The sequence below is a fragment of the Vanellus vanellus genome, assembly GCF_965231255.1.
Source record: "Vanellus vanellus genome assembly, chromosome: 1".
Classification (NCBI taxonomy): Eukaryota; Metazoa; Chordata; class Aves; order Charadriiformes; family Charadriidae; genus Vanellus; species Vanellus vanellus.
This window is the reverse complement of record NC_138905.1, coordinates 37,878,389-38,022,164: the sequence shown is the minus strand read 5'-3', so window position 1 is coordinate 38,022,164 and position 143,776 is coordinate 37,878,389. Positions and strand designations below refer to the sequence as shown.

The 143,776-nt window shown below is 41.1% G+C and overlaps 4 protein-coding genes across 4 annotated transcripts; 2 read left to right on the top strand and 2 right to left on the bottom strand.

Moving 5' to 3' along the window:
• Positions 1–55,022: 55,022 nt before the first annotated feature.
• Positions 55,023–80,220, bottom strand: TBK1 (TANK binding kinase 1). Its single transcript, XM_082495487.1, has 20 exons — positions 80,014–80,220; positions 78,075–78,215; positions 77,156–77,285; positions 76,125–76,306; positions 75,128–75,288; positions 73,088–73,198; positions 71,082–71,261; positions 70,072–70,268; positions 68,741–68,799; positions 67,477–67,568; positions 66,924–67,025; positions 64,112–64,190; positions 63,136–63,257; positions 62,925–63,001; positions 62,528–62,567; positions 60,072–60,173; positions 59,886–59,982; positions 58,732–58,838; positions 58,328–58,399; positions 55,023–57,539 (listed from the first exon to the last, which is right to left on the bottom strand). Exons 1-20 carry the CDS (start codon positions 80,098–80,100, stop codon positions 57,488–57,490), a joined length of 2,190 nt encoding a protein of 729 aa, XP_082351613.1. The 5' UTR covers positions 80,101–80,220; the 3' UTR covers positions 55,023–57,487.
• Positions 80,221–94,078: 13,858 nt separating this feature from the next.
• On the bottom strand, positions 94,079–123,601 carry XPOT (exportin for tRNA). The gene is made up of 25 exons (XM_082485727.1): positions 123,581–123,601; positions 119,500–119,633; positions 117,581–117,663; positions 116,513–116,569; positions 114,246–114,315; positions 113,117–113,335; positions 112,604–112,788; positions 112,067–112,235; positions 110,515–110,751; positions 110,147–110,185; positions 107,100–107,162; positions 105,975–106,099; positions 104,979–105,123; positions 104,703–104,822; positions 104,429–104,523; positions 103,554–103,623; positions 102,889–103,127; positions 102,110–102,395; positions 100,026–100,215; positions 98,615–98,731; positions 98,414–98,529; positions 97,818–97,865; positions 96,274–96,345; positions 95,076–95,132; positions 94,079–94,595 (listed from the first exon to the last, which is right to left on the bottom strand). Exons 2-25 carry the CDS (start codon positions 119,557–119,559, stop codon positions 94,569–94,571), a joined length of 2,889 nt encoding a protein of 962 aa, XP_082341853.1. The 5' UTR covers positions 119,560–119,633; positions 123,581–123,601; the 3' UTR covers positions 94,079–94,568.
• A 1,255-nt stretch (positions 123,602–124,856) lies between these two features.
• RPL18A (ribosomal protein L18a) lies at positions 124,857–128,352 on the top strand. The gene is made up of 5 exons (XM_082492753.1): positions 124,857–124,936; positions 125,396–125,575; positions 126,126–126,255; positions 127,732–127,841; positions 128,210–128,352. Exons 1-5 carry the CDS (start codon positions 124,919–124,921, stop codon positions 128,300–128,302), a joined length of 531 nt encoding a protein of 176 aa, XP_082348879.1. The 5' UTR covers positions 124,857–124,918; the 3' UTR covers positions 128,303–128,352.
• A 2,358-nt stretch (positions 128,353–130,710) lies between these two features.
• KICS2 (KICSTOR subunit 2) lies at positions 130,711–139,912 on the top strand (the record flags this gene model as incomplete). Its single annotated transcript, XM_082490930.1, has 3 exons — positions 130,711–130,945; positions 133,062–133,350; positions 138,019–139,912. 3 exons carry the CDS (start codon positions 130,711–130,713, stop codon positions 138,833–138,835), a joined length of 1,341 nt encoding a protein of 446 aa, XP_082347056.1. The 3' UTR covers positions 138,836–139,912.
• Positions 139,913–143,776: the final 3,864 nt, after the last annotated feature.

The window sequence follows — 143,776 nt, the reverse complement described above, 5'->3', positions numbered from 1 at the left end:
ATACAAGAAAATATAATCTTAAGGAAATATTCTATAATAAAGTGTACAGAAAACAGACCGTTCTCCTACTTTTAATTCTCTTCCTAATTGCTAACAGTATGTCAAAATACGCAGGGCAGTAAAATTAACTAGGACCTTCTGTTTTAAGTATAGAAACCACAACTGTGGAAGCTCAGCATGCTTTGTGGATACCACGAAAATGTGAGCCCTAATGTGCTGTAGCTGCAATCTGATTCCCAGCATCTGTCCTCAAACTAGTGAACCGGTGGGGGAAGGGGCCTTCTGGCCAGGGAATCACATCCACATTATCATTTTTTAGACAAAGAACAAGAAATTGCCCTGTCACACTGTGTACGAGATGACATTTTGCTCTGTTTAACAAGTCTGACTGTGATAGATAGTAGAAACTCCCTAGAAACTGTCCCTGCAAGTTTAGGACTTTCTAGTAAATCATCTTGACAACAGTCCATGAAGACAAGCATCCCAGAAAGACAGTGCTGTTTGACAGGACAACATATCTGACAACTCGATGCTGACATACCAATCCATCCAGTCCACCCTTAGCTAGAGAAATCTGAAAAAATTAGCCTCGAAGTGCAGTGCCCTACGCCTGCCGAGCCAGCCCTGCCAGCTGAAATGCTGGGGGTTGCAGGAGGGCAGCCCTGCTCACCTGCTCCTGCCTGCCCACTTGCCCCCCAGCTCGCAAGCCCAGCAGGCAACGGAGGAGCTGCCAGCTGCTAATGCAAGGTAATTAACCCCCCCCACCCCCCGTACTTCTGCAGTGCTGCACAAAATTAACATTTTTCACATTTTCAGTTGGATGTGGCCACCTTTGAAAATTTTGCCCTGAATCAGCCTTTCCTTTAGCTAATTCTCACTAACTCCTTTCACGTTTGGCCCATGTCCCATTCATCAGCCTAAGGCGTCCCAATTCCCTCATTTGCTGTCATGCCCTTCCTCCCCACTGTGAGAGCACCGGTGCAGAGGAAAAAAAAAAATAGAACAGTTTAAAGAAGAGACAGGAGCGTAGGGACTGGAAAAAAAAAACAACAAAACCCACAAGTGAGAAATAGTCAAAACAGCCAAAGTTAAAACTAAGCAAAAAAGGTAATATTTTGAAATAAGAATCAGATTTTTCTATCCAGAATTCCTGAAAATCCCAGAACAAATGATCAGACAGATTTCTGCATGGAAAAAGAGCACATGTGTAGGAAAGCTGAGAGGTATGTTCCTACTTTTGAAGGAAGACTTAGAAAAAAAACATACCAAAAAATTAAAAAGGATAATTATGGGAAAAGTATATTACATGAAAGGGCAGCTAAAGAAAATTCATCAGGACTGAGCAGATACTGGAAAAGTAGAAAAAAGGGAAAGAATAATATATGGTGCTTCTTTTTTTCTTTCAAAACTGTGGCATGATGTGCACAGCATCTTGAATCCTCAGTTTAGCAGATTTAAAGCCAGCCTCCCAGCTTCACATACGGAGGGAAAAGGAAGGGAAGGGGTGGACACTTTCCATCAAGAAGTCCAGCAGAGCTGCAGACCACATGGGGCCGTAGCCTTGTCAGAGGTTTCCTGCTTCGGTGCAGCTCTTGCTCTCCTCTACCTACATTTTATCACTCAGATGTAGCACTCTGGGGGAAAAAAGAGACGACCAGAGGCAAAATTAGCAACATTTGCATTTAGATGCAGCAGAATAACCATCCCACCCTGAGGGCAAGAAGGTATTTGTGCCTCCTCTGGTCCTGCCATGGGTGAAGAGGTCAGAGCCTGAGCCCCGGGCTGATGCAAGGCAAGTTGACGTGACTTATTCTTATCTCTTTCATTAACAAAAAACCACCAATGTTATAAAAAATAAAACACAAACAGTATATTTTTGGGTCTCAAACTCCAGTACTTGTAAGCTGGGAAATGCCTCCTTCATGACTGCCTGCCTTGAGTTTAACACTTTCCTCCTCGTTCTGCAACGCAGGGCATGACCAAGACCTTCCTTCTTTAGCCTCCAGCATAGGTCAGACACAGGCCAGTATTCAGGTCACAAAGGAAACTGTAAATCTGGCATTTGATATACTTTTTGCCTATTTGTTAGAGACAGTCTTTAATACATAACATGCATAATATGACCTACAATTTCTAGGACTCGGACCTGCACTGCCAAATCATTCAGCTTCCCAGCTCAGTCCCAGTGTCTGCTGCTGTGATAGTCTTATTTTACACGTGAGTCCATTTGTGGGCGTTCTTTTACAGCAAATCAGCACATTTCCTTCAAAACAAACCCCAGAGGTGCTTCCAGGGGTACTCAACACCAGAAATCATGCCGTCTCAGCAGCATGGACCCCTCAACCTTCCTCTGCTCTTCACCATCCTCTTAGGCTATCCCAGCCAGCATCACCTTCTCAGCCTCCCCTCACATTTTCCAGGCAATTGGAACCAATAAAACATGCACACCGCATCTTGCGTGCAAGAGTACAGGGATGCAGGACTCAGCCTGCTCTAGGAGGGGACAGCTCTGGGAAGTGGGGACGAAGCCATTCCGCACTACCTGGCCTGAGGCCAGGGGTCACTCCCTGGGATGGAGACCTTCGGCTGCAGAGAGAAATAGCCATGGCTGGCTCAGCAGCTGTGCTGCATCTACTCGTTATTTTTCCATTTTAACTTAAAAAGCAAAATATTTAATTCATTTATTTGTACAGTCATTGCTTATGTTTCCATCGTTTATAATGTTAAGCTTGTCTCCTAAATTAAGAAAATCAACCTATTCTTAGAAAATAAAGTTATTTTCTTATTTTACTAAGCTTGAGCGATTACTCTTCACTGTGATTTGAAAAGGGATGATTCGAAATTTTAATGCTGTTATCATTTGGATGGAGAGAAATGGTGGAAGAACATGTAAAAAGCAGTTTTACACCGCAGAGCTTTTAATATGAAATTTTGGCAATTGTGGCAATTGTGTGTAGCAAATTGTGGAGAGATCCTACAGAAGCAACGTCTCTGGTATTTTCCCACCGCAGCAATGTCCAAACGCTGATGCCGTGGCCGTAGATTGATTTTTTAAGGCTTTAAGGAGGTATAAACTCTGAGCTTCTGGAAACCAAACTAGTTGTAAAGCAAGCAAGATTTTCACAAAAATCTCTTGTAGTTGTTTTCCAATGCTTTTTTCTTCAGACACGGTCACAGACTCACTGCACAGAAGCACTGCTTACATCCCGCTGTCGGAGAAGGCAGGCGGGTTAAAGTCAGGCACGAGCACAGGGGCGTTATACAAGAACGGTCTGTATTTGAGCACTGCCTCTCCAGCATGACCTGCGCTTCACATACACTTGGTTAAAAATCACCGAAAATGGTACATCGGAAGGAGAAGGTGGGGGAAGGGAAGCAGAGGAGGCAAAGCAGATGTGTCTAACTCAGGCTGTTTTACAAGCTATGACTCCAGCATTTGGTACCATGCGCATGCTGTATTTTCTACTTGAAAGCCGACTGCCACTTCAAATGAAAATGATTTTATATGCGCTGCACCATAAAATTACACAGACGCAGAGGTCCATGCTAACTAGCTGTTTACCTCTATGTCCTACCACAGCACATAAGTCATAATCGGAGGAAGGAAACTCCTAGGAGATCTGAAGGCTTTAATTGTTTCAGCGTGCAGATGGTTTGCATTACAGCAAATCGACACAGCTCAAGGTCAATCCATAGTTCAGCCATAGCTGCTTGGGCAAGTGAATTTTAGTTTGTTTACGCCTCTTCTGGGGAAGCTTTAACGGCTTTGTTACTTATTTTATAGATGTTTCTAGGCTTAAGAAACACCGCAACAGGTGAAAATGGAGGAGCATAGGTTGCCACAGCCATTTCCTTCATGGCTGGTACTAAGCAATTTTTAGAGCAGCTAAATATAGCTGTTTTCCGACAACATTTGAACATTATGTTTCAACATGTTCTCTTTTCTGTCACTGATACAAACCCACTCTGTTACAGACTCACGAAGACATCTCCCGCAACTCTGATTTTCTTTGCTCTGCTGAGATTTGCCACACAACCCCTGCACCTGGAGACCGACGTCTGACACAAGCAGTTACTCTCGCCCTTAGCTATCAATCTGCGCTGCCCCTCTCCCAGAGGTTTCTGGACCCTCCGTACAAGGGGCTCAGCTGTTCCTGAAGCAGCTGCTGAACTGCCTCAATTTAGGGCTTAGATGGTTAGGATAAACTGGAACCAATTTTGATTTTTTTATTTATTTTTTTAATAGCACCAGGCTGAAATCTGCCACAGTACAGCAGCTGCTTCATCAGCTGAGCCATCCCTCCAGGCGAAATGGAGCTCCCCAAGAGGAGAACAGGCTGGACACCAGGGCAGGGGGGCACTACTATAGCGATACCAAAGTAAGATGTCACTGGTCAGAGGCTGGAAAGCTCCATGCAGGAGAGCAACACAAAGCAGCGGCCTGTGTGAGCCACAAGCACTTTCTTTTGTGCCGTATAGCAGCTGGATCCCAGATCTGCCCAGGTAGCTGCCATTACAAGGGCAATCCCACCAACACCAACTGTTAAAAAACTGCATCTGGCAAAAGCAGTGCCTGATTTTTGTTTTAAAATGTCTTTGTTCCTCACACCTTGTCTTTGAGTTCTGCTGACCAGTGCTTATTCCTGTCAAGTCGTACACTGTATAGGTATAGGTTAGGGGTGGACCTGCTGGGAAGTAACTCTGAGGAGAAGGATCTGGGGGTCCTAGTAGACAGTAAATTATCCATGAGCAAGCAATGTGCCCTTGTCACCAAAAAGGCCAATGGAATCCTGGGCTGCATAGGGAAGAGTGTGGCCAGTAGATCGAAGGAGGTCATTCTCCCCCTCTACTCTGCACTGGTGAGGCCACAACTGGAATACTGTGTCCAGTTTTGGGCTCCCCAGTTCAAGAGAGACAGGGAGAGAGTCCAGCGTAGGGCAACTAAGATGATTGAGGGATTGGAGCACCTCCCTTATGAGGAAAGGCTGAGAGAGCTGGGACTCTTTAGCCTGGAGAAGAGGAGGCTGAGGGGAGACCTTATTAATGCTTACAAGTATCTAAAGGGTGGGTTGAAGGAGGATGGAGCCAGGCTCTTTTCATTGGTTCCAAGTGACAGGACGAGGGGCAATGGGCACAAGTTAGAACATAGGAAGTTCTGTTCAAATACACAGGAAAACTTCTTTATGGTGAGGGTGACAGAGCACTGGCACAGGCTGCCCAGGGGGGTTGTGGAGTCCCCTTCTCTGGAGATTTTCAAGACCCGCCTGGATGCAGTCCTGAGTAATGTGCTCTGGGCAATCCTGCTTTAGCAGGGGAGTTGGACTAGATGATCTCTAGAGGTCCCTTCCAACTCTGAAAATTCCGTGATTCCGTGATTCTGTGTCTCCATCATTTACCCTCTACTTCTCATCCTGCAGGGCAGTACCAGACCCCCACATAATCGTGGAGCAGCACCGTGTCTTCCCACCTGCACTCAATGTCTGGAATTCCAGACCTGGAAAGAAACCACAGCAATGCATCGCCAAAGAGAGGTTATGTTCGTGTGACTCAACAGATGTACAGATGTGTCCGTATGTCCATATGTGCAGGTAATTTAACACAGCGGGTGCTCCTCCCCTCCCCTGACATGCGAGCAAATTAGCAGAGTCACATGATAATTGAAAGATGGGCTGTACCTCAAGGTCAGAAAGTAATCAGTGAACTTGCAGTCTACTTGCAGTCCTCAAAACATGTCAGAAACGTCACCGAATGTAACATCACAGCAGAACAATGCTAAAAAGCTCAAGCTCTTTGCTGTATGCATTAGGGCATCTACCTTCATTTAATTTGGGTCTGAAAGCCTTTTAAAAAACCATCTGTTTCAAAGACCTCTTTTTAAATTAACTTAGGAAAACTCTTCAAAACTTTTTAAAAGAGGCTTGTGGCAGGGCTGTGAGGATTTGAAACAAAGAGGCACAGGAAGGTACACTGTGAGCCATACCTAAGCATTTCAGATCAGCATCCTGGAAGCAATCTCCTACCACAACCCCCCCAGGCTGCCCTCAGCAGTCCTCAATGTGGCCTTAACATCTGCTTTGGCATCTGCTCTTTCGGGAGGATCTGCCTCTACGTGCTTTGCTGCTTCCAAAGGCCTGCCTGCTATTGCTCAGGCCGGCTGGCAGCCTTCACCACCGCTCCGCAGTCGGGCAGATACCCTTACAAGGAAACGCAATGATTCGCCCCCCCTCCTCGCTGGGAGTCCGGTAGGCGCATCCATCCCTGTAAATCCATAATCCAGCTTTATTGGATCCATTCAAAATAACTTCGGGAGGCAAAAGGCAGCCTGAGCTTTAGGTCTCATTCTTTGCATAGATGATAAGCTGAGGTGCATTTACAGGACAGCGTGTAAAGTTTGTCTAGCTCCTAACTTGGACAAGAGGCTGCAGGCATCTGGGCCAGGAGACGGGAGGCTGCCAAAACGAAGCAGGCGGCTGGAAGCGGAGCAAACTGCCTCCAGAGCAAACTGCTCTAGCGGAGCAGCCCTGCCAACAGATTCTGCAGGTCAGCTATTGAAATGATTTGCGCATCAGCATATTTCAAATTTCGAGTGCAGCCCTTTCCAAAAGACCACAGCAAAAGCGTTCGTAAAGGAGGAAAGCAATTTTCTAAAGAATTCATTTCCTTACTCAAACACCAGAAAGGTGGAAGGTTTTCCTAAAACTGGCATTGAGGGCATATCTGTGACATGGAGATAATTACTGGAAATAACGCGTGAAACTGCCAAATCGGGCTACAGCTGAACTGCCAGAATTTTTTTCCTTCTTAATTGCAGCCAAAAACCACAGGTGACTTAAAAGAAACGAAAGCATGGGGAAGAGTGTGGAATGACCAGGAAAGACTGCTCTTACGCACAGTGTTTTAGCACAGTCTAGAGGACTTGCCTATGAAATGCTGCCAACCGTTGGACCATGGCCAACTCATCTTAAAATCTGGGTAGCCTGGGGGTGGGTGGGAGGGAGGCACACACACTTCCCTCGCATCAGAGGCCCCTGATGTGCCTGCTAACCTCTGATCTGGCTCAGGATGTGGGGCAGTTCCTGTCCCCCAGCTCTGGGACATGCTGTGCTGACTCCCCCAGCAGGCAACCTCAGTCCAAACAAGGCTCAAAACTGCAAGTGGAAGACGGTTAATAGATGCTTACAAACTGTTAGGGAAACTGGATGTGTTGCGGCAAAACTCTGCTCTCACTGACTGGGCTGAACCCTACATCTCCTTTTTCGCTATCTAACCTAATGCAATGATTCTCAAGCCCAAGACTGGGGCTGCCCTGGGAGGTCCAGACAGTGTGATGGGAGACAGAAGCAGACAAGAAAAAAATAATCCAGATGGCTCATGTCAATCCCTCTTGTCCTTTTTCTGTTTCTCTCTTTCTCTGCCAGTGAAGGTTTCTCCTCCCTCCAGCCCCACCATGGGGGATGTCCACGTAGGAGGAGATACTCCTGCATAGGGTGGAAAGACCTAGCAGCAAGGGGGTGAAGTCCAGCAGCTCGTGTGGGTGTGGTGGAAGCTGTTGGAGCTGTGCAGTCCGGCACAGCTCGGGAGGTTCCTTCTGGGAGATGTAGCGCAGGATCTCAGAAAGATGGTTCAGCCGAAGGAGAGGACACCTGACCTACCTCCAAAGAGTAACCTTAAGGACACTTCTGAGATAGACAGCAGCTTCCTAATTAAAACTGGAAATATGGATCCTAGGTATTTCCAAAACATTTATTTCTTGTACTCATTCATTGCAATAAATCATTCCCGTCTCTAACTAGATCTGTTAATTGCAGGGAATAGTTCGTAAATACAGCTGTCAGATTTTACTCCTTCCACTCTCTCATACTGAGTTACCACTGAATTTACCCTATCTGTAATCTTAAACTTGAAGAATTCACCCTTGCTTTCCTTCCCCAGATTACAGATTCTTTAACAAGTTCAGGAATATTCATAGAATTTAAGGGTAAAGCATAAAGAGGAAACAACCAAGTTCTCATGACGTAACTCTGTGCTACGCAGTGCATTTATTCACCCGTAATACTTTGCAAGAAAGAGCTCATCCCCAGTGAGACTATGAGCAGAAGATAAGTGAGGAACGTTATTCAAAATGTCATAATTTCCAAAAGCTTCTACTTCTGACTCCCCAGACTGGGACATATTTGAAGTAAAATGAAATAGCAGGTTTGCATACCGTGGGCACCTCCTTCCCCCTAGAAGAGGGAAGAAAAGAAAGCTGGAGGCAAAAGACTAAAAATTAAATCAGCACATCTGAAAACCAAGGCCAAATTGACTTGCTGAAGGCCATATCTAATCAGTCATTAGTAGAGCAAGGACTGCAAATCTGGCTTCCTCAGTCCTAGTTTCATGCTCTAATTCCTACCTCCAACAAATTGCTTTATAATAACCATAAGACCTTACTGATTAGTCATATATGCAGATAAGGAAATCTCTCTTCAAGGTTACTGTAAAGGAAAATATTAGTCGGGATGGCAAAAGGAAGGTCGAGGGAAGAGGACAGTGCAAATGGAAATCTCAGAGTGGAGCGTGGACTAAGCAATGCTTCCCTAAACATAAGTTTAGGTGTATTAGGAAATGTAAAAGCAGTTTTCAGCCTCGCTATACACTGGTCTTCCTTCCCCAGAGAATAATGTTGTAGAATTGTCTGATAAGGTCGTTGTGACAGAAAAACTTAGTTAAATCAAGACAACGTAATTTTATCCTGAAGTCAGCTCGGTGAGGTCAGGCCCAGGCAGGATGCAGGGTGCCAACCTCATCCTGCTGCCCCATGGTAACTATCACCCCTGCTTTCTTCTCACTTAGGGCTGTAAAGAAAATAATCAATGATGGTATTTATTTTGCTGTAAACAAACACTCCATCAGAGAAGACAAAGCCTTAAAAGAGGATCTACCATGGCTACATGCACACGTGCAAGCACTGGCAGAGAAAGAGATGAAGCAGTGTAGGATATGATTTAAGCAAAGCAAATAATTGTACGCAGTTAGCCAGCTGACTGCAGCACATCAGTAGGCAAAATACCTGAAATGGGCATCTGCAGCTCTCCATTGGTTCACAAGACTAGTTGTAACGTATATGTTTGAAGATCTCTTGGGGTCGCATGATGAAAGTTTTCTTCTCAAATGTAAAGGGGAGATGATTTTTTCCATTTTCCTCTAGGGATTATCCACACAGGGCAGGCATGCAGAGACCAGCTGCATTTATCTTCTCAGGGCACTGTCCATTTTCCAAGCACCATGGCTCCAGGATCATCTGGGCCAGGAGCTGATCCAAAACTCATCCTTAGGAGAGGCCTCTTGATTAAGAAACAGGTCACAAGTCCTAAGAAATCCAACGGTCGCAGGTGAAAGGTGATCAAGATGCAAAACTACCTCGGGGTCAAAAATCTCATCTGGAATATCACAACCATAACGTAAGGTGTATATCCTAAATTAAGTGATGAAGGGACTTCATTTCATTTTTGAAAGGGCTGTTACATCCTTTGTGAAATATTCGTGGAAATAAAAAGAAAAACCCCCACCAAAACAAAAAACCAACTGATCACCAGCATGTTCTTTGTAGTACAAACCAGACCTAAAAAGCTTGTAGGAGTCTACACTTTGTAGCTCTGTCTCTGCATTCAGAAGAAACAACACAACAGCCTTTTTTATCTGGACAGCTTCTTTTGCTTGGCAGTAAAGGATCAGAAGGTCACAGGAACCAGAGGTGCAGGATCCCCACTGGGATCTATGCTGCAGGAATGGAGGCTTACAATAGCTTAATTAAAAAGGGAGAAGGAAACACGACAAAGTGACTATTGCTCGAGATCTCCCACAAGCGCTACGAGTACTCAGCATGCTTTGATGCTGGGAAAGCCAGCTACTTTTTTACACTTTGGGTAAGAACAAGAGGACTACTCCCCAGAAGTTTAACTAGTATGACTTCATTGCCATTGCTTTCAAATGACCTAGTAACTGGTGACAGTTTCCTCCTTCTCAGTAAATATATCGAAGCGTTAACACTTACTACATCACTGAACTCATGCACACTATTTGCGCAGTAAATGGGGAATATGTAAGTTCTTATCCACACTTCCCATGGAGCAGACAGACACGAGACAACACATACAAGAATGGAGCTTCACTGTAGAACAAGATCCCTGGCAGAAGGGGAACCACCACGCAGCATGCGCGCAGAGCCAGGGAGAAACCGGGTTCGGGCAAACAGGCGGGCTCCTCTGCACCGAGGGACAGTCCAGGGGGCAGCTTTTAGGCAGCGTCCCCAGTTAGAGGAAGCCATGAATCAGTAAACAAAAATGCTACCTCCTGTCGTTTGATTCCTACTCTCTGGGAAACGAGGCTTTACATTCCTGTAAGATAAACAGGACTGCAGGAAAACAACACAGGACTCTGCTCTCTACCTGTTTTCCTAACAGCTGTCTGTGGGGCTGCTGGTTGGCAAGCTACATGGATCAAAGACTGGGAACAAATATTTTCCTATCTTCACCCAGCAATGTTATCATTTAAAATAATCAAAAACCACTCCCCACCTTCCTTCCCCACCAGGGAAGGTTTTGCATCATGCCCTTCCTGCACTGAGTCAAAAGGCAGCAGCAATCTCTTCTCTGTACATTTCCAACAGCTGCTAACACCATAAGTCAACAAAAGAACCCTGATACTGTAGGCAAAAAAAAAAAAAAAAGAGATAGTGTGAAGCTCCAAGAATATTTTAGGCAATCTGGATGAGAAAATGGGATGCGAGTTTCACAACAGTTCTGACTTTCCCTTCTAATCAGGTCTCGCTGCCATCTTGTTACTCACTTAGGGCAGGTCTACATGGGGTGAATTAAGTAATCTGTAGTCATGTCACCAGCCCAGCTACTTTCCCAAACATTCAAATGCAAAATAAAATCAGCCTCATGACTAAGCGCACTAGAAAGTGCGTGATATTAAATATTTCTTTGGACCCTCGTCCTGCTTGGAAACCAGCCTCCCCTGTGGTTTAATAGATTAGGACAGACCTGATGCGGCTGCTGGTAATTCCATTTTGGTCGAGTGATTTATGGATATAAATTAAATAATCGGGCATCCTGTGAAGGGGGGAATGAAAACCACTGTCATCCTGTTTACTAGCCCATCTCTAACAGAAAGGTGAAGTTTAGTTGTCCATCTGTCATCTACGGCATACAGACTTTTGAAAAAAGTCAGTGTTAGGATTGCACCAGGACAGACTCACAGGGGCCAGCGTTCACCCCCCACTGACCAGTTTCACAGCCACTGCTCATTTTCTTTGCATGTTTTGAGGGTTGAGTAAGGCCCTCATGATACTATCATAGTTAGTGATTTATCACCAGCAACTGGGCAACTTCCATGTACAACCGTAATCTACAACATACAACAGCAAAATAGGCCTCTTCAAGCATGCACGTTTTTAAGCCAACATCCATTTGCCTACACACGCCCCACCAAACCCAATCATCCCACTGATCGTTGTCCTGATATCTGCATGTTGAAAACCTACCCTAAAGATAAAAAACAAACCGTGCTCTGATCTCTTCGCTGCAAACTATCACAAGCCCAACCCTCAGGAGCCGGGCTCGTTGCCTGCCCCCCCGCCCCGGCCCCCGGCTTGCTCGGGCAGAGCCTGGCCACCCCTCACATCAGTGTGCAGCTATATCATGCTATATAAAACCTACGCTACGCATAAAACGTAACGTTTTAGAGGATCAGTTCTCCTTGGAACTTTTTCTCCAACACGACTAGGCAACGCTATTCGAATATCGGAGAACCACCCGGAACGCACGGGACGTGCAGGCCTATATTACTTGCATTAAATTTGTAACGTGATCATCTGTGCTCTGCTGAGCCTGCTGAGATACCGGGAAGATATTAATAACTTTGAATGAGGACGAAAACTGTCCCAATAAAAAAATGAGGTTGGTATTTTACATCCTACACCCGGCACAACACTGACAGCAGGAACTGGAAAGGATTGTGGAAAAATGCGTGTGGTAAGAATAGTCTGTTTTAGAAATAAATGGTGGAAGAAGAACATTGATCTTATAATGACAGCTGATGAAATGGCAGGTTGAAGCTGGCCACATTATTAGGGAAACACATATCATTTTCGAGGGAGACTATACAAACCTCTTGAATATGAAAACACGTAACCGTGCAAAAATCAAAACTGCATTTTAAATGTTCCCCTCGTCTAACAGCAGTATTTTCCTGTAATTTGAAGCCTTGTCTGCTTCTTCTATGTAACTAGAAAATCAGAGCTGTTTGACTGGAGTTGATCTGGTTGCTAAACAACCGATAATTGATCTCTGGGTTTCAGCAGTGTGTTCTTTAAGCAGTGCGCTTGCTACCTTTCTGTTTGAAAGGTCAGGCCTATATATTATCCGAGCACTTTAAATGGGAAAAACCCCAACAACCCCAACTTAAGGAAAAAAGTTTAAAGACAGATTTACTGTTCAAAATGTGTGACTTTTAAATAACATTGAAAAAACATAGTGGTGTGGGCTGAAAATTCCCACCAAGTGCCAACAAGCTGAAGTCCACTCTGTTAAAAATATCAGTCCGAGCACTACATTATTTGGTGGTATGATGATACAGGTCCCCTCACCACATGCCTCATGCAGTCTTTACTTATTGAGCTTTAAGATCCACTTTTCATTTTAAAAAGCCCTCCTTGTTTAAATGCGTCTTGTGGATTCATCCTACTTGCAATATTCAGCTACTGCCTCAGTCACCATCAACCCAAGCATTTATTCAGTCAGTTCTAGCATGATGCCTATGCCAGAGAGTGCTAAAGAAGTCCAAATATCTGATATAGTAAATTAGACTTCTTAAAAAAAATGCTATTAATGTATAATTTAAAGATCTTAAGTCAGTATTGTGCAAAGCGCATTTTAATAATACCCCTGTGAAGGAAGGCTGCAGATGGTATTGCCCCAAGAACTGCTGCGGATACTCTCAAATTATTTTTTGAAAGCTTCAGACTAATTTCTAGTTTATATAATCTATCAAGGCTTTTATTTTTTGCCAAATGGATTTCCCTAAATGTAACCTGAGCAATATACACAATTAGAACTAAAATCAGCTTCAGGTTTGGTTTAAAAGTTTTCCCAGGCACTGGCAAAAATGAAATCGTGCTCCGCCTGCCAAAACAAACATAATTCAGTTTTCCTCTTTTCCTTTCAACTACTACCAAGCATAACCAGGTTTAACGGAGATTTGAAATACACAAGCCATAAAACCCATACCCATTGCACAGCGTACACGCCACTACCAAGAGTTAGTAGAGGAGTGCCATCAATAGCTCAACAGTTTCTTTCATTTTTAATCAAGAGCTGTACACATGTCCATTGTGATATTTCGCTCTGTATTGTCATTTTTTTTCCCGAAGGGATTATTTTTGAAAAGAGATGTCAAACTACCTCACCTCTGAGTGGGAAGAAGTGAAACTACTTTCAGGTTCAGTTACATTTAGATGATAACCTCAGTGCCTATCCAGGTCCAGAAGTTTGCACTCTGAGATCCTCACAGTCTTCTCCACAGCAGATTCATCCATTCTGAAGCAACCTCAGGGGTGTTATTATCCAAGCCATTTGGGACAGCCTATATCCCTTTCTGTACTTTAAAAAGCACCTCAGGTCTTGTACAAACCTCATCCCCAACCACTCTCTGTCTTTGGGAAAATTTGTGTGGCAACGAGACCTCTTTATGCAGCCATGCCATCTTGAAGTAGAAAAGAAGTTGTAGCTGTGGCTCATACGTAAGAAATGTTAACATTTTAATCCATCTGGGGTGAAAAAAAAAAAACAGGAAAAAATGGAAATCCACATAATGGCTATGTGGATAGCCATTTTAGAGTTTGAGAAACGCCTGGCAGTGTCAGTCAGGTGTTGCTCCTGTAATGGGCAATGTGGGAGCACAGGAGAGGACTGCAAGGAAGGGGCTCTATTCAGCCCCTCTGCTTTTTCCTGGAGGAAACTGGCAGCTCTTTCTGAGTGCTCTGTTCCAAGACCACAAAGAACCTATATCCACCATTTCGTCTTTAATCTCTATAGGAAGCCTTTACAGGATGGAAACATTTAAGGCCACACAATTAGCAAAATACCATCCCCTTTTCACCTGAACCATATATTTCTGCCATCAGGTACTTGCAGTACGTTTGAAATTGTTTCATTTACAAGTGTTTAACCCAGCAGGCTTAGTGAGCTCTCAAAATAGCTACAGAATGGAATTTCCTAGATCTTTTTATAATGAAATATATATATGTGTGTATACACACACACACATACACACACACAGAGGAAGGAGCTCAAAGTTCAGACCTTTTGAGTTCCAATGATTTGTTAACGAAGTAAAGCAGTGTGTCCATATTCCAGATTCTGACCACCAAAGTGCTCCAGTCACTGGCAGAATTGCACAGGATGGAAATCCCTCAGAAATCTGTTGACTCCTTTTGCAAAATTAGCAGTTAAGAGCCTGTAAGAAATCCCTCTTCCCCACAGGGGAAATCCTAAGCCCAGATGCTCAAACTGTGGTTCAACAAGACGTTTGTTCGCGGTTATTTGGAGTTTAAGGTGTTTCAACCACACCACGACACCCAGCCCCTGGTGCGCTGACACCACTGTTCACAAGCCGTGTTGCGAACTAAAGAGCTGATGGGACTTTGCAAGAGCAAACATTAGAAGCCGCAACGTTTCCCTGACCCATATTAAAACAACATTGTCCAAAAGCAGCAGTAATGGCACCGCTGGGAGTGGAAGGGCAGAGGGGAACATGCGACAGGGTAAGGTTATGAATGAGCATCCAGGACCGGGAACTACAGCCGAGCCACAAGCTCTGCTGCACTCAGGGCACCAACTAGGTCTCTGCAGCAGGACGAAGTGTAGTTTGTGTCACCCGGATCAAGTAGGAGATGTATTCATGTTGCCTGACTGGTCTAAAATGGTCTTAGGCTGTACAGAGCAACCACCTCCCTGTGTGGAGGAAGTTACGCAGTTATAAAGGTGCCATGTTTCTTTACAAGAAAAGATCTAAGCTGTACTGGCATAAGAACACCAATATAACAACTTCAAACCAGTGTTTTGCCCACATAAAATTATTTTGTTTAAAAAAAAATTACACTGCAAAACAAAATGGTTATCTCAGTTGGAAGAAAATTCACAAAGCCCAGGACTAAGGCTTGTTAGCAAGGTGTTCCTCTCCGTAAACACTATAAAGTTTGGGTAGTTCTGCAAAATCCCTTCACATTGTACGTCAACGCTCACTTTATGGGTGCGACATCCCCGAATACATGCGTGACCTTTGCAGCTATGCATTTTACTAGCATAGCTCATGCAAAATTAACCGGTTTTGCATACCATGTGATTTTCAAAGTCACGATGTAGATAAAGCAAAAGCAGGCATCACCGGAACACTTATCGGTTTGCTTCTCGCTGGGGACTGTTTTGTGCCAAGTATCTGACGCCTACGTTAGCAAATACTGCGGTGCAGCACAAGCAGCTCTGTAAAGCAAAGCAAGTGGTGCTGGGAACCCAAAGTCCTCAATATAAACACTTCACAGGTTTTACTTAAGACAATCTCTGTTTTGATCCTGTAGACTGAATGCCCATTAGTGGTCGGAGTGGGTTAGGTAGGCTCTCGGAGTGCCTCCTCTCAGAGGTTTCAGGAAACAGCTTAATTTTCGTCTGAAAGGGAATTAAGTTTATGTGCTATAAGACTGCTCGCTGATATCAACCAAAACGAGGGAAGCGAGGACAATCAGAAGACTTGCTTCAAAAGCACATTCCTGCGTCTAACTAACCCTGCAGACTAGACGCCATCCACAGAATAAGAATGTAAGAATAATTTTGTAAAGGGAATAGATCCAGCCTTTTTCCCATCCCCCGACTCCTTCGCTATCTTACACTAAACACCTACTCAGTTCTGTAGGTGAGACGGAGGTTCAAACTTGAAACAGAAAGGAAAAGTCACCTTAAGGCTGAGCCTAAGTCCGGAAAATTTTAGCATGGAAGGGAAAAGTAATTTTGAAAAGGCAGCTGAGCTGGGAGTTGTATTTCCTTAAATAGTAACTTGTAAAGACCAGCTCTTGGGACAATGTTTCCATTCAGCGATCTTAAAGCGATTTTTAAAAATTCTGATTCCTCTTTTACCTACAAGAAAAGCAGGGAAGTCCTAGAAAGAGAAAGCGGTACGAGCAGGTACGTAGCAGCGGGAGGAGCGGACCCAAACCTTGCAGCCTCCATCAGCAGCTGTGTCAGCGCTGCGTGCGTGGGACAGCCCTGCACAAAGAAAATCATGGCACCCAGCAGGAAACATTCCAGGTTTTGTGCACGTAAATGATTGCTGCTTCAAAATCAATGGATGACGGATGCTGAAAATAGCATTTCAATCCTCATCTTACACATATCAGTTGTCGGGCACGCACTGACCCAGACAGCTAGTGAGGAAAACAGAGATTTGCAGCAACCAGCCAAACCGTGATTTCTTCCAAGAGGAAGAAATCAGCAGGAAAAAAACAGTACATCTTTGATGCAATTTGGTTGCACACAAACAAATGCACACAAAATTGGGCTTCACTGACTACTGTAAGGCTCAAACACAGCAAGAAACACTTTCCTTACTCAGTATTCGCAGCCACTTTACCCAAGACAGCACTCTTAGATCTCTCACGGCCAAGCTGTACATGCCTTTTTGCATACAAATGGCTTTTATTGGCCTTCTCTTTCTGCTCCTGTGGTATTTTCTTGCTGATAGTCACCCACACTTCCAAAACCTGTGTTGCCATGTCCCTCCTCCACCCCCATCCCTGCTACTCTTCCTCTCAGCATCTGAGTTATTCCCCTTCGCTCTTCCCAACAGCAAGTCATGAGGAGCTCACAAGAGACATTGTGTCCTCGGTCGCAGTTTGGGTGGCTGGAGCAAGCATCTCCCCTACCAAATAAATGTTGCACTTGCAGAGAAAATTCCGTGCTGACCCGGCGCACACGCAGCAAGCTCAGCAAGGGCACTGAGAAATTTTGGTGCTCTCTCAGAAGTTTCTACAGGTTAGGTGCAAATGTTCAAGGGCTTAACATCCCTTTAAGTTTGGGTGGACTTTTGTGGACAACAGAAGGTAAATGTATTTGAAAATGCGAAGAGGCACGAGCTAATTAGCACAATACAACCTTTATTACAGCACTAAAAGCTGACGGGGCTCATTATCACCATATGAACCTCCTTCTCAGAGGACCCCCCCCTCTGTCTGCAAAAATGTGCTGCTTTGATGTGTTCCCTGAACAAAGAGAAAGGCCCTGATGTCGAGGGCGAAACGCAAGAAGTGACGCTCTGTGGCGGTTTAAGGAAGGAAATGAGGAGGCACGCTGTGACCCATTGAAGCTGCTGGGGAATCCAGGCGAGGAAATCTGAAATTACCCTAAGAGGGATTCGGTGAGAACTGGGGGATTAACCCCAAACCCAGTAGGATCTTCAGTGGTCACAAATAGCCAAGCCTTTAGTTTTATTTGCCTCCCTGCGGCACTACACCCGGCAGCACAAGGCACCTGGGTCACCAAGCTCACTTTGTGAGCTGCTTCATGGCATGGCCGTGAAGAGGAGCTCTGTCCTCACGTTCTCATCCCCTGCTGTACGTGCCTGCTCTGACCCCACAGTGACACAAACCAACAGGGAAAATATACCTTTTTGTGGGACTACTTTTCAGCCGGTTTAGCCAAAAACTAACTGCGGCGGGAGTGACCCAGCTGGTAGCAGCCAGCTGCAGCTCGACTCCGCCGTACTGTAAAAATCACAGCACTGGGTGGGAAATCTAGCTTTGCTGGCCATGCCGAAGTAAGACACTCTTCCCGAGCAGCTGGTTGAGGCAGGCAGACCAACACTTCATTACAGAGCTGACAAGAGAAAGCAGTAATTACACGAAGACGAGATCTATTACCTGACCGTTGTTGTAAGATGGATCTAAGGTGTCATGCGGAGCGAGGCAGTCCATTAATTTTCCATTCCGCCGGCAGCCCAGGTGCACCAGATCTCGGCAGTGAGCATGGCAGGTGTACCTGCAATCTGAAACAGGCACAGAGACAGACAGAAAAAAAAAAAAAAAGAAATAGAATAAGTGTTTAGAGATAAAGTTGCCGCAGGCAGAACCTAGGAGCGAGGCACATCCTCATTTGCTACGTGACCTCAGATAAACTGCCAGCTCTCGACTGAATCTCCCCATCCGCACGTAAAGATAATAATAGTTACATATTATTTGAGATGTAAATTCACTGGAGCGAAGGTGACAGTGCAGCACACCTCAGTGTCACACTGATGCAGCTGCAGTGATGCAGTCCGCTAGTTCGGTCGGGGCTGCCACGGTGAGATGTTTTTGCAAAAAATCCATGCCACATACTAGGTATTAGATGCTGTAATATAAGCTCGAAAGGGGCTGTTCTCAGAAAACACTCAACATTTATGATTTTCAGATAAAAACTTCGATGCAAGTACAATCACTATTACATGGTTTTACGTGTTTTAAGCTTAGGTTCTCTTAAGAATATGCACATGAATATTGGAAACGGAATGAGAAGCTTATCAGAAGCTGTAATTGACCTGCTAAATCACAAAGTTGCCTTCAGCAACAAGTCAGAAATTTCACTTGCTGGCTAGCAAAATCAACTAAGATGGCTATTAGAAACATAAATTCATGATAATGGAGGCAGGTGGCCCCATCTCTAGTAAGAAATCAGATGACTCATACGGCCTCTAAACTCAGTGGGAGAATCACTTTAACAGTATTTACAAAAACAACCTGTATTTGCTCTGAAGCCTCCTTGCGTTTGCTGTTTTTCTGTTAGTTGGGCAGAGTTCATGATACCACCTTTGTCTAGTACTGACCGTCAGTTTCTACTTTTAGGTTTTAAATTGTTTATAATTTTGCCAAAGAGCAACCACTTGTACTTCAAGTTTCCATGCTGGGGAACATCATGCTGTTTGTTTTAGAACATTTCAGCTAAAACAATTCAGCCATTTCCAAGAATGACTTTTGGAGGAAATGTTTTCATTTTCCCTAACTAAACCACTCTTAAAAATATTTTTTTTATTGTTACAAAGCTTTACACTTTCCTGATTTATAGCAAAAGCGGATTTCTGGATGGGCTTTTTTTGTTCCCTTATCGGCCTCTCAAAAATCTCAGTTTCCCTTACGTTTGATTAGATTCTCATTACAGTTCCTGAAGGATAAATTCAAGGTTCACATTTCCAATCAATACTCGCACTAAGGCAAGATTAAATACATTTTATTTGCCACAAAGTCTGCCAATACAAAATCAACCAGCCAAAACTTTTCCAATACCAGTGACCCAGCAGAGTGAGTCCATCCTGGATCAGATAATTGGGATGTTTCTGATCTTAAACCAGACTGACTATATCACAATAATATATCTCAAGTCACACTATTCTTGGCCCACCAGCAAATAGCCTCCAGCTAATTACGGGGCAAGAAGGACCCTGTTGCAGTATAAATCAAAACACTGAAAAAATACTAACTCTCTAAAACCATCGTTGTATTTAATGCAGAATTTGGAAAACATGAAGCAAAATAGGCAGAAGACCACAGAGGGAAAAAAGGATGGTTAAGGCAGCTGTATGGTGCCCAGGAGAAACGATAGCTGTCCCTGCACCCTTGTGCGATGCTGGCAAGTCATGCCAGACCTTCCGCAGTTGCTGCTGAATTTCTATTTCTCCTGGGTGCTATGTTTGAGCTACTTCATCTGTTTTGCAGGGAATGTGGAGCATTCACAGCCACAACCGAAGTCAGGCAGAACCGTGCTTTTAGCCCAAACGAGGTTTATCCAGGGCTCTGTTTTATGATTACGCAGCTGGGAATATTTTACAGACAACTCATGCACCTCACAAAGGACTTCTGGAAGCAAAAGGGCACCCACGTCTGTGGAGCCCTTGAGGGAGAGTAATTTTGTATTTAGGAAGAGACCCCATAAGACACAGTTGAAAAGCCTCACCCATACCCGACAGGATTAAGTAAAATTCAGAGTCAATGTTCATTGGGTGAGGGAGTGGGGCAGCTCCAAAGGAAAACTGGGATGGGAGCACTTCATTAAAAATGACATTGTAATGCATAAGCAACAGAAAGTTAAAAGAAAGTAATACCTGAATTTCTAATTTTTCTTAATTTCTGAGTTCTTAACTCTGCAAGTTGAGTTATCTTAAGAAAAAATGCTTGTGTGATTGCACAGTTTGTCTACCTTTCTATCCTTCCCCTGTAATTCCAAGAGAGCCAACCAATTTCAAGCACAGTGTAAAAGCTAATTAAGTTCATGTGACTTTTATGAAAATTGTCTCCTGGGTAAAGGAAGGAGACCCAAACTAATACCCATGCTCTGGGCAAGGCAGGGAAAACACATTTTTTACGCCATTGTCTGGCAATGCCTGGCCAACCAGTAACTAAACACATCCCCTCCATGATGAGGAGGTTATGGGGAATGGGGCGCAAATCTGTAGGAAACCAGGCTTCACTAATTCCCCAACTTTCTATTATTACACAAACATGTATACCGAGCATGCACCAATTCTAAAGACGCATTTTCACAAATAATATCGGGAAAAAATCTGTTAGCTAAACAGTGTTCTGAAACAGGACTACTAATTAAGTTAGGAAACATTATCTCTCTATGCTGTTTTGTTCGTCATTTATATTCATTTTAATATGCGAGTCTGTAATGTCATTTGTAAGACAAGCCCATAATTTCTCCCTGGCTATAATACGCATAATTGCAAAAAATATAAAAGCTTCATCTCTGAAACTCTTTCAAACATAAACTAGATTTTAACATACTGATTATAAGTTTGATGAGCAAGACAAGAAAAATGGATGACTTTTTCCTAGAACAGTAATACTTAAAGCTTTTTCCCTATGTGTTTTAGCTTTAAACACATTATTTTATTCCATTCATGGCATACAATGATTCACAAAGGTCCAGGTAGCATCAAATTTAAAAATAGCATCTTTTTCTGGTAAACCTTTAGTGGCCCAATCCCCAAATTGCCATGAGTTCAAAAAGTAGCCATTATTCTGGAAAGACTGTTTTGGACATCAGATTGTGGATTGCCATATTATTTCTGCTCAGAAAGCAATCAGAACCAGCTGTTCTTTCTTGTGGTCTGAAAGGAACGCTGTCCTTTGAATTCAAAGATGTGGGGGTTTTAACTGGGCAGAGTTGATTAAAGCGTTCACTGACATTTAGAAAAGCTACAGGTTTATTTCACTAATGCTGAGACTGTCGTGTACACTGAGGTTATTTATGCAAGCGATGCATCAATGCACACTGAATAATAATTGTCCCGCATCGTTAGGAAATGCAAAGTATGTATTTTTTAAACATACAAATACTATCCTTTAAAAGTTGCATTGTCAGCTATTGAGACGTAACGAAACACCTTATTATTTATGATTCTATTGCAACAATGGCTTGAGTAGAGTAATAGAAAAAAATAACTTAGCAAATTTTACAATTACATGAAATCAAGGCTACTCCTGTCCTGCCTTCAGACTTTAACGCATTCATTTTACATGAATAGTCCCTTCCTGGTGCTTGGGTTTTCTTCACCCGAAACTTGATTTTGCCTGATAGCTCGTAAATAGCTGTTCCCATAACCGATTTGCTGCAGGGCAGCACAGCAGAAAGCCAGCGAGTGACCAGGCAGGCAACCCAACAGATGCTCCAACAGCAGACCCTAGTAATTGAGCGTTACTGAATCAGGCAGCGGGAGGCAGAGGCTCAACAGCAAAGTCCCTCTACCCTGCTGTGGTCTGCCGGGCCTAGGAAATGTGCGTGTTCGTTTCTGTGGTGGCCCCGACAAATTTAACTTCCAAACGCGTATGCAAAATACACGTTGAGCCTGAGCAACAGAAGCACACAGCAAGTTCCGAGCCAAATTTGTATTTATGTTTGCATCATTTATCAACCGCAGTAAGGTTGAAGAAGTCTTTATTAGAAAGCACGAGGAGGGTGCTGCTACTGTGTGTGTTCGGAAGTTAGCAAGTAAAATCATCTCTACTCGAGGGCTTCTGGCCTGGTTCCCAGCAATCAGAAGAGGGATTATTGCTGTGCTTGCTCTACGGAAAGTATGCCTGTAAAGCTTCTTGGAAAAATATTCAAACTACGTAAGGTGCTTAATACTTTAATTCTTAATCTATTTTCAGCCAGCAGGTCACAAAAGGAAGGAGAATGAAGTTCAGCAATATTTCACCTGCAAGGCTGAATTGCATCGTATTTCCACAATACATTGATATAAAAATCTTTTATTATTTTAAATTTTGGGTTGTACTTAATATATGTTGCATTGTTCTCCTTTTTGCTGACGTTCAAATGTTTGCATTCTATTTTGATGCTAAAGTTGCAACCCAGATCTTTTTTAGCTGTTTCACTAGAAGCTGTAATGGAACGAGAAACCTACTTGGATAAACAGCCTTCAGAAAGTGTTAAACACAGCTTCTTGGGGCTGGAGCTCTGCTGGAACGTCGGTTTTATCTCTATGCAATTCCCTTTATTTCTGATCATTTGTTTATTTATTAGTCTCACTTAACATCAGTCTGAGATTAAAATAAAGTTCACTGCAACCATATGTCCCAATTAGTGAGTCATGGGTGATTTGTAAGGGATCACAATCATTACAGATGAGACAGACTTTCCGAGCTCCTTATGGCCATCCTTTTCCCTGAGGGGTGTCTGTGCACATTTTGTGCTCTTTCCCCGCTGTGGAGCTGGGCAAGGCTCGGGTCAGGTTGTAGTCCAGCAAAGCCCACATCTTCCAAAACCCCTGTAAAGCTGTGGCTATCCACAAGTACCACTTTGGCACTTCAGGTCTCCTGATCTGCTGTTTCTCTGTAGACTCTGCTTTCAACAGGTAAACAGGCCATGGCCACAGCCATGACCATTGGCCATGAGGCCCTGTATGGGACATACGCTTCCCACAGAGAGGATCCTCTACCATTTTCCCAGGCGCAGAAAGAGCATATAACTGGCTTAACTTGCTTCCTAGGGAAAAGCTCCAAGAAGCCCGCTACAAGAATCTCTAAAAAGACAGTGAAACCATCTTGCTACCGGAGTGGCACTGGGCAGGCTGAATTAGACCAGAAGATGTGACCAGACGTGCCTTCTCCTTCAAGCAGATGAGCACTGTTTGCTGGAAAGCAGGTGTTCTCTCTCATTCAATTCCTGCTTTCTACAACTGTTGCAACCCACTTGAAAAAATTATCGCGTAAGCACAGACAGAAAGAGCAAAGGATGAAGACTTTCAAAGTGCTGGTGCTAAAGGTAGGCTTCCAGATTTATAATTTAAACACCCACACAGAATTGGAGTCATCATCAGAGGCAGTGACACTCACTGCTTACAGAGCCCTCAAAAGAAATTTTGGATGCTCAGTATCTTGGACAAATGAAGCGATTATTAGGCAAGTGCTATGGTGGGAAAGTTGCAACCACTGCGTCGAAGTTTCCGTCGTCTGTTCCCTCATGCACTGCAGAGCACGAGAAGCTTCAAAATCAAACTCAGTTTCTTTTCTTATGCAAATACATGAACGGCCATGGATAAGCCACAGTAGGTGAAGTATCCCTATTCATCCTTTCCTTGCAGAATAATAACAAAGAACAGAATAATAACAAAGAACAGAATATCTGATATACTGCTTTTCAGAAATGTAAGTGATGTTGACTTTTAGCGAAGTACTGCACCAAACTCCAAAGATTATTAACATTCGTAGCATCTTAGTATCAAAAGGATGGTAGACTTGTAAAGCAGAGGAAAGAGCACAGAAATCCATGATGCTTTAAACAGGAATGCAAAAGAAGCAAACTAAAGTGGAAGGAGATCAGCTGATAGAATAGCCTTCATTGTATAAATGCATTTTTTTCCTCAGTTTTGTTAAAATCCTTATCTTCTGTTTTCACACAGCTGGCAAATATAATTCAGATTACAATCTTCCATTAGTAAAAAACAAACAAAAGCCTCTCAAATGCTCATCTATCACTACATCTAACAAATTCACACATTTTACAAGTTAAATAATAGCCTATAAAATGTTAGTTGTGACAAAACCCTAAAACTGAAGCTAAAAATCAAAGGAATATAATTACAGATAGGTGGTTTATCAAGAAGAGTTTAAACCTTAATCTATCAGTGACTTCAAAGAACTGCAACTTTGTTAACAATAGTCCGTGAAAAGTCATCAAATTATATACTAGTCTGTACTAGTCTGATTTAGTGAACAGAATAATTTTGAACAGATAAAGTCATACTAAAAAACTAAAATGAGACCAGTTATTGACTGTGCCAATACCGTCCTTGATGAAAGAGGATGTACTGGGTACAGGAGCAGGTTTTACATTACAATATAAATCGAATGCAGACATGGCACTTTAAAACATGCTCAGTTCAATTGGTTTCTGTGAGGATAAAAAGTTACACATCTACATATGACACAAAAGTTACCTTCAAGATGACACAAAAGTTACCTTCAAGTTTAAATGACTATTCAGAAATAGCGGTATTTCTGCAAATTCATATCTGAGACTGTTGTCTGACTTCTATATTTCTGACTTCAGATCAACAGAAATAAGAATTACTCTGGATCCCGAGTAGAGAATCAGAATTTCAAGGCTCCTCTTCAGAAGAGCAGGAAATTGTTAAGAAGACACTTGAAGTTTTGTCCCACCAAGCCAAAAAGGGCACCTCTGGAAGTTTTTGTGCTTTTGAATCACAAAAAATGATTGATATACGTACACGCTGATTTTTCGAAGATCTCTATACTAGCAGTTGTTGTTTGTTTCCGGCTGCTAATTTTTTCAACCCTGCATGCTAGCACTGTGCAACTCCAAACATTTACAAACACACCAGATAAAACTGAATCTGCCTCTGCCAGGCTTGCAACCCCATCTGTAACTGCCACAGCCCCACTCAGGGTCAGGAACCCTGGCCTGGGAACAGGATCAACTCCTGTAACAGGCTCTATTAGGAGCTACTTATAGTGATCGAGATAAAATTAACCAGAGCGCCTATGGCACAGACCAGCAAAATCATGTATTTGCATATACTTGGACCTCAGCAGAAGCCAGGTGCTTTAACTCTAATAGAACAGTCCAGGACCCAACCCAAAAGCTCACTAGGTTTTTGTCTGCAAAGTGTCTTACCAAGCTAGAGTTCGGGTACTTCACAAAAAAATATGAAATTCTATATTACTCACCAGTTTAAGATTCAGAGTTTTTAGATAAGAGTTTATCTATCATCTAGGCAGGAAACAACCCGACTTTTCCGCATCCAGAGGACATTACATTTGCAAAGCAAGAGGGTGCGATCAGCCTTTTGGTGAGAAGATAAGAAAACTTTCTTGAGTGAATCACTGACCAAGAACTCCAGGGAGGCCCAAAAGAGATGAGGTATAAAAATCAGCAACCTCCATGAGCCTGGGACTGTCTAACGTCCCTGCTGCCTGGGAACACAGGGACCACATCTCTGATCACATGCACCAGATGATAGTAAATAATTGGTTAATAAACGAATTCAGCTTCCCAGCTGCAAAACAGGATGGAACGACAGGCATTTTAGATGGAATAGCCTAAACGAGATTTTTTTCAGTTTCTGCTGCTGATAGCTTTATAAACCTCTACAGTCCTGTAGTCCATTTTGGAGCTTTTAAATACTTATTTTTGTAAGAGCTTCTCTTAACTTGGTTTGCGCTAGAGGGTTTGCTGGATAACTGGTAAACACCAAGACACACGCATTCTGTGGACATGGTCATCCTTAGCCGGGGGTTAGTGAGATAGGGTCAGCAGGAGTGACACACCAGGACAGCTCGCCAGCCTACCCGGAGTGGAAGGAGACATTGCCATCTAGCTGCACGCTGAAGAACTGGGATGTAGGAGTTTGCATGGAAGAAGCATCTCTGAGTGACCACTGTTAGCCAGGTAAGCCTGCTGGCAGCCGCCACAGATAAGGTCCCTGACTGCTGAGGGAGGATCGTCAACGCTTCGTGCCTGTGACTGTAAAAAACATGTGTGAGGAAGGGTTCATGCCTACCTTCGGCTACTAAAATCTGCCATGGCTCTCAGATGCTTAAATGTCTCTGAGCACCTGGCCCTAAGTGACATAGGAACATAAAGCCTATTGATTTACTCTGGAGCTATTAAAGAATTAAAGTCAATTTAATCTGTTTGTAAAGCTCATTTGTATTTTTATCAACATGATGACAGTCTCAGGTCTTCTGCCTCCTTCCAGTGCTTGCCAAGAGGCTCTAGCTAGGACTTGTCACAGGAGACTCTTGCACAAACCTGGGATCCTATATAACCAGCCTATAAACAGACTGATGCTCCTGAAAACTCCTACACCTCTCTTGGGCAGATAACGCTCTGTGTGCAGTCCTGTTTACAGTCACCACTCCCGCAGAAACAGAACACCCAGCATCTGCCAGACCACCCTGAAATAATCACAAAATCTGTTGCAAACAAAGCTGAAAATGATTACTTTGTTCAATCGAGGTAAGGGTTAAAACATAAATTTGCAATAGTGCAAACACTTCAAAAAGCACAAGACAAGAAAATACACGTTTAGATTATATTTACTACTCACAATCTCCTTTATCTGTTTCAGCATCACAGCTGGCTGGAGAGCCAGGCCGCGTCCCCCCCTGAGGTGATCCCAGGGCTACTGGGATTTTGGGGGCTCTTAGATCCACCTATTTCTGGGAGGGTGACTGAGGGGTACAGGGCTGAGCTCTCCTTCCCCAGTCTGAAACTCCTCTTCCCTGTAAGGGTTCCCCTGGAGTTAACTGGGCACGGGAACACCACACAGTAATGCCAGCATGTGAAGGAGAGGACATATCTCATTTCTCCTTCCTCCTTAGGTCCTCTTGATATATGCACATCCACAGCATCCTTTAGTTAGTTTAACTTCCAGGCTACAGCTTTAAGCTGACTCTGCTTGTACAGCCTTCTGAAAAAATGGTCTGAGTTGCAATGCACACCTTGAGAAACATGCTCCTCTGGCTGATAATGTTCCTTCTGCCCTGAGCTTTGGGACCAAACGTGAAATGATTCACGTCATTAGGATTCATGTCATGCAACTGGGAAAGAGGGGCTTCAATGAAGCAAGCTTCTCCTCCCCATGTACCTGGCTGGTTTCTGAGGTCCTCTTCTAGAGACAGTCACACTCTGCCAAAAACCTTAAGATAACCTTAAGATTTAGTCGATTTTTTAAACACCCTGTAGCACTGCAATTCCTACTATCTTCCAAAGCTCCACACATGAGAACCGCAAGACGTGGTAAGACTCAACCTGTTAATAAATGCAAAGACCAGTAAATCATATCCCCACTTTGCAGCAAACGTGAAGGGAATGACTAAGTGCTCAGCTCCTGCTAGCACCTTTCCAGACATGATCTCAGAGACATAACTGCTCGCCCCAGCCAGCAGACAAAGCCTCCAGCTCCTACCTCTCCATGCCAGATCAGGGTGGGGAGGCCGAATTTCTCTGTGCAGAAACTTCAAACAAGGGATTAGAGACAAACCTCAGCAGATATCTTGATGTATCACCTTGTCTGTCCTTTCATGACAGACTTCAGAGAGGACTTTTGTACTGCTGGCACAGCAAACCACGCACCCATCACATCCAGGATCACGGGAGAAAACGCCAGCGAGAATCTGGTGGACCCAGAGAGTGGCAGGCTTTACCGACCACATGTGGCAGTGACAAAACCAAGGTGCCACAAAGCAGCCGTATTTCTTCTTCAGTTCAAGAGCACAAGGATTAAATTTCTGGAACAGAAAACAAACCTTATTCTCTGTTTCTGATGTTAACAAACTGCAGTGAAGTTATGCCATAAAAAGAAAAAAGTGCCCTGTAGATAAAATCCTAGATTCGACCTGCAACTTACAATAATTTATTTACATTTGATTTCCCATAGAACCAGTAATTCTTCCTTTTATGCTTATTTGTGTAAGAACACATTAGTTGTCAGGTATCTGTTGTCAGTTGCATCCAGCTCTAGTGCCCCCAACATAGGAAAGACACGGACCTGTTTGAGCGGGTCCAGAGGAGGGCCACAAAGATGATCCGAGGGCTGGAGCACCTCTCCTATGAAGACAGGCTGAGAGAGTTGGGGCTGTTCAGCCTGGAGCAGAGAAGGCTCCGGGGACACCTTATTGCAGCCTTCCAGTAGCTAAAGGCAGCCTACAGGAGAGCTGGGGAAGGACTTTTTACGAGGGAATGTAGTGATAGGACGAGGGGGAATGGCTTTAAACTGAAAGAGGGTAGGTTTAGGTTAGATATTAGGAAGAAATTTTTCACTGTGGGGGTGGTGAGGCACTGGAACAGGTTGCCCAGAGGAGCTGTGGAAGCTTTATCCCTGGAGGCGTTCAAGGCCAGGCTGGATGGGGCTTTGAGCAACCTGGTCTAGTGGGAGGTGTCCCTGCCTATGGCAGGGGGATGATCTTCAAGGTCCCTTCCAACCTAAACCATTCTATGATTCTATGATCTCTATGAATCGCTGAGCAGCACAGGGTCAGAGCACGGGCCTGAGCCTCTGGCCGGTGGTGGGCTCACAGCCCTGCGCTGTGCCACCTGCTGCTGCAGGCAGGAAGCGGGCAGAGGGACAGACACCAGTGGCTGCCCAGTCAGTGCCAGATGCTTCTCTTCACCTTTTCCCACCTCCTCCATAAGGCCAACCAGACGGAGAGGAGCTGTGGCGTTGCATTGAGCCACGCGTGCAGCAGCGACGCGGCAGCAGAGTGGCTACGATGGTAAAATAGGAGCTACAGCCCCTTTCCTCTGGCAAATCTGCCCACTGGCATTTGGACCCTAACTACCAACCTAATCCACTGAACCCAGTGCATTCTGCCAATCGCTTAAAAGCAGCTCAGGTTGTCTTTAAATTAAATTAAGTTTTCATATGGAAACCACAAAACGCAGCAGCCCAGAGCATGTGCTGAATTCCCAAGCTCTGAGGGAACAGAGCCTGAACAAGGATGGGGACGTGGGTGCACCAGCTCCTCACGCCTGGTTTTCCTTTTGTGGCAGCTTCAGAAAGTGCATTTGAAATCCACCTCTGACAGAATTAAAAGCATCAGATTTTATATTTAGTAAACACCTGTCTTGCAAACACATGGCTGCACACACTTCTGCACTGCAAATATGATGGAAATTAACAGAAGGATTTCTGTCTAAAAAGTCAAAAGTTGGTCCAAAGTATTTATGCCGTTCCAATATGTGTCACGCTGGTATATTGGGACTTCCACTTGCTCTGACAGTTAGCATCTTTCCAATGTTGAAAACCTAAACAAATGGGGAGAAAAACCCTTCCATGTAAAAAAAAAAAAAAAAAAAAGTGATCTTTCTCTTCTGTATGCAAACCCAAAAGAACATACTGCTTTTTGAATGCGTTTACTCTAGTGCCCTCTATTGCTGAACCTCCAAAACAGCCAGCACAAAGTTAACTCAAAAATCAGCACTTTCTTTTGGTTTTCCTGTAGCAGAAACCTGACCAAAAAGTAAGAACTAGAAAGAAAAGTACAGTTTAGGTCTAGCCACCTGCGCTGCCGAGGAGCTGTGAGTTCCTGATCAGACCTGATTTAAAAAAGTCCCTCTTCTTGCTGGAATTAATAGTGGACAAGAGGTATGACTTTCAGTTCAGGGAGGGGATGGATTATAGAAAAGTGGCCCTGAGAGCTCAGAAGAGACCTGATTTACCTGCTTTACCTGGCCACGACATTGGGATTTCATTCCGAATCGCTGCGAAGGATCAATGATGACCACTCTATCAGGGAAGATAAAACCAGCAATCATACCCCAGCAGCACAGAAGCCAGACCTTTAACTGGCAGATCACATGAAATTGAACAACTTGAACTTTCTGCCAAACAAAACCTCCAGTCTGTTATGTTTAAATGTGAGATGAGAAAAAAGTTGCATCAAACTCATCAACTTAAATGAAGCTTAATACAAAATAGTTGTGCTTGTGCAGAATATTCTCTATTGATGATCTGTAATGCCGAGTACAGCTCAGTTCTGAGGATGCTTTTGCATGTTGCATCCAAGCTCCATCTATGTTTACGTATCAGGCTCTAATGTTACACTATCTCTTAAAACCAGGTAATTCCATGCTACTAATTTATTAATCCTCCTCTTCATAAATGACCAATCCACAGCTTTCATTTCAGATGTTACAGGTCATCATTCCCAACCTAATAGTGGACCCTGAAGCAGATATATTGGGGAGGTGCTTAGCTTAATGAACACAGTTGGTCATCTTCTTTTCTTCATCTTGGCTTCCTACGAGCTCCCAGGGCAGCAAAGAGATGCAGTGGAGAGAAACAGCACCTTCCAACAGCTATTGTTTGACAATGGCAAAGGAAAGAAAAAATGTGGCCGCAGAAGAACCGAAAGTAAAATTAAATCTTCCAGAGGACTTCTGAAGAACAAGCCCACAACAGGCATAGTACTAGCAATTCCTGGTGGTACTGACATCTCTTATGTGTTGTGGATATTCACTTTGGTAATCCTGACCCAAGCAGCAATTGGGTCTGTGAGATGAAGTTTAGTCTCTGAACAGGTTTTTTTTTCTTACATTTGTTACAGGCTTATGAAAATCTTACTAACTCTCCGGGTCCAAATCAGGATTTTCCTTTGGAAGGGAGACAGAGTAGGCAAAGAGATTTGTCTTGTCTCATTTAAAACTGGTAGAGCAAAGGAAAAAGGAATTTAGTGGGATGCCACATCTGTCTCATCTAATTATCTGAGAAATAGAATAAAACAACACATGATGCAATTTGCAAAAGCCACATGACTGTTAAGAGCTCTGAATAATAACCATTATAGAGAAAAACATACCATGGATTATCCGAACACCAAGAGAATGCATCTCCCTTGCAAAAATACAGACTCACAAATAACAGAAAAACTAAACAGTTATTTAATGGGTGAAGAATTACACAGAAATCAACAACAGTGAGAGAGGCTTTCATATTCCCTAGCATTTATCACTATTGCACTTGAAAAAGACAAGAACAGATGGACTGGGTTAGACCAAAGATCCATCTAGGCCAGCAGCCCGTCTTGGGAAGAGTCTGCCAGCAGATGCTTAGTAAACACATATGAAAAAAAAAAAGAAGTGAATTTTGAGTGATATTTCTCCCTTATGCCTTTCTACTCTCTGGCAATCTGCAACTTAAACCAAACAAATGAGCCAGAGGCTGTATCTGTGTCTTTTTATTTAATATCCCTTGATGGCTCTTTCCTCCATGAATTTATCTAATCTATTCTTGAATACATTTATACTCCTAGTCTCCTAAACATCCTCTCTCAGTCAGTTCCACAACTGAATTACATGCATGCATATGCATGTGAAAGAGTAGTTTGTTTTAAGCCCCTTTGTTTGGCCATTTCATGGCATGGCCCTGACTTTTACTCTATGAGAAATGGTAAATAACCATGTGGTTTTCAGTTCTCCACGCTGCTCTTATTAGTACAGAAGCATATTCTCTTGCAGCTGCCTCTTACCAAGCGGAAAAGCCCCGGTCTGTAGGAGTTTACTAATCTCTTTGACAATCCAAAATCTTCTCTTGTATCTTCAAATACTACTATACCCTTTTTAAGAAAGAGGGCTGACCAAATTGCTTCATATAACATGTGGGCACAGCACAGTTTTCTGGGTTTTCACTTTATTTCTTCCATAATACTTCCATATATTCAGTTCCCTTTTAGTTTGAACATTGAGAAGAGTCTCTTTAGAGAACCGTCCACATGATTAATCCCGGCTTCCAAGTGATAAAAGCTAAATTAGAAGCTACTGCTCTATATGTCCAGTCAGCAGATCCTGGCATAGCCTCCTCTAGAACTACCTAAGTGCATTTTTATGCAAACCATACAAAAAAAATCCAATAAATACATAGCTAAAATCAAAAGAGATAGGAAAAGTACGTATAAAGATGTTTTTGAAAAGGAGACTAGAAACTAAAATCATGCTTTCACAACACAAAGCATCTTTAAATGGCACACTTCCATTAATTATCTGTGTATTCTTAAATGAACATTGGACACAGGCTATTAAACGATGATTAAGAACATTCAAATCAAACGAGATTACATGTCCTAAGTAGATGAACACATATGAACTGAAAGAACTGCACCCATCCTAATGCAGGCAGAAAACCTGTGTGTATGATCTGATGGTAAAAGGCCATCATCTCCTACCTGCTTCCAAACTGCTGCAGTATCCTACCCATCTCCAGCACTATACAAATCATAGCCATGAACTAGACGTTGAGGAAATAAAAAGATGCAGCAGTCTAAAAAAGTTGGATCAGCAGTCTTCACTACCCACCCCAGCAGGTCCCAGGGAGACGCGACCTTGGTTGCTGGATCCATGCTCCAGAATGGCCACCTGCAGTCGTAAGATCACCTTGTCTGCTACCACATTAAGTTTCAATATAACTGATTTGCATTCAAGCTGGTTTCCACTGAGACAATGTCCTTCTGCTCCCTCTCCCAAACACAGCTAATTAATCCTTCAAATGATACTCTCTTGAAGGCAGCCATCTTGTCCACCCAGGTGAGCTTGAACACTCCAGAGCCACAGTTCCCAAATGCCCCTAGACTCCACTCATCCTGTGTTGGGCCAAAACTCTCTCCATCATTCCCAGAGATGGATGCTGTCCTTCTGAATCCCCCTCTGCAAGCCCTCACTTGGCCCGATGTATCCATCACACCACAGAAGACTGCTCCTATGCACAACACAGCTGATGTGCAGAAGAGAACTGGGGCCCTCGGGGAACTGTGGGGACGGCCAGGTGAACTGTTATTGACTAAGAACACAGAAGACCTACAGGTGCTCACTGGACCGTTGCAGGTATCTGAGCAGGAGACATGGACCTGACTATGGGGACTGTAGAGGTGTGACACGGCACTGGCCTGAGGGAGCAGGGGAGGCAGTGGTTTCACCAACTGGGTTTTGACAGAACACAGAAACACAGTGACATTACCTGTTCATTAACTTCCCAGCTACGTAGTCTCACAAATGCTAGGTATGCTATCTCGACATAATACCTAAACTTACTCCCAGAACAGCCTGATTCGAGAGGTCACATCAGGACACAGGTGCTTACAGCATAAGTCATCATATGTTAGCCGACCAAATGTTAAAATAAGAAATGGATTCACAAATGTTTTAAACTAAGCCATTCTAAACTGACATATCACACTAAAATTATGTTCTCCCTTCCCATCAGTGTTATAGATTTATTTTGTCAGCTGGATCTATCTTGGAGAGAGAGTTCAAAGGTTGACTTTGCTCTTTGTCTGATCAGTTAAACCTTTGTATTTGAATTCTTTCAGGAGGCAGCAAGTTTAAGGGATATCACCATACCTCTGTACAGGTTTCCATTTATTTTGCGTAACACATATTCTTACATAAATGTGATTTTATAGTGAACACTTGACCTTTCTGACCAAAAGCCCTTCCAAATCAGTGAGAATACTCTACTAACTTTGATGTTAGAGAAGGACTAGAAGGGTAACACGCTAGAGCAGAAAAGTCACAAAAAATCCCAACCAACAGCAAAGGGTAAAAATCAACTTCAGGCTGCGTGAAATACAGTTAGTTTACGATTTTGTCAATAAATTCTTACTTTCTGCCCTCTGAAAGAGCCTTCCAACGTACCTAGTAGGACAGTAGCTCAGACTGATGAGACCCCTCCCCAGCTGAGAGCTGAGAACAAAGAGAACAAAGCTCTTCATGAGCCAGTAGGATTTGGCAAGAAACACGACTACGCAAAATTGCCCGCCTCAGACTGACTTCATTTACTGTATTTGTTTATTTATTATAATAGCTTCAGAGCAAGCAGGGTTTGCCGCTGAGGCAGTTTTGTCAAAGTGAAAAAAAAATATGATGGCAAGCATTGTGCTTTTCATGTTTTCCACAGGATATTATGGAATGCTTTTCTGAAAAGGTCTAAAATCTGGGTTTTTTTTCCTGTATAAGCCTGAAAAATATCATAAAGGTTTATATCAATGCAGATCATAAGATCATCTCTGCCAGGGGTGGGCATTAGTTGCTTCGGAAGAAACCGCAAGAAACAATAACAGTTGCGGGATCTGAGCCACAAAATTATCTCAAACTAACCCTTAATTGTTAAAAATTAGCTTAAACCCTGATGCAAGAAGATTTATGTCTCTTTCACAGCTTTTCTTGTAGTTTCGGTTGTCATAATATTCAATATTCGTATTCTTCCAGACCCTCTTTAAATCTTGTTACATTCCTGACCTCAGCAGCATCCTCTGGTAATGAGTGCTACAATTTAATTAAATGTTGAATAATAAATAAATAAATAAAATTCCTTTTATCTACTTTACATTTGTCACCCCTCACCTTATTCCTCTGCTACAAGACAGAGAAAATAGGAGTTACTTGTCTATTCTGATTTTTTTGATCATTGCTTTCTATAGTCTTATCATGGCTCTCTATGATATTTTTTTCTAATTCCTTTGTGTTTCAATACCCCTCCCTGTACATATGTACTTTATCATGATAAAACATCTAGTCAGATGTGTCAACACAAATTCTATGAGGATGTTGTAGGAAAAAATCCAAATATATTTCAAAGAAAAAAAAAGGCTCCAGAAGCCTAAGTACTATGTCCCTCAGTTTAAGCCTCTTATAAAATTTTATGTACCCTTGATTAAACTTAATGCACTTAAAACACTATCAGCAACATTTAGTATATTCTGAACCATGTCTAAGATATTTTTTTAGCCCTTCAGTAAGTAATTTAATCAAGACCAGCTACTGAAGAGCACCCTCAAATTTTCTTCCTTCTTTTAGACCTTAGAAAGGAGCACGTTAGCTGTAGACAATAGTCTGTGGCCAACAATCCCAAAGTACCCATCCAAGGACAGGCTGGAAAACCAAGGATCTTTAGGAACAGCAACCTAATTATGCTTTGATAGCTCTTTCTAAAACTCTTTCTAAAATTGCATCAAATGCAACTTTCTGAACACAGTGACCCACAACAGTACTAAATTCATTGTCATACTTAAAAAACAATTTTGTGCTTCGGCAGATTTTGTTTCTGGGTTGGGCAGAGAGGACAAGGCACCCTGAGACACGGAGTGCCAGAAGCAGAACGAAAGCAACAAGTCTGAGGGTACTATGCAGAGGCACAGTGCCCATCTCTCGGTTCAAATAATGTACGATATCACACAAAATCTATGACAAAGCATTTTAGAGAATGTAATCTCTGCTCTTCCTAGCACATCCAAATCATGAAAGTTTCTCTTTTGTTGTTGTTAAAACATTGATTTATTTGTTAAAGCATAAGTGGCTAAAACCTATCAGTAAATATTATTGAAAGCTTTAATTATCAGCTGGGTTATTCATCTGCGGAACAAGCCTAGCGATGCAGAATTGTTCTGCCAGCTCATCCTGGCTGACCCAACCAAAAAAAACCATTAGCGCCAATACTAGAGCAAAACCTAGCAGAGAAACAGAGATAAAGGAATTGAAAACACTAGTACGCTGGAGGCGAGGATAAATCTCTTTGCGTACCAAGGTAGCTAGATGGTCAGTACAGCTCAGACTAGGCTTACGTGTTGGAGAACTCTCTCAGAAGGACAGAAGGGCAACTTGGTTAAAAGTTACCAGAATGTGTTTTTTCAGAGTTAAGGAAGGATGTAAGTAATTTGGTAATTCTTCAAGAACCCAAGGAAAATTCTGGCCACTCAAGAAAAAGGCAGAAATGTTCATGGACTTCAGTGCAGCTAAGGTTTCACACCACTTGCTGGCTTTGTAATGACTAAACAGGAATTGTCTGTGCAAACAAGAGCAGTATCCATTCCCCTGTGAGAGGAGCACCAGGGCTTCAGCTTCCAGTTTATTACGGATGTACTCGATGAGATTGGCTTCTGTAAAATTATGAGAAGTTTGAGTTGAATTTTCACACTGAGCTTTTTTCTGCTTGGATGCAATCTTGTGCTAAAATGTCCCCCGAATCCACAACTTTGTGATAATCATCTCATTGTACAGGTAGAAAAGGACATGCAGGGCACTTCTGACACTATTCGCAAATTCAGTTTAAAAGTGATGCTAATACATACTTAAAAATGAGGGTAGAAAGGCATATCTTATTCAAACCACTAGATGTAGAGGAAAATGGAAGAAAAACCACAAAAAGTATTATCCTTAAAGTACTCAGAGTTCACGTTGTTTCTTGTTATAAGTCATGGAGGCAAATTATTCTTTTGTAGTCCTGAGGGAAAAAGACAATTGGCATGTAAACATTTTCATATGTGTGTAACTCAGCTAGCAATTAAAGCCCTCAATAACATTTATTGATACTTTTTAGCCTACTTTTAAAGCCAGATCATTCATTTAGGAGTGACCTGATGTGTTATGAGGACTCAAGATAATCTGATGTATTAGGAGGACTTGAGATTACCAATATTCAAACAGAGCTTAATTAAACCTCTGGTTTCAGTCAAGGGAAGTTTTGCCACAGAATTCAGTGAGCTGGGATTTCCCCCTGGATGTTTGAAACCTGTGGATTCCTTCACTCGGGAAGAAGTCACGTGTCATTTAGACAGGTGGCCCAACAAGATTTCTGTGACAGATTTCGGATGGTCCAACTTGTCCTCCCCCTCTCAGCTTCACGAATCTGTTACTTGAAGTACAACACTAAATTGCTCAGCTGCAGAACTGACCCAAATCCCATCCCATACAAATGGAAATTTGGTATTGATGTTATGATACGTGTAGAACTGACAAGTTCACCACTTCAGTCAAAACGGTCCTCGTCAAAAGAAAGCTGGCCTTGTACAATTAGTCCTTTAAGAAGAAAAGAATGAACTCAGCTTCCTAAGCTATGGCACCACACGTTCCTCTGACACCCCTGAGAATATACCTCAGCCCCAGCTTTAACAGACCCCTCCAGACGGACACAACAGCCTTTGGGCTGTCAGGGTGTTTGTGAGAGTAAATCTGAGAGATGCAACCGCTTCTCCGCCAGGACTGGACAAGGATCAGAGCACCGACATCTCGTTAGGAGCAATGCCATTTACTAACCGGTGAGCTGAGCGGTGCTGCATTTCAGCTGATAAAATGGAAATGAAGGACACGGCATCACTGCTGAACACAAACAAGCCCTCTCTAAGCTGCTCACCGCTTTGTGTGAACGCTCGTACAATGAGTTAAGGCCTTCGGTCAATTCTGTCTTCAAACAGCCTTCTAGATCAATAAACAGATTACGGCAATTCCAAATAATTTTCTGGCAGGTATTTGAGCCATATTAGAGCTCCTATATACATACCTAAGGGAGAAACAAGGTCTACAAAAACAAGACATCAAATATCACTGACATTAATATTAGGATGAATAAATTACACAGCCGCAAGAGAATTCTTCATCTGAGCAAGCCTAATGAACCTTCTATTGCATTTCCAAAATATTTTTACAGTTTTGCCTGATGAGCCTCAGAGAATGGAAAAATGCAAACAATGCTGGCCTGGAAAAGTTAACCAGCTGAACGGAAATAAATTATTTTTCCCTTTGAATTTCTTTTCAGCAGGAAAAAAATGTCTTAAGAAACACAGCAGCAGACTTACCGGCAGACTTCCAGAGAAGTTTCACTGTCCTCCTCCTTGAACTGCTCAGCGATTTAGGAAACCAGTAAAAAAACCGTGCTATCCTCCTGATGGTTTTGCTCAAGTCGTTTCTTATTGCCATAGCTGAAAGGGTTCCCCAGCTACACCAGGAACAACAGCCACATGTATCCAGGCGGAGAGGGGAAAGCCCATGAATACCCACAGAGAGTGCGCTCGCTCTGAGCTCAGCGTCAGCCAGCACGTCTCAGGACCACCTGTTAGTCCTAAATCCCCTCCCTCTCCGTCACTCCGCTCCGAGCCCTCCAGACCTCCCTCTTCATTACAAGAAGCAGCTATATTAATAGATGCTTTGGCTAAAGAAAGACCAATGCTTCAGGGTCTCAACCTGGTACTGTGTTTCCAGTGATGTTAAAACAAGACATGCTTTCCAGAGAAAGGTTTTGAAGGGCTCATTTGTTCATCTCTAGCTACCTTTTCTAGGGTGTAAACAAATAAACTCCAAAACTGACAGGGACAAGTCCCCTTTCAAGAGCGCTTGATTTAAATCAACAGGATTTTCTCCAGAGAGAGTGTTTCTCAAAGACCTGCTTATGAAAGTTCTTAGCAGTAAATTTAACAGACATTTCTATAGATACACAGGGAGCTAAAAATACAACTTTTACTCCTGGTGCATTTTAAGGCAAATGTAAGAGTCAAATCATTCACTGCCACTACTTAAGAATCAAGCGTCTATCAACATATTGTGCCACAGTTTACTTAAGAATCAAGCATCTATCAACATATCGCTGCTCAAAGATATTAACAGTATCTCAGTGCTTAGACTACACATGCTTCAAGCACGAGACCTGTTAAATTGTAAATCCAGAGATGCGATGAACTAAAATATGCTCCCCCAAACATTTATCACGAATTCCAGCATACACTTTTTAACAGCAAGACTAGTTAACCATTTCCCAAGCTTAGCATTATTTCCTCGACTACGTCACAAATTTCTCTTCAGCTTCTCACATTTTATTTGATTTTTTTTTTCTTCTGCTAGATCTGGATGGTAGAAAACACTGAAAACCAAGACTAATGTCATTAGGAAACAAAGATCCTTTTATATCAACCTTTAAACTAGAGAAAGTAAGGGCTTTGTTACACCAGCTACGTTCACAGCACACAGTTAATAACTGCTAGAATTCACACTGTATTTTTCTACGCTAAAATATGTGAAATATTTAACCCCATTTTATACATCCAACATTTTTAACATCCTCCTACTTCTCGGGACCAAGCTAGATAGATTGAATTTCCTTTGGTCAATGTGTCTCTGAAAACAAATAAACATTTCCATTTATACTGTATCTGCCACAATTCTTCAGCCAGTGTCAATGAAAGAGCAGAAGGCAGGGCTCGGGCCGCCAGACTTGTCTCTTGTTCGGGCTCCACCTCGTCATACCAGTAGGAATTTAGTAGCAAAGTGACAGTTTTAGCACAAGTAGGAGGTCTGCTACCCAAGTCAGCACAGGCAAGGAGCAGAGTTAAAGGCCCAACAGCAAACTTGCTTCTTTCGGGGTTTGAATGTTTAAGAGCATCTGCCAAATACCGAATCAAACAATGACTTTTTTTTTTTCCTGAAATTTATACATATAAAAATTCAATGACAATCAAAGTGGCATAAAAAGACCCCCGCACTATTTCAGACCATAAGTGAATATATGTTAAGATGACTAGTTTTTTAATTTGATAAAAAATCCATATAGACATGTACAATCTTTAGCAGGATATGAAGGGCACAGGATTTTTTTTTTTCACCTAAACAGAAAATGCTGATAAAGTTTTTTTTGTTATACTGGTATTTTATGAGGCTTAAAAAAATACTCGGTATAACACACCAGAATATAACAATATAAAGAGGTAAACCGGCTTTGCTGATGGGAATAACAAACCTGTGCAGGTTTACACCTTACAGTGTTTAGTGCCTTACTGGAACAAAAAGTAGGCAAGAGCATAAAATGTTGCATATTACTTTAAGGCAAGCAGAACTCATTCCATACAAAGAAAGTCAGTTGGATGAATCTGACAATTCCGCCAGGCAACAAACCAGCCAGTACAGACGAGGACATGGACCTGAATCCGAGCTGAACTGAAGAGCAGTGGTAGTTAGCCTTGCAATAATTTCATGACTCCTCCATCACTTCACATTTCTAGGCTCTAGTGAGCCCAAAATGTAGAGCTAATGGGCGACAGCCTGCCCCCAACAGCTCTTGGATGAGGGCTCGGTGGCGATGGCAGGGGTTCATCTCAGCCTGGGCTGTTAGCTTTAGAATAGGAGCCACTGTGCTCCGCACCGCTGTCAGCCTGCATCAGCTGCATCAGCTGCATCATCTGGGCTGGGGAGAGCCCACACAGCCCTGCCTGAGGCAAATCCCACTGCTCACAGTACACTGAAGCATCACCAAAGTTAAGAAACCGCTCTTAAAAAGGTACTACATGGGGCTACACGTGTGCCTTTCAATCTACCCTGACGAAGAGACAGCGCACGGTGATGCTTTCCAAGGAGGTCAGAAGGACCTGAAATGTGAGCAGAGTCACGCTCTTGATCCCTGCCTCCCTTTAAGGAAAAAAAAAAAAAAAAGCCGTGTAAGGCTTTTTCCTGCAGCAGATTTCAACCCCCAGGTCATCCTCTGCTCATCTAAGCAGCGCGCTGGAGGAGGGGAGGGAATGATTGCTGCCGTCCCACCTGCCTAGGAAGGTTGGTGAGCAGCTGTCCCCTCTGCTGTGGGGGCAGCCTCCGACCTCCTACCTCCCCACGTGGTGTAAAGGTCAGATCTCAGCTCCGCGGAGGGCAGAAGCGGCACCACGCACAGACTTCACGTGTGTGGTGCCCACCCCACGTGCTCTCCATCCGTGGGCTAGGACGCATGGGAAGTCACCACTTTGGCAGGAGAGCTGGGCACGACGCACCACCCTCAGCATCTGCCCTGCAGCCAAAGGGGTTTCCACGCGGAAACCTGTGCACACCGGTCAGAAAGCAAAGGGGTGCTTGTGAAACATCCAGCAGTTTGGACATGTCACTGTCCACCCCGACCTCCAGAGCCGGGCAGAGCAGCTCTCAACAGAGCTACACAACGAGCCCGTGGCTGCCTTACCGTAGCCATCCCATGCCCACTGCTGGAGCTGAGAAAACGAAAAAAAAAAAATCAAACCCAAGCAAACCCTTGCTGTTACATAAAATACCTTTAACTGATGAACTGCAACCAACCAGCGGTGTCTGACTGGGAACATTCTCTCGGAGTTTGCTGAGTTTATATAGTTTTAAAACAAATTCTTTGCTGGTAAGCATTTGTCAGAGCAACACAGCAGCGCTGAGATATCATAAAAATGAAGCCTGACAATGAGGAGGAGCACAGGCAGTGGTACCTGCTGAGGGGCAAATGCCGCGTTTCCTCTGCTGAGGGGCAGGAAAGCATCGTTCCTCAGTGAGGAGTTACTGCCATTTCCACTCCTGCCAGCTCTCAGGTAGCAAATGACTGGGATGAGCAAAGCATTTCATGGCTTTGACTTACCTGAAACTTCTCCACGTGGTCTGGTTTCAGGAACAAAGATCCCCACGCACCCATTCCCAGTGGGAATTGCTGTGTAGGAAAGGCTGAAGAAATTAAGGCATACCTGCTTGCCCGCATTAGCAAATGTCCCTATTAGCTGGGCTCAAAATGAGTTTTTGCTTTTTTTATAGGGATAATAATGTAGTTGGAAAATGAGGTGGTGTCTTTCCAACCTGTCACAGTGTGGGTACGTGACACTATGCTCTGTGTCACACCGACAGGCAGACTTCAGCGTGGGGAGGTATTCACAAGCCAGTCTTCACAAGGACATTTTCCATATGGAGCCTGAACTTCCAGAGAAGTAGGATGAGACTTCCAGACCTCCGTGGACTGTCTCCCTTCGCTTTTTTCCTGACAGAGGTTTGAAACGGACTACAAGATTTCAGCAATCCAGAACTGGGTTATGCAGAGAAACACTGTGTCTATGCACTGGGCAGAACTGAATGTGTGAAACATATTTCTCTAGAAATTATAAACGCAAGCTGTGACCTTCCTGAAACCCTGTTCAGCTGTATGTCAGAGTAAATTTTATGCAAGCAGCAAGAGAGGGGTCCTGCCTAACTACTCCCTGGGCTTCAGCGCTACTGCATTTGCGTGACACTGCCAAGACACAGTATCACAGATTTCATACTAAAACATAATTTATAACATCGTCATGTGCGACAAAGCTATGCCGTTGCTAGGAAGCTTATAAAGGACACAATACAACTACTAAAAGCAAAGAAATAAAAAAAAAAAGCGCTGCCTTTGAGCTTAGTTCAGCAAAACTAGCATAATACTTCCGATTTCCAGCTCAGCTGTTCATCCCTCCCTAATCCAAATAAGTAGCTATATTTGTGAGCTTTCTAAAAAAACTTTTGATTCTCAGCAGCTGCACGTACACAAAAAGAAGGGATTAAAAATTAACCAGTGATTGGCAATCTGCAACTTCCAAAACCTTGCCTCCATTTGAAAGATGGAAATTGAAGAACTCAATATTCAAACTGATGCAAAGCAAATTTGTTGTCAGATTTATCGATCTATTACTTTGCAGATAAATAAAAAAGTTAAAATAGAAAATAGAATTGTATAGATGATACCTTTTTAACTGTGACATCAAAAGTATTTCACATGTTCAATCCTCTGTTATCAAGGCTCCCCATAATTTATACACTGATAGATAATAAATGTGATATGAAAACAAAGAAAACTGAGAGAAGGGGGAAAAATGGTGAAAGCCTTACACGATGCACATCATGAAAGTTATGCTGGGACAAAAATACTATAAAAAGTTCACGCAACCCACGTGTGATGCTGCACGTCAAACTGAAACACGACCAGATCTATACCACTAGAAATTTCCATCCAACATTATTTTCTGAAAAAAATGCTTCTAGTCCAGACACATCCCTATGATTAGAATGACTTTTTAAGTAAAACAGCATGAAATTTGGACAAAACTCACCCAAAATGGAGAGGAAGCAAATAAGCAGTAAATGGGCATGAACCCTTTCATGGGTTTCAACCCTTTTTCATGGGCCTACGGAAGCCCCTCTATACCAGCAGATAGTTGGGCTTTCTCTAATTAAATACAGATGTCTGCAGCTGAGCTGGTTGTCATGGATCCCATTACTGTCAGTAGAGAAAGACCAAGTGCCTCTTGGGCATATTTATTCCCATCCTGCAGTAAAACTGTAAAATCCATGAGATGAACCATGCCCTGCACAGTTTCTGGAGAAGCCCAGATGCCACCGTGGAAAGCAGATCAGATTCTGGGAGAGTAGACGTCTTTCTCAGCGCTCGCTCTGAGCAGCAGTAGGGACAAGAAGCGGTGTCCTGACTCTTCTATGGCACACTGGGCACTTAAAATGGAAATCCCTGAGGTTGTTCAGGTATGCCATCTCCATCAGGGATGCAGGACAGAACCCAGAATGACTCAACCCAGAGCAGACAACCAACAACTGCAGGTCTCGTTTCGGACATCAACACAAAGAAGCACTCTCCAAAAACGGTGGAATTTAATTTCATTTTCTTCCGGCCTTTGGTGCTGTTTCTTCAAAATAAAATATGTACCATCAATTCAGCCTATCAGTCACATCTCAAGGTCCTCCAAGATGGATTGCTTACTTTTTTCACAGGATATTTGTTGGAGAATAACTGGATTTCCCCCCTTAAAAATTAAGGAGTAGGAAGGTTTCTTCTGAGCAATAGCTCCAGTGAAGCACATCCTGGATTTTGAGGAAGAAAATCACTGTGCCAAAGCACACTTGTTTGCATCTGATTAGTTCTTATTTTACCCTACAATATATTACACTGTCATTAAATATTTTCATGCATTGTTACATGAAAAAGAACACCTCTGTGCGTATTTCAGCAATATTTCTGCTTGCTTCTCTTCAGTATCGTCTGATGTACTGTACAGTTGTTCCCTGTTTTGTTTCGAACCCTTCAACCTGTAAAATTTGTTGTAATTTGCTTTATATTCTTTTCCAGATGCTGGAAATGTGCAGAGGCAGAGAGGACCGGCACAGTACCACGATGACAGTGTGTGACAGAGGGCATTGCTGCGCTGGTCCAGCTGAGCATCAGGAAGATAACGCACTACATCCCAGAGACTGCTGCTGCTGGTACAACGTGATGCACATTGTCATTTTTAATGTAGGTTGGTTACAAGCTTGCTGGATGTATGTGTGTTGGTTTGTGCATCGGAATTGAAGTTGAATGTTAGTTTAAAAAGCTAAATGCAGAGAATAGCAGTGCAATGTGAAAATGACAGTTTAGTGTTAATGTTAGCTATGTAGTAGCTATTATACTAGGAGCAGTAAACTCAGGAAAATGATCAACCAGTCTTTAGGACAATCATTTTTGTACATACACAGCTACACGTTAGAGTACAGAGAAAATAAAACTCAAGGCTAAAAACTCGAGAGAAGATACAGAGTTGCCTTGTAACATGGTTTGACACATAGGATTTGGCTCAGTGGATGACAGACCAACTTGCCTGTGGGCTTCGGGTGACTTTGTGCCAAAATTAGTAGACTTCTCAGTGAGAGCTTGCATGAAACTATTGCTAAGGGAAATCAGATTGGGGAAGAAAAGCAAAAATATGTGTTAAACGTTGCTAAAACAGTAAGTTTATTCATCCTAATCCGATCTGCGTAAGAAAAAAGTAGCCTGGTTATTTTTTAGGGCACAAGAAATCTCTGAGCATCCTTCTTTAGATCTCTGCATGTTGTACAAGTGATTACATGCTGTTTACACCTGAAGATTAACAAGGGTGCACCTTGTACATTTATTCTTCCTTATGCAAGCAGGATATTTCTTATTTTAGCCATGGCAGCTATTAGATAATAGAGTAATACTTGGAACTGAAGTGTAAGAGAAAAATAGACAGAAGAGATATTGCAGAGATGAACTTTCATTGTAGCCCTTCATACTTTTTCCCAAGCTCCCCCACTCACGGTCAGGCTATTGTACCCAAGCTACTATACATGACACGCTCTTCCTTGACTGAGCAAAATCAAAAAGGCATTCATCAGTAGTCAGTGCAGTGTGGAGAAAACAGACATGTCTAGCAGCTCACAAAGCCACCGGGCCAAAACCAGCATGTTATTTTCTTTCTGTTGTGCACACTGCTGACCCGCGTTTAACTGTCTGGATAAAGAGATCCATCCAGTTGTGCTGGAGGTTTCTGGTCAATGCTATTTAGCAACAGAAGGAAGAGATGACTACTGTCAGTGGACAAGAGCTGAGCTCTAATGCTGGCTTGCCAAGTGACCTCCTGGGTAACCTTGAAAAAGGCATTTCAACTCTCAGTGCTTTCGTCTGTGGCTGTTTCGCTTGTAGCACTTCAGACCAGCGGCTGCTTCTTCCTGTGCAAGTGTACTATTAAGGACTTAGTGAGGCCGGCAGCTCCTATTGCTAACAGCAAATGCAAAAAAAAATGTAATAAAATATTCCAGAAAAAACAACCTTGGCAACAAACTATGTTATCAATTTATCAAAAAATATGCTATCGAGTAAAAAATTCAATTTTATCTTTCCCCATGTGTATTAAAAGCACAGGTATTAGCAACATGTAAATAGTATGCAAGCAACGTAACTCAACATCATTTAAAGGACACCTGTATCGTTACTTCCCGCAACGCCCCAAACTCCTGGCCAAGCAGCGTGGACCACCTGTTGAACTTTGAGCATGGTAGGACCATATAAAATGGGCCTCAAGGTACAGCAAGCTTTCCAAGGCTTTCACGTGACACGGTCAAGTTTCTCCTTGGTGCCCCACGGCTTTCCCAGCAAGCGGACCATCAGGAGGTATCATGCTGGCGAGTAACGGCAACAGTTTTATTACCAAGAGCTTCTTTGCTTTTGTAAACAGATCACTGCTTTGATGTTTTATTACACATCTTGAAGACATCCTAGGTTATGAACACTGCCCGCAGAAATACCTATTTTAGCACTTTTTCATTATCGGACACTCTTCTACTCCCATACCAGCTCTCAAATACCACTTTGTTCAAAACCAAACCTTACGGCATCTGGCCTCCTTCCACCTTGCGTGTGAAATGAAACACAGGGTATCTCCACGTCAAGACCACTCAGTACAGCCTCTGCAGGAGGTCCCTGCAGAGCGGCTCCAAAGCACATGAGGTAAGACAAGCGGGGAAAACCACGCAGCGTTTTCAGAGCCCTTCAGTGCTGGCATCGGAATGTTATGCGGTGATTTTTTAAATTTTTCTCTTCGCTGCTAGGCAACCTGAATAACAACTGCGTGTATTCTCTGTTATCTCTTAGGGTTGTATCTGAGACACCCAAACTCTTGAGGACAGCATGATTAACAATTAACCACTCATGAGATGGTGAAAACAAGAAGAAAGAAAATGATGCTCAGAGAATGGCTGAAAGCTTCTACATATGACAGTGTACGGCTTAGAGGCAGAAGATGGCCCTCACGTAAGAAGACAAACATCAGCAGCCAAGAAAACAGGACCCACAGTAATCAAGGAACTCAGTGAGGAGTGACTGTCCTCTGCAAACAGGAGGGAGAAGGGCTCAGATTTGCAGCAGTGGGAGCCTTGCTGCAGCTGCGGAGACCACAGAAATGCCCCAGGAGGTGCAGAGAAACTGAGGAAGCCAGCAAGCACTACCCGTGAAGGGCGAGCTCCATCAAAGCTGCTTCTTGGTCCCCTTTTCCAGACCTCTTCCCTCCTCCCTGCACTGGGCACAGCAGCCTCCAGCTCCACCAGCCCTGTGATTTCCAGCAGTTGGGGCAGCAGGTCACCCGTGCTCCTTCAAACCCAACAGGGACAAATCTGGGGCTTTCTCCAAGCTGAGCTCCACCTGCACGACCCAAACCCTGTCACCTCTTGCTGCTCCAGCCCCTATGGATTCTGAAAAACTTTGGTTATTTTGGATTTAAAACAAAATTAAGAAAAAATTGAGAACTGAGCATCTTTAACAACTCTCCACAGAAAGAACGGGAAGGGGAAGCAGCCTCCCTCTGTCCCTGTTTCTAATCCGCCCTGAAGTTCTCACTCTTTTGATAAAACTTTCAGAGGCTCCTGTGACCCTGAATGGTTCTGGTAATTCAAGTCGTAACTCTAGAAGTAGCTTTAGCAACGTAACCCACTCATTACATAAGATTAAATATGAATGCACCCCTATGACAGAGATAGCGGACAATGTCTATCCTCCTCTATAAAAACATGAAAAAATATGCTATACAAATTTGTCAAAAATATATGCTTTTGAAGGGAAAATCTGAATCCCTAATCCCTGTGTTTGTTCCTTCCCTCCACATTCTACTTTCATTTCTGTAAGAGGGAACCTATTTCTTTACCATTCCTGCTAATTAGGAGGCATTTAGATAACACACCCTGATTCGTTCTAAGGGAATAAGGGGCTTGGGGGTTTGTTTTGGGTTTTGTTTGGTTTTACAGATATTTAAAAAGCCGTGTAGTAAGAAAGCTACATCACATATTAAAATGTGATGCCTCTGTACTTCAACTGCACTAAACCAGGAGTCACCCACTGAATTTTCAGAGCCAATGTCCAAAAAAAAAAAACCCACATTAAAAATGGAACAAGGCACCCCGTCAAAGGCTAGCCTGCACTTCCAAAATACTAATTTCATAATCCCTTAAACTGTGCTGTATGTTTTACAAGGGAAACACTCAAAAAAGAAAGCCTGAAAAACGGGTAAAAAAAGACGTAGCAACGATTGAGTGAGCCAAGGTGAAATGACGGCCCGGTAGATTTGAGGTGAAGAGGACACATGCAGTCGTATCTGTTTCCGTGAGCTTCTGCACCTCTCTGCAGAGCACCTTGCAACTGGAGAGGCTTCAGTGCCAGGATGGGGGCGTCCGCCTGTGCGCAGATCACACTACACCCCGACAACGTTACAGGCGTGACGCCGCAGGGATAGAAAGTAACACAAGAGGAAAGGAGGAAACAGGCTAAGGGATGCCACTTCCAACTAGTATTTAAAGGATACCCGCTGACATGATGCTCATCGTTTGCACCTTTATAGAAAGGACTCCAGCAGAAATCTGGAGAAAAGCAGAAGTCTGGCAGAAATATGCTAGCTTTTTCCTTTAGCAGGCAACTTTTTACATGCAACTTAACAAATACTTGTGAGCCTCTCTGCTTCGCAAGGTCCTTGCAGTATTACAGCGTACTGGGCTGCTCACAGAGCCCCACTGACCTTGCTACATAAACCCAGTACATACACCAGTACATATGTTGTTGTTGCACGGGCAACGTACAGTTGGTAAGAGCAATAAAAATCAGTTCGTCAAGGTCATGCTTTTAACAAAAGCATCTGTGAACTCCCAATTGTGTCCCATTACTAAATACTGGAAAGGAACAACCTGGTTTTCGTGGTACCTCTAAATACCGTCTGCTTAAATATCTTCAAAAAGTTTGAACCGAAAATCTTGTTAGGACCTATAATTTCTCCACATTCTTTTAAATGAAGAATAAAACTTCTGAAAAGGCCCAGCAACATTCCCGCTTGGCTCAAAGAAAAGGTGCATCAGAAATGAAAGCGTCAAAATGCAAGGTACAAGAAAAGTTACAGAAATTAACTAGGAAGTCCAGAACACACAGTCCACAAAATAATCCCTTTCACGCCCCTGCCACCTCTGTACACCCTGTCTGTTGACCAGACTATGGGGAAAGTAAACCTGTTCAGAAACCATATTCCAAAACCTGGCATCATAGACTTTCATCTAAAACCATGAGAAATGCCTCATTTTTCAAACGCCGAAAGATACAGCAAAACAATGCAACAACTCCAGGGCTGCGACGCTACATAACGCTACACACCATGAAGTCATCAATACGATATAAGAGACTGATAATTATCACCCCAGAGCACACTCAGATTGAAAGAAAAATTGAATGCTGGAAAAGAAAAAAAACACACTTTGCTGTACGTCATTTCATTGCTATAAACCGGAATAATCCCGGCTGCTCCTGTTTCAAACGACTTTGTGCAGGGAAGTCAGGCCAGGCAATGGCATTCCGCATCTGCACAGCATCACCGGGTTTTTTACCCTAAATAACAGAGGTGAAAAGGTGAACGGCAGAGCAAGTCTGGACTGCTAAACCAATTAAGTCTGTCTTGAAAAGGAACCCAAAACAACAGCAAGAGCTCAGATACTACAAAGCATCTTTTTCAGAGGTATTTCATTACACTTGGCTTTCTTCCTGGGCTGAGGTCCAGAAATATCAGCACTGCCTTATTTTTTCTCCAAGAAATAAGCTGCTTGAATAATGTGCACCTTGTGCACTGCATTGAAACAGATAATAATTCGTCTCCTTGAACTTTTTTTTTCCTATTCTGATCTCTCGCCCCTGAGTTATATGAAAGTATTTTTTCATTTTTTTTTAGCAGAAGCCTGAAAACAAACTCGTGAATTGCAAAAATCTCACAAAAGGCAGGGAGACCTTTCCTCGGTAGCTCCTTATTCGCTCCAGTGATCCCACCTCACTTCATGACCCTACCCCAAGTAGGGCAATAAAAACCCAAAGACAACCACAGCCCCAACTGCGAAATGGTGAAAGAGTCTGCCTCCACTGAAGCTCAGCTCGGGTGTTTTCCCCGTCCCCGTGGGGAAGGCAGGACAGAGATGCTCAGAGGAAACCCCGCTCCCATAAAGACGTCACAGATCTTTCTTCTTAGACAGAAGAAAGTCTGCACCTAAAGACTTTAAAATTACTCCTTTGATGTGCCCTTTTGACTACTTCTCTATCCCAGAGGGAATTTCTTATGCCTTTTAATTCTTATCACCAAATTCAGCATCTCTGACCCTGACCTTGTCTGAGGGCAACAATCTAGTGAGAACTGACTTCAGCCAACACTCAGAGTAATTTAAATAAGTACAATATCTATGTCTTTGTGACTCAGAATCACGACAATTGAATATGTAGCTCCCTCTTTAGTGGCAGTGGACCATCTGGAAGATGCTGCTGGCATTTTGCTTTTTAGGTGACATAAAATGAAAGTCCCTACCACTTGTGGCCCCTGGAAAATAGAGCTATTTGGGAACCTTTCAGCATTGGGAACCTTTCGGCACTGTCACACCGTGCCAATTAAAACCTTTGAAAGGTACTCTAAACTTTAACCTCAGTTGTAATCTCAGATTCACAAGCGGTATCCACAGGAGACCATGACATTTTGACGGAGGCCACCTGCATGGCCACAAACCCGCCTGTAGTCCTGGATGTATCTGCTGCAGCTTTCAAGAACAGTTTAGACACTCTTTAGACGTCGAGCACAGCTGTGTCTGCCGGCTTTCTGAAGCGGGGGACATTTTTTTCTCCTGTATTCATTTAGTCACCGAAGAGCCCGTGACTAAGGGTGCAGGCTGACGTCTGGCCACAGAGCGGGTTTGGCAGCTCTGAGCCGCGAGGGCAACCGGCCACACGTTCCTCCATGCTTCTGAGCTGTCCTGACACAGCCACCGCTTTCGTTGCCCTCAGCCAATTTTTCAGCCAGATCTGTTCATCAGTCTGGCTCGCCGGCGTGCCTGCAAACTGGGAAAGAACAGAGGTTCCCGCAGCAATCCTTGCGCGCTGTAGCTATTGTATCCTTTCATCTCCATACCACTTTACAGCTTTTAAATATTATATTCATGCTAAGCCATAAATGTTGAATGCTTTCTCTGCTACTTAAACAGCAATTTAAGAGAGCAGCTTGACGTACTATGCCTCATAAAAATGGAGCTTGTCATGGAGGAGAAGGAAAAACATTGTAAGCTGTAATCATTCCGAGAAAATGTTGCTGGAAGGTATATAATCCAACGTGACACTTGAAATTCTTGTCACGGAGCATTTGATCATAAAAGAAAAAATATGATGTTTAAGGTCTATTTTCTCATCAGCGCACTATACATCCTGTCAGAACAAACGGTACACTAACATGAATGATAAATAAAAAATATTTTATTTTTATAGCCCAAGCATTTCCATTCCAAGAGTAACTGTAAAAATAGAGCTACCAAGTGCAACTGTGCGAGCATTATATCATAACAGAAATTTTGTATCTCAGCAGAGAACAGTATGAGGTTATTACATCTCCTTAAGCCAGAACAAAACAATAGAAGACTGACTTTTCTGTCCCACCTCAGGTTTCAAATATCATCTGTCAAACAAAAGCTCAGTGACGTAAATCAAAAGCAAACCACACGCCTTCACATGTCACTCCAGCAGGGACAGTCCTAAAAAGTGCAGCAGGAGGGCAGCAGTGGGTGAGGGAGAGGCAGAGCAGTGAGCACACCCGTGGGGTTCCGTGCTGAAACCTCTCCCGAGGTCACCATGAAACCCAATGCTGTGGCCAAGTGCTCTCCAAACCAAGGGATGGCAAATTGGGACTCTTCACCAGCACTTGATTATACATGTTCTCCTACTGTAAAGAACGGGAGGTAGCAGGTGAACGAAATCACTGCATTTCAGAGTACACCAGTGGTAATGAACGGGCTAAAAAGCACAAAAAGTTGTTTTCTAGGTAGGAAAAGAAAACCTCACCTTTGCCTGCCACGAATAAGAGCCCCGAGAGCGAAAGGACGCGTACGTGGTGCGCACACGGGATGTGGCTCCAAGACACAGCCCCCTCCTCCTCCCACCTGAAGGACGGGGCAGGGGAGAAGACCGCAGGGTTTTGCCAGCGGTGGGAGCCCACAGGATCCCTTCGGGACAGCACTACCGACATCTCCCGTAATACGTATCACCCGCCCGTCAGGCGGAGATTGGGATGCCTTTACGTGGACCTCGCTACAGCCGCCCCACGCCACGACGCCGCCCCGGCCGCGCAGCAGGGAGGGCACGGCCACGGCCACGGCCACGGCCCCCGCGCCCCCACGCTTCATGCGGGCAAACCCGGGCTCCCTCCCGTCGGGGCCGGGTGCGGAACGCCTTTCCAGCGCCGCTACCGCGGATCGGGAGACACCCGACCTCGCTCCCCCCCACCCCAACCCTCGATTTTGGGAAATCGGGGATCCCCCGGCTCCCCCGCCCCCCGTTTCCCGCCAGAGGCCGCGGGCGGGCCCGCCGGGGCTCTCACCGGCGCAGCTCAGGCCCTGCGAGAGGACGAAGCGGCAGCAGAGGTCGCACCACGTTCCCGCCGCCGCCGCCGGCCCGAAGCGGTGCGGTGGCTCCGGCGCCGCCGCCGCCACCGCCTCGAAGATGGTGCGGACGTGGCGGGGCCGCGGCGGCGCCGGGCGCCGTCGGCCGCCGCCACCGCCGTACGCGGATGCCGGGACGCCGGTGAAAGCGTCCGGTTGCGGGAACACGGTCCGCCGCACCGCCCGGCCCCGCGGCGGCTTCCCCCGCCCGTCGGCCGGGGCCGCCGCCATGCGGAGCGGGGCGCGCCGGCCGCTGCCTGCCTCTCCCCGCCGAGCGGCCGGGGCGGGCGGGCGCCTCACGCACATGACACCCGCGGGCGAGGGAGCGGGGTGGGGGAGCGGGCTCCGCACCGCACCCGCGTCCTCCCCCCGACCTGGCCGCTGCCCGGTTGGGCTGGGCTCGGTGTGGCCGCCACCGCGTCGCTTCCCGAGTCTTCTTGGTGGAACGGGGGAAGAACGGCAGGCGGCGGCTCTGGAACGCTGCCGGTCCCGCCGGCCCCGCTCCCGTGGCTCGCCGCCGCAGAGAGGAGTCAGTACGAGGAGCGCTTTTTCCTGCCGTTTTCACGGCATTCACTAATAACGTGCATTAAAACAGAAGATGCGAAGCGTTTCCAGGAGATACGTTTTCCTACCACAGATAAAACAATTAAGACACAATGATACACTGCTTTGTGGCGACTTTGGTTTGTGTTTTTTTTTTTTTTTTTGCTTTGTTTCTTTTTTTGGTTTGTGGCCGTTTTTTTTTTTTTTTTTTGTTTCGTTGTTGGTTTTGGGTAGGTTTTTTTTTTGTTTCCCAAGCTGAAGTTTCCCCGGGGAGGGTCTGAGGGAGCCGCTGCGGCAGTTGAGGACCGGCAGCTCCGCCGGCCCCGGGACAGGGTGGGGGGGTGAGGCGGGCCCAGGACAGGCCCCGGCCCCGCTGATGGCTCCCCCGAGTCCAGCCTGCGTTTTTGTAACCAAAAAGGTAAAGCCCAGATCCATCAAACCTTCAGAAAATGTCGTCGGTGAGCTTACTGGTGCGTGTGACTGTCACACCTCCAAGGCATGAGAAGCACCAGCTGCTTTAACGCAGCCCTGCACAGATTTCCAGTGGTATAGAGTGGGCTGTAGGCAGTAAGGCATTTTCAAGACGTGGAGAAACAGGATTTATTAAAAATTCATGTGCACATTCTCGCAGAAGGTTCCAAGAAATGAAAATGCCAAAAAAAAAAAAAAAGTGAAGTCTTTTTACCTGATTTCTTTAAAGATTGTAAGCGGCTCTTGTCCACTTAAATCTGAAACTGCTGTAGGGCTCCCATGGCTGTCACCACGGGAGCAGCAGCGCGATGGTGCCAGCATCATCTTCTTTCGCCATGAGTTAGCAAAGGTGCCTGCCAAGCGAAGCTCATGGCTGGTGGTGCCCAGCTTGGCTCTCCCCTGCACAGCGCAGGGCTGCACGGCCAGACGCACTTGCTCACAACCAGCTCTGCAGTCGCTAACAAACCCCACATCCTATGGCACACACGTGTTCCAGGATGCTGAAGCACCCCTCACGCTGGCACAGGGGGAGCTGGCAAGAGCTGGTGATGCACTTCAGTAGGTTCAGATTAAAACTATCTGCCTAAATTACTTAAAGCAGCTAATCCGGGAAACATTTCCCGTGGCTAGGCAGCAGTGACACAACCTGTACCTTGATGGGGTGGCTGTGGAAGCCCGGGTAGTCACAGACTTCAACACTTGTACAAGTTTTCAGGAGCAGAATACAACCTCGAACCACTGCAGTATGGCCATGTTTGTAGCACATCAGCACCTCTACCTGTTGCTGGTAGTCTTTGTCAATAGGAAGTAAAGTTCTCCAAAAGATGCCCAAGTGGACATCTATGAGCACAACCACTGCTGGCAGGGCTGGTATCACTGTCAAAATAGCAAATTCCCCTGAGGCACACTGCCCCTACTGGTTTTTTTTGTGTGTGTGATCAATGGAACAAATAATAATAAAATGCCCCTGTTTAGAGCACAGAAAACTAAAAGCTCATGCAGCCTTGGCAATGGCAGAATGGGCCACAAGAACTCCCAACAGTTAACCAATTCCTAAAATCCCTCATGTAATCAGGGTACTGCTCAGTTCCCTGAACAATCTGTTCCAGCACTTGACTCTCTTTACTATCAGAAAGATTATTCCAAACTTGTAGTCTGGATTGTTTTATTTCTTGCACTACAGTGTGTATTTATAATCTCTAATCTTTTCACCACAGACATTGTGGTGAACGCTGATCTTCTGTAACAGCTTTCAGATGACTGAAGACTTTTGGTCCCCTTTCTTCCAATATTCTTTCAGCCAGCCAACTCCCATTTTTTTCCCCAGTCCCGCTTCAGGTGAGTTTTCCAGGCCTTGGCCATTCTTTTTTTCTCCCCTAACTTATATTCAGGTGGCCAGTATCTTTTTTAATTTTTAGGGACAGTTAGTTTAAAAATGCTTATTTTTAAGAATAAAAAAGAAAGAGCCGGGTGGGTGTCCATCCTGTTGATTTTTCAGGTCCCTAGCTAGAAGCCATCACCAGTTTAACTAACCAAACGTGGCTACCCAAACCAATTACCGTGCCCTCCCTGGAAGGGATTTCACAGTAACAGCCAGCTGTGCAACTACTTAGTAATAGTCTGTGTTTAATTTTACCCAAACAAGTTTATGCGACTGCAGTTTATTCCACATCTCCCCTCTGTTAGGCTTTGAGCTTAGAAAAAACCCCGAAGTAATCTTTTTCCATTCAGCCTTTTTAATCCTTGTCATAGTACTATATCCAAAATGACTGCAGAAGTGGTAATCATAGAATAATTAGCTAAATTAGCACTGACTGAGCTCCAGCAGTGGACTGTGTCACACCGAGCAGGGACTAGGAATTTTGCCACTATTACAGACAACTAATTTTGATCAGAACACATACCAGCAGAGCGGTTAAGAAATAAATAAAAAGGACTAGTGGCTCTACCTTACAGCCTATGCCAGTGATTCCGTTGTAGGGGACGCTTTTCCTGGACAGCTGGCTAGTGCAAGCCAGGGTGCAACTTGCTGCTTCACGTTTCAGGCTTTGTATTGTACTTACGGAGAAATAAAAATTCTAAGGTAATTCTGAAATGAACAGAAGTGAAATTATGGAAAGACACAGAAACAAGTACACACCGTACAGTAAGTGGCTGATGATGTATTTATGTCATTAAATCATTCACTCATGCATTTTCACAGTTCATATGAAGACACGTTTGTTCAAGTAACAGATAATTAGAATACTAAGCTAAACCCCCCAAAACAGGAAGAACCCCCCAGCTTCAGGAGGAAGAACCATATATTACTTTCTATTACTTCTTTTGGCAAATCAGTAGCATGACTGATAGTATCAGGACACTTAGTTTGAGCCAAAAATTGATGGTACTATACACTATGCTTTGACATGAAAAATATATTGGCTTCATAAGAATGTAATCAGTAAATTATGAACTGATCACTTCTAGTTCCTTAGCTGCTGCTTAGTTAAGTAATCTTAACAAGATTAAGATTACTGAGGTATTTAGCAACACTAAAACCAGCAATGTTTAAAATGAACATAAAATATAACATTTTCAACCATGTAAAAGAATGCCACACATACTTCAATATACAGACTATATCATTACTGCAATTAACTTTCTTTTTCAGACTGCTTCAGCATAAAGAAGTTGAAAATTATATATTTCAACTAACGCTTGATTTCTTTCAAAATTAAGAACCTTTGAAACAACAAATTGTTACAGACATAATATTGGGAAAAAATATAATTTACGCACAGTTCAAAAGCCCAATTCTTTTAACACACATGTGTTTTACTGACACTCAGTGAGACTGTGGACACGAACGAAGAAGTGTACAAGCAAGCATTAAAACATTGCAGTTAGACACAATTCCGGTATTTTAAAACAAACAGTTAAGAATGCCACCGCTAACCAAGGAGAAACATGTAGCAAACCGTTGCACTCCTTTTGCATAGCTAGATTTTTTGGGGGACAAAGCTTGCAAAGAAAGAAGCTGCTCATGTAGGTGTAAAAATATGTGAATTCCCTTTTAATATTTGATTCTCACCAAGACACTGGAAAGCAGGTCTCAGGCATCAAGGCAGCAAATTTCATCTTCTTTTAACCATGAAAGAATCAATTATGAATTTCATAAGTTTCTATTCAAATATTTTTAAAAAAAAATGCAATAGAAATGTTTTGTATTCTGACCTGGACAGATAAGCAGGGAATAAGCATCACAAAACTATCAGCTGCTATCACAGATCACCGCTGTTTAGTTTACACCTAAAAGTTTCACCATTAGTTACAGAAAATTCTAAATATAATTGATCCAGCTCTTGTTACAGATGTAATATAGCAATTAGAAGTGCTACTGGATGCCATTGAACATCCATGGCCAGGTTTTCACAAGGAAAGAATGAGTCCTGCAATATTTGCATGCTCTTTGGCTGAAAACAAACAAGTACACCTGAAGTATCCAAACAAAGGAAGGGATGTTTTCTGAGTTTTTGTTTGTTTTCCTCTTCTCTTTCTCCTGTCCTACATATTTTGGAGCAGACTGTTTCATTCTGCATCTCTGCAACCCAATCACATAGTACTGACAGTAGTAACTACTGATACTGGAAAATAAATATACAATCTTACTACATTTTCCACCTACATTTGGCATGTCTGTTGTAAGTCAGCAGTGGGTGTGGTCCCTTTTAAAGATCTAGACCAGTCACTTTTCCAGTATTCAGTTACCCCTGAAGCATGACGCTATCTAGTCTACTGACTGCCCGCAAATTCTCCTGATATGGATTTTTAACAATTTTAAAAAATTATACCTGCAAACAGGACTCTGAAAAAGCTATTTTATTTTAAGAACCCGTTTCTCTTGTGGTGAGCAGCAAGATTTCAGGGAAATTCTGAAAATGCTGTACTCTAAAAAAGGAGGTTTTATATTCAGTCTGACAACCTGGAGTTCAAAACTTCTATATACAGAGCAGTCAAATGATTACAGACAACATGGCACCCAATATGGAGAGGAACTTCACCAAATCATGTCAATTTGTTTGCTCAAGTAGAACTGAACTAACATTTTGGATATGAAGGAAAGACAAATGTGTTTCCACTCTGTCCTATCTGTGCTTTTAGCCCCTGTTCACACTTATTTAAAAAGATGTCATTTAAAACATGTTGTGTGATGAGCAGAGTCATTCAGCTAGACTCCAAAATAACAGCGGTGGTTAAAGGAAACTCAAAACACCCTTTAAAGACTATTCATAATGTTTAGAATTCTGCAAGTCCTCTTGCAATATAGACTCAATTGCATTCTGAAAAAAAGGGCAATATTCAAGACAAACAAATGCAAATTCCATCAACAACACACTTGCCTTTAGGACTTCATCAGAGATCCTCCAAGGGGCTAAATTCCCTGCCAATAGTAATTCTAACCTAACATTGACCAAAAAAGATATATATTTCTTTTATATTTACATATTATACATATTTACATTTTTTAATACTACAGTTGTCGAGGGAAAAAAAAAAACCTGGATACAGATATATATGTCCCAACAGTATTTGTCTTTCCCCCTTTGAAAAAATTTACAAGTCCTCTTCAGGTCTTTTGAAAGCTAGATACAGTCCACGTTCCGCAGGCCACCATCCATAGTCAAAGCACCAAATCTAAAATGAAAAAACAGTGTATTCTTAGGTGATTGACTAGCTTATAGAATCAATCCTTAATTAATTATATTTTATTTATGGGTTTTTCCTTTCCCTTGCCACATGCCAACCCATGCATTTGTATCTAACTTTTGTATGTGAAAAGAAAACAGAAGGAAGGACACTGCTCCAAGTATGGGTCTGGGGGTGGGGAACAAAAAACCAATTCAGCTTAAAGCTAAGCTCAGCTCTGGCAGCAATTTATCCCGAAGCTTTCAGAAGATCATTATTTTTACATATTTTGTCATCATAATCGGAAGAAAAGCAAAGTTTGTCTGTATGGGATAGTGACAATACCCTCTCAGGACTGTAAGAAATATGTTGGCCTCTTTCTCTTCACTTTATTTAAGCAATCTGAAAACTACAAAATCATTCATTCAAATTGGTATAATTCCACAGTTAAAAATTATGTCTAAAAGTGAGGAGTAAAAAGACACCACTGGATTGCTGTAACAGGATTGTGTTTAAATTCAGAATTAATCTGTCTGTGCAACAGATTTTTTTATTAGCTAAACGTAAGTAACATGAAACAAAAATGCCACAATTGCTGTGTCAGAATAATTTTACAGTAAAGTTTCAAGGTTTTGAATACTTTTTTTTTTTGGTTACACCTCAGATCAACAGTTTAAAATATATTTACAGTTAAAGAGATTCTAGAATTGTCCCTTAGTTTAAGTTCTGGATTTACAAAATGTACCAAATTAAGTCCGTTCCTAGTATCAGCCTAGAAAGGGAAAACAATCACTTGCCTTTCCAAAATGTGATTGTTCTTAGCCAGTTCTTTAACAACCTCTTCCATTTCCTCCTTTAGTTTCTTCATACTGTAATAACAAGAAGCAAAAGAAAGGTAACAATTTTTATAGCAACACTTATCTCCTATGATCACTTACCACACAGCTTTCAGCAACTTGTTATTACATACAAAATAAGGGACAGAGAACAGGTTGCTTATTTACTAAAAGTGACAGATGATATATTAGTGTTGACCCCTACTTGCTTCCAAATCTGTACCGCCACTTTAGCAATATAAAGTTTTTTCTGAAAAACAAAATTCTTGATCTAAATACAGGAATCACTAAGTCAACCATAATTGTTCAATTCACCTGTATAACAGGTATAGGATATTACATTGATCCAATTAAGAAATTCTCACCCAAGAGTCATTTCCACTAATGTGTTTGAACTTGGATAGACCGTATTCATTGTATGTTTCACTCCACCAGAAGCTGCAAACATTTTCTGCGGCAGAGCATCTTGCAACTGTAATAGATAAAAAGGAAATGTAAGTTACAATGTAAGTTGTCATATGTATCTTGATGTCCACCTCAAAATCCTTCTTTAAATTGTCCATTGCTATGATGCCTCATAAAATCATTACAGTAGTAAGGTGGCTGATATTCTCCAAGTTGAGATCATCATGGAAAGTTTTGTATTGACACGACCTATAGTTTCCTGATTTGTTCCATCTTCTTAACTGTCTTATACTTTCATAATAAACTCTCAAAAGGAAAAAGTGATCTGTTTGTTATGTTTGTAGATATCTTAAGGCAACAGGATCCTAATCAATAACTGACTTTGGTAGTGCTACTAAAATACAAACAAATAACAAGTAAACCATGGGTCTCCACCATTCCTTAATTGCTTTTACATCTGTCAGGTGCTTTTCTTTCATTTATGTTTTCTTTGTAAAGAATAATAATTTTACTGCATGAAAATCCTCTCATTCTCTCAATTTTGAGGTAATTCTGACAAGTTTGCATCCTGCAGAGTCACTGTCCAAATTTTAACAAAACATTTTATTTCATGTCACCAGCAGCATTAATTTAGCACATATCCTTAAGCATGTATTCCCTAATCCTGAATATGGGAGTAGTGTTTTTATGCTTCACAAGAATATAGGTGCTCTATAGGTGCTCAGATACCATTATGATAATACTTACACAGAACACTTCTCAGTCAACCCACATCCATTTGCACAGATTTTTTTTGAAGAATGCTAATGGTACCAAAAAACCCCAAAACAAAACGCCACCCCAAAAAACAAACCAGACCAAAAAAATCAAAACAAAAAAAAAAACACCAAACTCCAACATCAAGTCAGGATTTGAATAAAATCACACCACCCTCTACGCCACTCCGACATCTGCAATGAAGCTACTATAGACTAAATACTACATCCATGCAGCCCTATATTTTAATACGACTGCATTAATATAAGACTTACTATAAACAACACTATTGACATTAGGCAATGGGGAATAGTCTTTTATCTACACAAACACTTTATGTAATTTTGAAGCATTCTACCTCATTTATATAATCCTGGTATTTGGATACCTCTTCTTCAATATCAAAACACTGGTTGGTGAGAGCCAGTAACTGCTTCCTTGTGTGAAGCATTTTCCTAAAAGAAAAAAAGTTTTCTTTTAAGTGTTTCCTTTATAAAAGTGGTGCAGTGAACATTACCAAATATTAAAGAAGTCAATAGCTTGCCTTGTCCAGTCCTCAGCCTTGTCCAAAAATGTATGATACTTGCTGACACATTCATCTTTGAATAGAGCTATGGCTTTTGTAGCATGCAAATACAGTTTCTGCCTGCAACACAGAAAGAAGCAGAACAGTGTTATACTGCTTCAAATACCCTGTTCCTCTAACTTACTTTCTGAAACTTGGAGAAGAGGTATTCGGACTTAAAATCCCTTTAGCCACCTTTATTCATGGTGTTGTAATGTACAAGAATTCAACACACTGTTTGAACTGACAGTTTCTGTTTCAAAACTATTCCCTAGCAGGGAGAAAAAAAAAAATATTTGAAGCATTTGGTTGCAATTATTTGTATATGAACGAATGGTCAAACGTCTTCTCTGAGTCAGTATTTATCCAAATAGATATATTTAAGGAAAAGGGATTCTAAATGGAAAGGACAGAAATCCTTATTATTTCTTATTTGCCTTCAGCGGACACTCAGAACTTCCAGCATATAATAATTATCCTTTGTGCTGGGTAATCTACATGCCAGAAAAAAAACCAGGATTTTTGTGTTAGCCTAAATTTATGGAAAGAGAAAAAAAACAAGCAGATAAGGACAGAAAAGCAAAACAAAACCCAATTCTGGTTAGCATTGCAGACAGTAATCCCAGTGTAACTGTCTTACCATGCTATGCATTGCACCAGTAAGCAAAACTAAGGGATACCAGGGAACACGACAGTCTAACACCTGGTTCTGGTATTCCATTAAGTCCTGCATGACAGCTATTGGTTAACCAAATTCTGGCTAGACTGTAGTTGGGTTGTCATCAGGCATGCATACCTATCATTCAACCAGGAAAAAAAAATCCAAATTGAGCGCTGCTCCCTTGTCTGTCTAGTGGTAAATATTACAAAGGCCAGGCCTCTGCTGCTTATAGCACATAGTTTTTAATAAAAAACACTGCCATTTCTCTCTGGGATGGGTCAAGGAAAAAACCGTGTAGTTAGGATCTCAAAGATACCGGAACAATCCCAAGGAGACACTTGTGCTAGAAAATATACCTGTATGCAAATCCATAACAATGAAGCCTATTTCTTTAAAGTTATTCACATATTAACGCAAGGACACAGTTTGAATAGTAGAAAAAGCCCTAAATTTTCTTTAATCTACCTGAGGGAGTGCAGTTTTAAAATGAGCTATGGATTGCGCCCCAATGTTTGCCTGTTTTCCAACGGTATCCTTAAGCACATATGACTGGAAATTATCACTCGCGTTATCTCCTACGTTAATTTCATCCCCTTGCTGTTGCAGGGCAATGATGTGTCGAAGTCTCTTTCAGTGTTATCAAGACCTGTCTTACATGTTTCCTGCCCCTACTGTCCCTTATCTTAAGGCGAAGTCCCCTCCACTTGGTAGTTACCTCAACTTAGCTTTCACTATGGGAAAATCAGGTGGCATGGTTATGAGAATACCAGTGCCTTCTGCATGTTAGCCTTCTATCTGTAATTTCCAGGGAAGCCACCCCAGTGGTAGCAGCAGCAAGAAGTTTTAGAAACTACAGAAGAGGGATCTAAATTCATATAGGACTCAGCAAAGTCTAGGGAACCACTCAACTGACCAGCCCCTAGGAGAATAACTTAATTACTTAAACATAAGCATCTAGAATTATTTGAGATGCACAAGGATGTCCTGCTCTACTTCCGTGTCCAGAAACGTGTAGGTTTCCCATTTGTCTTGTGTCCTACCTCCCAGTCTCAGAGCACATCTCAGATACCTTAGGGCAACTTAAATAGCATTAGGCATCTGCATATGAGGAACTGAATGGATCCTGAGACATGTACAGCAGCATGAGCAGAGCAGCTGTTTACAGTTGCTCAAGAGTTAGTCAGTTGTCAGTAGAGTCTAATGATAGCCTAGACAGCCAGGTTACATACAGACACTTAATGTGGCCACCTCTCATAAGTGGCAATTTTAAACAGGCACAGAGAACCGCAGTAAAATTTATTTTGCGTGCTGTATTTCCTGGAAGATTAAATCACTCTAAAATTTCATTCAGCTAGTCCATATTTTATTCATCTGTAGAAAATTATCTCCACCTTAGTTACAAAGTCACTTCACTCTTACTGAGGGTTTTTTCCTCTCTAAAAAAAAAAAAAAACCAAACCAAAAACAAACAAAAAAAAAAAAACAGGAAAAAAAAATGTACTTCTTGTAAGACAGTTATGCCCAAATAACGATCAGGTATTTCACACCTACATTTAGAAGGTCTATCTGTGAAGGAACTCCACTGCCAGAAAGCACCTCATTACCTTATGCACGCACCACCATGTATTTAAGATATTTGAAGGAATTTCTTTTTAAAGCAATCCTAAAAAGTTAATAATTTACAATAAAAATCAACAGAAGAGGTTATTGGCAAGAGCACCTGAAGGACCTGAAAGCAATCATGGTATTTCCCAAAGGTAACTTTAAAACTTACTTGTCAAACTTGTGAATTTGTTCTTCATTATAAGGAAGCCCTAGGATCAGAGCAGATGACAGACATTACCAGTTTAATTCTGTTAATTGTATTTATGTAAAACTCCACTAAATTTACCCGTTTCCTATATGGTTTCCTTGTCCTATCCTGATAGGTAAAAGTGATTATTTACTTTTTTTTTTTCTCCTCTTCAGTCTTGCAATTCAAATTTATAAGATTAATAGTGGTGTTTTGTTCATATGGGCTTTAAGACAGTACCTCACTAAGACAGAGCTACAGACGTATTCATTGTTGCTGACTAACTCTCCATTCCTACCACAGATATCCTAGTGGAACAAGGACTGACCTGTCCTTTCCATTCAGTTTATGTTAAACGTGAATCAAATAAGTTACTTACTTCGTTCTGCTTTGTCTTTTTTGAACTGATAATAAATATCTGTGATGGAACAAAGCAGCGCCTGCAGCCTTTCTGGACTAGAGTGACAAAAGGAAGAAAATGAGATTTTTTTATATATAAACTTAAGAATCTATTAATGAGTTTTATAAACTACAACTCAATGTAGAATTCAATACATACTAAAACAATACATACTAAAACAGTTACTCACTTTCTGTCTTTTGGATGCATGCCTTCCTGATTTGCCCAGGTGTCAGCCAGTAAACCACCAGGAGAAAGTTTGTTTTTGATATCTTGAAGACTAGTTTCTATTGTGCCCTGAGAGCTGGAGAGCTACGTAAGAGCAAGAAAGTTCAATCTTACCACTGGGTAAAGTAAAAAATTACTTGGGGCTGCAAACAGACCGAGCACGTTAATACTATAGACCCATTTGTTTCACTGACCTTCATTAAAGAAATATGCCCAATTATCTGCCTAGGGTTTGCTAAAAGCAGATAAAACACAGTATTATTAAAGAATCATCTTTAATGCTGGTATTTCTGTTGGTAAATATTTATTTTCTCTCAACAATAAGTTTCTACCTTTCATATATTCCCTATTTACTTCTACGCTTGTTCTTTTGGTTTAAGAACTCATATAATGACTATCCACATAATTCATACCTTTCTTTCTCTACGGTTCATACAACCTTCAAACCAAAAATGCACTAACCACCTTTTGCTTTTAGAATGGAAAACTTTAGGACAGCAGTGTGTATTTTCAATTTTTCCTTACTTGTCTGGAAACATGATGCAAATTTCAAAGCAGATCACTCTGAAGTGTATTTGTATATGTATCATTTTAGAAAGCCAACAAAGTAGTTTAAAATTTTTTAAGGAAAAGGAAAAAAACTTCTAAGTAAAATATATTTCATGGTTATAATTTTTTACTCAAGTGTGTTCAAAAATGAGACTGTGTTTTCAGGAACTTTTTATTATTTTCACTGTACTGGGCTAATAAAAGGATTTACTCTGTTTTCAGTAAGATATTCACATCTCAGTATAGGCATTTTAACAATCTTTGGCAGACTAGAAATGCCTTTGAAAATTCAGAGCTGTTATTCACAGAAAAACCTGTATTATTGTGTATTTGGCTATTTCTTGAGAAACACCATTTTGAGAATGACACAGGCTTTGTAAGATACTTACACGCAACAGTTTCGTGTGTATCTCTGAAATTTCATCTACTTCTGATGCTTCCAAGTTGATCTGCATCAAATTCTCATAGCTGACCACAAAAAAGCAGATTTAGAAAAGAAAACAAAAAAGCAGAGTTAGAAAAGAGAATAAACGAGCAGTGAATACACTCAAAATATTCCTTGAATCTAGAGATTAACAACAATTACCTTTCTTTGATATAAAATACAGTATCTGTCAAGCAGCAACCATGAAACACTGACAACCTTAAGTGGCCATTAATAATGGAAGCATTTTTGTTATGAAAAAAAAAAAATTCTTGATTTTTTTCCTACACTTGGACCGTTAAGAAGTTTGAAACTTCCATTCCCGACTTCTTTATTCTATTGTTATAGAATAACAGGCAGCGAAAAACTATTTTCTCTCAACAAATAATTTTTAAAAGGTTACCAAACTCAAGTTACTTAAAGTAGTCAATGACACACAAGAAACCAATACTCCAGTGCACCAAAATGCTCTTCTGTAGAAACTTATTGAAAAGGCTAAGTTACAAAAACCTTGGGATGGTTGAGTTAAAACCTTATAGGCTGGGTTAGTACACCATCTGTTCATACTGATACTTCCCATATGACCATAGCTCAAGTGCAAAATAAATAATTTGGGACACTATTTTTCCTGTTGAGTCTCAGGCACATTTTATTATTAAAAACACTACCAAAACCAGCTCAGGTGCTTTCAAAAAATACATACTTTTCTCAAGTTCAATACTTTGTTTACCTTTTCAAATAAAAGCTTTGCATTGACATGCTTTGAAGCACAGCCTTGAAAAGGGAGGACAAACAAGAGGACATGTCCTTTGCTAAGTCCATAAAAGCTTTCTGAAGTCAAATAAATTGAAAATCCTGCCCCTTTGTCAGAGGCCAAAAGACCATGTGCAAACACATAGCAAATTTATGTTCACATGAGAACTACTCCAGTTCACAAGTGAACATAATTTTTGTTCTAATTGCTGCTCTGAGATACTGCTGAATGCACTAGAGTCACAAATCAGAACCTACAGTGGTTTCTTCTGAGCTCTAAATGGCTTCCTTCTGTGGGGACCTGACAGAACGCAGGAAGAGGCTATCTGAACCAAATACAGAGCAAACAAGAACCAGTCTTGTCAACTAGTGTAAACTGGCTCGAAGGAGAGTTTGGATTAAAGCCCTGATGATCTATAATTAGGCTACACAGGTATACTGTTATCTTGCTAGTTATCAACTTCGCTAGTTCCACTGTTGTGGTTTTTTTTTAAAGCAATACCTTAAAGCCCAGGTGCATTAGTTTGTACGTGTTTGGCATGCATACAGCAATTCTGACAAATCCTTCGCTATCCGTAATTACTACATACAAGCTGTTCATTTCGCACATGCATAGCAGCTCCAACATGGCTTAAGTCTATTCTTAAGTCTACTCTGCAAATCCAATGGCTCTACATGCATGAATTAATCATCTTGTGGGCATCGCATTTTCAGAGCAGCCCGGAGGCAAGTTTAGCAAATCCTATGACCAAGATGGCATAATTTGGGGGAGACTGGCAGTAGGTTTAATAGGAACTACCCATAGGAGAATCCTATGAAGAGCCGGGGTTTAAAGTTTGTACCAGACTGTCTAAGGATAACACACCATAAAGATGGAGCTAATGTTAGTTTGTGGAAACACTGAACAAAACACTGCAAGGGCACTTTAAAAGTGGAAAGGAACGTGACTGAGAATTGGACATTGAGTGAGACTCGGAGATGAAACAAAGATTGGGAGAGAGAAAAAATGAAACTTGGAGGGAGAATTCAATGGTGCAATCCCATCTACTACAGACAGCACTTGACTGAAAGAGGTGGGGCAGAAGAATCTGATATTTGCTGCTGAACAACTTTGGCTTCCTTGGAATGGAAGACAAGGGAAAAAAGTGTGTTCTGTGATCTTTGAAACTTGAAAGACTCCTATACTAAAAGATTACAATTCTTTAGTTGCTCCCCATTATAAGTTTTGTCAGTTTTAAAGAAAGCACTCTAAAAAAACTTGCTACTATATAGATCTAAATAGGTCCATATGGCCAAGAGTGAGTCTGTGATACAGACCTCTGCCATTTGAATTAACTGAAATTGACAAAAAATAACGTAATAGTCAGGCACTTGAAAAAATGACAGAAGTAGAATTTCCTGTGCAGTTTATTTTTGCCCCCTCTATGTCCATGCACTGTGATCTAGTGATATCCTAATGCAGCTTTGGTTTTTGGTTGGTTTGGGGGTTTGGAGCTTGGGGGTTTTTTTTGTTTGTTTTTGGGTTTTTTTTTTGCAGCTGCTCTATGTTATATTTCAACATTAAAATTCCTTCCATGCAGAAAATGCTATAGTCTTAAAGCTGTAACAGGGGCAGTATTTAAAGTCATCCTCAGTAAACACACAAGAGCAAACTCAGTGACAAAAGCACTGAATCACTAATGAAAGGAAAGCTACTCGATTCTTTGTCCAGGCTTCAATATAGCTTTTAAAGTCAACAACAGCAAATGAGCGGAGTCAGAGGAGAAAGGAGTAAAAGAACACATACAATTACTACTCAATAGTAATTACTTGTTCCCACTTGTTCCCAGCAGCAAAATTAACACTCTGATTTGAGTAAAGCATATTACTAAATCTGCTTAAGTCACCACCATCAGCAAATCCATACTGATTCAAATTTAACTTTTATATGCAAAATGCCTGCAAGTAAACATAACTTAAAATACCGCTGTCATTGAAGACGATAATAAAAAAATCAATGCATTTGGTGTAGTGCTTCTACTCACATTTTCTCAGCTTTCTCAACATTTCTGCTGCAGAAATCCAGCCGGATGACCACCTCTGTCTTTTTATGAACCATTTCATTGTAATCATCCTTGATTATTTCACTAAAAAAGTGAAGCGTTAGTCTATAACATAAGTATTCAACTGCCATCTTACCAGTAGTCAGTAATATAATACTATATCTACAGCAATAACTGCTAGCAAGAATTGCTTTCAGTTAATTTCATATGAGGATTATACTAATGCATCTCTCTTGTGCAGGCTGCTCAATTGTACCTGCATGTTAACAGAGGTTAGACTTAAATTATCCACAGAAGAAAGTGAAATTGCAAATACCTAAACCTAATAATATTCAGAAAAAAAAAAAAAATTTCAGAAGGAAAAAATTCAGAAAGCCTATTCATTTTCAAGAAGTAAAGAAAACCTCCCAAGATACTGGGAGATCACAGAATTATGTACTGATAATCAAGGCATGTCTCAATAAAAAAAAAAAAAAAACAACCAAAACCAACCCAACCCAAACAAATGCTCAATGAAATTCCATCAATTGCTTACATTAGCCAGCGTATTCCTTTTCGCATCAGCTCCTGGTAAAGTAGCAAAGAACTGGCAACTCTACAGGCATAACATACAATACCTGTTACCGCCTGGTGGAAAAACCAAACAAAATTAGTACTAACCTGGCATTCTCTTAACAATTGTTTCGAGTCAATTAATCACAACAAAGCAGCACAGATTAATAAACCAAAGAGCAACATGAAGATGGTAGTTTAAAATGCATAACTTTGCCCAAACTTTAGTCGGGAGATAACCAAACACTCATTACGGAGGCAGAGCTAAACATGGTGAGTTTTTCCAGTTATACTGAAATATCTGTTAGGGATGAAAATAAGTCTCTTATAAACAAAAATGATGCCACTTACTCTCAGGATTTACTTTAATTTCTGGAAAGTCACAAGTACATTTCTTCAGTAGTTTAGGAATTAGACGCATGCATGAAAAGAAACTTGTAAAAATGACACATTTTTATATTCTAAGGTTAGGGACTCCCTTCATTCACCTAATTTCACTTACAACTTTGCTGCATTATTTAGAATTGTGAATAGTTTCAGAAATTATAATTTACAATATTTTAAATAATTACTATCAACTAATGACTTTCTGTTTATTAATTCTAAAGACTTCTGGTATTCAAAGAGACATATGCTTTCAGGACTACCGTGCCTGAATACAAGGCTCCTCAGCTGCCAGTATTTTATAGGCATAGTATAAATGGTGGTCACAAAGTCAAAGCATAGCAATGCATACATTCAGTAAGTTTAAAAAAATGACCTAAAGAATAAAACATCCTTTACTCTTCTCCCACAGATTCTGAAAACTTGCAGGAGAGGCAACAGAAATTCCACTCTCCTGCAGAGTCCTAGAGACTCCTCTCAATTTATATAAAGATTAAAGTTATTTTTCTTATGTTAAGTTTTGCACCATCACAGGGGATGTTACAAATCTTCTAGCTAACTCCAAAGTGGCAGGCTCCTTTTCCCCTCCATTACCGAATTATGCAGTAACAAAACACTCGGACTTTAGAAGGATGTTTTGGGGGTTTGTTCTTTTTTTAAAAAAATATGTAAACATGTGTCATATACAAAGTATGGCTTTAACATACTTTTTAAGCCCTTATTAACAAATACATTTCTGTTAATCAGAATCCTTATTAGCATATTAAAAATAGTTTCAACAACATTCATCTGAAAATCAAGTAGCTTTCATTTCAGTATCATTATCTGAGACAGGTTTATAATTTAAAATCATAATTACTCACTTTAGCCATACTAGCATCCCCATCCAAATCATAACGTTGATGTACTTTAGGAAGTAAAACTGAAACATAAAACAAACATCTGTATTTTCTTATTTTCCATAAGAGACTTCAAAAGTTCAGACTGTTTCCCCTCCCAACCCTGTATGCTGTTTTTATGTGTATCTACATGGATTTTCATCTAATCCATTCTGTTTCATCTGTTACTGCCAAGCGTTTTAATATTGTGTGGTTCTCATGCACACCTTCAAAACCAGCCTTTGTCTTAAACGCTTTAAATAACTTGGTATCTTCAGCAAACTGTCCTTTACTTCCTTTTTCAGACTCACTTTTCAACATGCTGCACAGCAGATTTCATGTGGGTCTCCACTAGCCGTCTCTCTCCATTGAGAAAGCCAACCATTTATTTCTGTTCTTCAGCCCTGTGTTTGCCTGCATGGGAGACCGTTCCCTTGTACCTCATGGCTGCTTAGTTTCATTGAAACTTTTAAGGGCAGGACTTCACCACACAGCTTTTGAAAATCTAGGGTAGCCTCTATCAGCTGAATCTCCTTTGTTCTCATGCTCATTGATTCCTTCAGAAAGCTCTGACACAATATAAAGGTCCTGTTGATCCTTCCACAAACAGCTTACCTACCCACACTCTTCAGCACCTCTGTGGGAGTGCCAGCTGGCCTGAGCAGTCAGTATCTAGGATGTACTGATTAAAAGCAATGCTGATCTCTCAACTGGAGGCACGTTGTCTAGCTCATTTCTTATAAAAAAAGGGCTCTGGCACAGGACCTCTATAAGCCTCCCAGTGATAATTGGAAACAAAAAAACCTTAATTACTTATTTTTTCTGTTATGGCATTACATTATCTTCTAAGCAAAGGTAAGTTAAAAGCTCCTCTGTTAACTGAAAGGCTAACCATAATCATGACAAATAGGAAAAAAAAAAAAAGCAAAACCTGAATTTCCACTTAGTGAGTAATGGAACAATAGAACAAGCTTTGAATTACATTCTATAATATTCCTTTCTACTTGTTAAAAGTGTGATGCTTCAAAAAATTTCAGAAGTCCATACACACCACTATATCAACGCACAAATGCTCAGGTTCACAGCACTAGGAACATTACAAGCAGCTACTGTTTCTGTAAAAATATGCTGGATACTCAGCATTTTTGAAAAAAAAAAAAAAAAAAAAATTGGACTGCCTACTTAAAACTTTAGGTATCAACAGAGAAAATTTTCAAACATTATTTCTAAGACATAACAAACATAAACCAAAAATTAAATATCCCGAACTATTTACAAAGGATAGCTATAAGAAAGGGGAAATGACTTTCATATACCTTCTTCATAGATTAATCCGACAATGTTCATAGCCTCCCTGCTTACTACAAAGATAGGATTCTCCTCAGTAGTTCTGGGGAAGTGCTGTGCCAATCTGCCAGGCTCTAGTATTAAACGCCGACCTTCATATAGTAGTTCTTGATTCTGCGATGGTATTTTTGTCTGTTTGTAGACCAACTCATGAAATATAGCAGCTCTATAATACAAACAATGCATTCAGTAGTAGTTAGACTCACTACAACAGTTCAAGAATTCAGATTTTGTATTACCTCAATAAAAATTCCTTTTACTTCTGATTAATTAAGAACTGGTTTTATACATAAAGCAGTTGACTTATAAGAACAAAAAGCAGCACACTGCCTAAGGCTCCAGGTTGTTACAAAAATAAATGCTATTTCCTGCAAAATATCAAACTTCCCTTTCTACCTCCGATTTTCCACCAAAGCACGTCTGTGTAAACAAACTCGCTTTGGCCTGAACTCTGAAGGTCAGTAAAAACAGGCAAGGCCAGATGAGAGGAAGGATTTTTTTAGTTTTATCAGGCATGTCCGTTTCTTCACAGGAGAGGAATGTCTCTCTCCAAGAGAAAGTCTGGCATTTTACATGTCAAAAAGCACACACCTTAAATTCAGCCTGTAAGCTAACAGACAGACGGCATATCTCCTAACATAGCAGTGACAAGGAAAACCAAAGATGCTTTGGTATTTTACTTCCAGCAATCAATGGATACAAGGCATAAGAATTTATAACAAACCTTCCCTCCCCGCCAAAAAAAAAACCCAGAAAATAAAAAGAAATGAACAAACAAACAAAAGCTCTAACAAAGAAAAAAATATTTTATGATCAACATACTTCTATGCACTGTGAATACACAGAAGAATGACAAGCTTTCACTTCCTCAGATAAACTGCCAAGGAAAGGGTACTGAATTTGTAACTCTGGTGAACTCCGGGGACAGTAATGTTTGCCTGAATAAGAGCAAAGAAATGAAAACAGAGAACACACTTACGTATTATAGCTGTGAATATAAACTTTGTGCAAAGTCATCTGCTGTAGTGAAAAGATGTGGATTATTATTCGGTGCAGTATGTCACTTGTCTCTGCAAAGAACTGGTCAAATCCCCAGCATTTTTCCTGGTCTGCTTCAAGAATATTGGCAAGGACAGGTGTGAGCAGTACTTGCAGACCCCTAGAGGACACCAGGAACAGACAAGACAATTTGGATCTACTTGGATCTTTTCACCTCGTAAACAATTGCAATACCTCATCGGGTTTCTTTCATGAATACACATCTACTATCCCTTGAAGAATATGCAGAGCTTGTTTTTTTTTCCTTTTTCCTCTACTGAACCACAAAATGTTCAATGGTAATATTTATTGGTTTTAATAAATACACATACTTTATCTCTTTCCATTTTAGGCTTAACTATCAAATATTTTTTCCTTGTTATCTGACAAATTTCATGAGCATTGGAAAAATGGCATGCAAATTAAAAAGTCTACATTGTAGAGCTAAGGTCACCTTCTACCACTGCTGGGGAGTAGTCTTTTACCCAACTCACCCCAGTTTACCACAGTTTTACTTTTTTTTTTTTTTTTTTTTTTTACTTAACACAGTTTATCACCTTGAAGGAAGATACTGCTGTTTATGGTTTGCTGGCTGAGCTGCTTGTGTGAGCACACTACGTTGCTTTCAATCAAAATCAGCTGGGTTAGCAAAGACTCATTATTTAAATTGTCAACACTAGCAGAATTAATCCTGATTGAGATGGAGCTAAATAAGTACTCCACGCATGCAGCTCAACTGCCGCAAAGAAAAATGTGCAACTATTGCCTTACAGTCATTACTACTCTAGGAGAATGGCCAGCTTGAATTTCTTGTATTTCTACCTTGAGAATTTGAATTGCAAGGAACTTTATGGATCCTACTCCTGTGTTATTATGAACAACTTCTTCAAAGTTTTAACATTACGTACACATCAAACCTAAATCCAGTGGTAAAACTGGTAACATTATGAAGCAAGTTCCAGTTGCTTATAAGCACATTGATGGCCTCATTAGAGGTCAGTGGATGCTGTGCTCAAACCCACTTTGGTACTAAAATTGTAACAGTAAATATTATTTAAGTGCTACTCAAAAATATTACTGTAAACAGATGTTTAATAAAAAAACTGCTTCCTTTATTATTTAAGCACTTCAATTATATGGAACAAGCAGAAGAAACAACTGAGCAGTATCAGGAAAAATATATATAAATTGCAAGTTTGGTACAGTATAAACTAATGAATTGATATAAACCAGTCTTCCAGTCTACACTTCTTATGGATCCATGTATTTGGCTTTCAGAAAAGTTTGTTTCTAGAGTCACAGAACAACTTATTTCTCACTTTACCATGAAAGAGTAGTAATTTTAAAGTACTGAAGAAGTTTCAGGAAGATAAGTAAGTAAATGGGAGGTGTTTTTAAGATCATATTGTGATCAGATCTTCCATGACTCTTCCTACTGAGTATTATGACACATGAAGCAAAAATATTGTGATAAAAAAATTTAAAGGATACCATGAGAATATGTTAAATGTGCTGATGTGAATTGTTTTCCAGCAAAAATGCAAGTCTCTGAACTGTCTTTTCTTATCATTTCCTTCCTACTGCCTAATCTTTGTAATGTCTGAAGTCACATTTTTGCAAGAAAGGGGGGACATCAATTCAAAGTTTATTAAATCTTCATACTCCTTCCTGAGGGTGAAGAAAATGTAGTAATAATCTTTCTTATACTCACACCAGTTCAGATTCTCAGGTGCTCATTTGTAAATTAGCAGTCATAAAACTATTTGGACAGATGGGAAGAAAAAACACTTGATAACCAAATAGTAGACTGTACTGATCTACTGAAGAGTTCAAAAAAAAACCAACTGTAACAGTCAGATCTCTGTTCCAAAGACCCAATCCTGAGAGAATAACCAGAAAAGTCCAATCAATTAGCATTGAAACACTTTGTGAGAAGTTCAAACTTACTTTGAAAGACTACAAGAAACAGGCATATCCCAACTCCATTCAATTGGTCCATTTTCTGCTTTCTGTATTCCAGAAATAGCACCAGAAGGCTTTCCAGTGATTATTTTATACCTGCGATACATTATAAAAATAATAGAGACTTCAAATACTACTTCTTTTATATAAATAGGTCTAGTAACTAATCCCCAAAGGGGTATAAATAATACGCATCTAAACAACAGACTGGCCTAAATGTATAGGTGGTGTAATAATTAGGAAGCTTCACTTACAAGCTGACAGACAGTGGTGCTACAACAGTAAACAATGAAAAGGAAGCACTTTGGGCTACGTTGGAGAAGCAACTTTGTCTACATCAGACTTGAGAAAAATTTAGGAGAGGTTTCAGGCATCACTGAAGGAAGCTGAAGTTTTTTCATAAGTGTTAATTAATCAAAGTCAAATATCCAAGGCAGTTCAAAATTTAGGCATTTACATGACTGACTTCTGGCACATGCCATGGCAAATGATGACATCTAGCCACCACAAAGTCACTTGGGGATAAAGAAACCTTTGAGAAATTACTTTAACTTGGAAACATCTAGCAATTTGGATACAATTTGGCATTGTCTAACTTTGCACTGAACAGGCTAGTATTTCTCAAATTTCTCATGAAACTAATCACGAGCAATAGGCTTTTGCAACAGAAAATTTCAGTTGTGTGTTCTCTTTTTGGAGGATGATGTACATACAAAACATATGTTCCTTGCTTATCTCACAAGTAGATACAATAACAAGAATGCCTGTGGGATAATCACAGGATGAGCAGTTCCTTAAACTAAGAAAATTGGAGTCACCCTTACAAGGAGTAACAGAACAGAGATGTTATTGGCCTATCAGAGTTCCCAAATACCACGTTGCTTTATTTTTTAAATGCAACACACAGAACAAGAACAAAATAGAACTAGACTAAGATGAAACAGGAATAAATTCCAACCAGCACATCATAGACACAATTTGTTTCCCATTCAGAAGCTACCCCTGTTATCTTCAGCCACAGTCCACAACTCCACTACTCAAAAAATGTCAACCTCATGGGTAGCACATGGATTTAAGACTGCCTGTGAGGACAATCATTTAAAGGACAACAAAAATTTGCAGCAGTGAAAACCCGTTTCAGAAAACCATAATTTTTTCTGAATATCCAAGTTATACACACTACACTGCAACACACCAGCTTAGCGCCACAGTGAAGGAAAGATGTGTCAAAATACAGCAGTATTTGGGGGGAGCTCTGATGCTTAATTCAGGTCTTATGGTGCTACACAGTAAAATCCTTGTTGAAGCAGAATGTTTGTCCTGATTTTGTCTGGGATAGAGTTAATTTTCTTCATAGTAGCTCATATGGTGCTGTGTTTTGGATTTGTGACCAAAACAGAGTTGATAACAACAGGACGTTTTAGCCATTACTGAGCAGTGCTTAACACAGCATCAAGGCCTTTACTTCTCACACTGCCCTGCCAGATAGTAGGCCAGAGGTGGGCAAGAAGTTGGAAGGGGACACAGCCAGGACAGCTGACACCAAGGGATATTCCATACCATATGACATCGTGCTCAGCAATAAAAGCTGGGGAGGGAATTTGCCAGGGCAGTAGTTGCTCAGGGACTGACTGGGAATCAGTTGGCTGGTGGTAAGCAATTGGGTTTTTTTTGCATAATTTGTTTTTCTTGGTTTTGTTTTCCTAGCAGTGTTAGGGGTGGGGCTTTTTGTTGGTTTTAGTGTTTTCTTTTTTAACTTATTAAACTGCCTTCATCTCAACCCACAATTTTTTGCACTTTTACCCTTCCAATTCTCTTCCCCCATCCCACTGCAGGGGAGTGAGCAAACAGCTGTGTGGTGCTTAGCTGCCTACTGGGGTTAAACCACAGCAAACTTAAAGAAGGTTTTTCCTTAAATATTTTCACTATTTTAATATTTACTGTATGCGTGTAGGATTTCTTGATAAAAAGCATTTTATGGACTGACTTAATTTACAAACAAAATTTTCCTTCTAAATTACCTACATCACTTCCTTGTTTCTACGAGGTCCTTCAAAAGGTCGGAAAGGCAAACTCCCTGTTGCAGCATGGTAAAAGGTCACCCCTATGCTCCATAGATCAACCGTTGCTCCGTACTTTTTCTGATGCTCCTTCCTCAAAACTGCTCTCTCATACATATCAGGATGCTAAAGAGAAAAAAAAAAAAAACATTAAAAAAGAAGTTAGAATTGCTTTATGAACAATATAAACAACAAAAACCCAATCTATCATTTCACAGCAAGATAATTTGTCATTCTAAACTTTCAGCTGTTTAATCGAAAAGCAAAGCTAGCTTGTATCACAGAACTTGCTTTAGTTATTCTGACAGAATATCACAAAAATGCTCCTACTTAAGATAGCCACTTCTATTAAAGGTTTGAAAAAAATATTTTAAAATTTAGCTAAAGATTGACTACTAGAATAAGACACCACTAAATAAGAGCAGAAAGCCAGTATTCCTCCAGGTGATTCTGAAACAACAGAAACCAAATTAGAAAAAGATTCAGGGCAGAGGAGACTATCAGTCATGATACTACCCGCGGGAAAATGTGGCAGGAAGAAAATCAGGCCTAAGATGCCTGTATGGATGCTTCTCTGCCTGCCTCTCTTTGGTTAACTAAGATATCAAGTAAGTGTATCTTAACTACACTTAACATCACCCAAGTAGCTCAAATACAAACTGAAAAATATCTACAGAGATAAAGGCAAAGACATTCATATCTAAAATACTGTTGTTCTTCCTTTCGCACAAAGCAACAGTGAAAGTTGGACCTGGAAATTATCAAAAGGCTACTGTGTTTAGATCAGCAGCAGAACTGGCATGACCCAAGATGAAAAAGGTGGAAAGTTATATATATAATTATAATACAATGGTTTAAACACTAATTCCCAACAGTCTGACCATCACCTATTCAACTCTCATCACAAAGGGCCCCAGGCTTCAAACATTTCTTCAACAGAAAGTGAAATCATGTTGGCTTACTAAATATTCTTCTGTGCCATAGAGAGAAACAAATTGTTCATCATCTTCGAGTTCTCTTGCAGCACCAAAGTCTGTAAGTTTGTAAACAGACTGACCATCTTCACCTATAACACGCATTATATTGCCTGGTTTGATGTCACGGTGCACTATTCCGTTCTCCCGGAGATGATTCATCCCAGCCACTTAAAAAAAAAAAAAGTACAGAATTTATATATGCATCTTGACACAGACTGCACAAACACTGTATTGTAACTGCAGCTAGGAAGACATATGTGTTTATTTTCTCATTGGAAAATAGGAACGAGAAAGGACGCTCAATTAACAAAAAGATCAGGACCAGGGAATATTCCAAGAATTTTTGCCTTTTTTCTTTCAAACACCTAAATTACCATATTTCTTGCTCTCAGCAACATCTTTCCCATAAAGTAATAGAGGAAAATTTTATAACAAGCAGACACAGGTAAACCTCATTATTTTTCTAATTTACTCTTCTGAGTTCAATTGTCACTAGGTATCAGTCCGTGTGACAATCTTGAAACAAACGAAAAGAGAATTATAGGAATTTAAACAGAAATGGCTTCTTAATGCAGCTATCTATACCAATATAGACATAAATAAAAGATCTGACTCTACATGACCATATTAATTTGTTCAATTATAGAACCATAGAATCGTTTTGGTTGGAAAAGGCCTTTAAGATCATCAAGTCCAACCGTTAACCTAGCACTGCCAAGTTACCACTAAACCCTGTTCCTCAGCACTACATCTACATGTCTTTTAAATACCCCCAGGGATGACAACTCTACCACTTCCCTGGGCAGCCTGTTCCAATGCTTGATAACACTTCTAGTGAAGAAATATTTCCTGATATCCAATGTAAACCTCCCCTGGCACAACTTGAGGCCATTTCCTCTTGTCCTAATTAGCTGACAGTCATTCATATTCCTTGTCTCTTTTTGTTTCAAGATAAACAAAACAAGTATGCATTTGTTTCAGTCAAAGAATTAGACTAAAGAGCAAAGTCTACGTACCCACATCTCTCAAAACAATTAAGAACTCAGACTCTGGCAAACCAAAGGCATTAGACGGTTCCTCTAAAACTGTATATAAACTCCCACATGGACAAAATTCCATAACTAGTACTTTGTGTCTAGTTGTTGTCTGGAAAAAAAAAAAAAAAAAAAAAGATAAGTCTGTGACTATTGTGAAAACAATGTCAGAAATTACATATAACAACAGAATCTTACTTTCAGAAAAAGAAAAATAAAATCTGTGCTAGATCATAAATTCCATTCTGGCAATCTTCAAAAGAAGCGAAGGTGATTTTTTATATTGTTTCATGTATTCTAACTTGGAGAGGGATTAAAAATTAAGAAAGCCTCAAGCTCTAGGCACTCAGAGGGTTGACAGCAGTATCGATTGGTAGACAAACAAGAAACTGCAGCACAGAAGACCAGACATCAGAAATGGTCCTTCCTTCCTCTTTACCAATCTCAGTATCTGGGTCATTTCAACTGATCAGTCTCAGCTTCAGCACAATTCATACTAACATACAGTTCTACATGTATGTCATTATTTCACTTGGTTGCAAAGCAAAAGCATAACATTGTCAGGATTACTGAAACACCTCCAACTATCAGTATGTATTAAATATTCATACATGTAGAAAGCTTAAAAATCCTAATTCAAGATAAAGCTTAGGACAGTGGTTTCTGGAGATGGCTTTGAAGAATCATAACTGTACCTAAACACTGAAAGCAAGCATATTCTTTCAACAACAACAAAAAGAAGAAAGAAAAAGAAAAAATGGTGGTGGTTGGGTAAGAGTATTTATATCATGATATGTGTTACCACTCTTTATACCTTCATCCTCTACAGTTAACGATAAAGCAAAAAGACAGTTACTGTGGTTACTACTATGCATCTCAGATCACAACTACAATTCATTACCTCTTCTTCAATGGCAAACAATTTGACAATGTTCTTATGATTTAATTTCTTCAATACTTCAAACTCTCGCATCTGAACATCCACAGGACGAAGGAAACTTATACTGTTAAATACTTTGACAGCATATAAATCCCCAGTTTTCTGTTCAAAACAAACAAATTACTAATCAAACAAAGCATAAGACTGTAAATGTACACATACCCATTATCCAAGCACTTTGAGATCTTCTGTTGTGCATATGAGCATACCCAGATTACAAATTGTTCAAAATAGTATTTTGTGTTAAGGTGGAAGTTAAGATTCTACTAAAAAGAATTATGTATATAATGGTTTAGTTTAATATAGACAAGAAGCAAACAGACTAGCAGAACGGAAACTCAATGTTAGCCCACAAAACCTAAGGCCTTTTAAAAAAAAAGAATAGCTGGCATAATAAAGGCTACGCATTTAAGAACGACCAATAAACTTAGCTGAAAAATAATTTTTCAGCAAGAGGTAAGCCACTTGTACAAATCAATAAGAGACAGACACGTGACAGTTGAGAATCACGGCTCACTTAAGAGACAACGTTCAGAAGCTGAACATTGCTCTCTTTTTCTTTATTGTTTTGTTCATACTAATAAAGCAGTATTTTATTTTTTCAAAGAAGGCAGTGTCGAGCACTACATACCACACATGCAAAATCCTGAAGCAATTCAAACCCACATAATAAGTGACAGGACCACAGTTATGAGCTTAATCAGAGACTTAAGTTCTCAAGTGGGACTAAGCCCCACATACTCAGGCACCCACAGCACCAGCTGACAGTGCAACTCCCATCTCTCTTAGGGCAAAGTACCTCCCTGAGTCCACTCTAGGAATAAGCTTACATTAGCAGTCTTGTGTGTGACAGATTCTTTCTAAGGACAAAGCCTCCCTGTGCTTAGACTAGGTGTGTTGTACAGTACACTTATGTGCACTACTGGTGCCCAGGTAAAAGTTTCCTCCCATTGACAATGAGCTGTGGGTTACGGGCTCAGACTAGTGAGGGTGATGAGAAGTGCAACCATGAAACCATAAGCTTTACAGTAGAATCATTCTATGTTGAAATTCACTCACCCAGAAAAGCACATTAACTGCTAAATTATTGTTTAGTGTTGCTTCACAGTTAAATGTGGAGCATAGAATACACTATAGCTTAGATATAACTTTATTTCACGCAGACTGTCATTACTATAAGGGATCGTAACTTTCACAACTAGGCTTATCTTCATTTTGTGAGACATACTGTGAAATTCATAGGAACAGAATGACCTAGACAAGTAAGGTCATTTTAGCCCCTTACTCACGTTACAACATACAAATCAGTATACCATTTACATGGCAAAACTGCTCAACGATGTACTATTTTGTACTGACTACTCAAGGCACATCACTAAGAAGATGGTGTCCTAGACATGTATGAAGTATTGACTTTCAGACAAAGATTAAGAGCAAAGTCATCTGATATGGTAATATATTAAGAATATTTCACTTACAGTATAAAATCATAAAAATCACAAGAAATGGGTTTTAAAAGAACAGTGAAAAACTATGAAAAGAGAATTTAACAAAGACAAAAATATCATATCATGTAATAAAAATTGATAAGACTTCCTATTTAAATTCTTAAGCAAGGACTATTATTTCCATAAAACTGAAGAATGGAGGAATGAAGAATTATTAACAGTTAATGTTTTACAAGGACAAGTAATATAATATTAAAAACAAATCCTCTGAAATAACTGTATAGAACTCCAATGGATGACTATTAAAAATTAAAAACTAAGTATTACGAGTTACAAAGCTATATTTGCTTTAGGCCTAAATCTTGGAACAGTTTTTCATTGATTTCACAATGCTATTTGCATATGAAAAATTGAAAATTTAGATAAATTCAGATTAGTAATTTCTCACAAACCTTATGTCGTCCTCGGAAAACATTTGCAGTAGCTCCTTGTCCTAGAATGTCAGACAACAGCCAAAGGTAATTCGAAGTGCTCTGCATCTTTGCTCTTTGCTTAGACAGTTTTCTTTTCCACCTTAAAAACAAAATATTAAATATACTGAATTATAATTTAGTAAAATACACAAAAGAGACGAGACTTAACTTAATTAGACAGAAGAGACCCCACCCAACCACAACTCCAAAGACATACAGAAATAATTAAGAACAACCAAGTAGAGGAATAAGAGGTGAAACAAAGAAAAAAAAGCAAGCTAGCTCAACAACCAAAACTAATGCCATAGACACAACACTTCTCTGCATTTGAGGTCTTTACTCCCCAAACTTTGTTTGAAAAATAAACTGGAAAAGCGAAAGCTTTATAATCCTGTATTGGGTTTGCACAGCAAGGGTTTGGTAGCAGGGGGGCTACAGGGGTGGCTTCTGTGAGCAGCTGCTAGAAGCTTCCCCTTATGTCTGGCTCCAAGATGGAACTGCCGCTGGCCAAGGCCGAGCTCATCAGTGGCAGTCGGAGCACCTCTGGGATTACATGTTGAAAAAGGTGGTGGGAAAACCCTGTGCAACAGCAGCTGCAGCTGGAGAGAGGAGTGAGAATATGTGAGAGAAACAACCCTGCTGACACCAAGGTCAGTGAAGAAGAAGGGGGAAGATGTGCTCCAGGCTCTGGAGCAGATTCCCCTGTAGCTGTGGTGAACACCATGGTGAGGCAGGCTGTCCCCCTGCTGCCCATGGAGGTTAACAGTGTAGCAGATATCCACCTGCAGCCCATGGAGGACCCCACACTGGAGCAGCCCAAAGGAGGCCGTGATCCCATGGGAAGCCCATGCTGGAGCAGGCTCCTGGCAGGACCTGTGGACCCATGGAGGGAGAGGAGCCCATGCTGGAGCAGGCTCCTGGCAGGACCTGTGGACCCATGGAGGGAGAGGAGCCCATGCTGGAGCAGGTTTGCTGGCAGGACTTGTGACCCTGTGGTGGACCCAAGCTGGAGCAGTCTCTTTGTGAAGGACTGCACCCCTTGGAAGGGACCCACAATGGAGCAGTTCATGAAGAACTGCAGCCTGTGGGAAGGACTCACGTTGGAGAAGTTTGTGGAGGACTGTCTCCCGTGGGAGGGACCCCACAGTGGAACAGGGGAGCATTGTGAGGAGTCTTCCCCCTGAGGAGGAAGGAGCGGCAAAGACAACGTGATAAACTGACCACAACCTGTCCCACTGCACCGCTCGGGGGGAGAACGTATAGAAATCAGAAGTAAAGTTAAGCTTGGGAAGAAAGGAGAGGTCGGGGGAAGGTGTTTTAAGATTTAGTTTTTATTTTCTCATTATCCTACTCTGATTTTGATTGGTAATAAATTAATTTCCCCAAATTGAGTCTGTTTGTTACCACAACGGTAACTGGGGAGTGAACTTCCTGTCCTCACCTCACCCCGCAAGCCTTTTGTTCTATTTTCTCTCCCCCATCCAGCTGAAAAGGGGAGTGACAGAGCGGCTTTGGTGGGCACCTGGCATCCAGCCAGTGGCAACCCATCACAATCCCTTTTCTGTTACACACAGGTGTTTAAATGATACAGTAACAAAAACTATAGGAAAGAGTCAAAAACATACCCACAAGGATTTTCGAAAATAAGCAAGACCTGTAACTGAATTCCATTATTCAGTATATATACCAAACAACAGATGCTAGTGATGATGGCAGATATGTAGACAAATCTTTTAGATCACTGGCTCTGGAAGTTGCACTTCAGTACAACTGTAAAGGACCTGGACTAACTACTTACAAAAAGCCATTTTTACATGAGCTAGATAAAAGTCACAATTAACACAAGTATTTTCAGCTACTTGCTAGAACCAGCAATTATTACTGGAAGAAATGATGGGCCATTTCTCTCATTTTTTAAATTTCACATTTGGTATTTCACATAATTTCTAGAGAGACAGCCTGGCTTCCCCACCCTTCCTGAAATGTAAACTGTCAGATACTTGGGTCTTCACAGATTCAAAGAAATGAGAAAAAAAAAGTTTGATTAAATTAAAACGATTTAAAAGAACATTAGAACTGCCAGATTTTCCCCCTTGCCAAAACAGCAGGAGCTGCAGGTGAACACCCTAACCTTTTTGGTTTAATAAAAGCACTGATTTTACCATTAAATCTAGCAAAAGGCTCCAAGATCAAAGACATAGCTTCCTGGATCTAAAGAATCTTAAGAGCAAAATGGCAACCAGACCAGGGGAAGGTCCTACAGCAGCAGCCTTTCCTCACAGCCCGGCATGGGACCCTGCATCAGCCTGTGTTAATTGACAAGAAACAGACAACTGATACTCAAAACAAAAAAGCCTTTCCTGTAACTACTGGAAGAAGAGGTATGACAGAATTTCCTGTGCATGTTTATTACGAGAAGGTGTCTGGCACTTCTGGAGAGCCCCTTGGTGCACATGATGACACCACCAGAAGCCTCGCAGTGCGCACCACAGGAGAGTGGAGGAAGCCACACGCTAGCCACTGCCACACCCCTCACCTGTCCTGCTCCAGCAGCCAGCTGCAGCACTCACCTTTGCACTGTTCCCATGCCTCAAAGAGACAGAAATTTTCTCATGACTTTGAACACATTTCTCTATGCGTAGCGACTGCGGATTTTATACATTCATTTAGCTATTCGCTCATGTAAGATGTGGAGTTTCTTGCAAAGCTGTCCCAAAACATCCAGGCAATTACATGTAGCATACAGAACACAATGACACAATGCAAAGACCTGACATTACTCCAAACAAAATTCAGAGTCATGCAGCAACACCATTTTTCAAAATCTAGATGAAGTTCTTAATGCTTAGAGAAGAAAGGCTTTATCTCAAATCTGAACCAAGAAACCCACTAACACACCATAAATCCTTAGAATTCTGAGTTAATTCTGACAAGACAATTTGCAATAGCAGAATAGGGTAACTTCTCCCAGCTAGCAGTTACTGTAGATGCCCAAGAGCTACCTATGATGCAGGCATAGAAAGTAAGGAAGATGCCTACACTGAAGTAATGCATAGCCCACTCTGTAAATCATTTGAAAAATTCTCCGAATTAAAAAAAATGTGATAATATAACAAGCCAGCTAGCATTACTAGTAAACACATATTTCGTCATTTATTTCAAAGCAACATTCATAAGACCCGTGGAGAGATGCAGAAATATAATTAATCCTTTCTAAGCAGACAGAAAGCGTGCAGAAGAATCAAGCAAACACACAGTTTCTTCAGCAATGTCTATTCAAACACTAAAAATTTTAGTAGCCTATTAGAGACTGAATTATTATGTTGCCCAAAGTGATAGAGATGAGGTAGCTTATGTATGAGATTGGCTCTCTTCCTTTACTTTCTTACTTTCTACTTAAATTTGCATGAAGGTCAACGGGTGAAAACAAAACAAAAGGACAAGTCTGCAACAGATGAGCTTGAATATAATTCAATGGATTTAAAAAAAATAACAAGTCACTAATGGGTTCTCAAGGTCTGTGTTTTTTCACTCATAAAACTACAGATATAATTATGCCAGTATTAATACCAGAGTACGTATCCAGCGCCAAACCAAAACCAGTGTTGCAGTACTACGCGCTTTTTTTTGTCAAAATAGTATTTTTATAATAATAACAAAGTCTACGCTCTTTTAGCAGTTTTCACTTAAAAGGCATAAAGTCTCACTCATCTTCAAACTATAATAAGTTTGATTCAATAACTTACATTAACCTCCTTTAATACCTTTCCTTTCTTAGACTGGTTCAGAACTGATCTTTGCTAAACACCCAGCATTTGTCGAGTTTTCTTTTCACATCTTCCCTCATCTTCCTAGATAAATTCACTGAGAGTTTCATATTAAAAAAAATATAAATCTCTAACTGTAAGATTGGTCCTATCTCTAGATTTAACGCTGAACTTTCTATTTCTTCACATCTCACTTATGGTCATTAAGTCCGATACTAGATGAGTCAGAAGTTCCTCACATCTATCTAAAGGCATTTTTCTCCTTCCAGCAGTTGGATTTACTGTCCCCCGTGACTCATTAGCATTTCAAAGGGTTTGGGGCTGCTTTTTTTTTTTTTAATATTTTTCTGCTTTTGGTCATGCTACTGTTTCTTTATTTGTCAGCAGGATGACAGTAATAGAAAAAGACCACATTGCTAACGTGTTTTTTTTTTTTTAAACTCCCAGTGCTTTGAAGCAGGAGTACTGTCTTCTTCTGATTAATACGAAGAAGTTTACTGTTAACCTAGCCACACAGGATAAGCACACAAAGTGGGTAGCTCCCCTGTTAACAGCTGCAACGTACAAGTTCACCAGCAAGTGGGGACAGATGATGAAGTTAAAGTGAGCGCTCTCTCTGTCTACAGGCAAGGTCCTATACACCATCAAAGCCGACAGGCTAGGTGCCGAGGTTCCAAATAAATGTTATGCCAGCATTATACAGTCTGGTAAATACAAAGGTTTTATACTTTCCTGCATGCCCTCTCTTAACACCTAGAAAATAAGTTTCTCCCCCCGAAGTCCCTGTTTCCTACTCCTGCTTTCTTCACCTAACCTCCTCCCAGGGGGTTCCAGTCCAGCAGGCGGGATCCAAATTATCGAAATACCTTGCCCTGGGCCCCACACAAGGTACTGCTTGAACCCAAACGAAGCAGCACACGGTCCCAAAAGCCCGCAATACAAACGGCAAGCCTGGCTCCAGGCACCGCTGCTCTCAGTTTCCAGCCTGTAATGGCCTCTGTCAGGAACGACAGCTCCTGGAAAGCCACGGAGGGCCGCAGGCTTGCCCGAGAAACTCAGCCAGCCCCGCACTCAGAAACGTGGGGTAGGGAGGGCACAGTACCGGACCTCATCCCCACAACAGGACATTTTTCCTGAGGTAAAATGTAAAAGTTACCTTCTTCCTGAGGTAAAAGTGTAACAACTTCTACGACCACGGAGGTGACGCCACTACCTGGGGAAAGCTTTACACAAACCGCAGGCAAACGGATACTCCTTCGTTTGGCTTTCTCTCCCCCACCCCGCCCCCCCTTTTCCAATTACAAACGTAATTTTGACGGGTCGCATCAACTGCGACCTGCCGACATTCACAGGCATACAAATCGTCGAGACCGGGGCAAGGGACGAGCCTCTGGCACTCCGCCGAGGCCGCAGGCCGGGCACCGCCTCGCCCCTCCCGCCACCTCCCCCACTTCCCTCCGCCTTCGGGCAGGAGCCGCTCCTCAGGGCGGCCAGCACCGGCCGTACCCGCCGCCGCCGTCCGCGACCCTCTTCGGGAGTCAGCAGCTCCCGGGAAGGCCCCGCCGCCACCCCGGGAAACCGAAATCACCTCACCCCGGCGGCCGCGGCGCGGAGGGAGCCGCTTCCCCACGCCTCCGCCGTCGCTGACGGCGAGGGGAAGCGGCTCCCTCCGCGCCGCCGCCACCACTCACCTCACGACGCGGCCTCCCCTCACCCTGCCCTGCCCTGCCCACCGGCCCCGGCCCCACGCACCCAGCCGCCTCTCGCCCTGCCTTGCCCAGCGCCCCGGCCGCTTCCGGCTTCCTGCGGCTCTGGGGAGGCGGAGCGGCACAAGCACCGCCTCGGCGACCGGCAGCTCCCGGCCGCCCCCAAGCCCTTCTTTCGGCCGGAGGTGGCCGACGGTGGGTTGAGGTGCGGGGCGGCGGGAGTCGGCTGACAGGGACCGGGCATTCCCGCTCTGTGGTGATGAGGGAGCGGCGGCGGCTGCCCCTGAGGCGCGGGGACCGCGAAAGGTCTGGGAAACACCGAAAAGCGGCAGTAGGGCGTTGCTTCAAAAATGGTCACTCCCGGGTTATTTTTAGCTGGTGTGAGGTGCAAAAAGGAGCTCGGGCCGGAGCCGGTGAGATTTCCGTGGCGATTTTTGTTTTGCTGCGTAACCGCTTCAGCGGCGGTTCCGTTTCTTCGCTCCCCGCCTGAGGCTCCCCGGCCTTCCTCCGACCGGTAACCGGTAACCATTACACCTACCTGTGTAAGTTTCCCTTCACTGACTGCTTTTTCAAGCCATATCCAGAAAAACTGTTACCCCCCCCCCCCCCCCGTACAATTTCTCTCGGTTTCACCCTTCGTAAACATCGCGAAGTCTTGGTGTTTTTCATACGTTGGTGCTCTCGCTTTTATTTATTATTTTTTTTTTTTTACTTAAATGTCTTAAAGCAAGGTTCCTTACTGATTTGCCTTTTTTTACTGTTCAGTAATGCTGCTGTTCAAATTAATGGTGTCTACAGCTTTTATAAGGAAAAACGGATAATGTTATAATTATGCATAATGCAATTTAAAAAGTTATGGTTGGAAAGTAGTCAAAAGACATCTTCCCCCCCCCCCTTTTTTTTTTTTGATCCTCTGCATTTCCCGTTTGTAATTGCCACCTTCCCAAATCTTAGAAGCCTATTTTCTTGAGGAACTGACACAAACAGATAGCAACCTTTTGCTCAGAGGCTTCGTTTATTTTTATTGTCTTACCTTTCTTAAGTTTTATCACAAGTCCAAAGTTCTACAGGTTCAATTGTTACAGGCACTAAGCTTGTTCTAAAATTCCGCTTAGTGGAACCAAGCAACTGATTTTGATACATTTTATGCTGTTAATATAAATGCTTAATTTATATTCCCCATTTGTTGGCATCTGAGCTTCCTTTCATAATGCTTCTGCATTATAGAGGGGAATAGTTCCCCACCACATTTGGATTCTGCCCTTGTGTCTTTCAAAACATTGCAGTGCTCCTCAGAAGTTATGTGGTTTATTTCTGCCACCCCCTTCTCTGTACCCAGCTTTACCCAGCCATTTTTTTTTCATTAGGTAGATACCCATGAGTCAGCTTTGCCTTCTTCAGAAATATTCATCAGATCATTTGTACAGGTTTTGCAAAAGCCCTCTCAAAATCAGGGAAATGCCAGTGAACTTTTCTGTGTATGTTGAATGCATACTTGCTTCCGCTTCTGAATAGACCCAAGATGTTGGCTCAGTATGTTGATGCTTTTGGGAACCAGCCTTTTAAAATCAGTCTCATTCAGGCTGGATGGGACTTTGGGAGGTCTCTGCTCCAAAATCCTGCTCAAAGCAGGGTCAGCGCTGATTTCAGACTAGGTTCCCCAGGACTTTGTTCACTTAAGACCTAGAGCACCTCAGCTCCAATGTCACACTTCTCCTGGGTCTGACCACTTTCACTGCACTTACCAGCCCACATGCTTTCCCCAGGTCTTGAATCAATGAGGATGATTCATATGGTTCACATGATTCAAATTGTCCATTTTTCTAGGGTATATTTGTAACATAATGAGTGATCCTTATGCAAGGAGGATTTTCTCTAGCCTTTAAATGTTTCACAGTATGAATCACAGGAAGATGGTATGTTGAATATAATAGGAAAAACAGACACCAAAAAGGGAAGTGTCGTTACAGTTTCACTCTAGAAATTTTTACTTTGCTTCTTTCCACTTCTTTTCAATGTACTAGTAAAACTTTTGGTATTCCTTATATCTCATATTTGGATTCTCTTTCATGTTAGAAATTAAGTAGTCTGTAGCTGTATGTTATTAGGTCTCTTCATCCTAATAATACAGCTATACAAATTGCAACTAAAGATGGAATGTTGCATCCAGTCTTTTCACACATATATCTGTTAAAGCCAAAATTCAGAAAAAAAGGTGCTGGGGGAAAAAAGTCAATCTGATTATACTATAATAGGGCTTTGCTCTAGGAAAATATTGAATAATTACCACACCCTGAAGTAGCAGTTAGAAGAATTAAGTTAGAGCACAGCTTCTGAAACACCTGGAAGAGTGATGAATACCATTCTGTGGATGTATTATCAAATGATGCAATATCAGCACTTGCATGGTCAGTGCCATGTCGCCATAAGACTTGCTTTTCAAGGCCTAGGATAGTGTTCCGCGTGGTGGCATGGGGCACAGGGTATGTTTCCAGCCACCCAGTGGTTGCTTCCACCATTGTGAGCACACGGCACTTGCCTTGGTGGGTTTGTGATATAATCAATCTGCCAGGCCTCCCCATATTTATACTTCAGCCATCGTCCTCCGTACCAGAGAGGCTTTAACTGCTTGGCTTGCTTAATTGCAGCACACGTTTCACATTCATGGATAACCTGTGCAATAGTGTCCATGGTCAAGTCCACCCCTCGGTCACGAGCCCATCTATATGTCGCATCTCTTCCTTGATGGCCTAAGGCATTGTGGGTACACCGAGCTATGAATAGTTCACCCTTATGTTGCCAGTCCAGATCCACCTCAGCCACTTCAATTTTAGCAGCCTGATCTACCTGCTGGTTGTTTTGATGTTCCTCAGTGGCCCGATTCTTGGGTACGTGGGCATCTACATGACGTAGTTTCACAACCACATTCTCTATCCGGGCAGCAATATCTTGCCACAGGTCAGCAGCCCAGATGAGCTTACCTCTGCGCTGCCAGTTGCTCTGCTTCCACTGCTGTAACCACCCCCCCAGAGCATTTGCCACCATCCATGAATCAGTACAGAGGTAAAGTACAGGACATTTCTCTCGCTCAGCAATGTCCAAAGCCATCTGGATGGCTTTTACCTCTGCAAACTGGCTCGACTCACCTTGTCCTTCATTGGCTTCTACAACTCGTCGTGTGGGACTCCACACGGCAGCCTTCCACTTTTGATACTTTCCCACAATATGGCAGGACCCATCAGTGAACAGGGTATGTTTCTTATTTTCTGGCAGTTCATTATATGGTGGGGCCTCTTCCGCATGTGTCTCCTCTTCCTCTAGTGATATTCCAAAATCTTTGCCTTCTGGCCAGTCCGTGATCACTTCCAGTATTCCTGGGTGACTGGGGTTTCCCATTCGAGTTTGCTGTGTGATCAGTGCAATCCACTTACTCCACGTAGCATCAGTTGCATGATGTGTGATTATTGATAACTTCTGAGAGACGGTAACCAAGGTATGGACAGGACAGCAATACTGCATAGAGACCCCAACAAAGCCACCTGAATAGTGATGTTACCATATCATAAGCTGATATTGCACAGGACAGCAAAATGATAGTCCTGATCCCTCTACGCGAGATAACAAACAGCATCACGGGGAGTACATACAGCATATGAGAATTTACATAACACAGCCATGCAAACAAACAAAGCAACATTGTAACCAGTGACTATCTAACTAATAGGAGAAATGCATATAAGAAATCCGTTTTAACAAGCTCTGGTCAGATCTGTCGTTATTACAACCCTTTGAGTCCCACGTTGGGCGCCAAAAAGGACTGTCGTGGTTTGACCTCAGTTAGCATCAAAGAACCATGCAGCCGCTCGCTCGAGTCCCACAGCCATAGGGAAAAAATCGGCAGAAAAGAGGCAAAACTCGTGGGCTGAAATAGTGCAATTTAACAGAACAGCCAAAGGGAAGAAGAAAGAAAAACAGTAACACCGGTAAAGGAGTATAGGAACACGATTACAGTACCGCCGCGCAGCGCTCCGACAGGACCCGCACCGCCGCAGCCCGCCCCCGAGCGGCGACTAGCGACTAACTCCCCCCCCCCGGCTATCGCCTCTTATAACTGGGCATGGGTCACGTGGTATGGAATACCTGCCTCCCCTGCCGGCTCCTTGAGGAAATTAACCCCATCCTTCCTGGAACCAGGACATAGATGAACAGGAAGAAAGCTGTGTTTGTTAGAGAATGGACATTTAACAGCTCGACCGTGACTCTCACCAAGAGGGAACATTGTGGTCATTAATTTCTGAGATGCTGACATGTATCTCTGGGGTGTTTAGCTGCTGGAGACTGTAATAGTTTTTAATAGAGTTCTTATTGTGAACACACAGACTAAAACTCTGAGGAATGATTGTGAATAGCCACATTTGGTTGAAGGATCTCATGAAAAATATGATAGCCGCAAGTGTGATCTCACCTTCCAAATTTCCAAGGCCCTATTTCCAAACATGGAAGCACTAAACTTAAAGCTTTTTTTCCCACCTAAAGCGTTGAAGCAGGCAAAATACAGTGTCGTCTTCTAATCTTATCCTTGTGACCCTCTGGGCAGCGTAGCAACAATGAGATAAAGGGAAGAGTGGAAATCAACCACAGTAGATACTTGCCAAGAAAAAATATGTGATTGAATTATTTGACTTTTTAAAATTTTGAGTGAAAAATTGCATCTTGCCAGCCTTACCAAAAGCAGAACCACTAATTTTACCAGTAAGTCAGGGGAGAACAGTAACTTCAGAAATTCCTGAACAGGTTAAACATTGTTTTGCCTCTATCATGAAAGAATTGTCTAAAAAAAAAAAAAAAAAAAAAAAAAAAAAAAAAAAAAAAAAAAAAAGAAGCTTTTAAGCCATTTAGTCTGTTAGTCATTTTTTTCCATATATGATTTAAATATTTAGGTGGCTTCACAGCTGAACCAGAATAAGCAAATCTATTAAGCAGTCAACTTAATTACAGCTGGAACCGCCTTTTGTAGATCCACATTATTTTAGCCATTTTCTCGTCTGTAGTTTTGCAGAGAGGGAAGGGAAGCAATTCCATGATGGAAGACAACTCTTCCTAGCTTTGCCTTTTTTCCAGCTTGCCACCAGAGAATTCATTCCAAAGCTGTTTATAACATGTACAGATTAATGCTCCCAAACAAACCTCAGTCCAAAAGTATTTATGCTAAGTAGTCCATGAATTATATTCTTTCTTTTGTCCCATAGTTATGAAGCCATCTAGGAGAATTCAGTGGAATAGTGGTTAGTGTTGATAGTCAAAAAACATTAGATTTACAAAATTTTATTCTGGGGCCTGCTTTCTCCCACTTTTCTGAAATGCTTGAGATATACTAAATAGTGAAGGCATGGAGGAAGAACAGAGAAACAGAACATGAGTGGGGAAAAACCTTCATGCTAGAGCAACAAATGCAAAACCAATCTGCCAAACAATCTCTGCAATCATGAGCATCCTCCTGCTGTGTGCCTGTGTAACATGCATAACTCACATAACCTACAGGTACCCACCTTGTAGCAAACCAGAAACATCAAATGCAACACCCTAAGACAAACTGCAGACAAATAAATCCACCCATGCATCTGTCAGAATAAACGTGAGCAACCAGTGGGGAACAGAAAGACCTGCTGAAGAGTCAGAAAACATTTCTCACCAAACGATTACTCTGCCTCCAGCTTCCCATTTCTGCTATCACCAGGAACTGTACAAATCTTGATCTTGGCAGAAATATATTTTCCAGCATATTCCTTTTTTTTTTTTTTTTTCTGATGTGCCACCACCAAGACGTTTCACGGGGAGATACTCCTTATTTCTGGCTGCTCCATACAACTTTTGTCACTTGTTCTCATCTCCCACTTTCGCTTGTGCTAGTCCTTCACAGCAGTTTTGGTGTACTTAATCAGTTGAAACCTATTTGCTGTTTTCCTTCCCTCTCCTTTCTTGGGTTTCTTGTTGGCTCAACTTACTGAAATGGCACCAGCTTATAAATGAAAGATAGTATCTCTCCACTAAGGATACATTGTATCTTTAATGAAAGACTTGCAGCTGTGTTTGCTACATAAACACACTTCACAGGAGGAAATTCTGCTGTGCACAAAAGGAGTAACTACCATGATGATGTTTTATGCATCTCCAGTCTGGACAGGGGCATTTTGACCAATGCAGGTACAGAGCAGTGTAAGTCATACAGGAAAGCTGCAGGTGGTTGTGTTTGGTGCAGCCTTTAAATCAGAAGACTGTCCATTGTCTGAAGAAAGAAAACTTGTGAATGTCAGCCTAACCTCTCAGTGGAACATCTCTAACATCTCTAACTTTTTCCTCCCCTTCCCACAAGAAACAGCTTTCTTAATATGTTCAAAGCATCTAAACACTGCCCAGAGTCTAGTTCACACTCTGAATACACGTTTCATCACCGGATTTCTCTTTGGAAATAAGTAACATGCACTTCTTTTCAAGTCCGTGTTAAAAAAAAGAACAAGCCACAAAGCAGGAATCCATCTCTTCAAAGTGAAAATGTAGAAACTCATCAATAGCCTTTCTAAACCTTGATTCTTTGCAAAGATAGTTACTAGGCACTGCATACCCACCACATAACCCAACTGCAATATAACAGCTGCAGACCTGCATCACTAAAGGAAATTACAGAAAAAAAAAAAACAAAACCTCAGCCAGAATCGTGTTTAAATGTTTATCTAAAGATAGGGAAACCAACCCACAGATCCTGTTTTACAGCTCACACCTTGCACAATACACTGTTCTGATCTAACAGGGTCAAAGCACAGGAAAGTAAACAATCCTTTTTGAATTCTTCAGGATGAACCAAATTAGTTTCTCTGAAGATACAGACTATCTAACCATTTATCCTACAGCATACTCTTTCAGTCATGGATGGAAGGTCAGGGTACCAACTTTATAATGCAGCTCCCACGCTCTGCACTCTCTGCTTTATATCCATTCCCACCTGACACCACCCTAACAGGTGACATGCTGTTGAGGGGGAAGTGTTTCTTTCTGCCACTTCAGCTTCCTGAATAGCTCATTATAGGTTAGATGAACACCAGGTTTGGTGCAGAGGAAGCTACAATGGTGGGTAGGAGGAAGGAGAGCAGTCTCTTTTGGCAGTGGCCAGTCTAAAGACTTTTCTTGGAAGGGTGTAATTTGATAATAGCTCTGTTAGTATAATTGACTTGTGTCATTTGTCTAACAGAATTAATAAGTGTAGGCTTTTTTCCTGCTTTCACAGAGTACTAAAAGCAGAAGTACCACCCTTAATTCAGGAGGCAAAAGTCTAAATCATGTATGAAAACTAAGTGACTCCATTACAATGACACTGTAATTTAAAACCAAAAAACTTTATACTAAAGACAGAAGAGCCCTACCTTATCGTTTGCTTCATAATCTGCCTAGTGAAAGCTCTTCCCTCCATGCGGTAAAGCTGCCATAACTGCAGGGGAAGGAGACCAAGCCAAACAGAGAGAAGACTGACAGCAAACACTCAGCGATAGCTGCAGTGGCCGGGGGTGCAGCCCCTTGAGCTGGGGAGGGGCAGCTGGGATGTGCAGGAACACAGCAGCACATGCAAAACACCAAGTCAGAGGGGAGGCTTTTAGTGCTATGGGAGAAAACAAAACAGATGTTGGACCCAGGGGACCTCTAGCATTGCTATGGCAGCAAAGGGAGGGAAACGGATTGTGAGACAAGTAAGTATAAAAAGCAACACAAACACTTAATCTGTGATAAAGCCAATCAAGTAACAGGAAACATTTTATTAAACATATAAAAAAAAAAATCAGGAACAAAAGCCTTATAAAAGTGATACTATCCTATTAAATAGTAGCAAAGATAAGCGCCCTTTACTTTCTTCCCTCAGTGAAAATGGAGGGAATGAGAGTATCCTCAAAACATCACCACACTCCACTCCTGGCTGCTGTTTCTGATGCACCTCCTTATTTATTTTCCATTTAAATTGGATGAAGAACCTAGCATCACACAGTCTAGAAAAATGCTCATCTGATTATGCTAGAGGTAAGTCAGCTCTTTCCTATGGACATCAGTTCTTGAGGAAAGCATTAAATCCTGTGTGTGGGAAGACTCCCAGCTTCCTCCTGCCCCCATACAGTATTCATAGCTACTTCAAAAAACCAACCCAAACCACAAAACCAAAGAAACAACCTGACAAACTGATACCTTTTGGGATAGGAGTAACAATGCTGTACTAAAAGCTCTGTATAGACTTTTGACCCTACTGAAATATTGCAGTGAATGCAATTCTTTCTTTCTGCCAGCATCTTTCACATGCAAGGCAGCAATACAATTTATTAGCCAAGCATCAGGAAAATTCCCAGGTTCTACTCAAATGTAACAGCCAGAAGGTTAAAGAATGCTGTAGCTTCTAAAAATTCAACCAAAATGATTCATAGAGACTTAACGTTTCACTGGATAAAATTTTATTTTTTTATAAAAAAAAAAGATAGAACCAGATGCTACTTTTAAATGAAATCATTTATTAAACCAATCTGTTTTATAGGAGGTAATATATATAATTTTATTATTAAGACAACTTCAATGAAGTGACTATCTACAAGAATGACTTTGATTGTTTTATTTTCATGTCACCATACATGAACAAATGAATTATATGTCTTATGAAAACATTTTACTCAGTATCAAAAATGTACACATTTTAATAACCATTGCTATGGTCTGAAGGGATTTTTACATTTAATTTCAAAAATAAGTGTTATTTCATAGCTGTACGTGTTACAGCATAAGCTTAAATCATCCTATACATAATAAAAGTTTGTGTAGGTATACAGATAATTTTTCATGTTGTCACATACCTTCATGTTTGAGACACAAGTGAGGGATCTGCACTTCTCTTTTTTGCAAAAGGCTAAAATATGTACTGATGTGAGCACAAAGCAACAAAACCAGTTTGAATGGCACAGAGTTAGCGGTTTTATAAATTAACAACCAGAGTTCTGGATTATGGAAACAGGTACATGAGATTCCAGTACTTTCCTTAGGGCTTTGCTCTCTGGAAGAATACCTGTTAAAAAATATTAAAAAAACATTTTAAGACAAAGGAAATAAAGGCATGGAATAGTTGAGGTGTAAGATATCAGGTTGAAGGAGCTCATTTTGTTGTTTAATATACTGGTTTAACACACTAGGTTCAAGGATGTGACTGGTGCTATTCAATTACACTCACACCCTCAAAAATAAATCATTCTGACACATTCTCTACAATTATAGCATCACCTTTTTTTCTATGTCAACAAAGCCACGAGAATATCAAGCTATTGAGGAATGGCAAGATGCTGAGGATAAGTAGCAGTTCTACAGATTTAGGTTCGTTGTTGTTTGCTCCTTCTTTCTAAATAACTGCTTTTACTACTTGGAGATTCCCTATAACTAAAAACTGTGAAATAATTCAATATTTCAATTTTACTTCAGGTCGCTACCAAAACCGCATTGTGTTACAAAGTTCAAATGGAATTAAAAGCTATTTAAAGAACAAAATCTTTACCTTTAAGTAATTTTTAAAAACTTTAGCATCAGGTTGCTGAAGTGCTTGACAGAATTCCTGTAAGAGAGAATAAAGAAATACTAAATAACTAAATGAAGACACAAGACAACCTGTGATATGTTAGGTGTGTATAGAATACCTTGTATGTAAAGCCATTGATATTAGTTTGTATTTTCCCTAATGCGCAATCAAAGAAAAGCACGTTATGGATGAAAAAATTGTAATGACAGGCTATGACAGGCCAAGCGCATTCTGGGGTGAAAAAAAAAATGTATTTTCAAATACAGGGTATCACATTCACTTTTAGCTTAATAGAGAGAAACAAGACTATCTACAAGGACTGCAATCAAGGAGTTTCTAAACGTTTAACTTTTCCAGTAACTTTCAGTGGCTTTGAAATTAATATTTCAGATACACATTTACACTGAAGAAGTATTATGCACACACTAAGTGACTCTTGAGTACAACAGAACATGTCTGTTACTTGAAAAATTTGTATAATCTTAGGTCAGAAAAACAATGGGGCCCCAGCAAGAGATAATATTTGATTATTACGTATATTTAAACTGTAGAAATTTAAGGTGGCATTAAGTCTTATAAGGAGTATAATTGTCTCCTAGTGCAGCAAACCTGATTACTATAGTATCCAAATTAGTTGCAATTAAAATTAAGTTGTCGGCATTCATCTAAATTTCTTCATGGCAATGCTTACCATATGGCTAGTAATGCTTAATGTTGAGACAATGGTCAGGTGTAAAGTTTCACTTTTGAGAACCCTCTTACACTACTCCAAAATAAGCACATAAAACCTCCACGTTTATTGGTGTACATAATTTCTGACAGTAGAACCAGTGCTGTGGCCTAAATTTCTGTAGTGTCAAATACAGCCTTTATCATCACACTGTCTATATAGTCAACATTATTCATTTTACTACTGAGTTATTACTCTAGGTATTATGATACTTTTTCCTCAAGTTAAAATTTGAATTAGACAGTAACATGCACTTGACTCTTTTCTGGAAGATTCTCTTGCAGTAACTTTACTCTTTATGCTAAATTAATCCTAGTCTGATACGCACTATCAGAGTAAGCTTTACTGAGGGATGGTAGGAGGTTAACTTTGTCAGTATTCATTTTGTTCCCATTTAACATTTATGATTGTTACGAGTTTTTAAGATGTTCTTTTAGGAATTCCTACCTGGATTATCTCAGGAGCTACTTGCAAAGAAGGCAAATACTCTTGCTGAAGATACTGAATGCACTCAGGACCCTAAAGAAAAGCAGTACACAATTTGTACAAGGATAGTTTCGTACATATGGGAAGTCCTAGCTCTATATTGTATGGTACAGAAAGTTTGAAAATAGGTGGTCTACATGACTATTTTACAGAGAAGTTATGCATATCAAATACCAAATGCTCATGTTATTCTGAGCTGTTAGCAAATAGATTTCTCAATCTTTTGTTACCTAGCAGAAGAATGCACTGAAAATTGCACTGAAATAAGAATTACAATACAGCCAGTCAGTTTGGGATATGTCAACTGTAAGAGTCAGTTAAGTAAGAAGGCAGCCCTAATTTCACTGACATATGAAAGAAAAAATAAATAAAAAAATCGGCAATTCGTATCTGCCAACTGCTTTACCATACTACTCCCATTGTGAAATTTAGTAGTCAAGTACCCCTGAACATAGTGTTTCTCATCTTGTAACATTCACTATGTAATTTGTAGTGGACTAAACAATAATAAAATGGAACTTCCAAACCTTTGAGAGAAGCAGACAGACAGGTCTGTTTTGGTTAACACATTAGTTTTTGTTTTCTTCATCTGCATTTATCAGGTACCTCTCATCACAAGAGAGATTACTGTACCCTGGCAGTATATAAACATGACCTAATACATCTACCAGGGAAAAGTGAATCAACTTTATTGATTCAGACATAAGTTATCCTAGAACTAGAACATGGTATACAGTTCACACGAGGGTAGAAGAAGATTTCAGGTAATTTTCTTTATTTGTATCGGTAGTGTTAAAAGAAACAGTATTTGCAATAGAAGTTATTTACCAAAGCTTGGTTTCCTACAGATTTATTTCTTCATTGCTTTTGGGGAAAAAGGAACAAACTCAGAAGTTCTCCTCAATTAAAACACAATCTCTTCTCTGCCGGTTTATAACTTCTTACAATTTTTGTGTAGTTTTGACTTTTACTTGCATTTGACAGAAAAGTTAGCCAGCAAGTTAAAGGGTGTAGCAGGCAACAGTAACATGAACACAGAAACTGTTTAATTTCCCATTAAAAATGGAAAAATGCTGTAGTGCTTTAGTCAGACAGCGCAAAATTCATTTTTTTCCATAAATGTTTTTCAATCTAGTCTCCTACGCATTGAAAGACACCATACCTTTAGTTTTCACAGAAGTACTCTGTAGTACGTCTGTAATTGCTTTTTTATGTCAGTTTAAGTACTACATTGAAAAGTGAAAGCATGCTAATTGATCATTTAAACACAGTAACAATCAAGTGAGCAGATTTTTCTTCTTAATGAAAAGTCAGTATTTTGCAGTAATTTATCAAGAGGTAGAACTACTGGATCCTGTATCCCTACACAGCATTATAGTCATCTTATTATTTTATAAGGGTAGAGTAGTAATTCACCCTTGTAGGTATCTAATTTTTAGAAACTGATAAAAGCACTAGAAAGAAACCTGCAGGAGTTATTCTCTGCAAAGTATTACACAGCTTACCCTTTTGAGATGAATTGTTTTTAACGTCACTGCACATTCTGATAAAGCCTGCAATGTAATACACAACATCAGACTCTTTGATTAGTCTATTGGTTAAGCATTTAAAGCCAAAGAACCTAACAAGGCCCAAAAGAAGGGCTAGTTTCTGCCATTATTCCCTCATTTCCCCCCCTCACACAATGATAACAGCCTCAACCTTCCAATTTTTGTTCCACTCTAACCAGAAAAATTTGTCACAGCTGAACCCAAAATGAACTAAAAAAAAGGCACCTATGTGTGTTCACTTTCACTGAACATTAGCTAATAAGTAATATAGGTCAATGTTAAATGACCTATAATGACCTATATAAATGTTAAATGACCTATAATGACCTATATAAATGTTAAATGACCTATATACATGTTAAAGATCTGCAATTCTCTAGCTTGATTTTGGGTATAGGTGAACTACAGAACACAGTACCACAATATTCAATAATTAATCACCCACGTACCTCAATAAAAAAAACATATGGCCATTGTAGGTTTCTTAGCTTGAATCTGCCCCAAAAGAATGAAAGCAAAAATAAAACCCAAACCAGAACCTTAATACACACCAATACTGTCTGGGCATCTGCTAAATCAAACGTTTGCTTCAAAGGTGCTAAGAAACATGCAGGAACAATGTGCTTGTAGACAAAGTCTGCAAAACCTACTGGTCCATCTTTACCTCCTGAAAAGAAAAATAAGATTCTATGTTCTATTATTGCTTCGTGGTTAGTAGCAGCTGCAAATGAATTATGGCAAGACGGTCTTACCCCAAAGCTCCACCAACTTAGAAAGAATAATAAAACAAGTCTTCTGTGCAATAGGATCTGGGTAATCCACTGCTCCTTGAATGACAGTGAACAACACACGCTCCACATTCTCTGCACCTTAAACACATTAAAATGAGCTTGTCATTTCAACTTGCAGCATAAAAATCTTTCTGTACTCTTACACTATTTTATATAAATACTGACCTGGAAGACATGCTTCAACTTCAAAATAGCTCTTTTTGGCATAAATCTCAAACATTTTTGGGAAGTTTCCCCTACGATGCAAGACAACTCTTATTTAGGTTATAATCGTTTGTTTGGGTTTTTGTTGTTGGTTTTTTTTCTTTTTCCCCCAGGGACTTTTTTTTTTTTTAAAGTTTTGAGATTTTAATTGCTTTTCTGGCCTTTAATACGCACAAAGGTGAGGGGGGTGCTTTGACCTGCTTAGAAATATGAGTTTTCTCCTCTCTACCCAAACCTGGTAGAGTTAATTAAAACTCAGCAGCACTGAAGTAGTTCACTTATCTTCCAATACATGGAAAGGTATTTTTATCATACTTCAACTTTTGTGCTGCATCTATGCTTATTTCTCTTTGATTCCTTTAAAAATTTCTTGGCCCATCAACTACCAAAGTGCCTCTTTCAAGAAAGCTCTCACTACTTCTTAATGCCACCCTTTCTCTTCCCATGGGTATTACCATCATTTTAGGATAGGGGAAGGAAGTCTGAGCTCCACCTGTCAGAGGACTCACTTTAAGGCTTCTCAAGTCCAAGTCCCTAGCCATTTTGATGGTCATGGAATAGAAACTGAGAGAGTTACTTGAAGAATCAAGCAACTGGACATTCAACTTCAAATTCCTGCTATGAAAAGCGCTAATTTGCATTTGGCCACTAAGGGTGAGGAAAACCTGGTAATTACATAGCTAACTCATATGATGCCTTCTATCATAAATAACAAGATCAGGTGATAGTAATAAAAAATTATAGAAATACTAATGTGAGCTTCAGAAAATTAATACCGCAATGAATACTGGCAGCTGTGAGTGGTCTTGCCCTGCAGTCTGACCGCTGCTATCCATTGTTAAGACATTGTATGATCTCAGATTCACCCACCAAATAAAATGATGCATGAGTATGTATTATACACCATTCTTCTCCTTATAGAACCAGTGATCACATATAAGCTGAAGAAATCAATAGGAAGAATATGCCTATTACAGCTGGATTTTACAAACCCAAAATCTTGTGCAACAGGTAAGCAATAGGTAAGTTGAATACTGTATTTACATTAGCCCATTCTACCTTAAACACAGTTAATAGTACTTGACAGGAACGAGTCTTATGATTTTAGAGGACAAAACTCAGATGAGAATAACCACAGTGCTATCCTTTGAGAAGCTGAACTACTTGCCTTGATTAGCTATGACTTCACTCATTCCACTGCCAGTTACTGTCTGCAGAAAAGCAAAGTAACTCCTCCGTAACATTTGTTTTTCCAAAGCAGCAGATTGGTCATTTTCTTCTGCTGGAAGGAGCAACACCTCAAAAATAGCATGAAGCAGTGGCATAAACATCTGTTGCAGAAAAGGTGAAACCTGTGTCTGTGGAAATTGGAAGAGGGTATCAACTCAAACCATTACAGAAATTGAACATTTTGAAATTAAAACTTAAAGGCTTGTTACAATTCTCAGCTTTGGTTTACCTTTAAAGTTAGTATTTTCATGTACCAACTACTTATAACAAAGTGAGTCACATCAGGGTCACCATGAACATTACAGCATCTTGACTCATACATCACCTATTGCAAGTCTTTTGCACAAAAATATCTAGTCCTATGTGGTCTCATTCTGAGTAGAAACAGAAGCTTTTTCAGGATTTCCCATTTTTCTGTTCAGACAGACACTATTTCAAATTCCCTGAAATATCAAGGAAGGCTATTGTAAAGTCACTGTAGTTACCGAAAATGCATCTCTAAGATGTTAAAAACTGATAGCAAGCTGCCTTTTGTAGCACTCATCTTTAAAGACTGTTTAAAGATAAAAGTTTTACTGAGCTGAAATACTACTGGCATTACAGAATAAACCCAACAGTTATGTCGTACATGCACTGAGAAATATGAAATAGGTAAGGACACTAGATTAGTTGAACACTTATGAACTGAAAAACTGAAGGTGTGTGCTATTCAGCAACACTCGAGTTCCATAAAAAGGCAACTCGGATGTCCACTTCTTAATACCTAAGCAAGGTTTTGTCTTTATTCTTCTCTTTACTGTACCTGGAAAGTATTCAAGGTGAGAGCATTGAAGCTAGAATCTTTATTTTAACATATTGTAGTAATAATGGTACAGTACCATATGAAGTTAAACATTACACCTGAACAGGGTATTTGTCCAGTCCTGGTCCTGCAACCTTTTTTTTTTTTTTTTTTACCTTCAACTTACACAGACTATTTTTAATTATCTACTGTTATCTTGAATTGCTTTTAGTATAACTTCCGAAAAGGATTAGAGTAATAAGACTCTTCCTCCCTAATTTCTGAACTACTTGATTTTTCAAAATTCCTTCTCTCTGCTCTGCAGATGGGATATTCCAGAGGTCCACATGCTAGATTCACACAGGTGTATTATGGCTCTCTTCTACAGGTCACAAAATGCACTTCACTTCTAGTAATTTTAACTTGGCATTCTGATGAAAAACTCTCAAGCTTATTTGAAGGGCTTTTTAACCTTCTCACACAGCAACGAATTTCCCATCCCATTCACAGTAGCATGATATTCTTGTAGCAGCTCCATGGAATGAACCACGAATAACATGTTAGTAACTTCATAGATTTCATTAACTTTGCATTTGAACAGTTTGAAACTAGGATGCTCTCAAAGGCTACACCTTAAGATAATCAGCTGACAGTCCTGCTCCTACTTAAAATGTATCTCATGTCACTGTTTCAAAACCTCTGTATTTGTCAATGTATTTTGAATAACGATGCATTAAGTCTCAGCCTACATTTTTGTGCAACACCACTGCATCGAGATCTTGAAAATCAATATTCTTCCCTATCTGTGCATCTGATATTTCTGTATCTCCTGGAAGTCTCATTATACGAAATGAGAAAATTCACTTTGGAGCTTGCATAGTTTGTAGTATTAGGTTATCACTTTGGTGGGGGGCAAGAAATTAATAGTGTCTATAAAAAAAAAAATAAAATAATTGTGCTGCAATTAGCATTTAATTTTAAAATATTAAACAAAAAATTTAGAAAACTACAACAAAAAAATTTAGAAACATCAAATTCTGAGACTAATCAATGAAAAACACTCATGTAATCACTGTGAGTCCAGCAATATACAACTGTGGTTGAAGACTATGTTTCCCAGTAGAAATATACTTATTTATTAATTGTGAGATAAAGGTTCTGACACAGAGCTATTTTTCTGGAACCAGAAAAGGGAGATATCAGCAACACTTTGAATCTGAAAAGCTTATGCAATATCATACCTTAAACTTAGCTGTTATTTGGTTTATGAGAGGAATGAATTCTTGAAGATCTTTTGCTTCACAATCTTTAAGCATGTGTTCAGAGGCAGAAGGAATGAACGGAAGAACTTCCTCCTCTAGGCAAATAATCATGCGATGAAGGAAAGTGCGGACACCACTTCTCAGAACTTCCTTTTGTAACGGACAACTGAGAGCTGGCAAAAATGTTTGTAAGCAGTCCAGATAAACCTCTGAGCAACCACATTGTTTTACAGTTTGCTTATTGCTGAACGCCTTGCTCGTTCGGCTGTAAAAGCAATATACCAAGTTTTATATAAGGTCATGTTCCAATACAATGAAGAAGCAGTAACACTGAGAACAACATATACTTTAAAACCCATGCACTAAGCTAGAATTTCATGAAATGGGAGCCAAACACTGGAAGTAGTAAACAGAATTATTTGATATGAAATAGCCACACTTTGACAGTTTTTGAGAATTAAATTCTAACAGTTTATAAACAATGTATGATTAGAATAGATACACTCAATTATTTGAGGAAGGGAATAAATTCTGGTTCATTATAAACTTGCTCAATATTCTCTGTATCTACATACAGAGCAGCCTTTTCTAAGGGGACTTCGCTTATTTTCTGGGCTACCATAAGAAATTCTACAACCACTGATGATTTTCTAGGTCATTAAAGCACAGGTAGAAACTCAGCCCCTCCTCCCAATAAATCCTTTATATTTCCCTTTTACTCAAACCAGAAACACACAGAATCACTGTGCTGTACCTACCTAGCAAACCCAACTGCATGATTGAGGCAGTCAGCCAGTGCCATCTGTCTGTCCTCATCTTGTGCCATCATCAGTTTTTCTAACAATACTTTGAACTTCTCCATCAGCGGAGTCAACAAATTCCTCATTAGAGCCTGTTTTCTTTCTGCAGAGTATTCACTGTTAACTATTAATACTCCAGCTGTTTCATAAATGAAAAGTTGATCATCACTGCTTAACAGAGCCTGGTAACCATTTTCCTAAAATGGAAGATAACAGGCGTAATTTAGTAAATGTCCTTTATCAAAGTTGTCTTCTCAAAGTTTAAAGATACTACTCTTTCTTTAATCATGCTTAAGTAATCTCTTTAGTACATTTACAATACTTTCATTCTTTTCCTACTTACATAGAAATGTCAAGTACATATAAAAACATAGTTGAAGGAACAACTATTTTTATACAGTTCAGACAGATAGGCTTCTAGATATACCCATCTCTAGCCAATGCTCCCAGAAACCCACATAAACAGGATTAATAAAATTAGGTACAAATATAGGCATGTGAGTGATCTCACACCAAAAAAGCAAGACAACTATTTGTGTTTAAATGTTTGTGTGCTAAGCTCAGGCACACTGATGAGTAAGTGCAAGCCTTATTTCTTACAAAAACCTGCTGTAAATACTCACAGGGGGAGAAAGTTCCAGCAGGTCTTGTATTCTATTCAGAACATCTTCAATAAAGGGATTCATTTGCTTGCTGAAGGAAAACACAAGTACATAACACTATTTAGAAGTGTGTGCATTTTTACAGGTTTCCTGGTATTTTACTGAGGCAAGACATTAAACTACCTTCTCAATAGAGAATTCCCCTTTAAATATCAAAGCACTGTTGTAGAATGACCTGGCTTATGGATATGGTGCTTGTGGTAAGCCAAATAAATACACGGTATATTGGGAAATAAATATTTATTTTCCTCCTTTTTTTTTTTTTTTTTTTTTTTTTTAAGAGCATGCATAAATAGCCTCACTCATTTGAATGAAATATTTTCATTAACAGTTGAAAACGGCTTCTTTCTGAAATCTGAACCAACTTGGAGCTTCTCCTGCCTCTACATTAAACACATGCCTGTGAAGTAAGACCAACAGGACAGGACTGTTTGAAGGGTAATACACCAAGTAAACTTCATCAGTATAAATTCTGTAAATATTCGGATTTGGTCAGGGACAGGGAAGAATTACTCTTGGAAGTCTCCAGATCCACTCCCTCTCAGCTCTGCTCACTGAGGAAAAGTAGGGCAGACATTTACATTGTTGATCAGTTTTAACAGCTAATCAAAATAAGGTAAACATATGTATTAGAGTTCTTTGTTCTGTGACAATTTTTTCCACTGCTACCTTAGTATTATACAATAGGACAATCCTGCTAGAGCACTGTTTTCATGTATTACCTCATTGCAGTCCATTTGAAGCCTAGCCTGTTTCAGTGACAACTGTGACATACAGAAGGGCTATGTATGGTAAATTCAGTGCAATTTGGATACATTTGTAACAGCCTTACTCACTTAAGAGACTTGACAAATCTGGAAAAGAGGTAAGCTGTTCGACTTCGTACTTTGGGACTTGTATGACGAAGACCACGGTGATCTAAAAATGCCATCTGCAATCAAGATAATATCTCAGTCTTAGAATCTTTGAACAAGAAGGGGAAAAGCTAATCATCCAACAATTTAAGAAAGCCAGCTTCTTTAGTGACCTTCAGAAAATAAGAAAATTTCTTAAGTCTAAAGAACTTATCTAGTCTTACCTAGTTGAAAATGCAAACGCAATGAAACTTACTAGAACAGTTGGAATGTGCTGAGGTTCAACAGCAAAGAATTTTTCATATCTAACCACCGTTTCAAAGAATTCCAGGGTCACTGACGTATGTTGATAGGCACTAACACCAGAAGTCACCAGCTACAAATAAAAGCATTAGCAAATTAGTACTTTAGCCATTTATAACATCAAACTACAATGTAGGAGATATGCCGGTAATTAAGATGAGCCATTTCAGCTGGAGTGTTCCACTCTTTATTAGCATTTTTAAATAGCTCCCACAACACACGTGCTTACCGTTCTCATCATGTCTTGTAAAGCCGTAGCTTTTGTAACATCGCCAGAGAAATGAGCACCATGAGATACAGGAAGAGCCTCAGCCAACATATACAGCAGCCTTATTGCTACTTCCACTTCCATAAATCGCGTAGTCTGCCAATTCCTAGAGAAAGGATATGAAGACTATGTTAGTCTGCAGTAGTTATCAAATAATCACAGTTCTGCCATGTTGGTTAGCATTTTCTTCTGAGCTTTCTTCAGATGCACAGCATGAAAAGAGCAGATTTGAACTAAGAAAAACACTGTAAGACCTAGGCAGTGTTTCAGGATGCTTCTGGAAGACTTTATCAACATCCACAGCACCCCTCCATCAGAGCACTACCAACTTTCTTTTACCAGTTTCAATTTGAAAGCTACAGACTTCTTGAAGTGCTTATTTAAGTACAAATCACGTACTATGATGCGTGGATAAGTCATTCAGCTTCCAGGGCTCACTAAAGAGCAAGGTACAAGGAAACCACCAACAATACTAGATTCCTATTTGTATACACACAACCGTCCTCCTAGTCAGGCAACTAGTAATAGTGTTTCTTTATTTACATGCATAGGTTCCAGCATTGGTTCTGCTCTTTTTGTAAAAAATACTTCACTTTTGTTTCTTTTCCTTATTCAACCTTGGTTGAATTACTTGCCACATCTCATAAGCATTTCCTTGAGGTATAAAGTGAACACCTCCCCAGATGGCTGTTGCTGTGTAGATAAATGACAATGATGAAGAGATATCTCCAGGGGAAAAAAAAAAATTAGCGGCCATTTAAGGTTACAAAAAGAAAACTTTTTCTTTCTAAGCAGCTAAGTAAAAGTCATATATATCATGAAGTTGTAACAAGCTCATTCTATCAATCAGCTTCGCCTTCCTACATCACCCTTACGTTCATTACAAACTTTGACAGTTACAAAAGACAAAAAAAGCTAAGGGCATCATGTAAACAAATTAAAAAACCCCCAACTTACTGAAGTGTAGTGTTAAAAACTCTGCGGACAGACGCCAACAGTAACTCTGGTGAAACCTGGGCAAGTCTGTCCAGCAACAGTTTCAACTGTTTTCTGTACTCCACAAACATTGCTTCATCTTCACCCTACAAAACATTCACATGTCAGTGAAGTCCATATTTTCGTATTTAAATTAACCCACAAACGTTTTAGACAATTACACCTAAAACAAAAACATGTACATACAAGAACAGTATACCATGCTCAGAGAATTCAATAATTCTCACCCTATGCTCTTGCAACATAACAGCAGGTTCCTTTTTTGGCTCCTCGTAATATGTTGAGATCCACTGCATTCAGTTCAGAAACATTAAAAAAAAAAAAAAAAAGGGGGCTTTCCAAACTGAAAACTAGCCAAAAGTACAAGAAAGAAAATACTTTTGGCAAAGCCTTAATGACCCAATTCTTGAAAATTGACTCACTCGTCAAAGATGTTCTTTCCCAGCATCTAGCTTAGTTTTAAAATTAAACCGAGAGAAACATTTATGACAGGCTGCATACAGTTTAAGTTAACCTTTTTAAGACTATAGCTCTCCAAACAGCCTGAAGCAAAAGTAAGTCTAACATACTCAATCATTATTGCTGGCTGACAGAGATGTAAGCATGGGAGGAAAGTGAAATCAAAGACCTTCCGCTTCCTTTAGCTTCTTTTTGCAGAGGTTTGACCATCTGAAGCAGGTCAAGCAGCATCTCTTAAAGAGTTTCATTACACAATATTTCTCAAATCTTTTTGCAAGATAGAGTGATCTGCAGAAAGACACAAACTCACACTGAACAAGACAACTCAACAGCTATGTTTAGCTTACAGCACAGCCGTATTTGCCTCAGAATAGTTCTGCACAAATGCAGCCAGAAATATGCTGTTACCTGAACTGGCTTGGATATCCCTTCACTAGGTTGTTTTGTCCTATGCAGGTGTGCCCAGAAGTTAGAAAAGTTTTCCACCTAGGAAAAAACTTCAGCCTACAGACCTTTGCTTTCTACCTTCAAATATTCTATGAAAAATACGGATTTTTAAAAGTGTAAGCAAGTTTTACTACATGGAATTGAAGTTGCATTTGTCTGTATATTCATATAACACAATACCTCATTTTCAAAATTATATTCTTCATCATATGTCAACTTCTTCATAACAGCCAACATGATTGCCTAAGATAAAAACAGAACTGTAAGCATAAAAGCAGACAACTAATAAGAAGTAACAGTTAAAATCCTAAAGTAAATGTTAAAGCAAGTGTTAATAATTTACAGTATTTTAAATCCCACTTGAATTACTGTTTTCAGAGGTTTAGCAGAAGTTACAGTCCAAATTAAAATATATGGATTATATTCAAACAATGCACAGATGCCATTCCAGATACACAGCATAGAGGACTTGGAGCTCTCAGTCTGTGACAGTATTATCTAGCTTTGTGTCCTACTTGCAATCTCTGATCTTCAGTTCACATTGAAAACAACAATTAAGATGACTAAACTAGGCAGAGGAAGCTAAACAGGTTGTCCAAGATCCTATTTTAAAGGGGCAGATCATCTTAGCCATAATGTTAACTTCTCTAACTGCTCAACATCCTTGAAAAGTTTTTTTTTGGGACAGGTTAACAAGCTGAATTGGTTCAGCAAAGAAACCAAGAATAAGAGCCAGGAGTGGCAAGCAAGAGTAAGAAAAGCAAAACCTTCCCTTCTCAGCAGCAGCAAATTGTTAGATCAGTAAAAGCACTGATGTGCAATTTCACCTTAGCTGGGACTGTTCATAAGTCCTAAAACAGGAATAAAGGTTTGATCTCATCTCTGCTGAAGTCTCAAACTCTAAATGTATCACTTTGATCTTATTAAGCATTTACTAGTTCAGATTTTTAGAACTCATTTAATGTTTAAAATACAGGGAGTACTCAATTCCATTCATGCTTTCCAGGATGGATAGAAATTGGACAGACACACACCGTTAGCTAAAAAAAAGGGTTTAAAAATCTACTATATTTTAATTTTCATTTTAGTTTAGCAGTTAAATGCAAAAATGTATTTAATCTAAATATTCTAAATGGTCTGAAAGCTATTCTGAATAATTAAAACAATCAGAAGCAGACCATTTTTATGTCTATGACAACAATAATATGTTAGAAGTCATTCCTATACCTACTACCACGTGAAAAAACAAACTTCTGCCTTTCCCCCCCCCCCCCCCCCATGTTGGTTAAATACAGTAGCCAACAGCTTTAATTATAACTATAGCAAATGAAAATGCTGACTGTATCAGCAAGAACTTGATCAGCATTTTGTGATTCTCTTCCAGGACTGGAGGTTCTGAATATGGATAGCCATAAATTTCAGACAAATACTAAACAAGGGTAAAAGGTAAATTAAAACAAAAACCACCCACTTTTAACAAATTAATCACGATAACATATTTTTCACTTGAAGTGCAAAACCTGAAGTACTTTAATACCAAAATGGACCAATGAATTAAAGTTAGGTTACTGAGGTGAAATTCTTGGTGATCTTGCAGAAGTAGACACTTATAATAATTTGAGGAAGAACATGGTCAAATAGCAAGAATGGAATCAGGCTTTCTAGTGACACCAAGTGTCAGCATCATCTGAGAAGCCTCTGCTTCTCTGTAAGAAGTGATATTAAAATAACTGCAAAACATTAGTGTGATATGCCTGTAGCCAGAAATGCTTAGAAACACTTGTCATTTTAAGAATTAAAAATGTGATCCTGCTGATAAGAAAAAACTTTGGGACTTTGAAGGCACAATAAACAAGATCCCCTTTGTTCCTGTTCAAATGATGAAATGACCTGAAAGTGAGAATTTCTTAGGTGCAAGACTTTAAAGGAATGCTGCTAAGCACACAATTTAAGGGTTAAGACAGACAACAAGAAAATTTAGACTATTTCCAAATACTTTCTTATTATGAGTTGGATGGAAGAAGAAAGATTGGTATGACCACTTCTCAGTTTAACACAAATCTTGAAGAAGTGATCAGTAAAATTAAGAAATAATTATAACACAGAGTTCTTCAGTATGAAAGCAAGTTTAACAAAAGAATACATTTTAGGATGGTAACACATTCAAACATTAAGTGTTAAGTGCACTGTAGTAGTAATTTGGTTTGATCCAGTTATAAGAACAAAAGAGATTAGTAACAAAAATAAAAAGATTCAGTGATGTTATCAATCTTCTCTTATTGTATTACCTCATCCAATTTAAGCAGACATTTGACAAAACCAGATCAAGATAATCTAGACCACAGTGTCTTAGTTTGAGGTGGCTTCAGTGGCCGGTCCAGCCCAAACCACAACACACAGTTATCCAAATTCAACTTTTCATATTAGAACAGGTACAGAGTTCAGTTTTTGTTGTAAAGGAAAAGGAATCACAGCTGTATGAACTTACAAAATACCCCCACCAATCTAACCAGTTCAGCACCTAAATTAGTACATCCACATTGGTGCAGAAGGGTCACAGGGAAAATAAATTAAAAAAGGACTGTGCTGAAGAAACCAAACAAGTTTACTACCTCCAAAACTGGACATAAGCCTTATTTATTAAACTTTATGCTTTATATATAAACCTAAGCTTCAAGCATATAAACCTAAGCTTAATGTAGTAAACTTAAGTTTACTTTAATGACTAACGTTTAACTGTACAATGGTTATATTTGAATTGCAGCTTCTTTCATAAGTTAAACTTATGAAACTATCAAGGTTGAATTTTATGACAACCCTTCCCATACTTCTTCCAATCCTTTGGAATTAGGACCGATTTTAATAAAAATACAAAGCCTCAGGAAAAAAAAGACTCCTCTTCTATCTTGATTTAAGAACATTCTATCAACTGTAAACAGACTGGATAGGAGCTTACCAACATATGCTTAAAGGTTGCTTGGGAAGACCAGCTCTAAAATAGCTTTCATCTTCATACACAATTCAATATAGGTTTACTATTTAAAGAAACAGCTGTAGTTACTTAGCAGAAGATGGAACACACTGTCCTTACTTTTTAGTCTTCCCTTTTAATTATTGTCACAAGCGCGTTTTAAGGCATATAAATAAAACATGACTTGTTTCAGCAAAATTATAAAGTCTGACCCAATGTGTTCTCGAAAAATATCTGGTAAAAAGACAATACTTACCTCTACATTAGCTTTTTGTTGGTCTGAAAGTGCAGAAAGCTGTAAAATAAATTCCAAGTGTTATTTTTTGTATAGTAACTCCTTTATTACTGTCTAACAGGGAAAGACAAGTTTGCTTTTTTAACAGCTATGATTAGCAAGCCTTCTTTCCACTTAATGCAAGATTTAACCCAATGCCTTCAGATTTCTAAACAGCACTATAGAAATAGCATGACCACAGCCATTAAAAGATACTGAATGCTCATTAGTCAAAAAAAAACTATTTTGAAAGTCAGCTTGCACATGGTACAAGATTCATATATTCCCACAAAAATCAAACTAAATCATGTGTCAAAAAGTGATGTTAAATTGAAGCTAGACATATTTACTTGTTTCAAGATGTGAAGGTAGTCATAACAAAAGCCAATGATATTAGAGGAGATGTCGTCATCTTCGTGAATTAGGAGTTGCAACATTAGGGCCACTTTTGCTTCAATAGCTTGCAGAGTGTCTTGAGCACTCTTCATATCACCATTTTTTATCAGTTTAGTCCAACTAGCTATTAATGCTTGCCCCATCCCATTGACCAGCTTAGAAAATCTGGCCAGAAAATCCACATCATCTTCCTGCAAGAAAAAACATCCAATTAAAAATACTAGCGGAGCTCACGTTTAAACATCATGAGCTTACAGACTGTACTATCCATGGTATGTAGAAGAAATAAAACCAATGTTTGTCTCCTAGACAGAAAGTACAATTGTCTGGTTCGTTTTGCCTGGGGAATGGAGAGAGAAAAGCAATGCGAGATTTGGCTGTTCTCCATTATACAACAGTAGCTTGCTTCATCTCTTCAGATTACTTTGTTTCTCTTTTTACTTTACAGCAAGAAGCAGGTTCAAAATAAGAGCAGAAGCACATACCTACCATAAATTTTAGGCTGTATAAGAGGAAAATCTTTTTATGGGAAAACTTCAAAGAATTAACAGCTGTAGCTCACTTCAGAAATACTGATAACGAGTAACTTTCAGTACTGCCTGCAAGAGTGAGTTAATATTAAGTATTTATGGCTTGCTTTTGCAGAAATACATTGATCAGAATTGAGAAATACCCCTAGACTACTCACCCCAAACAGATGCTTTGCTCCCTGCCATAACTGGACGAAAGCAGAAGAATAACAAGTCTTCCTCACAGAGACTGGGTAAGATTTTTAGAGAAACACCTCCTGAATTGATGAATGCATGTTTTCTGCATTCTAGTAGGAATACAAATTTGACAAAGGCTTTAAAATTAAGAGACAACTGCCTTGCAATCCAAGGACTACAGCTTCATAAGGGTTGGTTCCTCTTTCTCCATGGCAGGTAGCAAACAGCTGTTCCTTAAACACCGCAATTGCCAGGGAATGCGTGTTTGGTTAGTAGGTATATTTTTCCAGCTTATAGATAAGAATTTCAAGCCTCATTCATGTCTGATGGCACAGACGTGCAGAACATATGCGCCCTTAAGAAAGCTCTTTCCCCTACCTAATTATGCAGAGCTGATCTAATGTCTCACCCTAAAAAACCCTCTACCTTGGCTACAAGACTTATTAAGGAATCATTCAGAAGAGAAGATTCGAAGCAACGAAACACAGAAGTAGCATTAACAGTAAGCACAACATGCTTTAGGGGAGTAACAGAGGAGTTACATAATGCCTTGCTTCTAAAATGAAAAACTCATGCTGAGGACAAACGACATTCAGTGTTTTAAATGACTAAGCAATATTAATAACAAGCGGTTAATTTAAGTATGAGAAAAGTGTAAGAAGTGTTTAGCTTTGATGCAGAAGCACAACTAATTCTCCCTAATCTGTGAACTTAGTTTTATAGTGTTCTGTTAATTTGCTTATTTAAGAACTGTTGGAAACCTATGACTCATTTCTGTTGTAAAAAGCAATACACAAACCTGATCAATACTGAAGAGACCAGCAGACTGCAATACTTGACATAAAGATTCAACCAATTTTGTTTTGTCAATTGGGTCCATTCCCTTATTTACAATTTCAAACAAACAGTCACAGGCTTCTTCCCGGAGAACTTCCACAGACATGTGACCTAGCAGCATATTTATAAACCTTCAAAGAAAAAAAAAAAAAAAGTTTTTATATGTACACAGTACCATCTTATAAAGGCTTTATATTATTTGTCTGCATATTTACAATGGTTTATTTTTATAAGGCAGTTTTGAGGTCTAGTGTACTGACTAAATCCAGCATTTTATACACTATAAAGAGAACCCAGCAAACTAGTGTCTATTTCAGCCACTGTATCAGCTTGGCTTGCAAAGTCAATCACTCTACTAAAAACCCCAAAACTCCATCCAATGATTTGTATATAACTAAATTCCTTTTTCAAAGATGAGTTTTACTTTTGTTTCATAGGGCTACAGTCAGAACACTACCAAGATTATTTTTGCAAAGATATTCCATCAAAACACCCTTACCTTTCATTGGCTATCAGGCTCAAATCTATCCAGGATACATAAGCTCCAACTACTTCAAGGCACTGGCATGTCAACTCTGAGTTATTATATTGATAGTTTTGTAAGATTTGGTACCACGATTCCACCAAACTTGGAATGCATTGTTCTCTCATAGTATCTTTTAATAAGGTGTTCCTACGAGCCTCCTATCAATACAGAAAGAGGATAAATCAGTCTTATCATAGATTAGCAGTAGAAGAAATTAACATTTTAAAACAAGTCAGTAATATTAAATTTGCTAACTCAGCCTGTTAGTTTTCGTTTGCTAGCTCTTCAAGCAAAAAATACATTAACTGAAAAGTATGAAATCATAAAAAACATTAAACAACGTATGGCTTTTGGATCTAAACCACCTAATGTCTCTAAGGCAGAGTTGCCATAGGAAAAAAACAACATCTCTGCAAGTCTTCTCCTGTAATTAAAGAGAACTTTTTGGAAATTTAAAACAAATGTTAATGCAAAATAGTAACTTACCTCTGATGTATGAACAACATCCCGGTCTACCAGCTCAGCATCAACAGCCATCAGGATTCTGAGGTACATATCCACACCTCGAGGATTAAGGTCAACTACTGATAGAATATCAAAAAAAAACTTGGGCCATTTTGTGAGATATTCAGTAACAAAAAGCAATGCAAAGACTTGCGCTGCTTTATTGCGAATAAAAGTCTTCTCAGGCTGGGGATTCAGCATCTGGTAGAAACAAGACATTTTATTTATATATTCTGAATAAGTTAGAGAATAATCATATATGCTTGTTTATCTCTGTATATTGATTAACGTACTACCTCTCTTCCTGGCCGAGATCAATAAAAAGCCTTATCTTTCCAAGGATTTTAAAAAAATAAATTAGCTAAATTGTATTAAACAGGGAAAACATTGTCTTTATGTGATACAGTCCTAAGCCTTTCATTCTGTACTAATATATCAAGTGTACTATTCAAAGACTAAAAGCTAATTTGTTAGTTTGGTGAAAGAAGTAAACAAGAACTTCCAGAAAAGAAGGTACAGTCCTCTTGTAGCTAGCTTGTGCCCGAGTTAGACGTTAGCTTTAAGAACAGTATAGGAGGTTTCTAAATCTAAGCTCATCAGGAGGAAAAAAAAATTTAAAAAATAAATAAATCTGTCACTACCGATCTCTCTCACTCTCTCTTCTTCCCCTTTTCCATAACTCCTCCTAAATGGAACAGCTTGCCACAAAGAAAAATTAAAAGCAATTTAATCCGTTTCACAATGATCTGCTCTTTTTCAAATTGTATTATGTTCCATTTCCTACTGTTAAGCTTTCTACAAACAAAGCAACTATGTTAATTTTCAATGCAGATGTGGAATGATAACAAGGTAATGGCAGGTATAGGAAAAGACTTGCACCAGCCCACTTGATGGCTTTGCTGACTGCAAACTCTTGGATCCAACTGATATTGCGTGTTCAGCTACAGCAACTAATTCCAGAAGAAACAATAGCCAATAGTCTGCCATAGTATTAACAGGAGTGATGCTGTTCATTCATAAACATCTGCTGTTTGTAAAACAAACATTTAGCCTATACTCAGTGCTTAAAGTTAGCCTACTATGCAAGACTGCTGAGAAGGGACATACTTACCTGCGCTTGCAGCCATGTTATGAGTGTTTCCCTAATTAGCTGCTGTTGGACTTCAGTGAGTTCAGAGTATCTGAAACAAAGCATAATGAGATCAAAATACAACTGCTTTATGACAACCACACCATTTAGTAAGGCAAAAACTCTTTTAGTATTGCACATAATACTGCATATTAATAGAAATGAAGTGTTCCTAGAAAAGGAATTTACATGGTTATTTGCACGTTAAAATTTTGAATCAAAGACATAAAAATGAGAAAAAACATTTTGGATTACATTTGGAAGCACTACTGCCTCCTGTATTGGAGTTGGAGCTTGAAATTTGCAGGAAGACTGCTCTATCAGGGACAGGACTTAGGAACCTGAGAAAAATACACGTTTCACAATAAGCCATGGGGAGAAGGATGCAGCATCTGTATATGCTGAAACTTGTTTACTAAACACTGAAGACTGTCAATAGCAAGCACAAGGAAGTCCTTCACTGATTTGACCTACAGTACATTTATTATGAGACGTGTCAAAACAAAAAAAAGCAAACAATTCTGCTTTACATCATACGTACACTCTTGGCAAAATTTGACATTATAACCAGCCCACCTCAAATACTACCCACACAACATGTTCCTTCCCCGGACTAGTTAAGCCAAGAATACTCTCCCCGCAACAGAGGTAGCTATAGCTTTGGTACAGTCCCTAACAGGAATGACTGCTGAATGTGACTCCAGTGCTCCTGTCACAAGTAACTATTCATTAAGGAGATGAAAAAAGCAACCCCACTGAAAACACTCAAAATAAGAAGCAGTAAAACAAGAGAAAACACACTGCAAGAAACAGATGACAACGAGGTAAAAATCAGGTAAATAAAAATCACAGAACGTTAAGTCTTTCATTTTTGCTCTAATACCTAATTGTGAAATCAGTTGCAAAATACATCTCATTTCTATATAAAGCCTGACCTACATGTTCAGTGTACTGCAACTAGTTACAATGATATTCCAAGAGGCAGACACTTCTGCCACGGTATTCAAGTTCTGACCAAAGCAGCCTGAAGTGTGAAAAAAGTACAGTTCCATGCAATTATTTCAAAGTATTTTTTCCTAAACTTATGATTCTATGAAAAAAAAAAAAACACAAAACACACAGTGAAAAGACTATTTTCTCTTAACGTCTCTGCCATGGTTATTGAATGAATAGGGCTTTGTCTGAAGTCCAGAAGCCTGTACTGAACAAGGCTGCTGCTTGCAGGACTCTTCTGCAAAAATCAACACGTACAGAAAAAGGCTTGAACCTCCAGAAAGGAAGGATTAAGTATGTTTCAAGCAATCCTTGGTAATTGGGTCTGTGTCCTGGTTCGAGCAACACAGGATTAATTTCTCTTTTAGTAATTTTACTTTTCAGTAAGGTCTCCTCTAATGCTCAGGAAAACTGCATTTTCAGAAGACACTAGTGTCTGGATTTGTGAAAATATTTACTTCATAGCCAGCTATGGTATAAGGGTTTCAAGGTCTCAGCGCTTTTCAAGCTTGCCATGTGCTCAAAGCAAGACCCAGGCACTTAACCCAAGCTGGCCAACAGGATTATTTCATACCATGAATGTCACATTCAATATAAATTAGGAAGTTTGCTGAGGAGTTCTCTCTCTTCCTTGATGGCTGCAATCCTGAGAACTTCTTGCCTCAGTGCCAGAACCCTGAGCCCTTCCCTTCCTCCCAAAGCCATAGCGCTCACAGTGTCCGACATTTGCTGTCCACTACTGGGAGTGCACAGCTTCTTACTGATATAATCGGACGAGTATAATCCTTGTATATTTTATATTGCTATTGGGATCAATATTGGTTCTTTAGTATTATTCATGTTAATTATTTATAGTCTTATTCTATTAAATCTGTTTATATTTCAACCCTTGGGTTTCCTTGTTCCTTCCTGATTACCCTTCCCAGGTGGGGAGGGGCCATCAGGTGATAGAATAATTGTCTAAATGACAATAAATTGTTATGGGTTCTTCAAACCATAACAGTCTGTGTTGGGCGATATACAGGTGTTAGACTAGTTAAGTACAGCATGCTGTTCAGAACCCAACTGCTGCTCAAAATCCAACTACTCCTCTCCTAGCAAAGGTGAAGAAATAGAAGAAAGTCCTCTGTACTGGATTAAAGCCACCTCATCAAGCACGCTGAGATGACAGATACCATTTTAAGTTTCTTGGCAAGCAGAATAAAAAGGCAAAATTAAATAGATGTATATGGCCCATGTCAAGAAAGATTACTCACTTGAACTTAATTTGATGTTCCAGAACTTGAAAGCAAAAGAACTTGATGTGATCATCACTAGAAAAGAAAATGCTGTTACTGGTGGAAACATGGTACGCTTCTCCGGGAAGAAAAAAATTCCTTAAACATTACAACCAGGTGGTCCCTTTGACAAATCAAAATTACGTGCAGAGAAAACTGCTACTGCTATTGCTTCAAAGCGAAAATTACAAATACTAGAGCAGTTCAGTAGGTAAAAATGAACAACTGTTAAACTAATATTTATGTTTGCTATTACAATCTTTTTTTTTCTGTAGCCGACAATTTGTTATGCTTTGATTTCGGTATTGAAGATACAAAACTGCAATGCTTATTGTATCCCACCTTTATAAAAACCTGTCAGGCTTCAATAATACCTTGGGGTCCATTAGTACACTAAGTGCAATTTGTACACTGTATCTTAAAGAGCAAAGCTAAAGACAAACTGAGGCGTAGATTAGCAAGGGACATTCCAGATGCTATATAATTTTCAAGAGTTTTTTATCCTATAATCTAAAAATTGTAACAATCAATGTATTTTGGTAAAGATTATGAAATGCTGGTTTCAAATTTTGTGTGGTTTTATTAACTACTGCATAGTCTGTTGGAGTCAGAAGCTTGATAAATCATCTACAAAAAAAGCACTTGCTATAAAACACTGTTGTTATTCAGGAGATATACATCCCTCAGTTTCCTTCCAAACGGAATTATTCTGTGATACAGTAACAACCTAGTATTTGAGCTCTAAATACACAACTTTGTGCAAAAATAGTGGTGACTACACACTCTTTGCATCTTGAAAAATTGGATGGTCTACTTCATACAACAAGCAGCAGTCTTTAGACTACTAAATTAATATGGAGTTTTATTTATACATTGCTCTTCCTTGAAAGGCATTATATAGAAGCCACAGATCAACTTATGATACTAAAAATAGTATGAAGACCATATTAACTTTCAGCACTTTACTTCGCCTATTATGCTATGGAGCTAAAACTAGACCCAAACATACTACTAATGAAAATAAACAATGATTCTTATCTATATTACCTGTATATACTCTGAGCTAATGCTTCTGCACAGACTTGCCAGGCATCCTGAGATATCTTCAGCTGCTCAAAGTAGGCTAGTGCCTGCAAACATCCAAGTAAGTTTCATTTAAAAAAAGAAAAAACAAACCACAAAGCAAGACCTCTCATTCACATTTAGACTCACATTTAAACAGCTCTCCTTCAAAAAAACAAACAGCATTTGGATACAACCAAGTATTTATATGGCTCCCTAATTACCATAACACAAGAGTGTTTCTTCAAATGCTACTATCAGAGGTACCCATTTCCACTTTACCTTTATATTAAAGATTTTTGTTACTTGAAAATAGAAGAAATGTTGAGGTTAGAAGGGACCTCTGGAGACAGGGTCAACTACATTAAGTTCCTCAGGGCCTTTCCATTTAGGTGGAAGTTCACATCCAAGTTAAAATTCCTTCCACATTCCTTCCACAAATTCTAAAGAGAAAGTGTTCTAGATTTTTCACTGAATACTATTATTCTTGCACCAGTTTAACTGTATTCTACACTTCAAGAAACATTCAAGCACTGACCACCTGACAACTGTCAGTTTACGAATCTGTTACAGAGACTGGAAAACACTACCAAATTTTAGAAAATCAAGTTGCTTGTCAGAACTTCTAAATACCTTTTGACAACAGTTAACTTGATCTAATTGCTTTAAGATTGAGTGTCTCCTATTATACAAAACAGTAAAGTAACTTTTGAAACAGAGATTAGATTAACAGCATTATTTCAATTCCACAAATGCATACATTTCAAAAGAGTTTTTTGCCTGTCAGGTTTTCTTGATTTTTTTTTTTTGCATTAGTTCATAATTGTTTCCATTCACCAAAGTAATTTCTCAAAGTTATTATTCAGTGAGTTGAAATAAGTTCTTAAAACAAGAATACACTTCCTATAGATTGTACTGGTAATTTTCTTATACAGAACAGTTTTACTAGAAATTGTTTGATACTTCCCTTATATGTTACATCTTACGTGACTAAAGAAAAGGTAAGTGACTTTTTAATATAAAATATTTCAGAATTAGGCAGACTGCATAGGTCAATTAACCTACAAGGTCAAATTTTCCAGTGATATTCTATTAAGAGAACACTAAAGATTAGCTACACCCATCCTTTCAAGAAGGACAAATACCCAGAACCAACATATTTAACAAGCTGCTTAGCAATACTAGGCTGCACCAAACTACATTTTTAACTTTTATACATTCCAGGATTTGTTTTATGAACACAAGGTATGAACATCCACATTTCTGAAAGATTTTACTGGAGGTTATCTTGTAGACAGTTGAATCAACTTGACAATCAATCAGTAAGCAGAAATATTTTCTCATTAAATAGTTATATAAATTGTAATGCCTTTTCATAGGAGCATCTCTCTTTTATGAAGGAAGTAACTGTTACCCACACACCATGATTACTTTCTTTACACCAATATAAACTTCACTACAGTTAAAAACCACACATTTCATTAAAAGACTCTAAAGGTAGCTAATACATTCAAATAAAAAAAAAACAACGCACACCTAAGAATTCAAAGGGCAATTGCAAGCAACTCATTGTTTTCAGTGGCCGCTTTTCATTCTGTGGGAACCTACGTAAGGAGCTGAGCAACAAGTACAAAGAATTGAAAGGACTGAAAAAGTCAGAGCCCAGAAAGATAAATTCTATGCATGTTAAGTGTAATTTCACAGAATTGGTGACACAGGGCCTTCAGCTTATGTGCTTGCAGCAGGACATTGTTTTGTACTTGCCACCTCGAACCCTAGGTATTGGTTAACCAAAAAAACCCCAAAACAACCCCAATCCCTCACCCTCCCCTCCAAGAAAATGAGACTTCTGCACTGAAACAGCAACCCCAATTATTAGAGAGATAAGCAAGTTAATTACATACTCTTTGTCTGAAGTCTGCATCAGCATTTGGGTTTAGCCCTAAAAGGGCTTGTTCATCCATCTCTATTGCTATACTCTTTGTTTCCTACTCCTAACTGGTTTGCCCACTTCTTCTAGAAGAGAAGCTACGATCATCTGAAAATAGAGAAAGAGAAACTTCATTTGCTCAGCAGAACAACAATTAAAAGCAACCACCACCAAAGTTTGCCCACAAACCTCAAACACATAGGATGTACCCCACCAAAATTTGAATGTGCAGAATTCTGATACAGATATCAGAATTTTAAGTCCTTTAATCAACTTTTAATAGTACTAAACTTCTTATTGAATAAGGAAAATTTGAAGTGTCCATATATTTTAGTTCACTTGAAAAGAGCTAACATCATCTTAAATAGCAGAGAAATGTCATGATGTGTGCTATTTAACTGAAAGGGTTGAATTCAAATTTCAAGCATGCAGAGAAGGTTTCAGCAAGATAAGACATAAGCATAAATCAGCTACTTAAACGAGTCCACTGTATTTTTTTTTTCCCTACCACAAACTTCACAACTGCAGGAAAAAAAAACAACTCTAGTCATCTCTATAATATTGTTAAGATGCTTCATAAACCCATTTATGAAGTATTTCCCCCAGGGGGGCAAAGCCATTAGGAGGTCTTTCTTCTAAAGCAAGCACACACAAGAGAAGTGTCATAGAAATTAACCACAAAATACATCATACCGAGTTGTTAACAAAGTTTTCTGTTCCTACTAATGGGTGCTGATTTACTAGCAATAATTTTTATTTAGAATATTCAGTGTAAAATTAATAAGCAAGCTAGACTAATGTTCTAAAGATGATGTGCCTCTACAGGCTGTTCTGTGATGCTCTGGTAAAACACAATGATTAAAAAAATACTAGGCTGCTGTTAAACAGCAAGAGGTGACAAAAATCCATCTATCCTTCAAACCATGCCCCCACCCCCATGGTAACATAGTTAATTAGGCCTGAAACAAGGCCTTGTTACATAAGGATGTAGGAGGTAGGGGAAAGAAAGATAGACAAGAGGAAGATATGAAATACAAAGGAGCTGTGGTTTGAAGCTGCCTACGCGCTTATAGGTAGAATTTCCGATTTCTTAGTATTGCATGTCTTGTGCACGCTCTAGTGTTCACCCTCCCCCACTGGAAGAGAGGTAGAACAGTGACAACTGGCAGCAAGTGTGCCTGAAAAGGAGAGCCCAAAATTTAACATAACAGACAGACATTTCTATAAAATTCATTACAGAATACACTGTAACAAAATGCATTATGAAAGGCAATTTAGTAAGTGAGTTCATACCAAAAAAAAATTGCAGGTTGTGGCAGTATAGAAACCAGAAAATCTGGAACAAAGCGATGACTCGTGGCAAAACAAGCTTCACACACGGCCTTACAACACAGAGCAATCCCGCTCAGGGTCAAAACCTTTAGGGATTAAAGTTGCTCTGCTGAGTCTTCTCCCTCTGAGTCCCCCAGCTCCCAGCTTGTGTTCCCCATAGTCAACATTCAAAACAGCCAGATTAAAATAAAGGTAAAATGCTGCAGGGAACATGATTTTGATTTTTTTTTTTTTTCACGGCATCTTTCGATTAGGGTCCGGTCCAGAGGTATACAAGTAAAACTATTTAATATACAGAAGCGTATTTTTATGCTGATACTATTACATTATCTGCCCCCAAAGTACTAATCTTCTACTCCTGGGTGACAAGTTTTGCTATTAAAAATAACCTAGCTCAAACATGTATTCTCTTCACTTGTTTAGCTAACAGCAATGCCAACCAGTTCTACTAATTTTGTATATACTACATGAACATATTTAAAATTTCATCTTCTACCATATGTCCTTTTCTAAGAGTTTCATCTTGAAAACTAGCCAACTCCAGAAGACAATTAACGAGACAGACTATTAGAATGAGTCTTTTGAGAAAGCCAACAAAACAGCTTCTCATGCGATATGGTTTTAGTTAAGCAGGTAGCTTTTCCACCACAAATCCATTTTACCAGCCATTTACGCTTCAAAAGCAAAATCGAACTGCAATTTTAATAGTACTTACAGTTCATAAAATCCATTGCAAGATATATGCAGCTGTAACATCAAGTATGTCATTAAAGCAAGCTTTATTTATATAAAATAATCAATAACATTAATAGTTAATACACAGCTGTGTAGAGAGTACTCTGTTATTCACATAAAGGCGCTTTTTTTTGTTAAGCAGTACACTATGTTGGGTGGTAAACTGATCTTATTATAATTAGGAGGGTGCAGTTCCTTAATAGTAAAGTCATACAAGTATACGTAGCTCTCATCAGGACAGTTTATTCTCCTTCACATATTAAATACTTATAAATGTATTTTGATAGTAGAGACTGCTTTCATACAGGAAAGCAGGAAAAAAAAATGTAGTCACGCTTCAAGAGGGGAAGATTACCCAGTTTAACAATACTAACATGGCCAAAGGTGTATAACCTGGGCCCAGATATGCCCCAATAATGAAAGCATTCAGAGCATTTTAACTACAGATGCTAGCCACAGGAACAATTAGTAATTAAATAATGCTTCATTTACAGCACTCATTTTAGGTATTTACAAGACTGTGATAGCATGCAAGGAGCCAGTGACATGCTTCATTTTAATTCCTTCAAGTTTTCTCTCTAATAAAATAAAGACAGTAAAAGATCACCTTTCACATTCTTTTTTGATTTCCCTGCTGCAAGTCTTGAGCATATTTACAGACTCGTAGGCTCTACAGCCTTTATGTTGACATAACATATGGTTAAAATGACCAGCTGTGTGATCGTAGCTACTTCGAGAACTTTTCAATGGGACTAAAAAGTTGTTCTTTTTGGAAGTGACATATTAGGTCTTCAACTTCTAGACACATTCCTACCGGCCAGGAATTCCCTATGAGGAGTAAGGACGCCTTGCCCCTTCCCCCCCCGCTCCAGACTCGGCGAAAGAGAGCCCAACCTCCTCTGGCCGGAGAGCCAACACCGCTGCGTGGCTCAGCAGCTCAGCCGCGGAGGCTGATCAGCCATTCACGCTCCCACCGCGTCCACATCTGCGGCGAAGACACCACCGGGGCTTCAACCGAGCCCCTCCGGCCCCTTCCTGGGGCCGCTGCAGAGCGACAAAGCGCTTCTCCCGCGGCGGGACGACGGGGAACCCCCGCACCGAAGCACGCCGAGAGCAGCGGAATATGGAGGTGCGGGGGAGGTCCCTCCCCTCACGCTGCAGTCTGAGGGCTCACGGTTACTTCCTTCCCCCACCGGAGCCATAGCGGAGGACGGCTACCGAGGCAGCTCCCGCAGCACCGCCAAGATGCAGCGTACATCGAGAAGAAAAAAAACCCAAACCATATTTCTCGTGGCCGCACGCACTCAGCCCCAGCCCCCACCGGTTCACGGAGGACCAGTGCGGCGTGGACCGGCCGACGGCGGCACCCCCCAAGCAGCGAGGCCGGGCGGCCGCGGTGGAGAGACTGCGGCGTCTCCCCCAACCTTCCCCAGAGCCTCGCAGCTGCGGAGGAGACGGCGCCGGGCTGACTGGAACCGGCCGGGTGACTCGAGGGAGCCCGCCGCCGCCAGCTCAGCGGCGACGCCCGCGGGCGCCCACACCGCCCCTTCCCCGCCGCTGAGGCGCTGTGGCCCCCAACGGCCGGGGAGGCCCAACCACCCCCCCCCACCACCGCCGGGCTGAGTCACCCCGCGCCGCGTGTCGTGTCCCGTCGCTGTCCCTCCCGCGGTTACCTTCCCGGTCACTCCTCCATCGCAGCGGCGCTGCCGGCTCCCACCCCCACAACTCTGCAGCCGCCACGAGCATAAGGAGCGGAGCGGGCCGGGCCGGGCCAGGCCAGGCCGCGCCGCCTCAGCTAGCAGCGGCGGCGGCGGGAGGAGGAGGAGGAGAACGCCCAGGGGAACGGCCTCCGCGCCTCCGGGAAGGAAAGCTGCCCCCGCCCCTCAGCCCGCCCGCGGAGGGGCCGCCGCACCGCAGGACTACGGCTCCCAGCGTGCCGCGCGGCGCCCTCCCCGCCGGCCCGGCTCGGCCCGTCCCGCCGCGCTCACCTCCCATCTCCGAGCAGGCGGCAGACAGCGGGGCACGCCGGGACGTGCCACCTCCGCGGCCGCGCGGCACCCTGGGAGCCGTAGTCCCGCCCCCCTGCGGAACGTGGGCGCGGCCTTCACCGCTCCGCCCCCGTGGCGAGCGTGCCGCCGGTGCTGTGCCTGTAAAACCAATCGCACCGGTTTAATAAACCGGGATGGGCCCGTTCCGCTCCCAAACTCCCTCCGGGATCCGGAAACGGATCCCGTTGCTCCGTCAGCGAGGCGGGCTGGTGCCGGCCGTGCCGCTGCACGCACGGTGTCAGCTGTGGGGTGACCCGCTCCCGGTGGCTCGCACGAGGCGGGGCCCCGAGCTCGCACGCTGTAAAGGCATCAGCGTGGGCCTGTCCGTGTGTGTGCGTGGGGAGTGACCCGGCTGATGTCTGCCAACGTGAGGCCGGTCTCTTCTCGCAAAATCGTTCTGCAACGGCGCGATGTGTGTACGGGGGTTTGTGCGCCACGAGACGCCCGCCGGTCCGACCAACCAGACTTAAAAGACAATGTAAATAACTGCAGCAACGAGATGCAGCTCTTCGCAAAGCCGCTCCAGCAGCGTTGCTGTTACAGTATCGTTTAAGGCAACACCCTGTCCGCTTCGTGGCCACGGAAGCGTGGCTTTCAGAAGCACAGGCGCACAACACTCGAGAGACCCGAGCTCGTCGTTACCGCGGAACGTTCCCAGCCCACAGCGTGCCGCGGCTCAAGTGCTGGGGACCGGCCGTGGAAATGAGGATCCCATCGAACTGAGCGCGGGGGTGGGAAGGGGGACCCACGGCCGCAGCCTCGCGGTAGCGAAGCAGCCCCGCTCTCCTGCGGATGAGAAAGGTTCTCCTGGCACCCCCCCTCCGCCCCAGGCCCGGCCGTCGGCTCGAGGGGAACGCGGTGCGGACTGCCTCCGCTTGGGGCCTCCCTGCCACGTCCGCCGCGGCAACACCCAGCAGGGCCGGCGGGGGCTGGAGTCACGCATGGCTGGGGCTCTTCCGACCGGGACCATGCGCATCCGCGCCTGCGGTGATGCGGAGAGGGACCGCGGCACCGCTAGCTCCGCTGCTCAAGGCCGTATGAGCTTCCGCCGCCGGTCGGGCCCAGGCCGGACCCCGCCGGATACACGGCCCCCGCCGACCCGGAACTCAGCGCCAGCCGCCGCGGGCGGAGACTGACGACTGCCTCCTCCAATCGCGCTCTCCTCCCAGCCAATGGGCGGAGAGGACGGCCGGGGGCGGGGCTGCCGGCGGGCGGGTGACGGGAGGCGGCGGCGCACGCGGCCTTTCCTTTCCTGCGGGCCGCGGAGGAGGCAGCATCATGAAGGCGTCGGGCACCGTGAGTGGAGGCCGAGGCGCGGGGGCATACGGCCGGGACTGGGGCTTGCGGCCGAGACCGGAGTGGCCGTTGGGAGGGCGGCGGCGCGGGCTTGCGGCGCTGGAGAGCAGCCTCCGCGCGCCCCAGCGGCCCTGTCTGGGCCTTGAGGGAGGCGAGCGGCCAACATGGCGGCGGCGCCGCTCCCGCAAAACGCGTGAGGAGGCCGCGCCGCCCCTGGGCGGGGGCCGTGATCGGCGGGCGGCACAGCTGGGCTGGCGGGGCGATCTGTCTGCGCTGGTGGTCTCTTTCTCTTTCCCCTTCCCCTTCCCCTGGGTTGGCTTGCTCTCGCCGCTGTGCTTTCCATGAGGTCGGGCCGTGGCGGGGCGAGATCAGGCTGGGCCGGGAGTGGCTCCGCGGCGGCTGGGCCGGCGGCGCGGGGGTGTTCACGCTGCGGGCGGTTTGTCTTTCCTCTGCCTCTAGCTGCGGGAGTACAAGGTGGTCGGGCGATGCCTGCCCACGCCGAAATGCACGACTCCCCCTCTGTACCGCATGCGGATCTTCGCCCCGAACCATGTTGTGGCCAAGTCCCGGTTCTGGTACTTCGTTTCTCAGCTGAAGAAAATGAAGAAGTCTTCTGGAGAGATCGTGTACTGTGGCCAGGTGCGGGATAAAAATCTAAGAAAGTAGTAGATTTGTAAGGAGTTCTGGCTCGTGTATGTGGAAGGAATTCATAAGAAGCTCTGTTATTGGGGGTGAGGTTGAAATCCTTCATTTGCTGTGAAGTTGAGTGACAAACTCGTTTTTTCAAAGTGGCTGTATATGTCCAGTAAAGTAAAAAGAAACTTATTTCACAGCACTTCAGAATTATGAACTATGCCACTAGTCATTGCTGCTGTCTGATTCTTATGCTTGCTTCATTGTGGAATATACCTTTTAAAAGTCATCCGGACATTTATAGTCATTGGAAAGTAGATATCTGTATACTTACACTCCTCTACTTTATGCCTAAAGAACATCCTGCAGAGCTGAAATCTTGTATTTTTCTTTCCACGATGAATTAATAAAACTCCTCAGTCTGTATTACCAAGACTTGAATGTAGCTCTGTTGGTGTGGGGAAAGAGAGCAAGTAGTTGTTATATGAATTCTTAAACTTGTAAAATGCTAATGATGTACTGTCTCTAACTGCTTTTTGCTCTTGTGTAATTCCAGGTGTATGAGAAGTCCCCTCTGCGGGTAAAAAATTTTGGCATTTGGTTGCGCTATGATTCTCGTAGTGGAACTCACAACATGTACAGGGAGTACAGGGACTTGACCACGGCTGGTGCTGTCACTCAGTGCTGTAAGTACATACAACTGTGTGAGGTATAAAAGGGTAGAATATAAGCAGAAGACTAAGTCTTAAACTGAGTGTAAAGCGTGCTGACTTGATCCATGATAAGATAACTGAAGCACTGGAAAAATAAAGTGGGGAGTTCCTGGAGAAGTCTGTAGATGTTTATGTATGAACTATGTGGTATCTTATCTGTTACTACTCTTTATACAGCTTCTCTAAGCTGAAAATACTCCCACTTCGCTTGGTGTGACTTTCTACAATTCTCGTAATGAGTTTTGCAATACAGACTGAGAGTTTAATGGCCATCTAAGTCCTATATGTATTTCTTGCATTGTATTTATTGTTTTAAAAGAATTTTCTCTATCCCCAAGTTTTGTGGAGTGATTATTTCAGATAACATATGGAACATACTAGCATCTGTCCTTTGGAGAGCAATTAAAAAAAAAAATATCAGTGTTGCCCAAATATCTCATTGGCTCAGTTCAGGGAGAATTAAAGGTTGTCCTGATTTCAGTTTGTCATGTGAAGTATAGACCATTTGTATAGCCGATGCTGTTGATACTTGAATCCAGAAGTGTTATAAATACTACTGAATGCACATAAAAACCCAAAGAATATTGTTTGTAATAATGATATTCTTGTCATGTGTGCAGATATTAAATGTATCTTGTCGCCTTTCAAAAGCTGAAGTGCTGTTGAAAGTGAAATTTAAGGTTCTACATTAATTTACAATAATTCTTGTTAATTTACTTACTGAATGGCTGCTTAAGAGACCTGAGTGCTTAATTTGTCATGATATCATGACTAATACCTTTATGTTTAAGAATACTTTTCACAGGTAAGTTTTTAATAGGTATGTTAGATCTTCATGGGAAGCATTGTAAGCACAAAAGTATTTCAACAGGCATATCTTCTGGAATTAGCTACGGACATCATGAGTTTCAGATATTCATCAAGAATTTTCAGGTAGCCTGTGTACAGATGGCTTCCTCCTGTTCTGAAAGTCTAATTATGTGGGCTAAATATCAGTTCATGTTTCTATCACTTGTCAATTTTAAGAAAAGTAAACATCACCTCAGATGCTATCTTTACTTGCACCTCCCTTTTGGAAGGGAAATTTTTTTGAAGTTCATATGTCTTTCCAGTAATCTTAATTCAGTGCTGATTCTGAATCACAGTTTTCTTGTACAAAAAATTAAATAGTCCCACGTAGATTACGTCTGTACATGCGTACCTTCTTGAAATCGGACAAGAAGAATGGCACTTTCTTGGAGGAGTTCAGTTTTGAGTTCCAGGCAGAATTTGCTGCTGCATGTTGGTTCAGTGATATTTCTGCCATCACTCTAGGTACTAAACCCAGTGTGATTAAGTAGAGTTGATCAGAAATTTTGAAAGTTGTAGATGGTAAACCTTTCCTGAAAAGGTGGTAGTAAGATTTTTGAACTGAGAATGTGTTATTTTCAATGAGTTCTCTTGTTACAGACCGTGATATGGGAGCCCGTCATCGTGCCCGTGCTCACTCTATTCAGATCATGAAAGTTGAGGAAATTGCTGCTAGCAAGTGCCGCAGACCAGCAGTCAAGCAGTTCCATGTAAGTGAAGTAACATTGCAGTGGCTGGTGGGTCCCGATCTAACACTGGACTGGAATGGGGGAGCTCTCTTGTCTGGTACAGGTTTGCTTTGCAGGCAAAAATAGGGAGGGAACCAAACTTACATGCATAAGTTTGCAATTATATTATGATCAAGACTTTTAATGCTAGAACTGTTTGAAAGAAGGTCAGACTAAACCAAAGTACAAAACTAAGGCATCTATTAGCTTCTATGAAGTATATCTAATCTGCAGATGCATTACATAAATATAAGTTAGCAGTTGAATATAGCTTAGCTATTTATTGCAAACTATTTTCTGTTGTTCGTCTAATAATCTCAATTATTAACATAGAAACATTTTTCTTCCAGGATTCTAAAATCAAGTTCCCTCTGCCACACAGAGTTCTGCGTCGCCAGCACAAACCACGTTTCACCACCAAGAGACCAAATACTTTCTTTTAAATATGAAAACGTGCCATCAACTCTGTGTTGTAATAAAGGTCTTATCTGAACCTTTGACTGCCTGTTGTCTCTTGGAAACAGTGTCCTGGATACCGAGGAGTTCCCCCTTCCTACTCTTTATTTTCTGTAAACTATCAGCAGCCTATTTACAGCTATGATTGCCTTGAAACAGGTGAATGTTTCAGGTGCTGACTTAAATTACCAAAATATCCCATCAAAAGACCAAAATCTTAATAACCAGCTTTCCAGGTCAGAGGAAGTCTATTGTCGAGCAGTTACAAAATCCTACATTCGTTTTGTCCCTTAGGCACGCTAAATAAGTACAGTTGAATTATGGAAGAAGGCAGCTTTTAGTGCATGCAGAATTCAAACTCGTCAGCTGCAAGAATAAAGACCTCACAACTTCAGTTAAGTGACTTCAAGTTTTAAGCATTTAAAGCCAAAACTTTAGTTCTAATCTGAACCTTTTCAAGGACATTACGTACTGTTCTGAATTAACTCATGTATGCATATGGAGTTGCCTGCACCAAGAAATGAAAAGTGATGAAGGGTTTGGCAGACTTAACTTTGATATTAGACCAATTGTTCTGATGAAAATTGATTTTTATATCTAAACCCAATCCTTAGGTGACCCTATTTACAACATAATGCTACAGTAAAAAAAAATGTGTTGCAGACACTGTGTAGTTAAGGTTAATTAAAAAACTGTTTCACACCTGAAGCCATTTTTTGCATCTGGTGCCTATTATAAGTTGCAGCATGTTTTGAGTGTTTCCTGGACAAAAGCTAGGCAGCTAGTTTAATTAGTATAGGGGTCCTGCCCAGGGTTAGAGAACTGATCAACTGAGTGGAGTGCAGGAAAATGCTGTCCAGGGATGAAACTGGGAGTCTTTTAGTTTTGGGGTATCTGGAGCACTGCAGCTCAACCAGGATAGGAGCTGCTTGTTGATTCCAAGTGAGAGCCTTGCTCAGTGTAAAGGGGGTGGCTGTTCCACAGGAGTGGGGCCAGTTGGTACTGGTACAGCAGCCCCACTTCCATGGCCTTGTGGCTCATCTCTGCGCCTCTCCTTGTTGCCTCCACAGTGAATCAGGTCAGGGAGCTCATCTGTCTAAAACGTGATCCGAAAAAAGGGATTAACTTCACAAAATCATGGAATGGTTTAGGTTGGAAGGGACCTTAAAGATCATTTAGTTCCAACCCCCCTGCCACAGGTAAGGACACCTCCCACTAGACCAGGTTGCTCAAAGCCCCATCCAGCCTGGCCTCAAACACTTCCAGGGATGGGGTATCCATAAATTCCCTGGGCAACTTGTTCCAGTGCCTCACCACCCTCACAGTAAAGAATTTCTTCCTCATATCTAATCTAAAGCTACCTTCTTTAAATTTAAAACCATAACCCCTCGTCCTATCACTACACTCCCTGATAGAGTCCCTCCCCACCTTTTCTGTAGGTCCTCTTTAGGTACTGGAAGGCTGCTATCAGGTCTCCCTGGAGCTTTCTCCTCCAGGCTGAACAACCCCAACTCTCTCAGCCTGTCTTCATAGGAGAGGTGCTCCAGCCCTCTGATGATCTTCATGGCCCTCCTCTAGACTTGCTCCAACAGGTCCATGTCCTTATGTCAGGGTCCCCAGAGCTGGACACAGTACTCCAGGTGGAGTCTCACCAGAGCAGAGGGGCAGAGTTGCCTCCCTTGACCTGCTGGCCATGCTTCTTTTGATGCAGCCCAGGATGCAATTGGCCTTCCGGGCTGTGAGCGCACATTGCCAGCTGATGTTGAGCTTCTTGTCAACCAACACCCCCAAGTCCTCCTCAGGGCTGCTCTCAAGCCATTCTCCACCCAACCTGCATGGGTGCTTAGGGTTGCCCATATTTTTGGAACTTTGTAATCGAAAGAACAATTTAGCATGAAAATGGGCTTCAGATTTAAGTTCCACAGAGGCCACCGCGGCAGGGTGGAGGAGAGCTCATTAACGGAACCGCTGCCGGCACAGCCAACCTGAACGCACCCGTTACGGGACTGGACGAGCGCTGCGCAGCTCAGTAGACGCAGCCCCGCTTCTTCTGTGCTCGCCGCCCTCTGGCTCTGGAGCCCCCAGGGCTCGGCTCGGCCCGCCCAGGTTTCCTCAGCGCGGACGCCGCTGGGGCACCCCGGAGCTTACGGCGTCGCTCTACAGAACCTCCACAAGGAGACCAAGCGGCTCTGTGCGCGGCACCCGCCCAACCGTTAAACAGGCGGTGCGCGCCCCGCCCCCTCACGTGACCCCGCCCCGGCTTCCGCCCTGCCTTGTCACGTGACCAGGGGCGAAGAGAGGCGGTGCAAGCATCTTCCCTCACGCGGCCGCGGCGCCGGACCCGGAAGTAGTGGTCGTTGTGGCGGCGGCGGCGGCGGCGCCGGCGCCGGGCGGGATGGGGGAGTCGATCCCACTGGGCGCGCCGGTGCCGGTAGAGCAGGCCGTGCTGGAGACCTTCTTCTCCCACCTGGGTATCTTCTCCTACGACAAGGCCAAGGACAATGTGGAGAAGGAGCGGGAGGCCAACAAGAGCGCGGGGGCCAGCTGGCTGGCCCTACTGGCCGGGCTGGCCCACCTGGCCGCCGCCGAGAAGGCCTACCACAGCATGACCTTCCTGGGCCAGAAGCTAGGTACCGCCCGGCCGCCGCCCCTCGCGTCCCGGGGGGGCGGGGGGTGGGGTGGGTGGTTGTCCCTCTCTATTTCCCCCATCCTTCGGGATCCCTGTCCTCCGCCCCTCGCTCACGCCTGAGGTCACCGCTAGGGAGCGGGATGCCGCTGTAGTCCTGTGGGGTTATCTGTCGACGGGTAGTTGCACAGTGCGAGGTACCTGGGGACCGTGGCCTTGGTGAGGTGTGTGTCTCCGGGTCTGAAACGCAGGTGCTGGGTCAGCTGTGCCATTTGGGCTGCCCCTACAGAATAAATGAGAGGGCAGGTGGCACAGTGGTTGTGCAAATAGGTGCATCTCTTTATTGGCTGGTAGGCTATCTACCTGCCGTTCCAAGATTTAGGCAGAAGTGCTTCTGTGCTGGGATGCTCTGGCTGAGATTCTGGCAAAGGTGAGCTCAGTGAGGTAATCAAAGGGTTAAAGCTCTTTCACGTCACAGTTCCAGGGCCTAATATTAGAGCTGTGTATGTGTAAGTACAACGTGTAAGTACTCGGGGCCAGAGACAGTCTCCTAAAAATTGTTATTCATGCAGACTCTGCAGGATCTCAGGAAGTTTTGGCCACAATCTTGGCTGCTTCTCATTCTCTCAATGTGTGAATAGAAAAAAAATCCCGAACTGGCACAGGACAAGCTGTCATCATGTTGCCCTTTGGGCAAAGCTGCTTATTTTCTCTTTGAACTGCAGACTGGCATGGAAAATGGATCAAGGGATATGAGTCAGATGTGTAATGCAGTAAAGCATCAAGAAAATTCAGCTTTGGTGTTTAAATGGTGACTTGGAGCTATTTTATAAGAAGATCTTTACAGACAAAACTCTGTTAGTCTGACTTTAAAAAGTGAACTTGGTGCTTGCAGAAAGGACAAAATTCACAACAGAAGGGACAAAGTTTTCTTTGTTTATGTACTTCATGAACAACAGCAATAGGTGATTCTTCATCCTGCTTATGACCTGGGGGTAACTCTTGCCTTGGGAAGGTAGCTGTTTCACCATGATAACCAATTCTCTGCATTTCTGCCTCAAATTGCTAAGGTCACTTTTGAATGTTATAGGTGTAGAATGGATGTGAAAAGGACTATGCACCATTACGAAACTTACAAGCAATTTAAAAGTGGAACCTAAATTTGGAATCTCTTTAAAAGTTCCGCAGATTCAGTCCCCGTGATCCTTTCTCCACTGCAGATATTGAGTGCCACAGCAGCATGTAAGGCTGTCTGTATATAGAGATTATGAAATAAGGGTAGTACCTTTGTACAGTCTTTTGGTAGCATCAAAGTTAAATATCTTTTACGTTGAGCCTCTGCTTTTGTCTTTTTTTCTTTTTTAAATTCCTCATAGTGTTGAGCATGTATAGAGAAGTACTGATGACTACTTTCCTGTCGCCCCCCCCCCCGTCCCCCCTGTCCTCCTCCCAGTTTTAGTTATGGATTAACCTGCACTGTGGTCTCACTGAGATAAACTGTGATTGTTTTGCCTTTGAATTCTGGTTTATATTAAGATTGTGTAGGGACTTGAAACATTTTGTTTGTACACAAAAATGACATATGATTCCCATTTAAAAGTTGCTTTGCAAATGTGAGTGCTTCATGATTGAAGAGGTATTGTTGGGGGAATTTTCTTTAAAAGATCTAGAGTTATTAATAGCAGTGTAGCAGTGGAGGCTATTAAAATTTCATGATGAGTTGATTCTTCTGAATTCCACAGATAACAGTATTTCCAGGTCATGTATCACTGTAGCAAATTGAACTGAACCCTTGCTTTCTGAGAGGTCACGTCATAACTGAGGCAGATGTGAGGGAGCTGAAGTTTTGCAGCAGTTATTGGCTGCTGAGATAGGAATTAGGACGAGTGTAACTTGCATGAAATTACATGAAGTACTTCTGAGTATACCCTCTGTGTAATTCAGTTACTTGCAAAATGATACACTGACATTTGTTTCTGGATTAAAAAAAAAAAGACTGATCAAACAACACTTACAAACACTTAGGGAAAACCAAGCATGGTTATATATAATTTTCCAGTATTGCTGTCTATCTTTGCTGTCCCTGGATTTTGGTAATACCTCCATATTTATCTGAACAGGTGGTCAGTCATTCTTCAGCCGAAAGGACTCCATCCGAACCATCTACACATCTCTGCATAATGAGCTGAAGAAGGTGGTGGCGACGGGTCGCAATGCACTAGGAGGAACAGCTCCTCACTTGGAAGAGCTGCTTTCTCACCTGTCTGAACAGCTCTGTTTTTTTGTTCAGGCTCGGATGGAAATTGCTGACTTCTATGAAAAAATGTACACGCTCAGCACCCAAAAGTTCATTAACTCTGAGGAACTGGTAAACATTTTGGAATCCATCTTAAAGAAATACAGCTCAAGGTCAGTGCTTATTTGGTGGCAGTAAGTACTCAGACATATGATCTGTAATGAATGATGTTGAGGTTTAAAGCAAGCTTAAAGACTTTGCTGTCCTTTGCTGAGCAGCTCAGCCCCTTGCATGGATTCATGCATGAAGTCAAGGTAGGTCAGCAGCATCAAATGCATGAAGTCTCAAAATATGGCTCCTCTGAAGAAGAAAAATAAAAAAGGGAGAGTGTTTCTACTCATCGTGTTTTAGGAGCCATCTTCCCTATTCCTCAATTAATACTCAGCATGATCATATTCAGCAGAGAAGAGTAATTTTCCTTATAAAACATCTAAGGCTTCTTGTACCTTTTCATTGGTAGTGGAGAGGAAACGACTCAATTCCATATGGACTTCAGTAAAATTGATATATACATAAACCAGATATTTGCATGACAATTTTATTTTTAGACTAGAATATGCATCTGCTTAATTCTAGAAGCTACACCGTAGCTATTTGGCCTACCTAGTAGGTTTTATGGTGCCCTGTTACCACTTCTCTTGAGAGGTATTGGAGCCAGTAGAAGGAGCACCTCTGAGTCTTTGGTTCCTGCCATGATGGTTTCTTGAAGTTAAGATCTAATAGCTCCTGTTACAAGAATCCCAAGATGTTTGTAAATGACTCTGGGATGGGTGTTTTACATCTAACACACGTGAGCCTTGAAAGTGATGGCAGTTTAAAAAAGAGAATTTTTTTAGTGCTTGTCAACAGACTCAAATTCTAGCTCTTTATTTTAAAGCAAAACAAGGTAGCCGTTGAAGGAAGTTAACTTTTCTTTTTTTGAAGAAGTTAAAGGAAGTTAAATTTTCTTTTTTTAACTAGTTGATTTTTTTAAAATCTCTGTTAGTGAAATAATGTCTAAGATGACATTTGGGGAGAGTGTTCTGAGGTCTTACTTTTTTCAATTATGATTTTAAAGTGTACACCTAGGAAAAATCAAAATAATCCAGTGCTGCTTTCTGACATTCCAAATCTAAGCACTGCAGCTGACTCCTTTATTTTTTTAGGAATAACTTAGGCAAATTACTACGTAATTTTGCTATTTAAAAATCAAAATCAAAACTAGTCTGTATAATCTTACTAGTGATTTTTATTATTTTTTTAAATTCTTCGTTTGTGAACCCTTACAATATCAGGGCTGTCAGTCCAATGAAAAATGAAACTTACATGTTTTTTCCTTGGTGCGATAAACGTTAAAGAGTAAAGGGAGGCAAGTTTTTAGAAAAGTTGATTTATGTTGTACGCTAACCATTGCCATCTGTTCTGAGCACGTGCTTAGTCAACAGCAGTGTTAAAAATCTGGAAACCAGAACTGATAGTTTGACGAAGTGACTGGAGACTGTTACATATGAAATGTTTTACTACGCTATTTAAAAAATAAACAGTGTTGCCCTGGGAAAAATACTGATGATCTTGCTTTGGGTTAATGATCAATCTCTAGGATGGAGACATTCTAAGATGCTGTTAGAGTTAATTCAATAACTGCTGTGTGGTCCTCCCCAGTCACGTACAGAGTATTTCTGAAAAAAGTGGGGATAATGATATTTTCCTTTCGTCCTTCCTTTAGTTTCTTTATATCTCTGATCAGTTTCTGGGGGCTGTTATGTTGTTGTGCGTTTTACAATCTGTTGATCCTCTCAGGTGAAAGGTCAAATAAACTTGTCCTTAATCAGTCTCTTCCCTCTGTCAATATATTCCTCAGTTGTAGTTGAGGATGTGTGCCATTATTTCAGGCAACTTTGCTAAGGCCAGACAGGGCATCTGTTCTGGAGATAGGTTCTGGCCTGGGTTTCTTTGCCTTCACATCTATAAATAGCTGATCAGGTAGTGTAGAGCAAATAACTGCTTGCTGGTAAAGGAATGACAGAATTAATTGACTGTCAATAATCAAGTCGTATTGTCTGTATCTGAAAAACCATTAACTCTTGAACAGTTTAAAGCTATTTTATTACTACTTATTGCTGACTTGTACACAGCCAATACTAGACATTTTCCTCTTTTTCTATAGAATACAGCTGGAGAAGTAACCTTTCCTAAATTTTGTAACTGTTGGTTTGGGTAGGAACTTAACTGAAATAATTAAAACAGCATCAGAAGTAGGATCTTTTAGAAGCTTAGTATAAAATGAACAAGTAAATAGTAAACCTATTTTGATGTAATTATTTTTAAGTGTTAAATGTTTTTCATCCAGTCAGCATTTTGTAAATGCATGCATGATCTATGGAAGAAAATAAAAAGTTGTAGATAAATGAGGCTGCTTCATAGTCTGCAAAACAAAACTCTAGCATCCCTCTGCTTTTGAGGATGATTAGAGGAAAAAAAGAAATCGATTTTCTAATGTGTTTTTTAAGTTGATAACACTCTGACTTACTGAAATATTGTAAAAACCTGTCTGTTTTACCCAATGCTGAGCTCAGTCAGATGCTTCTGTGTTATGAAAGTTAATTAGAGCAGATACACTGAGTACATAACCTGTTAGTTTACTCTGCAACCATATCAAGCTTCTCAGCTGAGGTGTGTATTTTTGGATTTAAACAGTTTAGCAAATCCAGCTGTGCAGTGAAACGTGAAAATAGCTGTGAGCCATGAAGCAAAGTAGAATTGGGAAGCCATACATTATAACATTAATCCGGGAGACTTGGCAGTGCTGCATTAGTGCTGCATTAAAAGAATCTTTTAATTGCTTTTAAGGTTGAAGAGTATCCTTATTGGTCTGACTGCAGGTGTGTTGAAACTACTGTGCTAAGTGTGCACTTGATGGGTCTATCTGGAACAAATAAAGTTGCATAATGATTTTTTTCCCCTTCTTAATACATGGCAACAAAACTGGTTTTCTGCTGAATACCCAAACCATTGGAAATATGTAATATTGACTTTGCTTAGCAGAGTATTATTAGTTTTAATTGACTCTCATTTTTTCAAAGAAATGTGAATTTGCTCTGGACTTCTCAACTCACCAAAGTAGCCAGTAATCACTGTATCTCTGCTATAGCAGGTGGACGTGGTGGTTGCTGACATGTCCTGTGTGCAGAAGGTGGCTGGTCACCCAACCTAGCCTGTTTGCACAGCATGGTGCATCAACTGATTTATGATATTCATCATTTCATTTTCTTCAAATAAATTTGGACTTGCATCTTAATAGCAAATCCTTTCAAGACATGTATTGTGGCTGTCAAAAAAAGAGACACTTAAAAATAGTGCTAAAATTGTCAAACAATTTTCACAAACCTAAGAATGAATGTTTTGGCAAGAGCTTGATGGAAAGTCAAAGAAAAAATAGTGACAGGAGAGGGAATGAAAAGACTAAAATTCTCATTCTCTCTTCTGGTCCACAACAAAGTTAAGATTTTTGATTTTGAACCAAGTATTTCCAAAATAGATTATATGTACTCTGTCCTGGAAGCTGAGGGGAGTAATGGAATTGCTTTCACTTTACACTGAATCCTTCCAACCTTTAACAGCTCATCTTCAGACAAACTTCTTTGTTTTAAAGCAATAACAAGACCCGGGATATTTTTCTGAAGTGAGGGGATAAATCTATCTTTACTTAAATGGAAACCCCATCGAGTCTTGTCTCTGGTTGTTCTTTGTTGGAGACCTCCTTAAGGGTCCTAAATGCCTATTAGGGAACACATTTATAATAAAGGCCACTTCTGTCTTTGCTGAAAACTCATACTTTCTAAAGTTAAGTATTTAGCTTCTGTAACTGGAACAGTTTTGCACAGTTTGAATTAAGTATATATTTATTGGTGATGATGCTATAAGCTTACAAGTAATTTGAGTATCAAGGGAATGAAGGTAGGCTGGATCTGTCTCTTTCGTGACATTTAGAAAAAAATAAAGGGAGGAAGCTATCAAGTGGATCTATGAAATTCCACTTCATTGAGATTTCTTCTAATAGTAGGATCACTCTTGTGAATAAGATGTGCAGTGGCACTTCTACCTGTTAGATGAGGTGGTTTCTTTTTGTTTTTTTAAAACATCTGTTAAATTGAGAGTTGATCTTGACCTGAATTTTTAGTGGTTGTTACGGCGTCTTCAATGTGATGATGAAATCCTGCCAAATTGCTTTTAATATAGCAAGGTTTGAAGCTTGAGACCTGGTTCATTGGTAAATACTGTTAGTCACGGTTCTATTGATGATTTTACCATCACAATTTTATTGTGAATTAAAAAAAAAAAAGAAAAGGTCAGCTTGGCTTCCCCATAGCTTCCCTATAAAACAGCAAATTTATAACACAATTCCTTTGATATGTCTTACTGCTATTCTAGAACTATCAAGACATTTTACCACCAGAAGGGGTTTTAAGTTGGAAAAACACATCTGAATTTAAAAAGAAATGATGTTATAGTAGTTCATGGATCAAGATAAACAGTGATTGTTCTTGAACTGATCAAGTATAACTCCCTTGCTCTGATAGAGAAATGTCTAAGGGGTGTTTTTTTCAAATGCAAAGTGCTGTGTGTTCATTAAAATATTTGCCCTAATTATGTCAGAAGAACCGTTTTTTAAATTAACAAGATTATTTTTTGGTTTACACTTTGATGTTTTGTCTTCTGTTTGTGAACTGACAAATACTATCTGATTATTTCACTGTTGTATACAGCAGTTCTCATGTCTTGACTAACATTATGTTTTCTAGATTTCATCATCCAATCCTCAGTCCTCTTGAAAGCAGTTTCCAGCTGGAAGTAGATGTGCTTGCACATCTCTTAAAGGCTCAGGCTCAGATCTCAGAGTGGAAGTTCCTTCCATCCCTGGTCAACTTGCACAGTGCTCACACAAAACTACAGACTTGGGGCCAAATTTTTGAGAAGCAGCGAGAGACCAAGAAACATCTCTTTGGAGGGCAGTCTCAGAAGGCTGTACAACCTCCGCACCTCTTCCTCTGGCTGATGAAGCTCAAAAACATTCTCCTTGCAAAGTTTAGCTTTTACTTTCACGAGGCCCTTAGTCGACAAACAACAGCATCTGAAATGAAAACTTTGACTGCTAAAACAAATCCTGATTACTTTGGGAAAATTTCCAGCTTCATCCGGAAGTATGATGCTGTCAATGTTTCCTTAATTTTTGACAATCGTGGATCGGAGAGTTTTCAGGGACATGGTTATCATCATCCTCATTCTTACAGGGAAGCCCCCAAAGGAGTGGATCAGTACCCTGCAGTGGTGTCTCTGCCCAGCGACAGGCCTGTTATGCACTGGCCCAACGTAATCATGATTATGACTGATAGAACCTCTGACCTCAACAGTTTGGAGAAGGTTGTTCACTTCTACGATGACAAAGTCCAAAGCACGTACTTTCTGACTCGCCCCGAACCTCACTTTACCATTGTAGTTATTTTTGAGTCCAAGAAGTCAGAAAGGGACTATCATTTTATTTCTTTTCTCAATGAAATTTCACATTCCCTTAAGAACTCCAAAGCTTTTGCAAGCTTGAAGCCTGGATCCAAAGGGTAAAATACAAACTACTTACAGGTTGTCAAGGCAGTATGCCAGCCTTGGGGGAGCTGTAGCTTTCAAGGGTTACATAAATTCACGATTCTCAGAGTCTAATTAAAAAGGAACCATTATTTTTAATGTTATAAGTTCCTTTTTTTAAGCTAACGGACACTTGAAGTAAAGTATTTTTGGGCAGTACTCAGTGGAGCAACTTAATTGTGGGCTGCTAAATGGCCACAGGAGGATTTTTTTTTTTGACGTGGTTTTCAATTTTCAGTATGATTTATTTTTTCAGTCCACAACTTTGTTGCCTGTATCAGAAAGGAATATATGCACTTTATCTTAGTCTGATCATTAACTGTCTTCTACAGAGTTTATTGAAAATGTGGTGAGGATGGAAGATACTATCTTTTCAGAAAACTGTGTTGCCTGACAGGAATGATTTCTGGGAACTAAACACTGATACAAGGGAATATTAAAAGAAGTGAACCTACAAGGACACATTTTAAATAAAAATATGAGAATCACAAAAGGCACTATTGTTAATTATAACTTAGTTTTCAAATGGTTTAAAATGATAATTGAGGTCTCTGACACACTCTCTGTTTAGCACCAGTCTCTGTTCTGTCATAAAGCTTTGTCATTGCTCCAGAACTAAGGCTGGGGCAAGAAAAGCTGCAGCATGGGCTGGAAGGCCAGTATTCACTGGAGTGTTGTGACATTGTGTGTCCAGTACCAGTCTTGGCTCAGATTAACTGAAGGAGACAAGCTGAGGCTGAGCAGGTGTTCTAGAATGAACAGCTCCATGGAAAAAGCAGCAAAGCTCTTTTCAAATTGTGCTTTTGTCTGGCTAACTTTAATAAAAAAGAAAAGGCAGTAGCAAGTGCCCTTTGTAGATGAGCTATTTTCTAATTTGCTGTTCAGGTGGTCAACCTGGATTTGTTTTCAGATTTTTATAAGTATATAGTTTTTTCTTTCTGTTCAGTTTTAAATAATTTCACAATTAAGCCAAATAACTTTTGGAATTTGGATTTAAATATATAGCCTATGCAGTATGTTTACCTCATTTTAAAATGTCTCTTTCACCACTTACTTCTAGGCTGCAGGTTTGGAAAAAGTATGTTTTCTACTTACCCTGAAAGTGCTTTATTTTGGAAATCAGGATTTCCAAATACAATAAAAAGGTCAATTTGGCTGTACCTGTAGCCTTATTGCATGATTCTTCTGATGGTTAGCTATGCAGTTGTGCAAGCACTTTCACAGGAGTTCAGGAGGACTGATATAGGTCTGCTGTATGATGTATGTAAGTGTAGTAAAGTTAGATCCTTAGTTGACACAGTCAGGTATAACATAATCAGGTTTGTTTTAAAAGGGAGTTTAAGTCAAAATGTTGGTTTATGTTAAGACTGAAATATAAAAGATACCATTGCAGACATGGCTTTTACTGATTCCCTTTCTCTCCCGCAAAAGGTTACTGTAACTTTTCTTGCCTCTTGCTGCAAGTACTGATTTCTTTACAATCACATAAACATATTCTGTTCTCAAATTGTAAGCTCTGACTTTCCACTTTGTGCCAAATAGAGCTTTCCATGCTTTGCTGTAATAATATGCTCGTCTGTTGTGAATATTTGTGCTACTGCCTTTCACCTAAGGTCTTATTCTGACTGCAGGATCACTCTCAAAAGTTTAGAATCTGCTCTTTGCCATTGGAAAATAACAGGAGTTGCAAATATACCAGCAACTGGAGGGCACCTGGTTATAACAGCATTACACTTTGCAGCTTGAATTGCCCTTTTCACAGGACAAAGTTGCAAATGACAGTATTGAGAGAGTTTGTGTGCTTCCCTCTGTGAGCCGGTGACCTTGCAATAACATTGTACTATTGACTTCCTCAGCCCGAGTAACAGAAAAGAGGCTGTCACCAGAACTGATTCCCAGTCTTCAGCAGTGTAATAAAGTGTTGTACAAATTCTGTCTGCCTCTCCGGTATTTCCCTGTCATACTAGCTATCTGTGGGAAAGGGGAGAGGAGACTGGGGGGAGAGAGCGTGTGTGGTACAGACACCTTCTTGCTCATTTCTGAGTTACACGGGACATGTTGGAAGAGGTGAAAGAGAAACCTGCCACCTTTTGGAGCAGACCAGCAGCTTTTACCAGTTGCTGCAATGGCTGGAGGCTGTTCCCAGTGGTTTTTATGGGGACAGAAAAAGGAGGTGACTGTTCAGCAGATCTGGTGGTTCACTTCACGCTCCTGCAGCTGTTTTTGGTGAGTGGTGTCTCTGGGAATGGGGAAGGGATGCTAGGTGATGTTTTTGTGCAGGAGCAGGTGAGACTTGCTTTACCTTTTATCAGTGCTGGAATGGTTTGGTGCAGTTTTCTTCAGAGGATCTTGGAGAAGTGGCCAGAGGAGCCATCTGACTCGTGGGTAAGAATTTCTGAATATCTAACTTGATGAAGAACTGAAGGGAGCCATAACCAGTATTCTCATGGTGTGAGAAGGGAGGGAATGGGAGAGATGTGCAGACAAATGGTGGGAGACAACTGGGTGCTGGAGAGACAAACTTTTGTGGAGCTGCCTCTGGGTTTGAGTCCTGCCCATGAGGCTGTCATTGTAAGATCTCAGCCTTAAATTAATACAAGGTGGGGAGCAAAAAATCCAGGCTGTAGGAAGTGGCTTGGATGAAAACTGCAGGGGTGAAGCTGAAGAGAGGTAACTACACTAGAATCGATATCAAATAGTTTTGCAGAGTTGGGGTGTGCTGTGACTGAAAACTAAGTGTGTGTGGGATGTGAGTACGTGTGATGAATGAATGTTAGCCCCGTGCAAACTTACAGCATAGTTTCTTATTTGATGCTTTGAGGAGTTTGTTTTAAATGACAAATGAGATAATGGGGAGACAGAGTTATCTATGATGTAAAATTGGCTAGGCCAGTAATGAAAACCTGCATAATTAAGGGGGGGGAACATATCTGTGGAGTAAGTAAAGAGGACCAGAAACTCAGTAACTTGGGGGAAAAAAAAAATAAATTCATTACTAACTAAAGTACTGGAAAGATTGATCAGTCTCTTTACTATCAGAATTGGAGAACAAATGCACTTTTGCTGAGCTGGGTGATATCCGATCTGCTAACTTTTCCTCTCCACCCATTTAGCTAAGCAGGATTGAATGTACTAATGTACTTTAAAAGTCTTGTATAAATGACTGCTTTAAATGCAAGATGTGAAGATGGTTATGGTAACATAATGAAAGCCAACACTTCCAGATGTATTTAAATGTTTTTAAAACAAGTACTGAGATTTTATATTCTTGGTGCCGCTCAGATTGCTTAGAATAGCAATGTGAAAGCTTGTAGCAATTTTCATATACCTCATCAGTTATTTGAGTCCATGAGGATTTTGGCAGAACATTTAATTTAGTATTCTTTGCCTGGAATGTGAATTTGATGGCAAATGTATTCTCAGATCTCTTACATATTTCATATATATGTCTTGTAAGCTGTTTTCTTTTACGTGCAGTGTTCAGGTTTTTTCCTTGAATAAAACACCTTTCCTTTTCTCCCCTCTTTGCACAAAGACAATGCAGAGAATGGAAACTATTAATATATTTTGTATTGTGCTGTAAAAGACCGCATTATATGCATAATGCCCATATTTAGTTTTTAATGATCTAAAAGCAACATAAATTCCTGGTATCTATTTGAATATTAACACTCAATGTTTATCTAATTCACTTTAAAAAAAAAAAAAAGTCTGCACTATAAGTGAAGATCATTTTATGGCACTCTCCCAGTTAATTATTGCTCTGGTCCACTCTTCTTCATATACGAGCCTTTTGAGACACTTGTGATCATTCTAGTGGTTGTTCTTTGTTCGAGGCTTCCTTGCGCACGTGTCTACGATGCCTGCTGCCTTTTACTGCACTGGGTCCTAATCTTCTTATAACCAAGCTTTGCTTAAGGAAATCAGCAGTGTGCTATACTTAATTCCTCAAGTCCTTTTTTTTTTTTTTTTTTTTTTTTTCTTTTTTTGTCCCAATATCTACAACCCCTCATCTTGCAGTGAGAAATATCGCACAGGGTGGCTGGTCCTGGGCTCATGCTTAGCTCTGCCATTACTTCCAGAAGTGCTGGCGCTAAGTTAACTAGCTTGGCTGAAACTTCAGTGTTTCTGCCTTGTTTTCTCCAGAAGTCTGGTTTTCAGACTCCCGGCGATGTGAGCCAGCCCTGCCCGGGTGGATGCAGCCAAGGCCAGGCACTGCTTATCGGCTTGGGGTCTGCCTGAGCCTCAAGAGCAGCAAGTCAGTGTCCTGCCCCTTGGGGACAACTGTTGTGCTGCTCAGCAGGGATGGCCTTTGGGCAAATTGTGCAAAGGCAGGAGCTGTTTATGGGAAAAGCAGGAGAGGCTCTGGAAACGTGAATGCTGACAAAGGACAACAATAGCGTAATGCCTCACAGAGCAGGCACACAAAGTAAAGTCAAATGCAAGATGGAATTGGGCTTTGATTTCCTTTTCCTGTTAGTGAAGGACTGATTTAAAGATAGTCTCCTTTGGAGGATAAAGGTAACGGATTCTTTTGCCATGAAATTGTTTAACTACTCGATCATTTTCCTCCAGGAACTGCCTCTTTTCCTCTCTTGTGCATGTGTGCTTTCAACACATTGCCTGATTTATTTTTGCAATTGTCTATGGAGCTTCTCTGGGAGCATTTGCCAGTTTTTAGTTCACTCCTAACTTTCAACCTGGCGTTGCCGCTACTGGGTTTGGGGTAGAATATCAGAGCTGTCCACCTTGCAGCTGGGACCTGACCGTGCCGTAGCTGTACCTGGCAGCTGTAAGAATAACAAAGTGCAGAAGAGCAGGCGAGTCACTACAAGGTGGGCTGGGGCGGATGACAACTCTGGGAAAGACAGGCAGGGAGAAAATGGGCGCGAAAGGACTGCAATGCAGACAGACCATGAG

What these genes read in the sequence shown, in the direction of transcription:
- RPL18A (XM_082492753.1), top strand. An exon ending in TGGTGCTGTCACTCAGTGCT is followed by an intron (nt 126,256 to 127,731) that starts GTAAGTACATAC and finishes CTCTTGTTACAG; the next exon opens with ACCGTGATATGGGAGCCCGT. An exon ending in CAGCAGTCAAGCAGTTCCAT is followed by an intron (nt 127,842 to 128,209) that starts GTAAGTGAAGTA and finishes TTTTTCTTCCAG; the next exon opens with GATTCTAAAATCAAGTTCCC.
- TBK1 (XM_082495487.1), bottom strand. Translation starts at nt 80,100, where the DNA reads ATGCAGAGCACTTCGAATTACCTTTGGCTGTTGTCTGACATTCTAGGA. An exon ending in CAAATTCACAAGTTTGACAA is followed by an intron (nt 60,174 to 62,527) that starts GTAAGTTTTAAA and finishes TCTGTGTTGCAG; the next exon opens with GCAGAAACTGTATTTGCATG. An exon ending in AAGGCTGAGGACTGGACAAG is followed by an intron (nt 59,983 to 60,071) that starts GCAAGCTATTGA and finishes TTTTTCTTTTAG; the next exon opens with GAAAATGCTTCACACAAGGA.
- XPOT (XM_082485727.1), bottom strand. Translation starts at nt 119,559, where the DNA reads ATGGATGAACAAGCCCTTTTAGGGCTAAACCCAAATGCTGATGCAGAC. An exon ending in GTCTCTTCAGTATTGATCAG is followed by an intron (nt 110,752 to 112,066) that starts GTTTGTGTATTG and finishes TTTTTCTTGCAG; the next exon opens with GAAGATGATGTGGATTTTCT. An exon ending in AAATAACAGCTAAGTTTAAG is followed by an intron (nt 100,216 to 102,109) that starts GTATGATATTGC and finishes CAATTTCCACAG; the next exon opens with ACACAGGTTTCACCTTTTCT.